Source organism: Nyctereutes procyonoides, unplaced genomic scaffold (assembly GCF_905146905.1).
Source record: "Nyctereutes procyonoides isolate TBG_1078 unplaced genomic scaffold, NYPRO_anot_genome, whole genome shotgun sequence".
In the NCBI taxonomy this organism is placed as follows: Eukaryota; Metazoa; Chordata; class Mammalia; order Carnivora; family Canidae; genus Nyctereutes; species Nyctereutes procyonoides.
The window spans coordinates 9,771,840-9,894,807 of NW_026575155.1; the positions used below are offsets into that span (position 1 = coordinate 9,771,840).

The 122,968-nt window shown below is 42.1% G+C and overlaps 3 protein-coding genes across 3 annotated transcripts; 2 read left to right on the forward strand and 1 right to left on the reverse strand.

Annotated features, from left to right (window-relative positions):
- The first annotated feature begins 211 nt into the window (after positions 1 to 211).
- Positions 212 to 40,903, forward strand: MORC3 (MORC family CW-type zinc finger 3). The gene is made up of 17 exons (XM_055313612.1): positions 212 to 342; positions 8,997 to 9,069; positions 11,276 to 11,408; positions 12,313 to 12,526; positions 13,075 to 13,223; positions 14,710 to 14,857; positions 17,807 to 17,935; positions 18,147 to 18,266; positions 21,422 to 21,519; positions 25,820 to 25,924; positions 27,535 to 27,657; positions 27,764 to 27,838; positions 28,751 to 28,796; positions 30,336 to 30,499; positions 33,584 to 34,472; positions 35,779 to 35,936; positions 39,419 to 40,903. The coding sequence occupies exons 1-17, from the start codon at positions 304 to 306 to the stop codon at positions 39,570 to 39,572; spliced, it is 2,817 nt and encodes a 938-aa protein (XP_055169587.1). The 5' UTR covers positions 212 to 303; the 3' UTR covers positions 39,573 to 40,903.
- Positions 40,904 to 52,272: 11,369 nt separating this feature from the next.
- On the reverse strand, positions 52,273 to 53,900 carry LOC129502018 (proline-rich proteoglycan 2-like). The gene is made up of 3 exons (XM_055313367.1): positions 53,782 to 53,900; positions 52,797 to 53,331; positions 52,273 to 52,299 (listed from the first exon to the last, which is right to left on the reverse strand). The coding sequence occupies exons 1-3, from the start codon at positions 53,898 to 53,900 to the stop codon at positions 52,273 to 52,275; spliced, it is 681 nt and encodes a 226-aa protein (XP_055169342.1).
- On the forward strand, positions 52,928 to 73,456 carry CHAF1B (chromatin assembly factor 1 subunit B). Its single transcript, XM_055313759.1, has 14 exons — positions 52,928 to 53,024; positions 53,889 to 54,024; positions 55,026 to 55,158; positions 57,271 to 57,388; positions 57,900 to 58,003; positions 60,030 to 60,126; positions 61,616 to 61,700; positions 63,278 to 63,371; positions 65,776 to 65,845; positions 65,945 to 66,036; positions 68,016 to 68,178; positions 69,298 to 69,681; positions 71,482 to 71,576; positions 72,707 to 73,456. Exons 2-14 carry the CDS (start codon positions 53,899 to 53,901, stop codon positions 72,796 to 72,798), a joined length of 1,653 nt encoding a protein of 550 aa, XP_055169734.1. The 5' UTR covers positions 52,928 to 53,024; positions 53,889 to 53,898; the 3' UTR covers positions 72,799 to 73,456.
- The last annotated feature ends 49,512 nt before the right edge of the window (positions 73,457 to 122,968 follow it).

The window sequence follows — 122,968 nt, forward strand, 5'->3', positions numbered from 1 at the left end:
GTCAAGTCCAGGTCACGCCGTGCCCCCCCTCGCGCCCGCCGGCCTCACGCATGCGCCCTTGCCCCGCAGGGCCCAACGCTTCTCCCCAGGTCCTCCCCGCTCTCCCCCCGCCCCCCCGCCCCGCCGCCGCCGCCGCCGCCGCCGCTCTGCTAATACAACTGTGCCTGAGGCGGAAGTGGGAGGGCGGGGCCGCCGCGCGCCCCGCCCCGGAAGTGGGCGGGCCCAGCGGGCCCCACAGTCGTCCCGGCCGCCTCCCAGTCGGGTTGCGGCCGAGGCCGGTCCTGGCTTTGTAGCTCGCTCAAGATGGCGGCGCAGCCACCCAGCGGGATCCGCCTCAGCGCGGTGAGCAGCCGCGAGGGGTGGAGCGGGCCGTGTCCCAGGAGGGCGGGCAGGCGGGCAAGCGAGGGGGGGCCGGCAGTGGGCGGCGGCGGCTCGTCGGCGCGGCGGCTGGGGCCGCGGCGGGGCCGGGGGAAGGGGCGTCCATCACGTTGCCGTCGGCGGAGCGGCTCGGCGGCGGGCAGGGCCGGGCTGCGCCCCGCGCCCTCCGCGCTCGGTTTCTGTTTTGCCCCCGCGGCTTCGGGGCGGGCCGGGGCCGCGGCCCCTCCTCCCGGCTCCTTCCTGGCTGCCGCGCAGCTGTCGTGGGAGGGCGAGGGCGAGGGCGAGGGCGAGGCCTCGGCGGCCGCGCCGCCCGCCGCCCGGCCCGCGGGGGCCCCCGACCCACCCGGCCTGCGGGCCCGCGGGGCTGCCCGGAGCGGGGAGCGCGAGCGGCGGGGCGCGGCCGGAGGCGCCGGGCGGCCTTGACCTCCGGGCGGCGCGGCGGCGGCTCTTCCCGGCGCGTCCCCAGCGCCCGGCGCTGCCCTCCGGCGAGGCCCCGGGCTCCCCCGTCGGGTCTGCCCCGGGGCGCCCTTGGACCGCCCCCCCGCCCCCCGCCCGCCTTCCTTGTTCGCTCGAGTCGTAACGTCGCAGGGGAGCGGTCACACTTCGAGGAGTTAAAATCCCACCTCCGAAAGCGTGGGCGTGGCCTTCGCACCTGATTATCCTTTAAGCAACTTGCTGGCGGTTGGTGCCGAAGTGCTGACCTCCTCGTCTTCCTCCGGGGGTCCGGGGTTCGGAGCCCCCGCCGGAGAATCGTTAAAAATGGAACCATCCGGTGGGGATACATCCCCGTCGCTTTAAAAAATGGTGCATTGCCCTGTGACTTCTTCCATTCACCCGATCTTAACCCACACCTGGTAGGGTTGTTGCACTTTTAGCCGTTTTCCTGTAGGGTGAATGTGAGATGTGTCAGGGCGTATTTTTTGCATTTCCTTGGAAATTATTCACATTTAACTCTTTTTTTTTTTTTTTTTAGATCTATTCGTGTCCTCTGCCCACTTTTTTCTATTTTCTCTTAGATCTTTATTGACCGATAAACCTTCTCTAATCTGTACTGAATAAAGGTCCTTTGTTACATAACTGGCTTACTGAGTGAGTATTTAGTAGTTTGAATATAGAGGACAACTTTATTCTTTTCTTAACCGCTGGCTTTAAATATAATGGTTCTCTTCCACGCTTGGGGGAGTCTGGGCCGATGTAATGCTTTCCAGGTAGCCTCAGGTATTGTAAAGTCTGACCTCATCCAAGGCAACAATCTTTTATTCAGTTTAATGCCCGGCCCCCCCCTTCCCCCCCCCTCCCCGTCCGAATGGGCCACACTCTGGACCGGAGTCCTGGAGTAGGGAAAAGGAGTGAACGAACTGGTTTGGTCCTGTTTCTGCACTTGGATTCTCTGCTCCTTCACCTGGCCCCTCCAGTGCTGCTGTCTCAGGTTCTTCAAGATATGGGTGATAAAGGGAGCAAAGATAAGGGTCCGAACTGTGTTAAAAGATGAGTATTGTTGTTAGCTCGCTGTCTGGGTGAAGCAGCTGTCTACGTGCTAAATATTTCTTTCCTGGGTAACATGGGCTGTTGGAACCTCATTGATGGATAATCTCCCATCTGCAGCTTCTGTACTGTATCTCTCACCCATCTCTTTGCTTTAAGACAGGACTTGGCAAACTACAGCTCGTGGGCCAAATCTAGCCTGCCACCTGTTTTTGTATGGCCCATAAACTTAAGAATGATTTTTAAAAGGTTGGGGGGGAAAAAAAATCAAAAGAACATTTTGTAACATATGAAAATTACACGACATAGACCTTCGGTTTCCATAATTTGCAGTTGAATATAGCCATGCTCACTGTTTGGGTGTAGCTCTCACATGTTTTCATTAGGAAAGTCTAGGAATTAATAAGTTTTCTGTATTTGTCAAAAGTCATAGAAGGCAGTAAGACACAAGGAATGAACCATTATAATGTATGCCATTTTTTTTTTTTAATTTAGGAGGGCAAGAGATCCAAGAACAATGCAGAGTGACAAAAACATTTCAATTTTTGCTTTCGTATTTCGAAGTAAAATGCTGGTACCGTTTTGTTGTTTTCCAGTAGTCCTGTTGTGGGTTTAACTGACACATGCCCACTCTTCACCTTCTCCCATCTTTCCAATGCATTTATCTCTTCTTCATTGAATTACTGTATGATTTATCATTCTTACCATTATCCACAAATGAGCCAACCAGAACTATGATTGCATTTTCTTTGCTGCATAGCTTTTTGTTTTTCTGAAGTTAATTGTTTGCTTAAATTTGCTCTTCTGGGGATCCCTGGGTGGCGCAGCGGTTTGGCGCCTGCCTTTGGCCCAGGGCGCGATCCTGGAGACCCGGGATCGAATCCCACGTCGGGCTCCCGGTGCATGGAGCCTGCTTCTCCCTCTGCCTGTGTCTCTGCCTCTCTCTCTCTCTCTCTGTATGACTATCGTAAATAAAAAAAAAAAAGAAAAAAAAAATTTGCTCTTCTGTCCAAACTTTCACAGAACTGGAAAATCTTTTCCAGATGTTCTCAAGCACACCCAATATTTTGTCAGTTTTGTTGGCTCACTTGTGTTTTGGGGACTTCCTTTATCATCATTCTGGAAATATCCTTCCCCTTTTTGTTTTGTCTCCATCCCACATATTCCTCTTACAGAGTTGACTCCCTTGGCCAGCACAGTAGATTAGTGCCGCAGAGCTTGGGCTCTGTCACCTGCCTGAGTTCAAATCCTCTGACAAGGGGATATGTGACCTTGGCAAATTCCTTACTCTCTCTGTGCCCTAGTTTCCAGTCTGAAGGATGGGTATGGAGCCTACTTAAAAAATAAAATAAAATGCTATATATATAAATAAATAGTAAGTATGTCTCACTCCCTCCTTCTCCCCCCGTTTCCAATATTTGTTATCACTGGGTATGTTGATCAAAGTATTTCTGAAATTTTCTTTTGCTCAGCGTATTGCCTCTACATTCTTTGTTCCTTTTTCTCTGTTTTTGACTCCTAATTTTACATGGGCTCTAATGTGTGGAGATGGTTAACTTGCTTACGTTTCCAAGTGAGACACACAGCTGACTGGAAGGTGTTCATACATAAGTAGAACTCCTTTGGTGGGCTTCAGTGTTGAGTGATCAGATAGGAAGGAATCAGTTATATTTTGTTGGGGGCACCCTATGTCTGTATTTGTAAGAGCTTAAAGAATGGAAGTGTTAGAAAATAAAATAGGTTTAAAAATGTAAAAATTTATGATGAACACCACGTGTTGTATGGAAGTGTTGCATCACTATATTGTACAACTGAAACTAATATTACACAGTGTGCTAATTGGAATTTAAATAAAACCTTTAAAAAATACCTTTAAAAATTTATGTAATTTTTAAAAAGTGGGAACAACAAAAATAAGATGCTGTCCTGAAAGACCTGGCACAAATGTAAAAGAATCAAATGGAACTTTTAGAAATCTTTCAGTTTTCCAGAGAGGAATTCTGCATCTAGTCTCTTGCCCATGGCATGTATAATTCAAACTCCTTGCTCTTCTGAAAGCTCAGTTGGAGACGGATGCCTGGGTGGCTCAGTGATTGAGCGTCTGGCTCAGGTCTTTGGCTCAGGTCATGATCCCGGGAGGGATCCTGGGAATCGAGTCCCGCATAGGGCTCCCCAACAGGGAGCCTGCTTCTCCCTCTGCCTATATCTTTGCTTCTCTGTTTCATGGATAAATAAAATCTTAAACAACAACAACAAAAAAAACTCAGATGGGAGTATTACATTCAATTTGCTGACTTGGTATTTATCTCTTTATTATTGTGGTAAAGTAAAATACACAACATAAAATCTACCATCTTGACCATTTTTAAGTATATAAGTCAGTAGTGTTAAATACATTCACATTGTTGTACAGTCTCCAAAACTCCATCTTGGCCAGAATAAAACTGTATACCTATTAAAAAAAAAAAAAAACAGTTCTCCATTCTCCCTTCTGACAGCCCTTAGCAACCACCATTATACTGTGAATTTAGCTACTGTAGATGTATCTTACGTAAGTGTAATGATGAATTGTCTTCCTGTGACGGGCTTATTTCACTTAGCATAATGTCCTCAGGATGGTTCATCTAGTTATAGAATACGTCAAGAGATCTTTTCTTTTTGAGGCCGAATACTATTCCCTTGTATGGATATACCACATTTTGTTTATTTGTTCATTGATGGATATTTATGTGGCTTCCACCTTTTGGCTGTTGTGAAACACGGTATATTAACACAACTGTACAGAAAATCTCTTTAAGATCCTCCTTTTGTTTCTTAGTAGAACTGCTGGATCGAATGGCAATTCTGTTTAATTTTAGAGTTACCATCCTAGTAAGTATGAGGTGGTATCTCATTGTGTTTTTGATTTGTTTTTCCCTAATGATTAGTGATGTTGAGGATCTTTTCTTTTATTAGTGGCCATTTATATATAATCCTTGGAGAAATATCCGTGTCCTTTGCCCACCAATTAATTAGGTTTTTAGTCTTTGTTGTGATTTGTGTAGGAGTTCTTTATATGTTCTGGATATTAACTTCTTATCAGATACTTGATTTGCAGATGTTTTTTCCCATTTCATAGATTGCTTTTTCATTCGGTTGGTTGTAGCCTTTGTCTTTTTTCTAAAGATTGATTGATTGATTTGAAAGTGAGCACAAGTGGGGGTGGGGATGGGGGAGTAGCAAAGAGAGGGAGAAGCAGAGGCCGACTCCCCGCCGAGCAGGGGGGCCTGACTCCTGGATCCATCCTCCGACCCTGGGATCATGACCTGAGCCAAAGGCAGACAACTGACTGAGCCAGTCAGGCACCCCCAGTTGTATCCTTTAATGTGCTGTAGAAGTTTTAAATTTTGATGGAGTACAATTTATTTTTGTTTGTTTCCTGTGATTTTGGTGTTCTATCCAAGAAATCATTGTGGAATCCAGTGTCCTGAAACTTTTCACCTGTACTCTCTTCTAGGAGTTTTATAGTTTTTTTTTTTTTAATTTTTTTTTAATTTTTATTTATTTATGATAGTCACAGAGAGAGAAAGAGAGAGAGGCAGAGACATAGGCAGAGGGAGAAGCAGGCTCCATGCACCAGGAGCCCGATGTGGGATTCGATCCCGGGTCTCCAGGATCGCGCCCTGGGCCAAAGGCAGGCGCCAAACCGCTGCGCCACCCAGGGATCCCGAGTTTTATAGTTTTAATTCTTTATGTTAGCTCTTTGATCCATTTTAAGGTGTTCTTTTTTTCTCTATATGGTGTGAGGTAAGGGTACAACTTGAGTCTTTTGCATAAGGTTATCTAGCTTTCCCAGCACTACTTATCGAAAAGACTATCTTTTTCCTATTAAACAGTCTTTACACCCTTGTGGAAAATGATTTGGCCATTTATGTGAGGGTTTCTTTCCTGGCTATTTGCTGACTCAGTTTCAAACCCACCTGTTTTCGTTGTCTCTGAGCCTGCTATCGTCACTTCCTCCGGAGAACAGATCTCCAGTTTTCTGTGGGGTTGCCTAGAGTAGTTGTAGGGTGAAAGAAGGAACTGGGGGGGAATCTTTACTCCTTTAAAGACTTGGAAGCTATCTTGTTTTCATACAATCTCTAGTACCTTGGACTTCAGAGGCACAGAAGTGTAATTCCTAAGGCTTTCTGGAGTTCTGCCAGGGTTCCTGGTCTGCTGCTTGTTTTGTTTCTCATCTTGTATAGGTTTCGGATTCAGTTCTTTACAGGCTATTAAATCAGTTGTCACTGTCTGTACTTTCCAATTTCCAAACTACTGAGTGTTTTATCTACTATTATCCTCATTTCTCTGATTGTTTTTGTTCTTCTTGTTTTATTCTACCCACCCCCTCCCCCTTTTTTGTTTTTTTCCCTTCGTTACAGAGCAGTTTCAGGCAGAAACACCGGTAAACACTCTCTGTATGTTTGGGCTTCCAAAAAGTTTTGTATTTAACTGTAAAATTTGTGACTGTTGATTCTAAAAGTTATATTAATTCTTTAAAAAAATCTGTGTAATCTTCAGAGCATTTCATTGTGTGTGTTTCCTAATGTTTGGGGATGGGGAGTGATATCTAATACTACTATTGTATCTTGTCTTCTAACATTTTTTTCCTGGTGGATTGATTGTTCCCTTAAATGTTACTTTAGATTTTGTACTAAAATATTTTCCCGAATAAGGACCTAGGGTAATCTTATGCCACCTGGCTGAGGCTGTGTCTTCATAGTGGTTCTGTAGGTGATACAAATTGAAACACTTAACCCAAGTAAAGGCATGTCCCTTTTTGTAGAACTTCCTATTAGACTTTTTTTTTTTTTAAAGCATCCAGACCAAAACGGACAAGCTTTTGTTAGACAGAGTCCTGCTGCCCCCAACTTTTTATTGAGGAGGAAGGGGAGTGAGGAGGGGCAGTTACTTCCAAATCTTCTATTCTTGAATCACCATTAAAACCAAAACCTTTGTTTTCCAGTTAAGCCCTCATTCATTACATCCTCATTTTCAAATCTTACTTTTGTTTTTAATTCCTCCTTTATTCAAAGCCCTTAAAGATTTTCCTTATTTTTATTTTTATATGAGCTCAATTGTGCCTTTAAGGAATATTTTAAAAAAATACAATGCTTATTATGTTCTGGTTCGTCTTCTAAGCATTTACAAATATTAACTCATTTAATATTCTTAATATCCTGATAAGCTAATAGGATTATCATCCTCATTTTAATAGATGACAGAGCTTGAGGCACAGAGGTTAAGCTTCTTGCTCAGGGTCATACACTAACTAGTTAAACATACTCTGCTTCGCATGCATGTGTTTGTGTGTATTACTTCTTCGTCTGTTCAAGGGTGTTTTTTTTTTTCCCTCTCCAGCTAATGACATGTTCTGGAGATGAGAATTCAGAAAAGTGAAAAAGCCATTGTTTACCATTCAGTTCTTTCTTACTGATGATTTCTTTGCTTTGCTCTTCTGGGGCTCTTGCTCAAGGATAATGTGTACCATGTCAATTTGGAATTGATTAAAAAGGATGAGGACATTAAGTGAAAATTGACATTCCCACTACCACATTCTGCCATACATCCAAAATTCAAAATAACCCCTTTTCTAGTTCCAGATTTCACACCTAACGTAAGTGCATAAAATAGAGCTAAGACCGGTAACTCTAAGGGTATCTTCTTTGATAGCCAGAGGTTTCACACTCCAAAGCCATGCCCCACTGTAAAATTTGTAACATGTGAGGAGTATGCTGTTCTATAAATGGTAGTGTGATAATTTTGCAAAGAGAGAGGCCTGGGACATACAGAGCCTCCTGTATGGCTGGCCCCTGGCACAGTCTCAGATTAATTTGAAAAAGGCCTCTTGTGCAAGATGAAGACCTGGAAATTGATTTTTATTAAAAACAAACAAACAAATGTAATGTATGCTGTAGAAAGGCTGAACTACCTATACTCCGTATTGCATGAATATGTGCCGTACTCCAGTTTTAAGACTGTTCTTCCACAGAATCCCATTTTTCACACATGTACTTCAGTCTGCTGGTGAATGAATGCTTGGGAATTGTCTAAAATCAATTGTGGACAGAGGAATAGTAGACCTCTTTCTGACACCTTGTGGCAGCAGCCTAGCACTACAGACACACTTGGCTTGATTAATAATCTCCTCACATTTCCAGAGCTCTTCACATTAAATACTTAAAGCGCCTCTTCTGTTTTTTTCCCTTAAGTGTAAGATAATCTGTTCAAGACAGACACAAAATCCCCATTAAACAGAAATCCTCTGCAATGGAAATTTTCAAGTGTCAGCCTTTGAAAGCCACTTCTACATTTTTATACATTTAATATCTGTATTACTTAGGAATTTAGAGAGTTTCCTATAGCATGAGGTTGGTTAGCATAGTCTTCCATAGTATATTACTGTGAATAAAATCAGCCTAAAATAATTGGATTTGAACTTTTATATGACATTATGTAAAGGTTTGATAGGTGTATATTACTCCACTGCCAAGGTTTAACTATAATGAGCTTGGAGTAATTTATATAAAAAGTATCAAATAATGATTTTCCAAGAGACAACTAGAAAAGCCGTTGATTAACAAGCCAAGCTAAGTTTATTAAGCCTGATGAACCAGGAGAAAACACCCCCTTGGCAAAATCTTCATTGTGTCTCACGGTAATTTTGAGGGTAGGCCTTGCAGGGTGGGTAACTTTCTGATTGGTGGTTTAGGATATATCCTGGCTTTAGATTGATGGATCCAGAGAGGCAAGGGTTTTGAAGCGATCTTGGTTAAGTAAACTATTTCGTTGATGAGTACAGCCTTCCAAGAATTTTATCTTCTAGGTTATATCTTCTAGGTATATCCTGAAGCAGCTATTATCTTGTGCTTGGTCTCAGTGTTGTTTGTTTTTATTATTTTTATTATCTTTTAAGATTTTATTTTTAAGTAATGTCCACACCCACCGTGGGGCTTGAGCTCACAACCCCGAGATCAAGAGTCACAGGCTCTACCAACCAACCCAGCCAGGTGTCCCAGTGTTGTTTAATACAGGGACAGAAAATAATATTGGTTTCTCTTCTCAAAAGTAGGACCTGAATCAATTTACATGAATCCTTGGTTTTTTTTCAGCTTTGCCCGAAGTTCTTACATACAAATTCTACTAGTCACACTTGGCCGTTCAGTGCAGTTGCTGAATTAATAGGTATGTAAAACTGACATTTCATGTATAATCTATTGCTTGCAATTGAAGTTTTAAAAAACTTTTCATTGAAAAATAATATGCAAATATACTGTTTAATAAAACAGATGTATCTTGAATGATACCACTGGTAAAGGTTATCTAGTGTATAACAGCTATTCAAATGGATGTCAAATTAAGTGCTCAGCCTTCTTTGTACTATTAAAGTATTTTGCAAAATTCATAAAACATTTATGTTGAAATAGTTTTATTTTGATTATAAAAGAATTTGATCTATTGCAAAAATGGAAATTATGTTTTTTAAAATTGGTAAGTACAGGTACGTAACAATGGGTTTGTTTTTCTGATGTTAGCAAGTAGGGGAATCAATGTTAAATTAAATTTGTGATAATACATTTTTGTTTCCTCCTATAGAATTATTAGGTATAGAATTATATTTTAATAGTGTTTTAGTGAACATGAGAAGAGGAAAGTTGTGATCACATTTGCATTATGGGTTATGATATTTTTCCCTCTGGAAAATTCAAGCATGTGAATTTTGTTTTTTTAATATTTATTTATTTGAAAGAGAGAAGGAGAGCAGGGAAAGGGACAGAGAGAGAGGAAGCAGACTCCCGCTGAACATAGAGCTAGAGGTGGGGCTCAGTTCCGGGATTCTGAGATCTTGACCTGAACCAACAGTCAGCCCTTTAACTGACTGAGGCTCCCTGGCACCTGAATTTTTTTTAAGCATGTGTTTGAGAAACAGGTAATAAAGGAAAGTATATTCTTCATAATTCTAGTATATGTGCTGCCGAAGCGAGCACTATTCTTCATAATTTTTAGAAATACTTTAGTTTCTTTGTCAAGAAACAGTTCTATCTTAGATGTACAGTAGAAGAAAAGGAACTCTTGAGCACGCTTTTCTTTGGCATAGTTAGATTTTCCAAAGTCTCCCAGCTAACATGTGCTGTTCAGCTAGTTTCTTAAAAACCTGTTAAATGGATAGAACAGTGCAGCCATTCAGAGCCATTGTTTGTTTATGACAGCCCAGAGGAGCCACTCGACCTGGGATCTGGGATTGTTCCTGCGTGTGTAGTGATTGTCCGGCTCTGGATTAGGGCAGCTGGAAGACCAGGGTGCTCTTGTTGCTATCAGATTTAAGTGAAACACCATTTTTCCTGAAGCATTTGATTAAAAAGATGCTTTTAGGGATCCCTGGGTGCCTTTGGCCCAGGGCGCGATCCTGGAGATCCAGGATCGAATCCCACGTCGGGCTTCTGGTGCATGGAGCCTGCTTCTCCCTCTGCCTGTGTCTCTGCCTCTCTCTCTCTCTCTCTCTCTCTCTCTCTCACTGTGTGCCTATCATAAATAAATTAAAAAAAATTAAAAAAAATAAAAATATGCTTTTAATTCTAGGCAACCTTATGAAAGGATAGTGTGAGAACCATTACTTATGTTTAGTCATAAAGACTTAAAAAAAAGTGCTTTTAGTCAGTTAAGGATACTCAGGTGGAACTTAGGTAGTTCACAAGCTGATGTTATTACTGCTTCTGTTGACATTGTTTTCACTTTTCCTTGGTTTTTTGTTTTTATTGTTTTAATGTATTCCTTCCTATTTAACCTATTCTGAGACAAACAAGGAAGCTAACAAGAGTTAGCTTAAATGGGGATCTGTACAGACCTCATAGAAGTGTAAAAGCCACCAGAAGCTTTGCTTAGATTGGAAAGGGCCACAATTTGAACTGTGTAGAAGGTAAACCTTCTCCTATGTATCCAGCCTTGCAGAAGACATTCTGCTTTCTCATTTATTCAGTATCCACATTGTGTTCCCTTTGTGTGCCAGTTATAGTGGCACTTGGAGTGCCAGTTGAAACTCAGCTTTCAGTTTGTCTCTTGATAGCCAGGCTGGGTCTTTGGGCAGAAGAAGACCTACCTCCCTGTCTTGGTCATCTGTTTGGTACAGTGATTCTTCTTGTTTGTACTTTTTCAGTATAGTGGGAACCGGTGTGACAAATGGAGGGCTTTGGAAAGAGCTAATTTTTAATGATCAGTGAATGATGTATATATATCAAGGTACAGTTTAGTTCATGTTTTCAAATCGTAGAGTTCCTAAACATTTCAATTTTTATTTCAATTTTTAAAAAATACGTTGCTTGTTAAGGATTATACTGAACTAATTGCTCTTTAAAATGCGAAATCAAAATTTCTCAAAACTTTTGTTTCGTAGATAATGCTTATGATCCCGATGTGAATGCTAAACAGATATGGATTGACAAAACGGTGATAAATGACCATATATGCTTGACATTCACTGATAATGGGAATGGTATGACTTCAGATAAATTACATAAAATGCTAAGGTATGTAAAAATAAAAACATTGGTTTTACCCCATTCAGGGGTTTCATGTATCATACTTATTGCCTGTACTTTTTATTTTGTAAACATGATTTGCTGTACCCACAGTGTGCTCTCTTCTCTTCCCATCATTTCCTACTACTGTTTGATTATTAGACAATCCCTGCCATTCTCACCCCACCATGTCTGACTTACCTAAATTTCTGCCATTCCTTTAAGAGTTGTAGCACACTGATAACAGTTATTAATACTCTAGTGTTACATAGTTTTAACCAGTATTTCCAATAAAACACTTTTGGTGGGGAGTCATTTTAAAGGGATTCAGAGGATAAGGAAAGTAGCAGGATAAAATAGGCATAAAGCCTTGGGCTCTATGGTCACAGAGTAGGATGTCAGCATGAAGCCAGATGTGCCTGGAAAGGAAAGTATGGTACCTGATACAGGTACAGGGTAGAGAAAATGTGGCAACATAGCCCTTTCTACTGTCCCTTAAATACTTGTTATGCCTCCCAAAACTCCAGTTGATGCCATTAGTAATCTAATCATACCACAGTAGGCTCCTGATTTGAAGGGAGTTGTTCACATTTAGAAGAAATTTCACGAGGTGAAATATCAGGGGTCCCAGGAGTCCAAATGAGATCTCAGTTGTTTAGGCAGGATGTACCAGGCAACGAGCTCCTGTTTTAGCAATTCTTAAACCTTACAATACAGATTTATTTTTCATTTCAGAGATGGGGAAACACATCAAAATAGATTAAAAGTAATTTGCCTTTGATTACAAAACTAGAGAGGATGAGGTTAATATTTATACCCAGTCTTTTTACTTAATATTGTAATTTGTGAATTTGAGAAATGAAGACTGTGTGTATTTATTTTTTAAATCTTTTTTTTTTTTTTTTCTTTTTAGCTTTGGCTTCAGTGACAAAGTCACCATGAATGGTCATGTCCCAGTTGGATTGTATGGGAATGGCTTCAAGTCAGGTTCTATGCGTTTGGGTAAAGATGCAATCGTGTTTACCAAAAATGGAGAAAGCATGAGTGTGGGCTTCTTGTCTCAGACCTACTTGGAAGTCATAAAAGCAGAACATGTTGTTGTCCCAATAGTGGCGTTCAACAAACACCATATCCTTTTGATTTAAAAATAAAAATAGAAACTGGAGAAACTCTGAAGATACTCTGAATCATTCCCTCCTTTTGCCTCCTCCAGATTCTGCTTTTTTAATCATAGTTTCTGTGATAGTGCTTGTTCCTACCCATTGCCTCTTATATCTGAGGCTTAGCCTTTCTCCCTTTCTCCCTTCCCTTGGCATTTTGCCATTAAGATGGTTGCTTTCTATGTTAGCTTCCTGTAGCTCTCCCCTTAATTTCAGTTGTATTATGTCTAATGAGATATGTGGTCTGCCTTGAAATTTTCCCTAATGACTGTGAGAAAGCAAAGTATCTTTAGAAAGATGTCTTCTGTGTTTCTTATAAAAATGAGATATTAGGAACCATTAAATTAGTTAGGAATCATAATGAACTTGCTCATAATTCATCTTTCTTGGTGTTCATCTGAAATCAAATTGCAGTTTTAAAACTTAGGAAATAGTTATCTGTTATTTAAGTTTGAGTTTTCATATTGTAATTGTGAAAAATATGTTTTTGGTCTGAGTCTTTAACTTAGGATATACGACAGATGATAAATTTAGCAGAATCAAAAGCAAGCCTTGCAGCGATTCTGGAACATTCTCTATTTTCTACGGAACAGAAATTACTGGCAGAACTTGATGCTATTATGGGTAAGAAGGGGACAAGGATCATCATTTGGAACCTTAGAAGGTAAATGTAGAGCTCAGCGAGTAGTTTCGCATTTGGGAAGGAAATTGCTTGTGCAGGAGTGGTTTTCTTACATTTATCCATTGTTACACAGAGTAGAAATATATTGGAAGGTACTCATTTTTTGGCATAGGTAATGATTTGTCTTTTCCAAGTGTGTTTTATTGAGCAGCTTTGGCTTCCATTAGAGATAATTTCATATTATTAAAACTAAATTTCCTAGCCCTGCCATTCAGTATTCATAGAGCTCAATTCTCTTTTTTATACTCAAAAAGAAAGGAGAAGAAAATATCTCAGCCAATAAACCCTAGCTTGTGTAAGTTAGGAAGAGAAATATTTGTCTATTACTTAAAGCTAAGCATAGTTTAATAGGTGGTGAGAAAAGTATTGTAAATGAGACCTCTGTATTGCTCAAGATTGTAGTCCTTTATCATTGTGAGGATAAAATCATTTGCAAATAAGATTTTTTTTAAAAAAACTTGGGATGGATGCGTAATGTTGAGGTATCTAGATATAAGAATGATAGGAATAAAGTATAAATTGAGTGGTGAGCCTAAAATACTTTCAATCTTTTCTGATCTGTATTCCCTTTTTTCTTGCTTTTGCTGTCATGCCCCTCCCATCCTCACTCCTCTTTTTTAATTTGCACTTTTTATTTTCAGATATCTATAGATTCATAACGCACAAATCTCATATACCCTTTACCCAGTTTCCCCCAAAGGCAGCATCTTGCAAAACTATAGTATGTAAGTGTTGATAGCAACATTGATAGAGTCAAGAGACAGGACATTTTCATGGAGAGAGGACATCATGATCCCTCATGTTGGCATTTTATATCCACACCCACTCCCTCCTTAATCCCTGACAAACCTCTGAAACGTTTTCCATTTCTGTAACTTTGTCATTTCAAGAATGTAATATGAATAGAATCCTACAGTGTGAAAGTTTTGGGGATTAGCTTTTTTCATTCATCATTTTTCCCTGGAGGTTGATCTAGGTTCTTGTGTGTGTCAGTAGTTTGCTTCCTTGTCCTTGCAGAGTAGTAGTATATCGCATAGATGGGCCATCATTTGTTTAACCATTTACCAGTTAAAGCACATTTTACCATTTTGAGTTATTACAAATAGAGCTGTAAACATTTGTGTATAGGTTTTGGTGGGAATAGAATCTTCTTTTTTCTAAGATAAATGCCCAAGAGTGTAATTGCTGGGTCATGTGGTAGTTGCCGGTTTCATTTTTTTAAGAAACTGCCAGAATGTTTTTCAGAGTGGCTTTACTAGCTGACATCCTGCCAGCAGTGTGTGAATGTATACAGTTTTCCCACATCTTCCTATATTTCTTTTCTTTTGTTTTTCCCTTGCTTTTGTCTCCCCTCTTCCCCCAGCCAGGACCCTATGGGTAGGTGTTTTGTTTTGTTAAATAAGTAAGTATATTTGCTTATATTTCTGTGAAGTTAAAATTTAGCTCCTTCAAAAAATTGTTTTTATAGCTACAAAAGTGCAACAGAGTTTGATTTTGATAAGGATAAATATGACATCAGAATTCCTGAAGATTTAGATGAGACAACAGGGAAGAAAGGGTACAAGAAGCAAGAGAGGATGGACCAAATTGCTCCTGAGAGTGACTATTCCCTGAGGGTATGTATTCAGCTCTCTTTCTGGACGTGAGAGAAATAATCAAATAATGGAAATTATTGCTATCCACTAGTGTTATACTGTCAGTAATTGCTAAGTAAAAGTATCTCCGGAACCAATTTAACTTTTCATGAGCAGACTGGTTGCTTTATTTGTTCAGAAAACAGTTATTTGGGATCCCTGGGTGGCGCAGCGGTTTGGCGCCTGCCTTTGGCCCAGGGAGTGATCCTGGAGACCCGGGATCGAATCCCACGTTGGGCTCCCGGTGCATGGAGCCTGCTTCTCCCTCTGCCTGTGTCTCTGCCTCTCTCTCTCTCCTGTGTGACAATCATAAATAAATAAAAATTAAAAAAAAATCTTAAAAAAAAAAAACCAGTTATTTATTTATTTATTTATTTATTTATTTATTTATTTATTTATTTTTAGAAAAACAGTTTTTTAATTGTAAAGTCACCAAATCTAACAGCACTTACAAGTCTTTCAGTGTGTGGTTAGATTATTTGAATTCAGAATACCAGAATCAGTACGTCCTCTGTGGTAGCCGTATTGATTAATTCAGGCAAAACCCCCAAATTCAGAGTATTTCTTTTTTTAGTTTAAAATATTCTAGGACACACATCTTAGTTAATATTCTAAAGCGATAAATTATGTACAGACTACAGATGATACACATTAATAGTTTTATGATAAATATCTGATATTTGACCTTAGGAATATTTTTGAGATGGAAGAAATTAATACTCCGTTTAAAATATTGATATGATACTAAGAATATCGTTTCTTTTTTTTTTTTTTTTTTTTATGATAGTCACACAGAGAGAGAGAGAGAGAGAGAGAGAGAGACAGGCAGAGACATAGGCAGAGGGAGAAGCAGGCTCCACGCACTGGGAGCCCGACGTGGGATTCGATCCCGGGTCTCCAGGATCGCGCCCTGGGCCAAAGGCAGGCGCCAAACCGCTGCGCCACCCAGGGATCCCAAGAATATCGTTTCTTAGTCACTATGATAATGCATATAACACTAACTTCCCTTTATTTTTGTGCTAAGATGATTTAATAACCACAGGCTGAGGATACATGTGATGTTTATACATTTACAACTTTTTGAGACCCTAGCAGTTGCATACCCCAGTGTGTTATTAAGTATGTCCTAGTTGTTTAGAAAGTCTTGCTCAATTATGAAACAGGTCCAGAGGCAGGCAGAGCAGGTAGTGTGGATTTAGTATACAAATGTTTTAAAATATCATTAATAAAATAAATAAAAGTATAAAATGTTTTAAAATATCAGTAATAAATTTTATAAATGACAAAATATCACTAATTTTGAAATCAGGAGTTGGGGAAAAAAGAGAAATGTTCAAATTTTAGTTCTGTGTTGAAACTTTGATCTGGCTTTGTGTTATTCAGTTCATTTCCTTAGAGACAAAGCTTGGAGGCAGGCAAAGAATGATATATTTTAACATGTTTTAGGATGCAGATTTCAGTCAAGATTGTAAAGTGTCTAAACCTTTTTTCCTTTTTTTTTTTTTTAAAGACTGACTTATTTAAGAGAGAGTGCATATACACATGGAGGGAGGGGCAGAGGGAAAGAGAGAATCCCAAGCAGACTCCCAAGCTTGCCTCACTCCTAGGACCCTGAGTTGATGACTTGAACCGAAATCAAGAGTTGGCTGCTTAAATGATTGAGCCACCCTGGCACTCCAGTATCTAAACTTTCGTACTTTCAGAATTGAAAACACATTTAAGAAGATTAGTACTGATTGTTACAGTTCAATTTTTAAGAAATACTGAACTCGTCTACTTGGCTACAGTTTTGGTATATTGTTAATATTTACCTTTTCAGGGATCCCCGGGTGGCGCAGCGGTTTGGCGCCTGCCTTTGGCCCGGGGCGCGATCCTGGAGACCCGGGATCGAGTCCCACATCGGGCTCCCGGTGCATGGAGCCTGCTTCTCCCTCTGCCTGTGTCTCTGCCTCTCTCTCTCTCTCTCTCTCTCTCTCTCTGTGTGTGTGACTATCATAAATAAATAAATAAATTAAAAAAATATTTACCTTTTCAGACATGTAATAGACCCTTTTGTCTGTATTGGATTTTGCTTGTTATTTTTGCCTAAATAAAATTTATCATTACTTTTATTTTTTTTATTTTTTTTAATTTTTATTTATTTATGATAGTCACAGAGAGAGAGAGAGGCAGAGACACAGGCAGAGGGAGAAGCAGGCTCCATGCACCAGGAGCCTGATGTGGGATTCGATCCCGGGTCTCCAGGATCGCGCCCTGGGCCAAAGGCAAGCGCCAAACCTCTGCGCCACCCAGGGATCCCTATCATTACTTTTAAACTGCAATAGCAATATATGTATTTGACAGAAGAGTCAGAAAATATAGTCCTTTTTTGTATATATGTATATTTTTAAAAAATTAAAATGAGATCATACCACATATGCTGTCTTGTAACTTTTAAAAAAATTTTATTTATAATTTAACATAACATCTATATAGGTCAATGGATTGTTTTCTGCAAACCATTTTACTGGCTATAGTATATCAAGTTTATTTTTAAGGAAAAGCAGTCAGGGAACCTGGGTGTTTCAGTTGGTTAAGCGTCTGCCTTTGGCTTGGGTCATGATCTCAGGCTGCTGGGATGGAGCCTCACGTTGGGCTCTCTGCTCAATGGGGAATCTGCTTCCCTTTCAGCCTCTCCCTCTACTCATGTGCACTCACTTGTTCCTAATATCTCTCTCTCTCGTTCAAATAAATAAAATTCCAAAAAATAAAAAGCAATCAAATATTAACTAGTAACAGTTTTATTATATATAGTCTATATTGTTGAAGAGTTCATGGGTTCTTTATCAAAGCAAAGTGGTTAAGTTTCTTTTTAAATACACATATCAGTAATGCTGAACAATTTGTAGGTAATTATTTGGGAAGGACAGATACTATTATGTGTCTTGGCAGGCTTACTGCAGTATTTTATACCTGAAGCCGAGAATGCAGATCATCTTACGTGGACAGAAAGTGAAGACACAGCTGGTTTCAAAGAGTCTTGCCTACATCGAACGTGATGTTTATCGACCCAAATTTTTAGTATCCTTTATTTTCCTTTCTATGAATCTGTATAAAGATACATTAATAAAGCGATTCCTCTTCCCCTTTCTCCTTTTATCCTGATACGGAGTCTAAATCCTCTCCAATTTGGCCCTTTTTTATACACTTTTGGGTTCATTAAGAAGCGACTTGGAAAGATTGGTTTGAGGGGAGTGAGATGGTGTGTTCAGAATTTTCCTTAACATTTAAGACTAAAACTGTGAGAATTACTTTTGGATTCAACTGCAGAAATAAAGACCATTATGGGATAATGATGTATCACCGAAATAGACTCATCAAAGCTTATGAAAAAGTTGGATGTCAGTTAAGGGTAAGTTTTATATCTGAAAATGTTTGTATCTTTCTTAAAAGTTAAAATACCATGTTATTGTGTCAAATGTGAAATAATATGCTTTGCTTAATAACTTTTAAATGTCAGTGTGGGGCACACCCTGGGTGGCTCGGCAGTTTAGTGCCGCCTTCAGCCCAGGGCCTGACCCGGGATCGAGTCCCACGTCAGGCTCCCTGCATGGAGCCTGCTTCTCCCTCTGCCTGTGTCTCTGCCTCTCTCTCTCTCTCTCTATCTCTATCTCTCATGGATAAATAAATAAAACCTTTAAAAATAAATAAATAAATGTCAGTGTGTTTAATAATGTTGGTAATGGCACTTGAACTTAGAGTGCTTTTATATTTCCCATTTGGTCCAAATAATCTTATGAGAGGGACAGAATATTTTGTTTTTGTTTTACAGAGGGTGAAATTGGGGCTAAGAAGTTAACTTGCCCTAGACCTACAACGAGTATGGATCTTAGATCCAGATCTTTTGACTGCATTTTTGTTTTGTTTTGTTTTAAATATTTTATTCATGAGAGACACACAGAGGCAGAGACATAGGCAGAGGGAGAAGCAGGCTCCCTGTGGAGGACCCTGTGCAGGACTCGATCTCAGGACCTTGGGATCACGACCTGAGCTGAAGGCAGACACTCAACCACTGAGCCACCCAGGCATTTCTTTTGATTGCATTTGGATATGGATCCCTGATTATTTCTGGGATGAAATTGGCTAGTTTTATTTAGTCCTGACTCAGTAGCCAGAAAAACAGGATCATATAGGTAATTTACTTTTCTGGAGTTAATTCCAAAATATATTATTAGAGCCTTCCTCCTAAACTACTTGCACTATTGTAGAATTCAAGTCAGGATGATGATCATTGTGCACTATACTAGTCTGTTCATCCTATACATGTTTTCGCAGAACGGCTTTTTAGGGGTGTATGTGTTAAGAATTCAGTGGTAAGTTCTGCAAATCAAGTTTGTTAAAAGTTTTGTTGAAGTCTAGGCATATTTTGTTTTCCAGGTTAATGGTTTTCTTTTTTCTTTTCTGTTTATCTTTTTTCATTCTAAATTCTTTATAGAATGATATAAGCTCTACACAGTATAATAGCGTGTGTTTTTCTTGAATATTACTCAATAGGAGTTGTAACTGTTACATATTTTACATGACACGAGCCCAGAATATAGCATTTTTGCAAGAATAAGCGAACTTTGTTGGGCTCCTCTTGGTAACCACTAATTTTAGTCAAAAGCTAAATATAGAATCTGGCAACTATGATATGAGGTGTCAATAACTTATTTAAAATGCTAATTTAATTTATAATTAGACTAGTAATGTGCATCAGAAATATTCTATAATTAAAGTTATTCAGTGTCGGGCAGCCTGGATGGCTCAGCAGTTTAGCGCCGCCTTCAGCCCGGGGCGTGATCCTGGAGACCCGGGATCGAGTCCCATATCAGGCTCCCTGCATGGAGCCTGCTTCTCCCTCTGCCTGTGTCTCTGCCTGCCCCCCCCCCCCCCTTTCTCTCTCTCTCTGTCTCTCATGAATAAATAAAGTCTTTAAGTAAAAATAAAAAAGTTACTCAATGTCACTGATAATTGGAATTGCATTTTTGGTGATAAGCTTTGTTTCTCAAGTGCTTAGGGATTCAAAATAACAGTATATCTGCAACAGAATGTAAATTATTTTTTCCTTTATCATTTATGAATCTGACTTAGGATACACAGCCCATTTTTCCAACCACTTAAATTTGTGGTGTATATAATTTCTGGTTAAGGTTAGCTTTGTGAAAGATAGGCTTTTGGAGCCAACTCTTACTGTATTTCTTCACCACGTGAAGGACTGGGCATAGTATTTGCATTCTGTGACTTCAGTAAACAGTTAAATAATTAGTGTCAGGTAACTGGTATGATTTGCCATGCTTAATGCTCAGAATAAAGATGATAAGATCCAGAGCTCTGTCTGGAGAGGAGTTATATACCACAAGTTGGAAGCATCAGAAAAAACTTCTTGGAGAAAGTGGCGATTGAGACAAGTCTAGGTTGATGTTATTGTGTTGAAAAGTCTGGCAGGGGTTTTCTAGGCAGAGAAAAATCTCTGCAAAGGAAGGGAAAGACTTTGGAGACTGACCTAATTGAGGGAGTAGCATGCTCTCCTGGAGTAAATGCTAAGTCAGGAGAGTGATGGGAGACAGCAATACGAGGCCAGAAAGAAGGAGAACAGGAACTACAAATTGAAGGATGTTGTGGTTTATTAATGATATGAGACAAGGAACTACTGGTAGTTTTTAATAGAGCACGGTAATGATTAGATTTGGATTATTTTGTCTATTTATGAAAATGTTCACTTTATTATTATTTTAACATTTTCCTTCTGTAGATTCAGCTACCATTGTGAACAAAATACACTTGTTAATCACATATAATCAGAATATATGAGTCATATACTTGGAGTTCAATATTTTAGCTAGCACCCTTTTAAAAATAACTTGAATCCAACTGACCTAGGTTTTTATCTCATCACCATTAGCAACTGCATGTGTAACTTGTGATAAATGATTTTAATTTTTATCTAGCAAACTTTTGGAATTTTATTGCTGGAATCTTTGCTGGTCACTGTGGATATAGAAAGAAATTAGTTGGGGTTTCCACTAAGAAATGCATCCCAATAGAGGGTAATCTTCGTTCTTTTGTAGAAAATTGGGGTGATAATATTTTTTTTTAAAGATTTTATTTATTTATTCATGAGAGAGAGAGAGAGAGAGGCAGAGACACAGGCAGAGGGAGAAGCAAGCTCCATGCAGGGAGCCTGACGTGGGACTCGATCCCAGGTCTCCAAGATCACACCCTGGGCCGAAGGCGGTGCTAAACCACTGAGCCGCCTGGGTTGCCCCTGGGGTGATAATATTTATCTAAATGGATATTTGGCAACAGTGGAAGTGGTTTTTAAGGAAGGCTCTAATATATTTAGGAATTAGCTTCTAGAAAAGTAAAATTACCTACCAAACACTGTTTTTCAATCTGAATTTCATTAAGAATCATGACATAAAATGTAGGAAAATGTTTCATATAAGTTATAAATCTTTATGGAAGAGCAATTATTTTGAGCATCATGTCTTATGCTTAAAACACCAATACCATTTTCTTTTTTAGGCAAACAACATGGGTGTTGGAGTAGTGGGAATTATAGAGTGTAATTTCCTAAAGCCAACTCATAATAAACAAGATTTTGATTATACTAACGAGTACAGGTATGAGACCTATTTAAGTCACTGACTTTTTACAGTTTATTTTGGAAATACTTTGATCTCTTTTCCTAAGCTGAAAATTTTTTTCTGTCTTGTGGATGCTTTTTTATTACAGAACTTTAAGAAAAGTGGTAGGTGAGAGGCTTGCATAGAAAACACACTTAGCCATCTTCTCTCAACCTAGGAATCATCAATAGAAATACATTCTTCCCTATCTTTATTGATGAAGTATCTCTGAAATTGATAGGAAAAATAGGGGATGTTCCTGCTTTCTTGATGTCAGCATTTATTGTATAATAAATATCGTCAAACTTTGTGCTTATTAATGGGAACTTTAAAGTTATTTAGTCCTCTGTACCTTAGAAGTACTCTGATCTTTTAAGAGTGATTAGAAGTCATAGAATGAATATGACCATCAGTTTTACTTGTAAATTTAGGAAGCACACTTTCCCTAATGAGCACATAGGATGGAGTAGAATGCAAAAGACAAAGATAATGCCATAGGCCTTTTTTTTTCTTTTCAAATAAAGAACTACTAAAAGTAGAAGGAAGAAGATAATAAAAAAAGCAAAATCGTTGTATTAGGAAACACATATAATACAGAAAATCGGTATGTACTCAGAGTTCACTCCTGAGGCAGAGGCTGCTCCTGTTAGTTGAACAGTGATAAATTAATGTAAAGAATTATTAACTGGGAGAGTAGAGAGTGATAACGAGAAGGAGTAAAAGAGGACAGTAGGTGTCCAGAACTAGTGATATAAAAGACCAACTTCCCTCAAGATGGAGAAAGAAGACTAGGAACTGGGAGAGGGCCCCCTGCCCCTAAAGTCAGAGATTCAGATCTTGTAGAGGTCATGACAAACATATAAACAGGCTACCTGCAAGTTTCTTGCCAGAAAAAGAAAGTCTGGCCAGTGCTGAACTGTAGATGTGATCTGCTGTTGCCAGAGGCTGAGTGGACTGGAGCTATTCTGCAGAGGAGACCTGTCTTTGCCCAAGGATGTGGGCACACTGGAACTGATCTCTGCTGCTGGAGGTTGTGGGCTGCTGGAGGGCAGAGCATGGCTAGAGAGCACAGCTGGAGCTTCTCTAGGGGCCATTTGGCTCCAGTCCTATAATAATTATATATACCAGTACCTGAAGGTCACATGTCTCACTATCACCTAGCAGGTTCATTGCCCTGTAAATCCAGTTCAGCATTCCTCAGGCTGCCAAAGGATAAATGTTTACATAATCAAGCTTCAGAATCATAAAATTGAGCAAAGAAGACTGGATTTGGAGCTGAGGGACAATAAGTTCATAACTGAAAAAAAATTAAAAAGCCCAAAGTTTGTTCTTTGACAAGATTAGTAAAGTCTATAGGTATCTAGCAATAAAAGGGGAAAAAGGAGAAAACAGAAATCATTAATATCAGAAATGAAAAGGAGACAGACACAAAAACATCAAAGAAATAGCATGAACAATTTTTTTACTGTCTTAGGTGATATGGACACGTTCCTTTAAAATTAAATCCATTTTTGGAAAACTTCCCACATACTAAGTTCAAACAGTTAAGGAGAACGTAGCACTGGTCCTACACAATCTTAAAGGTTTTATGAGGGCATGTAACTTTGGTAGTGAACTTTTGAATACATTACAAGAAAGGAAATTTATGTCCGTTTCATGATCAAGATATAAAAATTTTAATTAAAATAAGAGCAGGTACTGTCTAGTGATACATAATAAGGATAATTAGTACATTAAGCTGATTGGATTATATTCCAAGACAACATGGTGGTTTTAATATTTAAAAATCAATGTAAAAAAAATAAAAATCAATGTAGTTCATCACACCAATGTTAGAAAAGAAAAATCTCATGGTTATTTTCATAGGTACAGAAAAACCACTTGATAAATCACAGCACCCATTTGTAATTGTAATTCTTTTTTAAATTTGAGAGAAAGGGTATGCATGAGTGAAGGGGTGGTGTGCATAGGGTGGGGCAGATGGGAGAGGGAGAGAAAGAGACTCTCAAGCAGGTGTCTGTTGCAGAGCCTCACAGGCTTGATCCCACAACCTTGAGATCATGACCTGAGCCAAAGACTAAGCCACCCAGGTACTCTGCCCATTTGTAATTTAGGGAAGAAAAGGAACACCTAAAAAAACAAAACTCACCATTAACAGAAGGGCATATTAGCAATACAGAGAGAGCATTTACAGAAGCACTAAGCATCATTCCTCATGGTGAATTGTTAATAACTTTCTCCTTAAGGGTGAAAATGAGATAAGGATGTCTGCTCTCCACCATTGTTCTTGAGAAAATAGCCAGTATAATAAGGAAAGAAAAAGTAAAAGTTAAAAGAAATAAGACTTTTCTATATAAGATAGTATTAAGTATATAGAAAGTCCAAAATAATCTGCAAATTTAGAATTAATAAAGGAACAAGTAGTGTGTATTCTGGGGTTGCTGGATGAGAAGTATTCAGAAATCTGTTGTATTTCTGTTTACCAACAATAAAATCCAGAACATGAATTTAAAAAAATTTTTTTTTCAAAACATGAAATTTTTAACGAGTCATGGATAGTGTCCAAAAAATCAAGTGTCAGTATATAGTGTCAGTAATATATGCAGCATACACACTGAAAACTATGAAATACTGTGAAGTTTAAGCCCCAGATAAATAGACATGTCAGGTTCAAGAATTGGAGGGCTGAATATTATAAAATGTCAGTTTTTCTCTAAAATAATTGAATACAATTTCAGGTTTTTTAAAAAAAAATCCCTGCCAGTGTGTGTAGGTGTTGATATTAATAGGCTTATTCTAAACTTTATGTGGAAAGTCAGAAGACCTAAGATCGGTCTTAAAAGTCATTAAAAGAACGGCAAAGCAGGAAAACTTACCCTATTAAATACCAATGCTTGTAAAGCTACAGTAACTAAGTGTGGTATAAATGAAAAGATAAGCAGTCTAGTGAAATAGAAAAGCCCTAAATGATCACCCACTTTTTATACATTGGTGACCTGATTTATGACAAAGATTACATCATAGTATAGTAGGAAAATGATCATCTTTCCAAAAATGCTGGGTCAATTGGCTATTTGTATGGATAATATGACTCCTACCTCAAATGAGGCAAAAAATTGATACCTAATTTAGTCCTAAATGAGAACGACAAAAACAAAATAGGAACAAGATTTTATACCTAAAATGAGAAAGACAAAAACAGAAAAATGGAACAAGAGAATTTTCAAAACCGTTACTTTAGTTAAGCAGATTTTTAAAACAAGATGCAAAAAATATAATGTGCAAAATGGAAAAATTATTTAAAATGAGTAAGAGAATGTTGGCAGGATGTAGGGGATTTAGAGCTCCTGTACATTACTGGTGGGTATGAAAATTGATCATTTTTGAGAACTGAGTAGAACCAAACATCAGTGCTCACTTCTGTGACCCTGCCTTTGGACTCCTTGATATATTCTCAACAGAAACGGGTACATCTCTTGGACCGAGGAATAGCACTGATGAGAGAAAGGAATGAGGAATTGAAAACGTGAGGTACAGGGAAGATACGTCTGGGAGGGAAGATTCATTCTCATTTGGACTCTTAAATGTTCTGTGATTGTGGAGAAAAATTTAGTGGGAGATAATGGGTAGGGATAGGAATGTCTGGTTCGTCTGCCAGTGTAGAACTGAAAGTCTTGATATTTGAAAGCTATGTTAAATTCAGAATGTTACAGTGACTTTACCTTGGGTGTGCATAATTCTGGACAGTAGGTGCTTAACTCAAGTGCTTAAGTATGGCCTTGGATCCCACTGATTTCTTTTTTATTAATATCTTACTGGGGAAGAAGCAACAGTCTTAATTGTGGAACAGAGACTATTTTGAAGTATGCTTGCTGATAATGATTTCTGGACTTTATAAACTGAAAGTCTGAGTTCTAATTTGACAATTGAAGCATACAAGTTTATCCTTTGGGATTGAAATTCAGAGAGCCTGTGGTTCTCCCACTAATTGGTCTGCAACATACTTTCTCAACAGAGGTCATGAAATATTACTATTTGTATCTTCAAAGATGATTCTGACTCTGCTCTAAGAACTTATAGGTGTCCTTATAGAAAATTGCCATTAGAGCATTTTTTATTAACTATACCTTGAGGAGTCTGTGGTGTCCACATGATCACTACTAAGTCGTTTGTGCTCCTCAGTGTTTGACGTAGATTTGAGCTTTATCTTTATTTTTCTTAAGTTGATTGTATGATTTATTTTTTTCTTAATATTTTTTTCTTAAATCATAAATCTTATGATTTATTTTTTTTTTAGGCTGACAATAGCAGCACTAGGAGAAAAGCTGAATGATTACTGGAATGAAATGAAAGTGAAGAAAAATTCAGAGTATCCTCTAAATTTGCCAGTTGAAGATATTCAGTAAGTACATTAAAGAATAGCAACCCACTCTAATATCGAGAAGTGATATTGGAGGGTGTAGTGATGGTACGCAAACTTTGAACTAAGCCAGAGTAAGAAGTAAATTCTGCAAGTCCAGTCAGCACAACATGTGAAATAAGCCAGTGAATGTATACATTTATACATATACACAGAAGATTCACAAAGCAGTACTTAAGCTATATGCTGCATGCTGATATTTACTTCATTTAAAAAATGTACATCTTAACCCATTAAATTGATTTCATGATCCACTAATGAGTTGTATCTCATAGTTTGAAAAAACCTGGTCTTGTGTAATAGTATCATGAGTCTAAAGTCAGATTCTAGTTCTGGCTTAAAGAATGATGTGACGTTGAACATGTTACTTGGCCTCTTAATAAGCTTCCATTTTTTGACTCGGAAATTGGGAACATTAGTAGCACTCACTTACTGGAGTTTTAAGACAATAAAATATACCTGACAGGCATTCAGTACACGGTACCAATTCTGTGAATGAATGAATAATAATTGTGTGTACTGATGAAAAGACGAAGATACATAATGAAGAACAAAAAAAGATGGAATTCAGTGTATTAATTTCCCATTTTATTTTTTTAAAGTGTTCATATATATACACATGCATCATTCTGTAAGCATAGAAAACTATGCCAGGGTTTAAAAAAATGAATAGCTCCTGAAATCAGGGGTTTGTATTTTCTTTATAAATTTCTGGGGCATCTGTGTGGCTCAGTCAGTTGACCATCCAACTCGATTTTGGCTCAGGTCACGATCTCAGGGTGGTAAGGTTGAGCTCTGTGTCAGGCTCTGCCCTGAGTGTGGAGCCTGCTTAAGATTCTGTCTTTGCCTCTCCTTCTGCGCCCCCGCCCAAAATAAATAAATAAATACATTTCTGGATCGTTTGAGGTTTATGTAACTGTGTAAATGCATTTTTTAGAAATTAGATTTTAAAAAGTTACTGGTATTAAGATGTAGTCTTCATTTATTCAGTGAATTGTTGATAAATGTTAAATGTTAAATGAATACCTAAATTCTTCATAGCATCATTGTAATTATCAAATGATAAAACTATAAAGCATTTTATAAACTAAAAGAATATACAGATTCTAGGTATTCAGAGATATAGTGGTGGCTAATAATGTAAGAGTTATTAAAAATTGCTTAAGTTATAGCAATAACAGCTTGTCCATTTTCTGTTACTTGAGTGTTTTTTGTGCTAATAAATATAGGAGATTAGACATTGTAAATGCTGACTTGATGTGAATTTCAGAGCAAGGCTTTTGGAATCTTAAGTTGTTTGAGTTTTTATTTCCAGAGAACAATTTGAATAATATGCTATTAAGGAAGACATTTAAGTCTCTTTGTTTAAATTGGCCTGTTACTTTAACCTTTTGAAGGTAACCAAAATTTTTTTTTCCCAAAATTGTTTTTAAAAACGTAACTTGCTGTACAATAATTATGTCAGATGTTTCAGAAACAGAATTAAATAATAAAGGCCTTTTGTAGTAGAAATGATGTAGAAGATCTAATGAAGTGTGCTTAGCATCTGTATTTTCATACTAATATGATTTCATACTAATATTTTGTTGTAGGAAACGTCCTGATCAGACATGGGTTCAATGTGATTCTTGTCTAAAGTGGCGGAAATTACCAGATGGAATAGATCAGCTTCCAGAAAAATGGTATTGCTCCAATAACCCTGACCCACAGTTCAGGTACCATATAGTTGGTAGTACCCTTTTTGGAAAGGCAGAAAGTACTATTCAAGATGTATGAATAGGCGCTGGTGACGTGTTATTCCCATGTGATTTTTCTGACTAGAAATTGTGATGTTCCAGAAGAGCCTGAAGATGAGGATTTGGTGCATCCTACTTACGAAAAAACCTACAAAAAGAAGTGAGTGTTGTACTAATGTGTGATGGGGAAATAATGCCCAATTTATTAACAGCGGAGGCTGTGCAGCATTAGTTGATGCTTCTCCAAGATCAAGCTAGTACAACCCAGAAAAGATTATGACCCCAAAAAATTATGATGTGGATGTATAATATTGTGTACTTTTTTGGGTTTTGGAGTTTTTAAAGTTTTATACCGTGGATATCTGCTCTTTTTTTTTTACCTGCTATGTATTGCTGTCCTATCTGCAAGATAGCTTGCATACAGAATAGTTTGTCTTTTTTTGAGTCACACACAGATGAATCATAAGCGAGCATTGCCCACCATGAGCTTTTAGTCTTAACAGGGAAAGTGAGATATGTGCATTACTAATGAGAAGCTGACGACTACTAGAAGGCATAAACCAGTCCTGTTGGGAAGCCTATAAGGAGAGATGACTTCTGGTTGGGGATGGGAAGGGAAATACGGATCAGTAATAGGTCTTGAAGGATGGGTTAGATACGAATGTATGGGCATCGAATGATAGCCCTGGTGAACTGTAGGCTAGTATGCACACAGAGGCTGAGTTCATGCAGAACTTCCAGGCAGTTTCGATATAGAGTATGGTTTTTGAAGATCCAGCAGCAGGACTGTGAATAAAGAGGCTAATTAGAAACCTGGGACTGAGAATAATGCTGGTCGGGGTGGAAAGCTTAAGGCACACATTGGGCATTACAGAGATAAGAGGTGGAAAGCATTTCCCTGCTAAGGGCTTGCCACTGATGATAATGAAATGAAATTGAAGCAAAGTTTAGTATACATATCTGAGTGACTCAGTAGTAAAATGGCAAGTATGTCATTGAGAAACCAAATTGAAAAATAATTAAATTTAAATATATTAACTTTTCTCATCTTTTGTGTTTTTTCTTTCTTCAGAGACAAGGAAAAATTCAGGATCAGACAACCAGAAATGATCCCTCGGGTAATTAATGAAACCTTCCGTTTTATATCTGTGTCTTATATTGGGTAGTGGCTAGTTTAACAAATATTTTTAAAGCTTAGGAGTTATATAACAAATTGAAGTGATTTTGTTTATTCAGTTCACATACTCCTTTTCTTACATCCCTCCTTGTCCTCCTTCCTAGCCCAACAACTTCATTCAAAAACTGTTCAATCTTACCCTATTTAGTCGGACATCTTCTGAGGATAGGCAGGCATTAAGAATCTTACTATTGGGTACCTGGGTGGCTCATTCAATTAGGCATCCGACTCTTTGATTTTTGGCTCAGGTGATCTCAGGGTTGTGAGATGGAACCCCAAGTCGAGCTCTGTGCTGGGCATGGAGCCTGCTTGGGATTCTCACTCCCCTTCTTTTTCCCTCTGCCCCTCCCCTAGAAAAAAGAAAAAAAAAAAGAATCTTACTGTCACATAGGCAGTTAAGGAAAAGATCACAGGAAGCCTTGGGGAGGAAGCCTTGGGGAGCCATGTTCTAGTACTAACCTGGACCAAAGCTACAGTGTTTTTCTCTTTGTTGACCACTCTTCCATACTGGTGCTTTCTGGTGTTAAAGAGCTTTTTCTGAGTATATGGGTAGGCAGTTGTACTTACATAAGGAAGTTCTGGTTTACTGCAGATGTGTGTTTGCTTTTAGTTATATTGAAATGTTTTCTTACGTAAAGGGTGAAGGTTTTGAGGTGAGAACAGAGTTGATTGAAAAGGGGGCACCTGGGTGGCTCAATCAGTTAAGCATCTGCCTTCGGGTTGGGTCATGATCCTGGGGTCCTGGGATTGAGCCCTGGGTGGGGCTCCTTGCTTAGTGGAGAGCCTGCTTCTCCCTCCTCCCCACTTGTGCTCTTGTTATCTCTATCTCTCTCTCTCTCAAATAAATAAATAAAATCTTAAGAATGGGGTGAAAAAGAATAATGGGCTTACTTATTCTAAAGGCATTATCTTTGACTTTATTTTCAATTTCTTTCTCTTAGAAAAATGAATTTTTTTTGAAAAATGGATTTTTTAAAATATTTATTTAAATCTTTTTTTTTAACTAGGGGAGGGGCAAAGGTGGAGGGAGAAGTAGGTTCCCTGATATAGGGCTTGATCCCAGGACCCTGAGATGATGCTCAATTGACTGAGCCACCCAGGTGCCCCAGAAAAAAGAATTTTTAATTGTATTTTAGTAAGTCCTGTATGTATAGTACAGGCAGTAAATCTTGCCATAAAAGACCAGGTAGTAAGTACTTGCTTTGTGGGCCACATACAGTCTCTTGTTGCATATTCTTTGTTTTGTTGTTTTGTTTATACCTTTTAAAAATGCAGAATCATTCTTCCACTCACTTGCAGGTTGGATTTGATTATTGGCCTATTTGTGGCTTCTTGGTGTAGCATAAAGAATTTACATCTTTAGGATAGTTCTCAATGTTTTCTGGAATATGGGGAAAAGGGAAAATAATATCTCATGTTTAGGGGCATGGCATAGTAGAAAAAAAAAGACCTTTAGGATCAATTTTTTTTCTTCCAACAGATTAACGCTGAACTCTTATTTCGGACACCCCCCGTGTCAGGTCAAAGCTTTTCTCCTGTGAAGGAAAGTGTTCCAAGAGGACATCTTTCAGAAGTGGCAAATACTTATGCACCGAGACTTATAAATAATCATCGAGGTTCACCCCAGTCTGAACCTGAGAACAAGTCAGTGGCTAAAATATGTTTTTCCATTTAGGGAATAAATATTAAACAGAGCCTTTGGCAGTAATGCACTTCTGAGAAGTTGTAGTGTATATGCATGTAAAAAGTCTTAAGGATAAGTTAATTTGCTTTTATTATCTAAACCTGCTGCTGCCCCACTTACGTCACCTATTTAATCAATTTTTAAAATATCAGTTGTATTGTGGAATTTGATCAAATTTTCACCTCTGAAATTCTGTATAGTATGAAAATTTCTGCTTTTAAAATTGCCAATATCTTACGTAAAGAAAAACACGAAGCAATTAATGATACAATGCTATAGTGTTACCTGTGACCTAGAAGTTCTTAGCTTGTGGCAAGCTCTATATTTTGAATGAGTAGATGGAGAAGGAAGAAAGAAATGTATGAGTGATATGAAAATTGAACAATTAGCTCTCTGGACTGGAATGGTCAGGGAAGGTTTTGTGATGAGATAGTACTTGGTTTGGTTCCTTAGATTGAAAGCAATACTTTTTGCAGGAGGCCCATTCATAGGGAATAGAATGAATACAGGTGAAGAAGAAAACATGATGCCAGCAAACTGAGGAATCTGACTACACTAAGTCTTTTTGTTGAAAGATAAATTTTGAAACTAGGTTCCCTGAGATAGTGGAATGGGATTTTCTGAGAGGTTTTGTAACCCTTTCATTAAATTCTCAAAGGGTTGGGGGGGCGCCTGGGTGGCTCAGTTGGTCATGGGATCAACCTCTGAGTTAGGGCTCCCTGCTCAGTGGGGAGTCTGCTTCTCTCTCTGCTCCTCCCCCTGCTTGTGCACTCCCTCTCAAAATCTTTAAAAAAAAATTCTCAAAGGGATTTTTGGTGTCCAGAAGGATTAGAAATAACTGCTTTTATGCATATATACATCAGAAGGGTATGTTCTAAAATAGTTCACTGTTTGTAACCTTCATATTTGGGGGCTGGATTGCGACTTCACTAAAAATTTGTGTGAGTTTTTTTTTTTTTTTGTAACTAATCTCCATAATATTCTTGTTTTTCTTCTTGAAGATGGTTCTAAACAATGTAAGAAAAAGTAAAATCTGTAAAGTTTACAGATAAAAGATAATGGAACTTATTCTTTTTTTCTTTAAGGAGGGAGAGGCAGAGTGAGAAGGAGAGCAAGAGAATCTCAAACAGGTTCTACGTCCAGCCTGAGCCCAATGCGGGGCTCCATCTCACAATGCTAAGATCATGACCTGAGCCCAAATCCAGAGTCCTACACTTAACAGACTGAGCCACCCAGCTGCCCCTAGAATTTATTCTTTAAAGTGATTTAGTCCATCCAAGTAGAAGAGAAGAGAGAAATTTTTCATTAATTTTTAAAGCCTGAAGAATTTAAAATTTGAATTTAAAAAAAAAAAAGAAGCCTTTTTTTTTTTTTTAAATTAGATCTTTCAAAATAAAGCCAAAGACTGTGGAAAGGTGGTACCTAAACTAAGTCTTGGAAAAGATAAATAATAGTTACCAGTTACATAATTAACTCCATGGAACCCCAGGCATGCTCCAAACTTCGAAGCATTGGGTACTTCTTAAGGTAGAAGATGGGTGAGAATAAAAGGTTCGTTAAGGAAGAATAGTTCTCTAGACCTCTGTACAGCCTGCCAAGTCTGGCCACGTGGCTTTTCCTCCTCTGTCAGAAGGTAGAATGTTTTCCTTCTGGAGCACTTTGACTGCTGAAGATGTGGGTATTTTAAGAGGAGGGCTAAGGGAAAGTGAGTACTAAAGGGTGAGAACTCTGGCCCCAGTGGCCCTCATTGGGTCCTCAGGGGAAAAGCACTGGGTGGTGCTGAGTTTGAGCACCCTTTGCATTACGGGGCCAGCTCGCACCGCTTCTAGTTAGTCTCACTCTGAAACCTAAAGATAGGCTGAGATCACCAGATGTACAAACTGAAACAGGGAGCAGAGGAAACCCTGTGGAATTTACTGGGAGGTGGGGAGGGGTTGAACACACACATTTCTTGGAAAAGATAAGCAGGTGGAGGGTAGAAAAAGGAAAAGACAAGGTACAAGAGGGTCAACATCTAAATTAGGAAATTTCAGAATGGGAAATTGGAGGAAGCAAAAGGGAAGAAATCCTATGACTTCCACTAAATACACAGCAAAAATGTCTGGAAAAAGATCCATTCTAAGAAACATCATTATGAACTTTTAGAACACCAGGGAAAATAATTTTTTCAGGGAGGAAAACCCAGGTTACCTTTGAAAAGATCAGGAATCAGAATGGCAGAAACACCAAATGGTACATGACAATGGAATGATGCTTTTAGAGTTCTGAAAAAGTAATTTCCAACCTGGAAGTCTATATAAAAACCAAGCCAGCAATAAAATTGAGAAGTGAATAAAGATACTATCATCATGTAAACTATCACATTTTTTATGTCCTGTGTACCCTTTCTCAAGATTTTATTGGAGATTGTGCCCCTTTGATTTATGAGAGTAAACCCAAGAAAGAGAAGAACCTTTCTTGAGGTAGAGGAACTAGGAGGGCTAAACACATAGGGCCCAGACAATAAACCAGCACAGATAACCCTCTGAGGGGGAGCAAAAAGTATCCACTGGTGTTTAATTCATAGAAAACTAAGCTAAGCCGACGAGGAAAATTAGGCAGTTTTTAATGCCAGGAAAGTAGAAAGGATAGGGCATGCTGGTTTAGTTTGTGGCCCACCTCTGATCATTGAGCGTTGGTAAAAATTAATGAGCAAGCAGGAGTGGCATAGCCATTCACTGAGCACTGGAAGGCAAAAAGCACATCTACCTGGGTGGATAATGGCATTCCCGTTTGGCTGTGTATACACTGACATGCCCAGAGGACATGAAGGGAAGGGATGTTTGGCAGTTTGTAGAGCAGGTACTTTAAAGCAACCTAGTAGTCTTTTTCCTCAGCTGTACAGGAGAAAATCCTCTCTACTTCCTTAAATTCTTGAACAGTACTGTGTAACCATTGTTTTAAGTGAGCATGGACATTTCCCAGAATTTCAAGATAGATTACTGCAAGGTCATCTATTTTGTTTCTCTGTTTTCTTGTCTTATATATGTTAATTTTTTTTCCAGCCTAAAACGGAGACTTTCTACTCGTTCATCAATTTTGAATACAAAGTCTCGGAGATTGAATAATCAAGCATTTGAAAATGCAACTTATAAAGATGATGATGATGAAGACGTCATCATATTAGAAGAAAACAGTACTCCCAAACCTGCAGTAGATCATGACATTGAAGTGAAGTCAGAACAGAGTCACATCGAGCAAAGTGGTCATCAGGTTGAGCCTGTGGCTGATAAAGAACCTTATGCCCAGACTGGTTCATCAGGCATCTTATCCTCCAGGTGTGATCAGGGAACTACTGCGGCCACCCAGACTGAAGCTCCAAGTATAGTTGTTAAAAAGGAAGAAGCACTTGAAGACGAGATAGATGCACGAAATGATACAGCTGTGCCACCATCCTTTGTGGAAGCTGAAGGAAAGACCCAAGAAACCCAGGATACCTTTGAAAAATCTGTGGGTGACGCTAGTTGCCAATTGAATGAACTGAGAAATGAGCTGCTTTTAGTTACCCAAGAAAAAGAAAATTATAAAAGACAGTGTAATGTGTTTACTGATCAAATCAAAGTGTTACAGCAGAGGATACTGGAAATGAATGACAAATACGTGAAGAAAGAAACTTGCCATCAATCTACCGAAACTGATGCTGTGTTTTTACTTGAAAGTATTAATGGCAAATCTGAAAGTCCGGACCATATAGTATCTCAGTATCAACAAGCTTTGGAAGAAATAGAAAGGCTGAAGAAACAGTGTGGTGCTTTGCAACATGTAAAGGCCGAATGCAGTCAGTGTGCCAGCAATGAAAGCAAAAGTGAAGTGGACGAAATGGTTGTGCAGCTTGATGATGTGTTTAGACAGCTAGACAAGTGCACTGTTGAGAGGGACCAGTATAAAAGTGAGGTGAGTGTACTACTATTCAGCATAATGAGAGTCCTGGGAATTCCAGGGCGTCTGAATCACAAAGAACTGCTAGTTGCTAGATTGGAATAAATTAATTAAAAACATTTCCATGTATTGACTGTTGACCCACTGCTTCTTAGCTGGGGACTGGTCCTCCCAGGGTCACATGGAAATGTGTGTTGAGGAGATGGATGTTGGTAGAATTTAATGGGTAGTGATTGGGTATGATAATTTCCTGTAGTGTACTGGAAATTGCTGTGTAATGAAGGATTGTCCTCAAAATATGGTTCTCATTCTCATTGAGCCACTCAGTTGCTTAATATAGAAAACATCGCTCCATTATTAATAGGTCCTACAGTAACCATATAGATGATGATGTCCTCATTTTATAAATGTACCTTGTATTAGTTGTGATTAGGTTTGTTGGCCGGTGATAGCACCATAGAACGGTGATTTCCCACAGGCATCAGGGACAGCAGGCTCCTACATGTTGTTGCTTTGCTCCTCCATGTGCAGTTATGGTCAGAGGTGGCCTCCAGGTCCAGTCCTCATATATCGATGTTCCAAGCAGCAGGAAAGAGGAGGCGTGCACTTCCTAAAAGTTGCTGATACTCCACCTGTCAGAACTTAGTCATCTGGCTAATGGATGCCTTGGAGTGTAGTCTCTATTCACAGGGTTCTTCCACTAAAGGAGAAGGAGAAAAGATGGTAGATGTCAGAAGACAAGTAGTAACCTCTGCATATACCCTCCATTCACATTTGGATAGCTCCTTTTAAAACATGTATTTATATATTAATGCTGTATTTGAAAGAAAGATTTTCTGCTAAAGAATTTTGGAAATAGTAGGATGGTGATCTACTGCCCCTTCTTCCTGGAAATAATGCTAACATAACAGCTCATTCAAACATTCATCTTAATCTGTTGGCTCGGAGCTAGATGACAAAATATATAAAAATCAATATGAACTTTTGGTTATAACTTAGCGCTCTGAGTGTGCAAGAAATGAAAGCCACTTTGACATCAACATAATTTAGGCACTTTTAACTTGGTTTTCCTGTTTTTAGATACCATATGTTTTCAGTCAAGCGGTAATTAACATTTTGTATTCTTTGAATGTGACAGGATGTCAAGGAGAAACCAAACAAATGAAATTTTGTTTATAGAAAACCATCGTGGGTGTTCTTTTTGCCCTTTTTTGATGGTAATTTTCATCAAGCAGAAGGAAGGGTCTTTACATTTCTTAGCTTAAGTTAGTACTTTGGCATTAGCATTTTTAAGTTTTACAGTTATGAAATTTTTTTTCAGGTTGAATTATTGGAAATGGAAAAATCACAAATCCGTTCACAATGTGAAGAACTGAAAACTGAAATTGAACAATTAAAATCCACAAATCAACAGTTAGGAGCAGATGTTTCAACTTCAAGTAACATAGAAGAATCTGTAAATTATACTGACGGGGAAAGGTAATATCACATGAGGCATGACGCTGGGGCTGCCTTCTGGTTAGCATAATACTTGTTAGCACATCTCAAACAAATAGTGCTCAATCAAAAGAACACTACCCTTCAAAGAATGAGCAGTTTAGGTTTATCTTAAGTGAAATAGGAATTTGGAAAGAATAAAGCACTTGATTGGTTAGAGTGGCTTGGAATGCTGTGTGGGGAAAAGTGGAAAGTGAGATATCAAAGAAGGTGATAAATTTGGCCATGACTAGAAGATAGGAGACTATTCCATGAAACTTAATTTTCCACCTGGATTTCCTTTTGTACTTGCCATTTCTTTATGGTTTGCTGTCCTCATTTTACTATATGTCATCCCCAGTGTTAACTTTCACATAATCACAGAATTATAGAAATTGCCGCAGTACAGATGATTACTAGGAAGAAGTTCTGTGAAAACAGGAACATAGGAAGTGAATGATTACCCTAACTCAGTAAGATATAAAACAGGCTTGGGGTTTTGTTTTAGTTTTGAGTGTGGGGGAGGCAGATGTTCAGGTAGGAGAGGATGATGGTGCTGGTGGTATGTTGGTGACCTACCATCAGAAAGTAGCCATTAAGAACTAAAACGAGGCAGCTCTTCCTGCTCATACAGTATGACTTCAGACCTAAAAGGCACCATCATTGAGAAATAATCTCCTACCATCCTCACTGACATCAATTATATTACCTTGTTTTTTAAGTTTTTTTTTTTTTTTTTTTTTTTTTTTTTTTTTTTAAGATTTTATTTATTCATGAGAGGCAGAGACCCAGGCAGAGGGAAAAGCAGGCTTCCTGCGGGGATCCTGATGTGGGACTGTGTCCCCGGACACCAGGATCACGATCTGAGCCAAAGGCTCAACCACTGAGCCACCCAGGTGCCCGGTTAAGTTTTTAAAGGATTTCAGTAGGGCAGCCCCGGTGGCTCAGCGGTTTAGTGCTGCCTGCAGCCCAGGGTGTGATCCTGGAGACCCAGGATCAAGTCCCACGTTGGGCTCCCTGCATGGAGCCTGCTTCTCCCTCTGCCTGTGTCTCTGCCTCTCTTTCTCTGTGTCTCTCACGAATAAATAAATAAAATCTTTAAAAAAAGAAATAAAGGATTTCAGTAAATCTGCTCATGGAAATGGAGTAGAGCAGTACACGAAAGCCTAGAGGGGTAAGGTCGGAAGAAAATCCCAAGTGGTGTTTTTCAAAATGAGAACCACAAGCATCTCTGGTGCTTGTAGAGATGCAGATCCTTGGCCTGCAATGCAGTTTATTAAATTGGGAACTTTTTTTTTTTTTTAAGGTTTTATTTATTTATTCGTGGGAGATAGAGAGGCAGAGACATAGGCAGAGGGAGAAGCTCCTGCAGGGAGCCTGATGTGGGATCTAGGATCATGGGATCACGACTTGAGCCAAAGGCAGATGCTCAACCACTGAGCCACCCAGGTGCCCCAAATTGGGAACTTTTAAACAGTCTCAGGTACTTCTCTTGCACACTGACCTTTAAGTAACTGTTGATCATTCATTCATTTATTTTAACTGATCTTTTAAACCTGTGCTTTCCAAAATAGTATACGAATATGTGGCTACTGACACTTGAAATCTGGCTGGTCTGATTTGAGATGTGCTTTAAGTGTAAAATAAAAATATTGAAGCTTTAGTAAGAAAAAGAATGTAAAATACTTCATTAAATAATATATTTTGATTATGTGATGAAATAATATTTTAGTTACATTGGGTAAATGTAAAACTGCCATTAAATTTACAGTTGCATTTACTTTTTTTTTTTTTAACCATAACTATGTGAACATTTTAAATTGGTTAGGGAGCTTGCAGTATTTCTCTTGGACAGTGCTGTTTGGTTCACTAGAAATAAGAATCTGTGGTATGTCCAGTAGGTAGGAGAAATTAGCCAGGGACAATCGAAAGACTTACAAAAGATGTAAGAGGATCCTTGGGTCATATTAGTCTTTTGTGTACTTTTCTTTCTTTTTTTTTTTATATATATATATTTTTTAATTTTTATTTATTTATGATAGTCACACACACAGAGAGAGAGCGAGAGGCAGAGACACAGGGAGAGGGAGAAGCAGGCTCCATGCACCGGGAGCCTGACGTGGGATTCGATCCCGGATCTCCAGGATCGTGCCCTGGGCCAAAGGCAGGCGCCAAACCGCTGCGCCACCCAGGGATCCCCCTTGTGTACTTTTCATAAAGATAAAAGATTGTGGTTACAACAAAGGGGACATTCTTGGTAAGGCTGTAGGATGGTTAATAACTTCTGGAAAGCAAAGCAGAAAAGTGTTTGAACCCTGGACCTCTGATCAAAGATGAGTGGGGAAGCTTGGACAAAACATGGCTGGAGTGGGAATGATGTAAAATTTTATCCATGGGGCAAGGGAATCTTAGGATCCAAGCTCACAAAACATGTTTAAAATCATATATTACTGTGCATTGTCAGCTTAGGGATGAGCCTCTTGGCTCTTCAGACATTTCTGCCTTAGATCAGTATAGAAGCTAAATGTGGGCTGCTTATGTTTGGGTGAGGAACAGAATAAGAGCAACCAGCATTCAGTTCCTAAGTTTCACTCAATCTTTGAAGCAAAGGCTGCTGAATAGTCATAGGTCTTTAAAAAGTCTAGGGTGTTGGGGGCACCTGGGTGGCTCAGTTGGTTGTGCATTTTGATGTCAGCTCAAGTCTTGATCTCAAGGGTCGTGAGTTTGGGTGCCATGATGGGCTCCATGATGGGCTCCATGCTGGGCGTGAAGCCTGCTTAAAATAAAAAGTAAAGTCTAGGATGTTGATATTCAGATATATGTATATAAATTTGGAAGGAAGGGTAACGATCGTCTAATCCAGGGATTCCCAATGTTTTTAGCAAAACACTATTCCCTATGAATGCACAGTAAAATGGATTATCAGTGAACTATAGCATATTGAAAGGTTCAGAGAAATCTTGATTTACAAAACTTGTTTTACATTATTTAGCCAAGAGTTTTGTAAGCTTATCTGATCATAGAACCATTTCTCTTTCCTCTTACACAATGGTAGATATCTCAAAGAACACGTTTTAGAGAACAGTTCAGTTTTATTTTCCTCAGAAGCTGAAATTGAAGGAGAGGCATTCTTATTCTGAGACCAGTGTTCTCACTAGTTTATCACTGCTGTTTTTCAGGTGACAATATTTTATATTTTAAATCACACCTCATAATTAATTATATGTATTTTACCAGTCCATGTTTTCTCCAATAGCAAGTTAAAGTCGTATTAGTTAGAACCAAACAGAGCCAGCAGTTTATGAAACAGTCTACTTACCAAGAGATTTCTTGGTAAGTAATTTATCTCTTGGTAAGTAATTATTAAGTTAAATTATGGATTATTAAAGTAAGCAAATTCATGTTTCATTTAAATTTGCGGCCCCAGATGAATATTAAACTGTGTTACAACGCTCACCTAATCGATGTAATATTTGTATCTGCAGCCTCAAACTCCGATCTCTTCGAGTTAACGTAGGACAACTGTTGGCCATGATTGTACCTGATCTCGATCTTCAGCAAGTGAATTACGACGTTGATGTGGTTGATGAAATTTTAGGACAAGTTGTCGAACAAATGAGTGAAATCAGTAGTACTTAAGGTCTATTTTATGTGAGATAATAAAAAGATTTGCTCGGTCCTGTGGTTGTATAGCTTTCAGAGTTGAAACCATTTTGTTTTACAGATATGACAGGTGACAGGCTGAAGAACCATGATCTTACTGTATTCTATGCATTCAAGTGTGGTCACACGGTCACACCTTTTGAAATGCCTGCAAATCGTTCTTAACTGAGCAGCTGAACAGCTAACTCATGATTCTGTTTTGAAGTGTAAATACTTGTAATTAAGTCTGCACATATTTTTTTATTACCCTAGAGGACTTAAGTGTTTTTCACCAAGAGCTTTTCAGGTTGCCCCTAACCTTTGTGCGATTTTTTCTGGTTCCCAAAGTGTATTTTTCTCTGAAACGAGGGCTGTGCCATAATACAAATGGGAATGTTACCTTTGATTTTCTTACAGAGAAGTTTAAACAGGATTTTTAAAAAATGGAATTACGCTCCTGATAAGATAAGTTGTAAGTGAATTGAACATTAATGTTTCTTTTCTATAAATTCTTACCTGCTGAAATATTTTATTCATGGAAATAAGGTAAGCAGAAATTCTCAATCCATTTTGCCAGGATTTTCCTTGTGCTGAGATTGCCAATCATGGTTAAACACAGTGTTTTTATAGAACAAAGAAATGATCTTTAGTATAAAAATACACTGGCATCAAAAATACTAAATGTCCCACCACATTTACTTTGAAGCCCATTTTTGGCTGTGTAGTCAGCATGGAGTGGGCACAATAATCGTTTAATATTTCTTTTTGTGAAATTTCCTGTACAACCTTTTGTAGGATTACTACAGGTTAATGAGAGTTGAGGAAGACAATCTTTCTCAAACAGTACAGCATACCTTTCATTAAATTACAGACCTAAGTGTTTTATGTCCTGGAGGTAAACAGCAAACTGCCCTAGGATTATAGTGTTACATGCCATAAAAATTATGCTTTATTGGTCCCATGTTTGTGCAATTTTAAAGAGATGGCTTTCTATTAATTATAACTCTGTATATATAATTAAGAATCATATTTTCCACAACTGAAATGTGCATTATTTTTTTCAAAGTTTTATCATTGCTATTTATTTTTACTTTTGTTTCTGAACATTCAATACGTGTTTCTTTTATATGTATGCTTAATTACATGTTTTCATATACAATATTAAATTTTTACTGTACATTAACTTCTAGAAAAAGCAAATAAATGAAGGTTGTTTTTATTTGCTTGATAAAGTAATTGAAAGTGTATTTTTGGTATGAAGCTGGTTTTCTGTCCTAATTGTATCTGCCCAAATTTTAAAATATCTTGTAATAAAATAAAAAAATATATATGATGTCTAACTCTTCAGATACTACTTTTAAAGAATTCTATATTCAAATTATATTTTGGAAACTAAAGCTGTCCATTGATCCTCAAGTTGAGCTCATTTTAAAATCTATTAATTACCACTTCTATTTAGGAGACTAAGACTGCTCCATTAAGACTCTAAAAACTGAGCTCATCTTGAGAGTGTGTGTGTGCGTGAGTGTGTACGTGTATTTTACACTCAAGAAGAGACTCTGTCATTTAGCCGCAAGAAACCTTGCTTAAACGATAGCGGCAATATAGAGCATGTCTAAGTTTGTGAATATTTATGTAGCAGTTCTTTCTGGAATTTGCTATTTTTCCCTCCTTTGGGTCAGCTATATTCTTGCAAAAATATATATATATTTTACATGGCTGTTATCTGGCTTAATGGAAAGTTAGTCATAGGATTAGTAAGTTTGCTTGCTCAGTTGATTCTTCGGAAGTACTTACATTTTTTTTCACCCTTTAAGAAAATGATTGCCAAGATACGATTCTTTGAAAATGTACCTAACGAGATTTAATAGAACAACAACATGGGCTTTCATGTATATATCATATTTAGGTAGAGATATCTTTTATTAAGTTAAATTTGTAAAAGGCTAGTGTGGGAGGACAGCATTTAAACTAATCATTACTTAAAAAAAATAGTATGAGGAATTAAACCAGTGTAGTCCACAATACCTGCGAACAGGACCCACTGAAACTAGCTAAGCATTCGTGCAGCAGGGGTGGTGTGTGGCATATCCATGTGTCTTTTATTTGGGCCTCAAATTCCTAATGTGGGCAGGTACTGCTGGGGACTCAAAGACTTAATTCTTGTGATCAGCAGCTCATTCATTCATTATTTGTCATTGAAGAATGATTAAAGTGATACATCCAGTGGTTTTCACCTCTTGCTGCATATTAGAATTACCTGGGTCTCTTAGGAATCCTATGCAATGATGCACACCGTACTAATTAAGTCAGAGTCTAGGTTTGGCCCAGGTATCAGTAGATTTGTAAGGCCTCTCAGCGTGCCACTAGAGCTGAGAACCATTGATCTTTACCTTCCTGTGATGAGTGTTTACAAATGTTGAACTCAGTTGGTTCCTGAAACAAACTCAGGATTTACATGGCCTCTTTCTCACGGGGGCGAGCAAGGAGGGGGAAAGGGGAGCATAGTTGGTGCCCAAGTTAGAAATGTAAATGGAACAGAATGGTATAAAGTGAAAAAGACGTACCCACTGCTTGCTTAGCTATTGTTAACCACTGTTGCTTTTTCTGTGTCCTTCCAGAAAATATTAGCTGCATACATATACACATTCATATATATGCATTCAGTTTACATTAAGTTTTATATCTTCATATTTGGTTATATATTTGTATCTCAAGTTTTCACAAAGGTAGTACACTATATAATTGGTACTTCGACATTTCCATGTTACTTTTTCCAAACAGGTTTGGTAACCTTCTATGATCTGCATATGATCCTAACACTCATTTATTACTCATGTTTTGTCATTATAAAATATGCTACCGTGAAAATTAATACACACCACACACTTTTACAAGTATATCCAGAGTGTAAATTCGCAGTGAATATTGATAGGTCAGAGTGTGTGCTATGTAACTTTTAATAAATGTTACCATGCAAAAATGAATTTAAACTGTGAAAAAATAAATATGAGTTTTTTCCTCTGTCTCTCCATCAAATTTACTAATCTGATATGTGTAAAAATGACCGCTTGCATTCTTTGTCTCAGGTTGAACATCCTTTCATATGTCTTATTGACCGTTGTAATTTCTGTGTACTACATCATCTTGTTTGCCTATTCTTTTCTTTTGGGTTCTTTGTCTTAACTACTTTATGAAGCTAAAGGCCTGTGCTAATGTAGCCACAAACACCACCCAGACCACTAGCTTTCAGAAAATCCACAGTAGGTTAAATTTTATTTTGTACAGTGTCTCAAATACTCATTGGAACAGTCAGACCCACTGGATCCATGTTTTTCCATATATTTGTCTTTTTTACTTTGGCCACAACTCAGGAAAAAAATGCCATTAATATCCATCTGGTGTGGAAGGACATGTGTATAATGTTTAGAATTCAATTTCTTTTTAATTTTTTTTAATTTATTTATGATAGTCACAGAGAGAGAGAGAGAGGCAGAGACACAGGCAGAGGGAGAAGCAGGCTCCATGCACCGGAAGCCCGATGTGGGATTCAATCCCGGGTCTCCAGGATCACGCCCTGGGCCAAAGGCAGGCGCCAAACCGCTGCGCCACCCAGGGATCCCTAGAATTCAATTTCTTGATCACAGGGCAGCCCGGGTGGCTCAGGGGGTTAGCGCCTGCCTTCAGCTCAGGGCGTGATCCTCGAGACTCGGAATCGTGTCCTGCGTCAGGCTCCCTGATGGAGCCTGCTTCTCCCTCTGCCTGTGTCTCTGCCTCTCTCTCACTCGGTTTCTCATGAATAAATAAATAAAAATCTTTAAAATAAATAATAATATAAATCTTATAAATAATAAATTTCATGATCACAGAGTTAATTTCCCGTATCCTGGCCTATAGGGAAAGACTAGAGGAGACAGTCTTTAAATCAATTCATTCAGACACGGGTGAAGTTACTGAATACAGTCACAGAAGATAAATTAGCGCTTCTAAAACTGGAGTGTGAATCACAACTTCAGTAAGTTAGTTTCATATACGTTCTAATGAATTGTGAGTAAATGCAACTTGCTATTTCACACAAGTCCAAGTTGAACCCCAGGCTTCCTTGTTAATTTCTTGCAAAGCAGTCAGGACTCCATATCATGGTAACAATATATAGAACAAGTTTAAATTTGAAAATATTAACTTTTACCGCAACCTAATACTTAGGTTATGAGTGTCTTCACTCTGCAACTATCTATAATTTGGCTATAAGCTTCATAGCAAAATGTTAAGTGTTTTATATTCACAAAGTGAGTCAACAGACTGCCTAATCTCCCATGGGTTTCCTGATAAATGCTGTTGACAGTTGTGGCCAGTGGTTTTTTGTTTTTTTTTTTTTCAGGATCTTATTACTTACTTATTTGAGAGAGAGTGAGTGAGCAAAAGGGAGAGAGAGAGCACAAGTTGGAGAGGAAGAAGCAGACTCCCTGCTGAGCGGGAAGCCTGACATGGGACTTGATCCCAGGACCCTGGGATCTTGACCTGAGCCAAAGGCAGATACTTAACTGACTGAACCACTCAGGTGTCCGTACGGCTAGTGTTTTGAAAGTCAGTACTGTGATCTCAACCAAGGCTGACTTAAAGTAGTTTATAATGTGGTGTTAATGGAGGGAGCTGAGCTGCTACTGTAGAGCATTGTTGCCAATTTGCTGTGTGACCTTTAGTAGGTCTGTTCTTGCTGTGCGATCCTGAGTTTCAGTGGTATGAGTTGTCTAACCAGCCAACAGCAAGAGAAGTGACACAGTCTGACATTACTATCAGTAGATAGTTACCACTTTTCAGAAGTACAGGGGTCTAGCACCATAACTTATTATATATCATTAAGGAGTAATTATAATACTTATGTAATTGTGTTATATAAAATATGTAATACTAGTATTAGATATTACTCACTGTAATGACTTAACCAATAGTTTCTCACTTCCCACTAATTTACTGTGTTTTTAAATTGATTTTTTTTCAGTATCAGATACTTTTTAAAATATTCATTCATTCATTCATTCATTCATTCATTCATTCATTCAGAGAGAGAGGCAGAGACACCAGCAGAGGGGGAAGCAGGCTCCATGCAGGAAGCCTGACATGGGACTTGATCCTGGGTCTCCAGGATCACACCCCGGGCTGCAGGTGGCGCTAAACCGCTGCGCCACCAGGGCTGCCCAGTATCAGATACTTTAAACTGTTACAGGAATTTTCAAATGTATACAAAAAATAGAGAAACTATGCTAATGAGCCCCCCGTGTACCATCACCCTGTTCCAACATTCTCAACTCATGGTTAATCTTGTTTTATCTATATCCCTTCCATGATATTTTTAATGTGTGTGTTACAAATATTAACTCATTAAGCTTTTTTATTGCAGAAAAATACAAAATTGTGCTATTTAGCCATTTTTTAGGTATATGAGTTGCAATAAGTATATTCACATTGTTGTGCAACCATCACCACTATCCATTTCCAGAACTTTTCATCCCAAACTGTATCCATGAAACAGTAACTCCATTCTTCCCTGCCCTTGGTAACCTCTGTTTTCTGCCTATGAATTTGCTTATTCTACATATTTCATATCAGTGGAATCATAAAATACTTTTTGTGTCTTTTTGTATCTGGCTTATGTCACTTTCCATAACATTTTTAAGGTTCATCCATACTGTTGCATGTATCAATTTCATTCCTTTTTAAGGGTGCATACTCCATTGTATGTGTGTACTACATTTTTATATTCATTTATCTGTCCAGGGACATTTGGGGTGGTTTCACTTTTTTACTATTAAGAATAATGCTGCCATGAATGTTGTTGAATAAGTATCTATTTGAGTCTTTGATTTTAATTCTTTGGGATAACATACCTGGGAGTGGAATCACTGAATTATGTGGTAATTCTTTATGTAAGTATTTGAGGAATTGCCAAACTATTTTCCACAAAGATACATCATTTTACATACCCACCAGCAATGCAGAAGTGTTCCAATTTTTTCACATCCTCTCCAATATGAGTTTTCAGGGGTTTTTTGTTTCTGTTTTTAATTAGCCATGCAATGAGTGTGAAGGGTTACCTTTATGGTTTTGATTTGTATTTCTCTAGTGGCTAGTGATGTTAAGCTTCTTTTCCTGTGTTTACTGGCCATTTGTATATGTTTGGAGAAATGTCCATTTGAGTCCTTTGCCCATTTTTAGCTTTCTTATTTTCTGCTGTTGATTTGCAGGATATGATTTTGTAAAATATCTATATATCTATATCTATATATCTATATCTATATATATATATATATCTCCTGGGTATTAGTCCCTTATCAGATATATGATTTGCAAATATTTTCTTCCATTCTGTGGCTTGTCTTTTCGCTCTTGAGTTTTTAATTTTGGTGAATTTGAACTACTTATTTTGTTGCCTGTGCTTTTGCTATCTGGAGAAATCATTGACTAATCCAATATGAAGATTTTTTTTCTGTTTTCTTCTGAGAGTTTTATAGTTCTAGTTCTTATAATATCTAGGTCTCTAATCCATTTTGAATGAATTTTTGCATATGGCATAAGATTTCTTTTTTTTTTTTTTTTGGTGTAAGATTTCAACTATGTTTTCATGCATGTGGATATCCAGCTTTCCCAGCAACATCTTTTGAAAGAGACTGTCTTTTCTCCATTGAAAAATTATCTCTCATCCTTTTAAAAAATCGATTGACCATATAAATGAGGGTTTATTTCTGGGCTCTCTTCCAGTGGTCTGTATGTCTGTCCTTATGCCAGTACCACACCATTTTGGTCACTGTAACTTTCTTGTAAGTTTCAGAATCAGGAAGTGTGAGTTCTCCAACTTTGTCCTGAACATTGTTTTGGACATTCATGGTCCCTTGAGATTCCATGTGAATTTTAGGGCAGGTTTTTCTATTTCTATAAAACATGCCATGTTGATCTTTGGTAGAATTCACTAGTGAACCCATCTGTCCAGGGCTTTTCTTTGTTGGGGGTTTTGGATTATTGATTCAATTTTCTTACTAGTTTCAAGTATTCAGATTCTCTACTTCTTCATGATTAATTTTTGGTGAACTGTGTTTCTAGGAATTTGACCATTCATATAAGTTATCTAGTTTGCTGGAAGATATTTGTTCCTAGTATTCTCTTTTTATTCCACAAAATAATCCCTTTTATTTTCATAACATCAGTAATAATGTCCCTTTCTTTTCTGATTTTAGTCATTTGTGTATTCTTTATCTTCTTGTCAATCTACCTAAAGGTTTGTCACTTTTGTTGGATTTTTTAAAGATTCATTTGTTTGAGAGGGAAAGTGCACGTGTTTGTGAGCATGGGGAGGGACAGAGGGAGAGAGAGATTCTTTTTTTTTTTTTTTTTTTTTTTTTTAAAGAATTTATTTATTTTTTTAATTTATTTATTTATGATAGTCACACATAGAGAGAGAGAAAGAGAGAGGCAGAGACACAGGCAGAGGGAGAAGCAGGCTCCATGCACTGGGAGCCCGATGTGGGATTCGATCCCGGGTCTCCAGCATCGCGCCCTGGGCCAAAGGCAGGCGCCAAACCGCTGCGCCACCCAGGGATCCCGAGAGAGAGATTCTTAAGCAGACTCCCCACTGAGCATGGAGCCCAACACGGGTCTTCATCTCATGACCCTGAGATCATGAGCTGAGCCAAAATCAATAGTTGGATGCTTAATCCACTGAGCCACCCCTGGTGTCCCAGTTTTGTTGATCTTTTTTAAAGGGCCGGCTTTTAGTTTTGATTTTCTCTATTGTTTTTCTGTTCTTTATTGCCCCTCCAAAATTTAAAGCAAACTATAGACTAGACATATCATCTGTAAATAATTTAGTATTATCTCTAAAATATGAAATTAAAATTTTTCATCTTAGATTTTAAATATAAGAATTTTAAACCTACAAAGTAATGCTATTATTATGCCTTAGATTTTGATACTTTAATACCAAATCTAATAAGCATTCAGATGTCTTTGATCATTTCACAATTATTTTTCCAAGTAGCTTGTTCAAGTTGGAATCCAAACAAAATCTACAAGTTGCATTTGGTTGGTATGTCTCTGAGGTTTCTTTAAATCTATAGATTCTTCTTCCTCTCTTTTCTTACTTTTTAGTTGTTGAAGAAACCAGAACAGTTTTCGAGAGTTTCCCTCATTTTTGGTATCATTTTATTTTTAGGAAAATCTTTCTCTTGTATTCCTGTAAGGTGGTATATCTACAGAGTTAGTCAAATTCAAGTTCTCTGGCTTTATTTTGCTTTGTTTGGAAGAATCCTTCTTAAGTGGTACTATGTTCTTTGGGTTGCATCACAACAAGAGGTACTCAATACATATTCATCCCTTTTTGTTATATTAAGATTCATTATTTGCATTCAGGTGTTGTCGTCTTAAACCATCCCTTATAAAGTCCCCTATTAGGCTTCACCTTATGATTTTAGCACCAATTAATAATTGCACCTACATCCATTATTTTATTAGGAGTTGTGAAGTGGTGATACTTCTATTTTATCATTCCTACTGAATTGTGGGACATCTAAAAAAAAAAAAACCTGTTTAGTTACCTGAGGCATATAGTTCATATAGAACAGGCAGGATAAATGTTTGGCTCATGCCTTATTTCCTAAATGTAACCAATGAGGTTTCTTGTTGTTAATATCATTATGTAAGTAAATTTTCAATCATTTTACATTTTACATTTCATGTTTCAATATACTGTGGCAATTTTCCCATGTTAAATTGTCTCACTTTGACTAGAGGTCCTTACTAGGATTACATAATGCTAGTAGTCTTTGATGATTTTCTTGCCTTCTGGTGTAATAAAGCATTTCAGGCTTGTCTAATACATTTCCTCTTCTAGACCTGGAAACAGCCATTCCTCCAAGGAGCTGTGGTTCTTTTCAAGGGAAATGTTATTTAGAGACCATAATTGAGGCACAGACATACTCATTGCTTCTGGTTTGGGTATTAATTCTAAGCCTTTTTAGTGGACTGACCTAGGAAATGCTTTTTTTTTTTTTTAAGATAAAATATATACCGTATATAAACCAATGCTGCCCAATTTGGAGAATTTCTTTTAGATTTTATATATCTAGATTTCTCATCTTCTTTTGCTGGAAATCTTGGTTTCTAACCACATAATATAATTATTTGCTTTTCCCAATAAACATTTATATGTGTGTGTGTGTGTATATGTATATATATATATCAATACCACCATCACTTCTAGCCATGGATAACTGGAGGAAAAGTTTAAACTTTCTTTGGGATATTTTCACATTTTTGTGTATCACTGGTAATAGTTCCTTCTTATGCTCATCATAATGCTTCTTCATCCATGCTGTTGCAGTATTTCCTTTTGATCTCTTAATAGAATTCCACTGTATGAATATGGCACAGTTTGGTTACGTTTTTTCAATTGATAGACATTTGGTCTTTCCACTTTGGGCTATTATGAACAAAGCTACTATAAACATTCTTGTGCAAGTTTGCTTTTATTTTTTTCTTACATATACACCAAGAGAGAGTGGAAAATTCTTAACTATAGGGAACAGAGGTTGCTGGAGGGGAGGAGGGTGAAGGGATGGGGTAGATGGGTGATGGGCATTGAGGAGGACCCTTGTAATGAGCACTGGGTGTTATATGCAAGTGATAAATCATCCAACTCTACCCTTGAAACTAATACTATATTATATGTTAACTAACGAATTTAAATAAAATCTTGAAAGAAAAAAGTGGAATTTCTGGGCCAGAGGGTAGACATATCTTTGACTTAAACTACTGAACAGTTTCCTAAAGTATTTGTATTCAGGCTGATATAACAAAGATACCATAGACTGGGTGGCTTAAATAACACATTTATTTCTCACAATTCTGGAGGTGAGGAAGTCCAAAAATCAAGGCACCAGCAGATCTGGTGTTTCATGGGGGCTCTCTACTCAGTCTGAAGGTGGCTGTGTCCTCCCTCAGGTGGTAGAGACCTGGGAAAGGGTCGGGGATGGAGAGGAGAGGGAGAGAGAATTTTTTACTCTTCATCCCCTTGTAAGGGTACCAAATCCCATGATGGGCTCCATCCCCATGACCTCATCCATACCTAATTACTTCCTTAAACCCCACCCATAGACACCGTCTTGTCAGGGATTAAGGCTGCATGCAACGTATGAATTTGGGGTGAGGGGGAGACACAAACATTTAGTCCACAACAATCTATCATTTTTCATTTGTGCCAGCAGTGTGCTCCACTAAGTCCTGTGCTTTCAATTTCTAATTTTCCTTTTCTCCTATTTTTCCTCTTTTTATTCTGATAAAATTTGCTCAATATCTTTTCCTAACCCTGTATTGAACTTTCAATTCCTGTCGTTAAATCTTTAGGACACTCTTCCTTCCTATTCTTTAATAATGTTTTATTAGAACATATTCTGACTTCAGATTATTCCAGAGTATTCACACTCAGAAAAGGAAACTAATAGTAAAGTGCATTCAGAGAAATCTTTGTTTTCACAGTCAGATTAAGATTTAGCCCCTTTATATTAATTTTCACTATAAAAAAGTTCTCAGGAAACCAAATACCCGTGGTCCCTTTAGAGTGATGCAGTTGTGCTAAAATCAGTGCTTGAGGCCCAAAGTAAAGTTCATTGATTGTTGAAACATCCAGCTGGAATCACTTGCAGTAGAACTTGGTGCAAATCTCTGAGGTCTCCTCCAGCAAACACTTTCCTTCTGTACTTCTTCTTTTTCGAAAACTTTTGACTTTTTTTTTTTTTTTTAAACTTTTGATCCTCACTTTGGGCCACCATGTGGCTCCCCAGGCAGGCACTGACATCAAGCCCCCCAGATTTTCACCAAGAAAGCCAACTCCTTCATGTATATTTAGTATCTAAACCTGTGTCTTTTTTTTTTTTTTTTTTTTTAATCTATAGTTTAGAATCCTGGCACTCTAAGGAGATGGTCAGAGGAGTCCTCTGAGAATCAACAGCGTTTGTCAGAAATGTGGAGACACCTGGTGGTTATCAGAGACATTGAACCCTTGATTCCAGACCAGACTGATTATCACTCACCCGGGATCTTGAGAAAATTCAGCCTCCCTGCCAGGAGCGCCTCCTGCTGGATACTCTGAATCAGTGGGCCTAAGTAGGGCCAGGAATCTGTACTTTTAAAACAGCCAGATTACCTACATTAGTCATTCCCAGTCCAAAGTCTTAGCCATGATTTAAGAGAGAAGATCTAAAAGCTATGTATCTGGATCACATTATCTTAGCTTCCTTGTAGAAGTCAGGCTTAAGGAGCCTCCAGTCATTCCTTTCAATATGAGACATCCATTTACAGACAACTTCTATACCCTTCATAAAATTGGCTAAGAGCATCAACCAGCATTTATATAAGAATCCATGTCATTCTTTTTCCTAAAAAAAAAAAAAGAAGAGCTGGTTCCTCAGATGAGCCTAAATGTTCCTTTTATCAAGTAAAAGCTATGCATCCCAAGGTATTTGTTTCCTGGCCTTCTGAGAAGCTCACAGATAAATTGTCCCATTTGGAAAATTATCCCATTTCAAAAATCCTGTTGCATCTAGCTCTGCCTTCTGATTTACAACCTTACTTTAAAATGTTAAATTGTGTTTCTAACAAGTGTTTATGACCCCATCTGCTCATTGCAGTATAATGTAAGCAATCCAGGTATAGAATGACCCCATAGCATGAACTCTCCAAAACGTTCTAAAAGCCAGTATATGTAAGAAACAAAATTCTCAATTTTTGTTTGCAAAAGGAAGAATAAGCCTGGTTAAATTCAAGGGCAGTGATGCCCAAGGAGGCGGGCGGAAGGGGAGGGAGGGAGGGAGAAGAGGGGAGAGGTGGGGAGTGGGAGAGCCACCAGGGAGGCTGGCAGGCTCTCTTCTTCAAGGTTGCACAGAGCAGCACTCGTTTTATAAAGTCCCTTGGTCTTGAAGCCCCAGAAACCTGCTGTTAGCACAAGAAGAGAGTCCATCTGTCATTTTGTCTTAACCAAGCTCTCAGATTAACATATACTGGATTCCAGTTAATTTAGAATGAGAAAATTGCCTTTGAGACACACATATCCATTGGACCTGCTCATTCACATCTAAATGCTTCTGGGCTTTTGCCCCCATCCACCCTTTCCCATCGCGGGTCCCACTGCTCCCCCTTTGTGCCTCTGTTGTCAATTGTGAGTTTCTTTAGCTTAAATTCCCATTTCCCAGAGCTGCTCATCCAAAACTCTATTACCCGAAGCCCCTTAAAAAATATTTTATTTATTCATGAGAAACACAGAGAGGCAGAGACACAAGCAGAGGGAGAAGCAGGCTTCTTGTGGGAAGTCTGATGCAGGACTTGATTCCAGGACCCTGGGATCACGACCTGAGCCGAAGGCAGACACTCAACCACTGAGCCACCCAGATACCCCCCGAAGCCCATTTTAAATGCCCTCTTCTCTTCAAACTTGCCTTGAGCCTTCAAATCCAAAATAAGTGCACCCTCGGAACTGTAGAGAGCACTTTGTTCCTTCCACACTCCCTTTTTTCCCCCACACTTTTTTTTTTCACACTTTTTTTTTTAAGTTACATTTAAAAAATGTACCTGACTACAGGAAGCCCGTAAACACTCTCTGTGTTTTACTGATGCTTGGAACTCCAGAGAGGGCGACGGGGCCTGATGCAGGTCACAGACACTCGCTGTGAAAGAGCACCTGTGACAGAAGGGATGGTCATGGGCGGGTCTCAGAGTTCAGCCTCCCCACCTGGGTGATAGGACCACTCTTCCTTCTACTGGGCTGTGAACTCCCGGAGGGTAAGTCTCCACTGCATATCCAGCACCGGAGGGCAGCCCGGGTGGCTCAGCGGTTTAGCACCTGCCTTCGGCCCAGGGCGTGATCCTGGGAACCCGGGATCGAGTCCCACATCAGGCATCCCTGCATGGAGCCTGCTTCTCCCTCTCCCTCTGCCTGTGTCCTCTCTCTCTCTGTGTGTGTCTCATCATGAATGAATAAAAAAAAATCTTAAAAAAAAAATAAACATTAACCAGCACCGGAATAGGGTCCCCGCATCCTGCAGATGCCCAGTAAATGTCTGCTGAAAGAACTCATGGAGAAGGGAAGAAATGATAGAAAGGAAGAAATGATTGAATGAATGGGTCGATGAACTCATCCACTCCTCCCCGCGAGGCCTCGGTCGTGCACGTAATTACTGCATTGGCGGGAGTCGGCGGGGATTCCGAGCACCCGCAGCCCGGGGTAGGGGCGGAGCGCCGAGTGACCCCGCCCACAGGAGGGCGGGGCGAGCGGACAGCCCCTCCCACAAAGAGGCGGGTCCCGCGGAAGTCCCGCCCACGCGGAGGCGGGGCCTGCGGCGCGCGGGAAGAAGCGCTAGCGGCGGCGGGAGCTGGAGGCGCAGCCGACTGGCCGCGGCCCTGCAGGTACTGCTCCCCGGGCGCTGGCCCCCGCGTCCCCCCGGCCTCCCGGCGGGGCCGCGCGGGCGGCGAGAGGGACTCGCTGAGGGCGGGCCGCGGGGGCTGGGCAGAGCTGCGGGGCGGCGCGCGTTCGGGCGGCGCCGTGCGGCCTCCTCCCGGCCGGGCCCGGTCTCGGCGTCCCGTGCGCTCCGGCCCCGCGGCCGCAGCCCCAGGGGCGCGGGGGTCGCCGGCGGGCCCTGCCCCGGGCGGCGCCTGGCTCCCCGGGAGCGCCCCGGGCCCACGGAGCGGGGCGGCCGCGCAGCAGGGCCGGGCCCTGGATTTCCTCGGCCCGGCTCCCCGGCTCCCCGGCTCCGGCTCAGGGAGGCGTCCCAGGTGCCCTTGCGGAGGTGTCCGGGGAGAGCGCGACGCTGCCTCCCCTCCCCTCCCCTCCCCTCCCCTCCCCTCCCCTCCCCTCCCCTCCCCTCCCCTCCCCTCCCCTCCCCTCCCCTCCCCTCCCCTCCCCTCCCCTCCCCTCCCCTCCCCTCCCCTCCCCTCCCCTCCCCTCCCCTCCCCTCCCCTCCCCTCCCCTCCCCTCCCCTCCCCTCCCCTCCCCTCCCCTCCCCTCCCCTCCCCTCCCCTCCCCTCCCCTCCCCTCCCCTCCCCTCCCCTCCCCTCCCCTCCCCTCCCCTCCCCTCCCCTCCCCTCCCCTCCCCTCCCCTCCCCTCCCCTCCCCTCCCCTCCCCTCCCCTCCCCTCCCCTCCCCTCCCCGGCGCGGCGGCCTCACTGCCGAGCGGGCTCCCGCGCCTGCCCCGCTCGAACACTCCATTCATCCCCGACGGTTTTCAGCTTTTCCTCCGCCTTCGGGGGCGGATTTGTCTCGGCCCCTTGCAGACCCGGCGGCATGAAAGTCATCACTTGCGAAATAGCCTGGCACAACAAGGAGCCGGTGTACAGCCTGGACTTCCAGCACGGCGCGGCGGGCAGGATCCACAGGCTGGCGTCGGCGGGCGTGGACACCGCGGTCCGGGTGAGCGGGGCGCGGCGGGGCGGGGCGGGGGCGGGGCGGGGCCTCCTCCCTTCCTGTGCTCAAAACCTGTGTCTGCAGACTCAGGCCGCCCTGCCCCCAGCCCAGGCTGCAGACGGGTTCTCAGGGCCGCGAGTGAACCGTGAGAGCACAAGAAAGCTTGCTTTATTCCTTGGCCAGTGCTTCCTAGATGGATACACTGCATGCTCCTTATTTGATTATTATTATTGTTTTTTAAGATTTTATTTAATTATTCATGAGAGAGGGAGAGAGGGAGAGGGAAGCTCCATGCAAGGAGCCCGACGTGGGACTCGATCCTGGGACCCCAGGGTCAGGCCCTGGGCTCAAGGCAGCGCTAAACCGCCGAGCCACCCGGGATGCCCTATTTTTATATTTTTTTTTAAAAGATTTTATGTATTTATTCATGAGAGACGCAGAGAGAGAGGGAGAAGCAGGCTCCCTGCGGGGAGCCTGATGCGAGACTCGATCCCAGGACCCTGGGATCACAACCTGAGCCAAAGGCAGGTGCTCAACCAACTGAGCCACGCAGGTGCCTCCGATGCAGATCGTTTTAGAATCCTGAGCCAGGGATCCCCTGGTGGCGCAGCGGTTTAGCGCCTGCCTTTGGCCCAGGGCGCGATCCTGGAGACTCGGGATCGAATCCCACATCGGGCTCCCGGTGCATGGAGCCTGCTTCTCCCTCTGCCTGTGTCTCTGCCTCTCTCTCTCTCTCTGACTATCATAAATTAAAAAAAAAAAAAAAAAAAGAATCCTGAGCCACTTCCTAGTGGGAACACTTGGCCCCAGAAAGAGGTAGGAGGGAGGGTAGCAAGTCGTGGGACTGTCTAGGTTTCAGATGGAAATTCCATTTTACATGTATCCAAAGACAAGCTATTTCCTTCCCGAAAACTAGCCTGGTATTGTTTTGGTAAGTGTTTAGTGTTTAACAGTGTGGTAGGTGTTCACTCTGTGTGTCTCGGAATGAACGTTTTGGTTATCGACAGATCTGGAAGGTGGAAAAAGGACCCGATGGAAAGGCCATTGTTGAATTTTTGTCCAACCTTGCTCGCCATACCAAAGCTGTCAATGTCGTGCGTTTTTCTCCAAATGGGGAAATTTTAGCATCAGGAGGAGATGGTGAGTATTAGTATTATCCTTCAAAATTCCTTAGAAACCAGATACCTTTCTGTCTCCTGTTAAATAGTGAGATCTGAGCTAGGTACACTTTTTTATTTTTGAGGTCACTTGACCTCTCGATCCGTCATTTATTTTTTATTTTTTTATTTTTTTTGTTTGTTTGTTTTTTAAGATTTTTGAGAGAGAGAGGGAGTTGATGAGAAGGGGGGGGTAGAAGAAGAAGCAGGCTCCCGGATGATGTGGGACTGGATCCCAGGACTCCGGGGTCATGACCTGAGCTGAAAGCAGACACTTAACAGACTAAGCTATCCAGGCACCCTCAATCCGTCATTTAGATAGTTCAGTAAAATAGCGTTCTGAGGAGCTTGAGGGGATGGAGGACCAAAAGCTTAACCTGAGCAGAGCTGTTTATAAATGGCCGCTCCTCCACCCCACTCGTAGGGACCAGTAGGAAGGTGCTTACCATTTTGTCAAAGTCCCAATGCAGTCCTCCTGGCCTTGTTTGATTGCTAGTTTAGTATCCAAGTGATCATAGTCTTTCCCATGTCTTTGTGTGATTAATTTATTTAAAGATTTTACTTATTTATTCATGAGAGACACAGAGACAGAGAAAGAGAGAGAGAGAGAGAGGCAGAGACACAGGCAGAGGGAGAAGCAGGCTCCATGCACCGGGAGCCCGATGTGGGACTCGATCCCGGGACCCAGGATCACGGCCTGGCCTGAGGGCAGGGGCTAAACTGCTGAGCCACCCAGGGATCCCCTCTGTGTAATTAATTAATTCACCTGAGGGAGTATTGTCTGAATGGCCCTCTAAATTATGTTTGCTTGGTGGAAGTAGAATGATTCATATTTTCTGCTTGTGTTTAAATGGCATTAAACTACTACAAAAAAAAGTAAATCTTTTTTACTGTGTTTTGACACCGAAACAGTCTAGAAGTTAGTACAAAATAAAACACATCACAGGTTTTTGTTTGCAGAAGGAAGAAAGAGATCTGGTTAACTCCAGTGCCACAATGTCCAGAGTGTGTGGCACAGAGAGATAGAAGGTGGGGAGCGTCACTGGGGGAGGCTGGCAGGCTATCTTCTGTGAGGTTGCACAGGGGAGCTCTCGTTTTGCCAAGTCCTTTGGCCCTAGAGGGTCAGAAACCTGCTGTTAGCAGTAGAGAGTGTCCACTTGTCAATGTCGAGGCTGATCTCCTCTTCACCCAGCTCCCAGGATTACAGCTTAGCGTGAGCACACTTGTGCCCATACAGCCAGCTCAGTCACTGTCCTGCTGGCACTCAGAGCGAAGCTGCATGGGGCTCTGACTTGTGTGGTGAGTTGGGGTCCCAGCACAGGGAGTTAGAGCCCCCAGACAATTGATGACAACAGGCTGAGGTATCTGATGTGTCTGTGGGCTCACTGTGTGCTAGGCATCATGTTGTGCTACATACATATTAACTCATCGAATACTCTAGACAGAGTAGACAATACTCTAGACTCTAGATAGTCTGAGGTAGGTATGCATTTTACAGAGGGGGTAGCTGAGGAGTCCAGATGCTAAGGCCTGCGGACACAGCTGGGCACGATTTGCCAATCCTTGCTTAGTGGCTCTTTGTTTCCGCCTATTCAGCTGCTCCTGGGTTATGCCTTAGGATGTGTTAACGTAGTCAGCCGCTCTGCAGCGGTATTTTGCTGGCCTGGGGACCCTTCTGTTTAATAGGCCTTTATAGCCTGATCGGGTTTAATAGCTCTGATCGGGTATCAGTTTGATTTTGGAGTTTTAGGTTAGAAGGCAGATTGTCCAGATTCTTACAAGTCACTCATTGTGACCACAGTATCTATTGAACAATGTAACTAGGGTTTGGTTTTTTTTTTTTAAGATTTTATTTATTCATTCAGGAGAGAGAGAGAGGGGGGCAGAGACACAGGGAGAGGGAGAAGTAGGGTCCTGCAGGGAACCCGACATGGGACTCGATCCCGGGTCCCCAGGATCATGCCCTTGGCTGAAGGCGGTGCTAAACTGCTGAGCCACCCGGGCTGCCCGTAACTAGGGTTTTAACACCGTAGCAGCCCAGAAAGGAGGGAGCCTGCAAAAACCATGGCTCATCTGTAACCACATCGCTCCGCAGATGCTGTCATTCTGTTGTGGAAGGTGAATGACAACAAGGAGCCAGAACAGGTTGCTTTCCAGGATGAGGATGAGGCTCAGCTGAATAAGGAGAATTGGACTGTCGTGAAAACCCTGAGGTAACTTGGGGAGGGGCTAGACGAGTGCTTTATCTGACATCTCTAAATGGATTCGACTCACATGCATTGGGTCTTGAACTCACAAGAGTTCTTTTTTCTCTTTATTTCTCTTTCTTTTTTTAGAGAGAGAGTGGGTGGTAAAAGAGAAGGAGAATCTCAAGCAGGCTGCACACCCAGCTTGGAGCCCACCCAACGCAGGGCTCGATCTCACGGCCCTGAGATCCTGACCTGAGCCCAAACCCCAGAGTCTGACACTTAACCCACTGAGCCACCCAAGTGCCCCAAAATGGGTTTTATTTCTGCTGTAAAATTTTCCTTAGATTGAATTCATTATAAAGATATGACTACCCCCTGAAGGAGTAGCAGATCGTAACTGCGGGTAATATAGTTCCAGTGGAAATTTCTGAAATCCTAATCCATGGTCTCTGAGTTTGCCTGTAGACTTTTTATGCCTTTTTCTCTCATTAAGACAAGATTTGCTTTTCCCCTCCTTCTCCTCTTCGGATTCCAGGGGCCACTTAGAAGATGTGTACGACATTTGCTGGGCAGCTGACGGGAATTTAATGGCTTCTGCCTCTGTGGATAACACGGCCATCATATGGGACGTCAGTAAAGGTAGCTGACATGTTTCTCTTATTGTCAGGGGGAAGGAATATTCCACGTGGCTAAAAAGTCTAACCTGCTTTATCTTTAAAGACATAGGAAGAGTTTCTTAGTGAATTGGAATAAGGTGTCTGGCTCAGCACTTGAGGATGCCCATGTGTCGTGGATCCAACTCTATTTTAGGGTCCCAGTCAGAGTGGAAGCGGCTTAGCCCTGGTGCCCAAGCAAAGTCCATCCTGTGTGCGTGGGGGTGCAGACATGCTGGGGGCAGGGCTCATGCCTGCCTGGAACTCAGGATCTTGCACAGTTTAGCACGTTGTCGTAATCGATGGGCACTTGAATGCTCTGTGTTGGGATAGGTAGGATCAGGTGCCTGTCTGAGATCAAGGATGGCCAAGGTGCCTCCCTCATTCACAGAACTTATTCTCTGATTAGGGAGATAGTAGCATGTGGAAAGTTCTAAAAATGGCAGCAAAAGGCCAAAAGCCAGTTAGTGGCTAATGCCAGCCTGTTTTTGCCCCTCTACAGACCGTTACTCGACCTTGATGTTTCCTCCCAGGCAAGAGGCTTGCCCTGCTCCTGTCTGGTGTGCAGGCTGCTGATCCTCCCCAGCTCGAGAGCCCTGGGAGGGAGTCGGGGTGGAGTAGGCCTCCCCCTGTGCTGGCTGCACCTCTGGTTATCCACTCTTTGACCCAGACCAGTGTGGCGTCAGTAGGATAGTGCTGGGAGGCTTCTCCAAGCTCAAGGAGCACAAGGCAGGGAAGCAAGGCATGGGGGTTACTCTGGGGAAGAGCCTCAGGCCAGTGGGAGCAGCAGGTGCAAGGGCCCTGCACATAGCCGCTAGAGTCCCCGGGCAGGTCGATTACGAAGTCCTTCAGAGAACCCCACACAACTCACGCACCGGCTGGATGACAGCAATTGTGGGTTAAAAGTCTCTCTTGTAAATCTCAGAGGATGTTTGGGGAGATGTCATCACCCACCTTAATGTCCCAGACTCCCCAAAAAGACTTGCAGGAAGGCCGGGGGTGGGGGGAAGTTAGCCCAAAGCACACCTACTGCACATCATGGACATCGGGTGGGTCACAGGGTCAGGGGCAACTCTTGGAGGGGAGTGGAAGCCAGACTGCAGAGGGCTGAGAGGAGGAGGAGAAATAGGGGGAGGCGAGTGAGCGAGTGTAGATCCCTTTTCAGAGGAGAGGGTTTAGGGGGCTTTTTTTGTTTTTGTTTTTTTGAATGGCCAGGGCTTCATGCCTCCCTCCTCTTTTTATCCAGGTAATCTTTGTGCGTTACTGGTTTATTTTATTTTACTTAAAGATTTTAATTATTTATTCACAAGAGACACAGAGAGAGGCAAAGACACAGGCAGAGGGAGAAGCAGGCATCCTGCAGGGAGCCTGATGTGGGACTCCATCCCAGGGACCCTGGGATCACGCCCTGAACCGAAGGCAGACGCACAACCACTGAGCCACCCAGGTGCCCTGAACCTCAGTTTCATCTTCATCATGCCAGTTCCTTTCCATCTGGGTGTCTGTCTCGGCCACACCATGAATTCCTAGAACCTTTTTTCCTTGTACACAAGGCTCGCGGTCATATACCTCCTGCCCTCCATGTTTTGCCATTTTGGCCTTGGATGTAACCCTCTAGAAGTCTCCCTGACACATTGCTCCACGTGCCTAAGCCGCCGGCCCCCCGGATCTGCTTACAGTACCTGCTGCTTCATGATCCCCTGCATCCTGCCCGCCCAGATAGCTCAACTCGGCTGGTCCCCTTCTTGACCCTCACCACTGCCTCACCAGCCGCCCATCTGTATACTGTGCTGCCCGCTGATAGGTGTGTGTCTCCCCCGAAGCTGCGGGCTCCTTGAGGGTAGGGACTGTGTGGGGTCCTCTCTGTCTTCCCAGAGCCTGACACAGACTGCAGAGCAGAGGCTCCGTCACCGGCTGCAACACAATGCAGTGGTATAAAGGGCACAATGCTTCGTTTACTCCACTTGTGCTTGAGTAGGTTCTGGCAATGCTGTTGTGTGCTTTGTTCGCAGGACAAAAGCTCTCCATCTTTAATGAACATAAAAGTTATGTCCAAGGAGTAACCTGGGACCCCTTGGGTCAGTATGTTGCTACCCTGAGCTGTGACAGGTGCGTCTGTCATCTTCTCTGTTGGCTTGAAATTTTCTGCAAAGCTGTTTTCATCACCACTTAACTAAAAATAAGGCAAAGTCTAGGTTTGATTAATCTATCCATCCATCTATCTGTGTTCTTGGTTTCATATAAAGCATTGGGTTTTACTATTATTCTTAGGCCATAACAAGAAATTGGAAACTAATTAGGGAGGCGCCTTATATTCAGTGCTTAGTAAATCTTTATTGAATGGGTGAATGAATGCATAGAGAGCTTTGAATTACATTTGAATTTCGTGGGCAGTTTTTAAAGAAAAGGTGTTTTGTAAATATGACTTATGAAAGAAGGGGTACTTAGCAGTAGGGTTCGATATTTTTTTCTTCTTTCTTTTTTAAGATTTATTTTTAAGTAATGTCTACACCCTGTGCTAGGTTGAAACTCACAAACCCTGAGATCGAGTTGTATGCTCCACTGGATGAGCCAGCCAGACACTCCCGTTTCGTTTTTTTATTATAATTCACTACTGCAGTGATTTTAATGACTCTACTTATATTAATGTAGACATAGAATATTTTCTTTTTAAAAAAAATACATATATATATTTTAAAATTACTTGAGAGAGAGAGAGAGAGTGAGAGCAGGAGCATGAGCAGAGGGAAGGGCAGAGGCAGAGGGAGAAGCAGACTCCCCACTGAACAGGGAGCCCGATGTGGGGCTCAATCCCAACCTTGAGATCATGACCTGAGCTGAAGAGACACCTAATGGACTAAACCACCCAGGCGCCCCTGTTTTGCCTTTTTTGAAAAGAGATTTTACTGCTGTGTTTACTGGTGTCATGTATTTCATTGTGTTCTTGGAACAAAGAACTAAAAATCAGAGGTGCTAGATATTTTATTCATCAGTTGAAGTAGCCCTTTTGAGTATTTATCCGACTACTTTTAATCACCTCTGATTTCAGATGGCCCAGCAATGTGGAAGAGTTAGGAGATGCTATGGAAAATAAACACTGCTAAATTGTATGTGCACTTATTTTCTGATCTGTGTATATTATTCAGGCAATCAGGAGTTGAAACGATCTGATTAGCTAAGTGGGAATAATATGAATTAGCAACAACCAAATTTATCTGCTGGTGTTTACCTTACTCTTGCAAATCCCTGGAGGCGAGACCATTTGACACAAAATAAACGTCACTGCAGTTCTACAAATTGTCCCGGGGCCCAGTGTCCGAGGCCTGAAAAGGCCAGGCCTAAAGTACATCTTCCTTGACAAATTGGAATATTCACTAAAAAATGAAGTTATGACCTCTTTCCTCACTTTCACTAGTGACCTCCATTGGGTGGTTTGCTTCTGTCATAATTAGTTAGCGTGTGACAGTGTGACAGTCACTGTAAGTGGTCTTACAGGCTGACACTGTTTAGTGGGTCTTCGGTTTTGATGCTAGATTGCTTCTGTGTGGAACACTTCATTCACCAGAAGAGGTCACTCAGACTCTTCTTCTTCCTATAGGATCCTGAGGGTATACAGCACCCAGAAGAAACGTGTGGCTTTTAACGTCTCAAAAATGCTGTCTGGAGTAGGGGCTGAAGGAGAGGTATCAAATATTTGAGCTACTTTAAGCTGTGCTTCAGTTGAGACTTAGAAAGTCACAAGCACCTCTGCATCTTACGGCTGAACCACTGGTCTCAGGCCCATGACCCTTGAGCTACCAAGTACTTCCTCAGATCCAGTCGAGGCTCAGTTAGGCCGTTGGGCTGATCTGTGTGGAACTGGGGACATCTGGGGGCCAGGGGAGAGCGCTGATGGTGGATGGAGGTGTTTGTTCAACCCTGGCTCACTGTGGAGTCATCGGGAAGCATGAAGACACATAGGTCCCCGTCCGCGTCCCCCTAGATGTGATTCACTTGACTTGAAGTGGGCAGGGTGTCTGGGATTCTGAGGTGTAGTGAGGGTCGAGAACTTCTGACCTCGGGGGACCCCGGCACTGTGCCACAGGAAGGCAGGTGGGTCAAGCATTGGATTGCCTGGTGGGAGGCAGTATGCCATCTTGGCCGGTATGGAGAGAATGTTGCTAGCAGACAGCAGAGACCCGGCCAGTGGTCGTAGAGGAATCAAGATGACAGATGCAGGCACTTAGGCAGAAGGGAACAAAAAAGGGATACGGTGCAAACCCAGTCCTCAGGCAGCCGGCCAAGGCCAGGTGGGCCGTGAGCTGGCCACACAGGAGAGCTCACCCACAGTAAGGAGGGTGATGCTGGGTCTTTGGGTCCTGGAGACCTAAATGCTTAACGTTTATCACGTGTAAGCAAGTGGGAGCAAGAACTGTCCCACACAGGTGTTCAAGACATGTTTGAGAAGAGGATTATCAGTTCAATAGCGGACTGTTTTCTCTAGACGAAGTGTTCATTAGCTTGGAGGTTCTAAGTGGACACAGATAGCAAAGGGCGCCCAGTCATCGTCTGGCTTTCCCCCCCAGTCTCATTCTCTAGACAAACCGCTGTTGACAGTGTGCTGTGTTGTCACAGAGGCTTTTTACAAAGATAACTGTAGAGCCCTCCACACACACGTAGACTCGTAAGCACACACAGCTTTCCTTAACACAATGACAGTTGGTCTTTATGAGGGATTACTCTTGCAGGCCTTTTTTCTTTTTTAAAGATTTATTTATGGGATGCCTGGGTGGTTCAGTTGTTGAGCATCTGCCTTTGGCTCATGATCCCAGGGTATGGGGATTGAGTCCCACATCGGGCTCCCTGCAGGGAGCCTGCTTCTCCCTCTGCCTATGTCTCTGCCTGTCTGTCTCTCATGAATAATTTTTTTTTAAGGATTTTTTTATTTTACAGAGTTGGGGGCGGTGGGGAGGGGCAGAGAGAGAGAGAGAGAATCTCCAGCAGACTCCCCACTGCACACAGAGCCAGATATGGGGCTCGATCTCCCCACCCTGAGATCGTGACCGGAGCCAACATCAAGAGTCGAACCCTTATGAACCCTTATCTGACTGAGCCACCCAGGCAGCCCTGCTCTTGCAGTCTTAAGTGGTTGTTTGATTTGTGATCTATTTAATCTATTATTATGTGAGTAGTAAATGATACTATGTAGATAAAAAGGAATTGGTAAGCTTTTCTTGTGAGTGTAAAGATTTGGACTAATGTTTAAACTTGTGTGCTGCAGGCAAGAAGTTACCGGATGTTTCATGACGACAGCATGAAGTCATTCTTTCGTAGACTTAGTTTCACCCCTGATGGATCTTTGCTCCTCACACCAGGTGGGTTTAACAAGCTTTTTTTTTTTTTAAGATTTTTATTTTTAAAAATTATTTTAATTTTTTAATTATTTTTGTAAGAATTTGTTCATTTATTTGTGAGAGACACAGAGAGAGAGAGGCAGAGACACAGGCAGAGGAAGAGGCAGGCTCCATGCAGGGAGCCTGACACGGGACTCGATCCCAAGTCTCCAGGATCACGTCCTGGGCCAAAGGTGGCACTAAACTTCTGAGCCACCCCGCTGCCCTTTTTTTTAAGATTTTATTTATCCGTTTAGAGATTCAGAGTGCTAGAGACAGCGTGAGCTGGGGGAGAGGCAGAAGGAGAGAATCTTCAGGCATACTCCTCGCTGAGCACAGAGCCCCATGCGGGGCTCAATCTCACAACCCTGAGATCACGACCTGAGCCAACATCAAGAGTCGGACACTTAAGTGACTGAACCACCCAGGCACTCCAAGAATAGTTTTGAAAGTCTGAAAAATAATACTTGAGCAGCTGTCTGCCTGACCAAATGTCAGCAAATCCTGTGGCGCTACTATTACCAAATCAATATGGTTATTAGTACAGGAATAAACAAATGGGTGGGCCAGAACAGAAAATCCAGAATCAGTCCTGAGATCAAAGGGAATTTACTGTCTGACTTGGGTGGTATTTCAGTGGGAAGAATGAATTACTGAGTGAATGGTGCTGGAATGTCTGGCTACCTGGAAGAAAATGATATTGGATCCTTCACTTACATATAAAGATCAATTCCATGTTATTCAATACTTAAATATAAAAGGTGAAAACATAGGAGGACGTCCTAGGACAGGGAAGACCAGCTTAAGACTGGAAACCCGGAAGCTCTTAAATGATAGGCCTATTTGAGTGCGTTTGACTAGGGAATCTTCGTATAGCAAAGACCCAGGAAGCACAACCTGCCAACAAATAACTGGAAAATACTGTTTACTGTATAGGCAAGAGAGCGCTTATGTATATATACATACAGGGGCTCTTCCAAATTGATGAGAAAAAAAAAAAGAAAAATCCAGAAGAAAAAATATGTATATACAAAAAGGCAGTTTGTGGAAGAGCAGATCTGCGTGTTCACACACAGGAAAAGGTTCGGAGACTCAATGATAGAGAAATAGAAAGTAAAGTGACCTATGATTAGGTACCTCTCTGTTCTTTTCAGACTAGAAAAATGAAAATATCTACTGCAGATGGGCAAGCAGAGTGTGGTTACTGCTGGTGGGAATGTGAATTGTTCACAGCCTTTTCAGGAAACAGTCTGGTCACCATTAAAGGCACATTCCCGTCAGCCCATCTGCCCCTCATCCTAGACTCAGTCTTTATGAAAATGTAATAGAAAAAGTACATTGTCAACCATGCTTACTGCAAGTGTTGTTTGTGGTTGTGGAAAGACAGTACTGATGGACAAGACGGGTGAATGGATTATGGTATTTTCATACCAGTGACCGTCAGGCAGCCGGGAAGAGGATGCATCACCAGGTTAGCTTTCGTGAGTAGGCACCTGGGCCGAGCAACATTAGGAGAGGCGTAAACAAGACCCCTTCTCAGGGAGACAGACTGGAGACTCTACTGTATGAATAGATGTGCAGTTGAGTTGTAACTGGTTGCAATGGTTGTGTGAGTGTGGAAGAATGGGGGAGAGGATCCCTGGTTTGTTCAAATGGGTCACGTGGGGATGGCAGTGTGGGCTGGGTGGGGAGATAGTAGAAAGAGTACTGATGGGGTCTCTGCCCCCTGCCCCCATCTGGTGGAGATGAAGAGGTCACATGTGAGGCTACATGTGTGTGTGGATCAAGAAAGAGGTGTCCAAGGGAAGCTGTGGTTGACGGTCCTTCTCTGGCTGGGTCTGGCCTGGTTTTAAGGACGACCCCAGGGTGCGTGTAGAAGAGCTCAAATGTGGGTTCTCCCTAGAGGAAGGTGAGCCGCTGCAGGGGGTTAGGGCTGTGGCAGAGGCCTGGGTCCCCCCCTGCAGCCTGGCTCCACCAGGCAGGTAGGAAAGACGAGAAAGGCTCTGGCTGGCAGCCACACTCAAATCCAGGGGACAGAGCCTGGGGATCTAATGAGAGCGTTTATCCGGCAGGAAGTGGCCGGGCAGAGGGCAGAGGTCTCCCATAGCAAGGCCCTCCTGCTCCCATTCTTCCTCCCCAGGCCTGAAGCCATGCCGAGTGGTGGGGTTACCCCGGGGGTGGGGCGGGGAGGTGACAGGTGGGTAGAGCTGGAGTAAGAGCTGAGCCCAGACTGGGACCGTTTGTATTTGTCCTTGGTCACAAAAACATTGTCCAGGGCATACAGTGAGCGGGGAAAAGATTTTACAAGCCAGGGTTGCATGCTCATGAGTTTATCTTCTTCAGTCTAATAAAATCTTGCCTTTTCTCCCTATCCCTGCTTCCCTAGCTGGGTGTGTGGAATCTGGCGAAAACGTAACAAATACAACTTATGTGTTCTCCAGGAAAAATCTTAAAAGGTACGCAATTGAAGAAAGAGTTGAGATGTTTACCCTTTCTTTTTTGTTTTGTGGTGAGTAACAGTGCCCTTTCTAAGAAGGCCATGACCAATCTTGCAGGCCTATTGCTCACCTTCCATGCCCTGGCAAGGCGACGCTCGCTGTTCGCTGCTGTCCCGTCTACTTTGAGTTGAGGCCAGTGGTAGAAACAGGTACGTCAGAACCACAGTAGTCGTGTTCTGTTTTCTCTGAGGCAGGTCACTGGGGTGTGGGGTCTTGATTGGGGTTTTATCTTGTGGGGAAAGGTATGTGGGTTTGGTTCAGTTTAGTTAACTTGGAAAAGCTGGAGCAAAGACAGTGTTATCAAAAACGTGTCCATTTTTTTGTCTTGTCCAGAATACCCTTTTTTCACTTAACTCTAAAGGAATAAAGGACTTTTATTCTTCTACCGAAGCAGGTCGAATGCCATTCATTTTTCCTATGCTGTAAAATTATATATGAATTGGATTTTCGTTTTTTAGGGTTTTTTTTCCCCCCTCCATCTAAATAGATCTTGTCCATGGCTTTAAGCAGTCGGATTATGATGAGTCTTGGTGTGGTTTCCTCTGATTTCTTGTGCATGGAGTTTGTTGAACTCTTAGACCTATGGATTTACAGTTATCACATTTGGGGAATTTTGACCATTATAGCTTCAAATATTTTTTTTCTTCACCAAGGATGCCACCTACACTTGCATTAGGCCATTTGACGTTACTCCCTGGCTTGCTAATGATCTGTCTGCTTGTTTTTTCCCCTCTCGGTACCTCAGTTTTCTGCATTACATATTCCGTGTCTCTATTTAACATGCTCCATCTTTCCTCTTGTTTCTTGAGTAGATAGAATACAGTTTAAGATTTTATTTGAGAGAGAGGGCACACGAGCAGCGGGAGTGCAGAGGCAGAGAGAGAAGCAGAGTCCCCACTGAGCAGGGAGCCTGATGCAGGACTCGATCCCAGGGCCCCAGGATTATGACCTGAGCAGAAGGCAGTTGCTCAACCAACTGAGCCCCCCACGTGCCCTGGAATACAGTTTTTGTAATGACTCTTAATGTTTTTGTGTACAAAGGATTGGCTCTGATTTTTCTTCCCCTCTCGTATGGGTCACATTTTCTTCTTTGCTTGCCTGGTAATTTTCTGTTAGATGCCAGACATCGTGACGGTGCCTTTCGTGGATGCTGGATATATTTCTACAGATGTTCTTGAGCTTATTGTGAGACACAGTGAAGTGCCTTGGAGGCACCATGCTGCTGCCTTTCATTCGGCTGGACCAGCAGCATTTGGTCTACAGCTCATTTCCCCACTACTGAAGCAAAGCAGCCTGAAGTACTCTAGTCTGTGCCCCAGGAGAGCTAGGTTTCCCGCTCTCCACGGGCACAGCTTCAGGCTGAGAGCTTCACAGGCTGGAGCGAGCTTCAGGAATGGCTTTCCCTTTCCTGTAGTTCTTGCTCTGCCCTGGCGGTTTCCGCACATGCTCGCGCCCATCAGTGCTCCGCTGGAGACCTGCCTGTGAACCCCAGCCACCTGGGCCCTCCAGCTCCCAGCTCCATCCTGTCGGCTCAGGCTTCCTCTACCTTTTCCAGGCCTAGAAGCTCAGGCAGTAAGCTGAGGCAGATGGAGGACTTCCTCTTTACTTTCCCTCCCTTGGGGATCACTGTCCTCAGAGTCTGATGGCCGAGGCCTTGAAAACCATCATTTGGCATATTCTATTTGGTGTTTCCTTTGCTTCAGGTGGGAGGGCAAATCCGGTCCCTGTGACTCCATGGCTGGAAGCAGCAGTTTTTAACCTCTTCATCCTTTATGTGAATGCATATAATTAAGTGAAGGACCATTAAAACGTCACTTGACATTTTTCTCGGTGACCCTTGTTTTTCCTTATCAGAAAGCAGCTCCTCAGCCTGACCTGTGTCACTCACACGTCCTGTCTTGTGGGACCTTCTGGTGCCCACAATTCTCGGATCAGGACCTGATACCCTTGTTGATTCATGTGTGGTTCTCCTTAGAACTGGACTCTAGTGAAGCACGCACCAAAGTGGCCTTCAGTAACGTGATGTCATTTATGTCTCCCAAGAGAGGACTTTTGGGGGGAATTTGTTTCCATTGGGACCTTTGCATTTGCTTCTTGTTTTCTGACCTTTGTTTCCGCCTCCGGGCAGACAGACCGTCACAGGAGCCGGGTGCGGAGCTGGTGCGCCTGCCCTACCGCTTAGTGTTTGCTGTGGCTTCCGAAGACTCGGTGCTCTTGTACGACACCCAGCAGCCGTTCCCTTTTGGCTACGTGTCTAACATACATTACCACACGCTGAGTGACGTTTCCTGGTGAGTGGCCGGTGTTGAGGGTGCAGGCGGCACGGTGTGTGGTGTCCTGGAGTAGACCCTTGAGTCAGGGAGCATTTCAGCACTATGGATGGCTTTTGTGGCCCATGTTTACCAATTTCTTTCTTTCTTTTCTTTTCTTTTTTTTTTTTTTTTTTAAGATTTATTTGAGGGGCACCTGGTTAGCTCAGTTGGTTCAGCATCTGCCTTCAGCTCAGGTCATGATCTCAGGGTCCTGGGATCAAGCCCTGTGTTGGGCTCCCTGCTCAGTGGGGAGAAGCAGGCTCCCCCTGCCCCTCCCCCTGGGCTTGTGTGCTCTATGTCAAATTAAAAAAAAATTTTTTTTAAATATTTATTTGAGAGAATGTGTGCGAGCACAGGTGGGGGGAGTGGCAGAGAGAGAGAGGGAGAATCTCAAGCAGATTCCCTGCTGAGCACGGAGCCTGGTGCAGGCCTTGATCCCAGGACCCTGAGATCGTGACCTGCGCAGAAAGCAAGGGTCACTTAATCTACCCACCCCCCGGGGCCCCCACCAATTTCTTCTGAAAGGAATTAATGTGAGAGGGAAAGGCATTTCTAGTTTGCTAGGATACCACTTCCTATTCTAACAGTAATAGCTAAAGGGTGCCATTCAGAGGCCTCGGGTTTCCTCTGGTTCTCAAGCTGGGAGGTGCCCGCTGGGTTCCCTGGTTGCTGGGGGCTTGCCAGGCGCTCTGGCAGGAAGCCCCCATCCGCGAGCTCCTGCCGTCCAGACCCGTGCCCTTCTGCCGGTGGTCCTCTGTGCCCCTGGATATTCCCTGGTCACCACCTGCTCATGCCCAGCTCCGGCCTGGGCCTGCCCACCCATCCCCTCTTTCTTGTTCTTTGTAACTTTTTCTCTTCCTTTAATTTTCTTCTTATGTTAGTGGAAAAAGGGGCCTCGCACCTTCAATTTGGTGACTTTGAGGACAGTCCCGAGACGTGCCAGTGCCTGAGAAAGTCGAGCTGGGGGCTGGGAAGGAAAGGGTGGGAGTGAGCAGCTCACAAAGCGTGAACTTCCACATTCCAACTAATAAAGAGCCAGAAGATGGGCCCCTGGACTTAGCACTGTTTCTAACCTTTCCTCCTGTTCGGGGAACAAAGGTCCAGCGACGGCGCCTTCCTGGCCATTTCTTCCACCGATGGCTACTGTTCCTTTGTGACATTTGAGAAGGATGAACTTGGAATACCTCTGAAAGAGAAGCCGGTTTTAAGCGTGAGAACTCCCGACACGGCAAAGAAAACCAAGAGTCAGCCGCACCAGGGGTCCTCCCCAGGACCCAGGCTGGCAGAGGGGACCCCCACCAGCAAAGTCCAAGACCCCAGCAGTCCCTGCACGCCCCCGCCTCAGGCAAGACTGCCTCCAGCCCCAGCGGCACCTTCCGAGGAGAAGGCAGCCCTGCAGCCCAGCACTCAGAACCCCAAAGCACCCCCATCCCGGAGGGTCACCCTGAACACACTGCAGGCCTGGAGCAAGACCACACCCCGGTAAGAACTTTGGGTGGAAGAAGAAATCATCGTTGCAATTAAAAAACAAAATAGAAATGGGAAGCCCCCAACCTGTAACGGGACAGACAGGTGCCCCGTCTTGCTGCCAGAGAGATTCGGAAACATGGGACCTGAACGCCAGCTCCCTGCTTATAAGCCCTCTGGTGGGTCCCATTTCCACCTATTGGGCAGGGTCCAGAGCCCTGTGCACCACACACTTCACTCTACCCCCCCTCACCCCCCACCCAGGGCCATTCCCACAGGCCCTGCCTCGCCCTGGGAGCCCTGATCCCTAGCCCAGCCCTGGAGGTCAGGGCCCTTGGCACCCCTGTGCTGTTCCCTTCCGCTGTAAAGCCTCAGCCATCTGTGTTCTTGGTGACACTGGGGTCCTCCTTGAACGTCCCTTTAGCCCTTCTTCTGTCCTAAGATGTCACATTCAGTTGCAGGAGTTTGGTTTGGTTTGGTCTGTTAGATTTAGAGACCCCTTAAGGCAGGAAGCACATCCCCCACCCCCCACCCACATTCTCCTGCCCAGAACCATCTCAAGCACTGAGCAAGAAGTAAGAAACCAGAGTAGCCTCTTGGTTTTTATGACATCCATTGACTGGCTCATGGGAAGTCTGGCCTGATACTGGGCTCCAGGTGACATGGAGACTTCACATCACGGTGGCCTCCGCTGCCAGCACAGCCCTTGTTGGCTGCTGCCACCAACGTTCTTCCCTGAGCTGGAGGGGGTTGGGGGACCTCACCCCACAGACTCTGTTCAGCCCTGTCCCCAGGCCCCCTCCCTGCTAACCCCTGCCCAGCCCTGTCCCCAGGCCCCCTCCCTCCTAAGCCCTGGTCAGCCCTGTCCCCAGTCCTCCTTCCTCCTAACCCTTCTGCTGGACCACCCGAGGAGGTGGCCTGGGGAGGGAGCAGAAGCTGACAGTGCTAGGCTCTTCTGGAATCTGAGTGCTGCAGGTTAGCAACCTTTTTCTTTTGTTGTTGTTGTTTTGGTGGGTGAAGGGAGTGGGAAGGTGTTCTTTGAAATACGGTATGAAGGTTTTTCCTCTTAATTTCTTTTCTTTTTTTCTTAAAGATTTTATTTATTTATTCATGAAAGACAGAGAGAGAGAGAGGCAGAGACACAGGCAGAGGGAGACGCAGGCTCCATGCACAGAGCCCGACATGGGACTCGATCCCAGGTCTCCAGAATCATGCCCTGGGCCGAAGGCAGGTGCTAAACCACTGGGCCACCCAGGCTGCCCCTCCCTCTTAATTTCTTGCAGTCGTCTTGCATCTGTAACTTTAAAATCGAATCTTAATTTTTTGTGTGTGTGTGCCCCACGCATCCTAATTTTCAACAACTATTTGTTTTGGAGCTTTCCATAGTAGGAACCACATCTGCTCGCTGTATAGATGCAGCGTCCATGGCTTTTCAGCATACCACTGGAGATTAAGACAGGTCTTGAAACTTTCATTCATTCATTCATTCATTCATTCATTTATTTATTTATTTTTAAAGATTTTATTTATTTATTCATGAGAATAAACCGCTGCACCACCGGGGCTGCCCCGGTCTTGAAACATTTAGATGGCTAGTTAAGGTTTGACTATTGTAAATGTGATGATTGAACCTAGTACATGAAACATCGTCTTGGGCTGCCAGGTAAGTGGGCACATCAGTACCCTGCATGGTCTGATCAGCTGGAAATTTGAAATGTTTCCTTTGGGTAGTTGTGAAACTTAGTATCCTCATAAATGATTCCTGTGACACTAATGAGCCCTGTACCCCTTTACTTTTTTTTTTTTTTAATCAAGGAGGATAAACTTAATACCCTTAAAGACCGATACTCCACCGAATTCTGTACCAACCAGTGTAGTTTCCACCCCTTCGGCAGAACAAACTCAGTCAGGTGAGTGATACTGTTACTAGTTTAATATACTTAAAGATACAGTATCTTTTTTGTGTTTTTGGAAATGAACTATCTACTCTTAAGTCTGTTCTGAGAAAGCAGGGATGCATCTTACTAGACCCTCATTCAGCCCCTCTGGCTGCCTATGTGCAATCAGCAGGAGGCCACCTTCCCATGCACCTATGGTAAAGGGGTATGGGGGTTCAGGAGGTGCTGTAGGTCAGAGCTCAGCCCCCTGGGCACTGCTGACAACCTGGGCTGCAGAGTTCTTTGTTGTGGGGCTGTCCTGGGATTGTAGGATGGCGGCACCCACTGTCCCCCACCCACCAACTTGGGACATTCTCAAAGGTCACCAGATAGTGCCCACTGTTCCCTGTGAGAGGTGAGATCACCAGGCTGTTCACTTTTTGTCCAAGCACAAAGTTCATTCTGTAAACATCAGTTCTTTTTTTTTAAAAAAAAAAAAAAGGGAATATAAGGGAAGGGAGAAGAAATGTGTGAGAAATATCAGAAAGGGAGACAAAACATAAAGACTTCTAACACTGGGAAATGAACTAGGGGTGGTGGAGGGGGAGGAGGGCGGGGGGTGGGGGTGAATGGGTGACGGGCACTGAGGGGGACACTTGACGGGATGAGCACTGGGTGTTATTCTGTATGTTGGTAAATTGAACACCAATAAAAATTAATTTATATAAAAAATAAATAAATAAATAAATAAATAAAATTATTTTTTGAGGGATGCCTGGGTATCTCAGTGGTTGAGCATCTGCCTCTGGCTCAGGGTGTGATCCTGGGGTTCTGGGATCGAGTCTCGCATCAGGGTCCCCGCAGGGAGCCTGCTTTTCCCTCTTCCTGTGTCTCTGCCTCTCTCATGAATAAATATATAAAATCTTTAAAAAAATATTTATTTGAGAGAGTGTGTGTGCAGTTGGAGGGGCAGAGTGAGACTTAAGCAGACTCCCTCGCTGAACGCAGGGTTTGATCTCACAACCCTGAACTCACAGCCTGAGCCGAAACCAAGAGTCAGACGCTTACCCAGGTGCACCGTCCAGGCGCCCTGTAAACATCAGCTCTTAATTTTAAAGAAGTGTTCGCTTACTTGCCAGCCTGTGTGTGTGTTCACGTTCCAGAGATGCCCGGAGACCCTCGCGGCAACCCTCCGGAGCTCAAGCGGCCTCGACTCCACGAACGCGAAGGCAGTGCCCAAGGGCTGGACCCCTGAGGAGACCCATCTGGGGGCCCCGTGTGCACAGAGAGGGGGGCTGGGCCGGACGCACTGGAGACCAGGGGCGTTAGGTGGAGCCCAACAGACACTCGTGAATTGATCTCTGTAACTAAAGATACGCATGGACCAGGTTTTCTCCAGAACTGTGTTTGCTCTTGCATTCAACATACATTTTTACCTCGGAGATGTGAACATTTTCATGGACTAAATCCTCTTTTTGATGAGTTTCTGAAACGAGCAGTTCAACCTTATTTTGCATGAAGCAGTGACTTCTCCCTTGAAAATACACGGAAGTACAGACAGGTTGCAAGTGGACGCTTCTAAAGCAGGAATAGAAAGAGGAGAACAGTGTCGGAGAAGGTCTATTCTGCTGAATTGACCTTCCCCATAGTCGATTTTTAGGAGTTCTTTTGCTTTCTGATTTTAAAGGTAATAATGCTTGTTCTGGAAAGTTTAGTGAGAATAAGGCAGGAAAACCGGGTCAGGGTGGGCCTCCGCCCTCCTGTTACCATCAGGAGGAGCCTGGTTGCTGTTGGGCATATTTATTTCCTTGACCTTTTTTTTTTTTCCTCTTAGGGAGAGAGAGTTGAGATACAGTTTGGTAACCAAATAGGTTTACTTTTCAGATTGATTTTTCAGAGTAAAAGAACTTTCCGTAGCAATTTCTGTCTGTGCCTTTTCTGTCTCCCTTCCTGTGGGGAGTAAAGCAGCGTCATGGGCCGGGGCGCACACAGGGCAGCTGGCTGCAGGAGGCTCCCACGGGGTCGCGTGCAGCGCCACGGCCGCGGCTGCTGCTCACGGAGAGGGGGTGCCACCGAGGAATGTCGTGATGCTCGATGCCAGTCACTTTGGGATAATGAACACCGTGAGTCCTGCAAGTGAGACCCCCCCCCCCCCCCCGAAGCCTAGATTTCTCTCCAGTCTCGGAGAGATCACAGCTTTCAGGAGCCCTGGTCAGATCCGACGGGAAGTGGCTGAGGAGTGAATGAATGTGCCCCTTTGAACTCTGGGCAGCAACAATGGAAGGAATTGGAAAAAGGATCAATGTGTTGCTCGGTCCATAACCTGGTTAACCAGGAAGAGAGTTTGCCTCCCTTTTAGATGCGAAGGTGTCACACGGGGGTTAATTTACAGTGTAGAGAACTAGAAGGTGAACGGATGCGCAGCCGTGAGGATCCGGGGGTGGGTCACGTTCAGTGTGAAGATACTTTAAAATGTCAGACGGTATCTGTTTTGACCAATGATTCTCAGCCTTCGCTGTCTGCTGAGTCTTGGTGCCTGGGTACCCTCCACCCCCGCCCCCGGAGGGACGGCCTAAGGGGACTGGGGCATGGTCTCCACGTAATTCAGATGCCCAGCCAAGCCTGGGAAATCGTGAGAAGAGCTTTCCCTGCATATGTTGTTTTCTGGTTAAATCACTTCCATGGAAAGCTTTTGCTTGCTTGTTCTCATCATCATCGTGGATTGGCAGCCTGGTAAGGAAGCTCTGGTCTCGGGATCCCTGGGTGGCTCAACGGTTGAGTGTCTGCCTTTGGCCCAGGGTGTGATCCTGGGGTCCTGGGGTCGAGTCCCGCAGCCTGCTTCTCCCTCTGCCTGTGTCTCTGCCTCTCTCTCATGAATAAATTTTTTTAAAAAATCTTAAAAAAAAAAAAAAAAAAAGGAAGCTCTGCTCTCAGCCTGAAAAGATAATGTGTGGGAGATGCCATTGGCTCTTCCAAAAAAAAGATCAATTTAGACGTCCTGCAGCTGGAGCGAGGAGCGTTCTGCGGCCATCGATCGCTGTGCAGAGAGGTGTGATCCTGGGTCCCGCGTTCTCGGTGGGTGAGCCTGCTGTCCTGGCCACGCACCGCACTTGTCTACGCATCGTCTCTTGTGCGCCAATGATGGGGGCAATGGGGAGCCCCTTCAGCCTGGAGTATGCGGTATAGGCATCACTAGTTGTCGGTCAGCTGTCACTGAATATAAATCACGGAATCATCCATAAAAGCCCATGTGATGGGGATGCCCAGGTGGCTCAGCGGTTGAGAGTCTGTCTTCAGCCTGGGGTGTGATCCTGGAGACCCGGGATCGAGTCCCGCATCAGGCTCCCTGCCTGTTTCCCCCTCTGCCTATGTCTCTGCCTTTCTGTGTCTCTCATGAATAAATAAATAAAATCTTAAAAAAAAATAAAGTTAGGGCAGCCCAGGTGGCTCAGCGGTTTAGCGCCGCCTTCAGCCCAGGGCATGACCCTGGAGACCCAGGATCGAGTCCCACGTCGGGCTCCCTGCATGGAGCCTGCTTCTCCCTCTGCCTGTGTCTCTGCCTCTGTCTCTGTCTCTCATGAATAAATAAATCGTTGGGGTAAAAAAAAAAAAAAGCCCAGGCGATGTTACCTCCGGGTCCTGACCTTTTTGAAAAGGTCTGTTTCCATCCGGGTATTTAGTAGGGAAGCCTGTGCAAAAGGAGCCTGGCCTGAGGGCCGGGCGGTATCCCCTCGTGAAATGTCACCGTCAGACTGGCCTCCTCGCCGGGGCCCTGCAGCTGCCTGTTCCTCAGTGCCACCGACTGTCTGGTGGCCCCCTGAGCCCACGCCGTTGTGGAGGAGCCGCCTCCCTCAGGGCGCCCACCAGGGCAAGGGCGCTGCAGCAGGGAGACCAAGCGTGTGCCCCAGGGGGCAGGTCCAGCTGTCACATCCCGTCCCCTCCCTCATTTTTGTCCTGCGGCCACATCTGTGGTCCGAAGCACTCACCCGCACATTCACGGTGCCGTGGATGCTTCTTAGCAACACAGTTGTGTCTATTTTAACAAGTGGGTCCTGAGTCCTTGGTTCTGGAACCTTCCAAGTGGGGAGAGGGGAGGGCAGAGGACGACCGGCCCGGCCCTCCCCCACCCGGAGTCTCAAGAGCCTGCAAGTTCCCTTTGTGACCTCACTGGAGTTCAGAGCACTGCCTCCCCCCTGCTGCGTGGACACCTCTAACGGGGGGATGGACCTGGGACAAATGGCCCCACCTAAGGCAGGGTCCTTACAGCTCCACAAACTTTCACTCTGCCCCCCTGGGCAGGAGAGAGGGTGAGGAGGGAGGCAGGAGGGTACCTGGGGTCAGCCCCCTCTCCCCCCCCCCCCAGGTTGAAGTTAACAGGTACCTGGGCTCCCATTTGGGGCCCCTGGAGGCGCTGTCCCCGCCGATGTGCCCCAGCTCCCGGGCTCCACCTGCCTCGGGTGGGCCAGGTCCCGGCCGGGCTCGGTGCCGACTTGGCCGGAGCGCCCTGGATGCAGGCCTCAGCCCCTGACAGCTGGTCCTGGGGGGGCACAGCTCAACAGATCGGGGCGGGAGACGGTGAAGAAGGTGACACGTGGGAGTCCATCTGTCCAGCCATCCCTCATCTGTCTCCCCAACACCCAGGTAGGTAGCAGAGCAAACGTTAGGGACAAAACACACAAAGCCCCTCCTGGAGCTCGCCATCCGGTCGGGGGAGACCCACAGTCAACCAGAAAGTCCATGTGAGAGGAGAGGACTATGGGAAAGAGCAGAGCTGGGTGGAGCGGCTGCGCATGAAACAGGCCTGGGGTGGGGGGCACAACAGGGTGGGGACGCTCGGCGGGGGAAGGAGCAGGCGAGTCAGGCCTTCCAGCTCCTCCAGCAGCAGGGTCACCTCGGCGCCGGGACCCATGTGCTGCACGGACAGGCTGGGGGTCTCGGGCTCCTCCTGGAGCCCTGGGGATGGGGTTCGGGTGGCCCGGCCCAGAGGGGGACAGGACCCCTGGCCCGCTTGTCACAGGGGAGGTGCCAGCTGTGTTCCAGGGGGTCTCTGACTCCAGCTCCAGGCCAGAGCCACATGTCACGCAGCCTCGTCTTCCACTTCCTGCTTTTCAGCCCATCCTGGGCCCTTGGGACAAAAAGTTGTCAGAGCTGGTGGCCGGGGAAGGTGCTTCCTTCGGCTCGGCCGCTGCCCCCAAGTCCTGCCTTCCTCAGCGCAAACAAGGGCAGCTCGGGGAGCGGAATACTCCACCCCTACCTGAGTCCTGGTTTATTCCCTTAGAGCTTATTTTTTTTTAAGATTTTATCTATTTATTCATGAGAGACACAGAGAGAGAGGCAGAGACACAGGCAGAGGGAGGAGCAGGCTCCATGCAGGGAGCCCGACCTGGACTCGATCCTGGGTCCCCAGGATCCCACCCCGGGCCGAAGGCAGTGCTAAACCGCTGGGCCCCCGGGCTGCCCTCCCTTAGAGTTTAGCTCAGAGACCCTGGGAAGCCGGAGTTCTTGCCCCTTTGAAAGCCGTGGTAGCAGGTGCTTAGTAGCAGTTGTGTGGGGGACGAGCCCCTGGCCTCATGTCTTAATACCCCACAGGACCTGATGTCCCCTCCTGTCATTGCACGGGGGCTGGGAAGGGCATTTCTAGTGTCAGATCATGACTTTGAAGCACATCGGGTCGCCCTGCCCTGGGTCAGGTCCCTGGAGGAAGGCATGCTCGGCAGCATGTCGGTGCCCGCAGCAGCCCCCTCAGACCTTCTTTCCCCTACAAGGTCCCTCTTCTGGCCCCATCCCCGCCAAGGTCAAGGACCTGCCACCACCAGCGCTTCCCGGCCCTGCACCGGGGCACCTGTGGGGCTTTACAAAACCAAACCAAACTGACTCAAACCGAGGCTTTGTCCAGATCCCAGAATCGGCTTCTGCAGGTTGGGGAGACACCCAGGCAGCCACTTGCATTTTTAAAAACTGGGGAGATGCAACGGGTGGTGAGAGCTACGGTGGGGAGGCCTGTGACATCTGAGACGCCCAGGGAAGGGCAGTGGAGACTCTTTGAACTCAAGAATTTTTATAAAGAAACTATGGGTTCAGCTATTCAACTGGAGGCCAAAGCTTAAAGAAGACTTTGCCACCTGACTCCAGCGTCACCTGCTTCTACCAAAGGTCACAGGAACGCGCTGATGCCATTGAAGCCACCTCCAAGCTAGCGGGCCACAGGGCTGCCCGGCTCATTTTGAACAGGGGTCCATGAATTTGGGTTCCTAATGACAGTACTTGAACATGCCACGGGGGGGCGATATTGCTAGTGCTTCTCTCCACTGTCAAATGTAGACACTAATGCGTTTTTATTTTTAGATGTTTAAAAATTTATCTATTCATCAGAGACACAGAGAAAGGCAGAGACACAGGCAGAGGGAGAAGCAGGCTCCCTGCAGGGATCCCTGATGTGGGGACTCGGTCCCAGGACCCTGGGATCATGACCTGAGCCAAAGGCAGATGCTCAACCCCTGAGCCACCCAGGTGCCCTGGAACTAATGTATTTTTAATGAAAAGATTTTAAATCCCATTGTTATAGAATATTATCTATTGCAATTCATTTTTCATGCTTATTACTTTCTATTTAATTACATGCTATTTTGTTATTGCAAAGAGTTCTATAAACCCACATCATATACTGCATCGGAGCGCCCCCACCCCACTGTGAGAACTTCATATACAAATAGCTAGATTTAAAAGGTGTTTATGTTAAATGCAGCCACAAGTATAATGAGCTTGAAGAAGCTAAGCTTAAAAGGTTCCTTTTTAAAATTTTTTAAGCCAAAAAAAAATACTGTCTTGGTGACATTTTTCTACATTAGCAACAAACCTAATATCCACTGTGCCTTACAACTATACAAAGATGCATGCACATGGAGTTTTTGCAGTATTTTGAGATGGAAAACAAGACTGGAAATCATCTAAGCGTCTACCAACAGGGGACCCATTAAACTGCAGCGCAACCGTACGGTGGCATGTTTGCTGGAGCTGTGTGTTCTAGTGTGGAAAAGGCTCAAGTACAAAATCCAGGAGAAGCGCAGCAGGGGAAGCCTGGTGTATATACCCTCCTCTTCCCTGTGAGCCTGCCTCAGGGATGTGCAGGGGCGTGCGGTGATAGGAGGGCGGTCTGGCTCCAGGATGTAACCTCAGGAGCAGAGTTGGGGGTACTTATAGTTAGGCCATTCAAGGCACTTCCAGGTTTTGTGGGTTTTTTAAAGATTTATTTATTTATTTATTTATTTATGAGAGACGCACAGAGAGAGGCAGAGACACAGGCAGAGGGAGAAGCAGGCTCCCTGCAGGGAGCCCAATGCAGGACTCGAACCCAGGACCCTGGGATCACGCCCTGAGCCACCCAGCTGCCTCCAAGGCCCTTCCAGTTTTAGGTCACAGACCAGCACATAATATTAATGCTAGGCCTTATGTCACATGCTGGTGCTTGGAAAACCAGGGAAGGATGTTGTCCTTGATGGTGGCAAGGGAACTTAGGCCAGGAAGCCAATGATCATGTAGGGTTCTCTTTACAGATGTGTGGGATTGTGTGAAGCGGGGGTGTAGCAGCAGGAGAGTCACCAGGGAGGTAGGAAGGACATGGACTTTGGAGCCAGAAAAAGTGGGGCTTTGATTTTGCTAAGCTGCTAAATTGCTGTATGACTCTGCACATTCTGCACCTCTTCCTTACCTCAGTCTCCTCGTCTGCCCCATTTAGTGGTTGAAAGGACTAAGTGGGGACACCTGGTTGGCTCAGTGCTTGAGCATCTGCCTTCGGCCCAGGGCGTGATCCTGGAGTCCTGGGATCGAGTTACATTAGGCTCCCTGCATGGAGCCTGTTTCTCCCTCTGCCTGTGTCTCTGCCTCTCTCATGAATAAATAAATAAAATCTAAAAAAAAAAAAAAAAAGACAGGACTGAGTGAGCAAGATATAGAACTTCCTCTTTAGCTGAGAGCTCCACCTTCTCACAGGAAATTTTGGGGAGCCAGGAGTTTGGAGAGCCAGGAAAGCTGTTGCTACAGCTCCATTCCAAAGACACTCAGGTGGAGACCCAGGGGAGCTGATGGTACTTTGCTGCAGAATTCCCGTGTGCTTGGGGAGACTGGTCTTTTTGTGCTGTTCAGGCCGTCAACTGATTGAACGAGGCCCACCCACCTTATGGAGGGCAGTCTGTTCACTGAAAGTTTATTGATTTGTTAATCTCAACCAAAACCACCCTAAAAATTGACACATAAAATTAACCATCACAACCACCACTCAAGCCAAATTTGGGAACTGGAACACATGCGGCCTGGCCAACTGACCAACTACAGCAGTCTGAATGGCGGTGAGTCTGGATCCCTTATCAATGGCTAATTTGATCTCCTAGACATTTAGAGGGATGCTCCCCTCCATCAGAACATCATAATCCACAAATGAGAATACACGGTACTCTGAGGACCTCTAAAAGAGCAATTCAGGAATTGCTGAAGCAGCATTGAAGTGCTTTCCTGTGAGCAGAAACAACCACAGTCACTTGTGAGTTAACTTGTTGCAACTAAACCCAGCAGAATGCAGGTTCTCAGTAATCGCAAAGTTGTTTTTTTTTTTAATTCATGATAGACACAGAGAGAGAGGCAGAGATACAGGCAGAGGCAGAAGCAGGCTCCATGCTGGGAGCCCGACCCGGGACCTGATCCCAGGACTCCAGGATCGCGCCCTGGGTCAAAGGCAGGTGCTAAACTGCTGAGCCACTCGGGGATCCCCAGTAATCGTAGAGTTTGAAGGTCCCAGGCCCTGGGGTCAGGCAGCCTGAGCTTGAATCCTGGCTCTGCCACTTGCTCTGTGGCCAAGGGTTGGTTGCTTGATCTCTCTGAGCCTTGTTTTTCTCACCTGTAAAATGAGATGCCAGCCCCTTGCCTGATGGACCTGCAGCACGAGTTAAATGAGAAGCCATGGGTGGCATGCATGCAGGGTAACCCTCCCCATGGTGAGCCTCAAAACACATCAGCCACTATTGCTTCTTTCCAAATCTCCATCCCTCTTGCCAGTAAATAAGACCTCTTGTCTGTGGGTGAGTATGCTATGGGGGTTTGGGTCCAAAACCAAAGCTCTGAGGCCCCAATTTGCATTGCTCATCCTAGTTGACCTTTGATGCTGGAAGCTATAAAATTAACATCTCGAATAGCTTTCTTGACAATTGGTACTTTGCCATAAGAAGCAGGTGTCATAGAACTCACATTAAACTGGGGAGGGAGTTCCCTTTCTGGGATGGAGGAATTCAAACTGAATTCCAAGAAAGGAGCACCTGCCATGAAGGATGGGCTGGAAATGAGCTGATTCTTGAGCTATAGTCCTTGCTCCCCAGGAGATGGGCTTAGGGATACCTCCTAGGGAAGGCCAGGCCAAAGTGACATGGCTGATGTCCAGAGGAGCCACCCCGGATAGGGCATACGAGCTGTGAGTGAACCTGTGACAGCTGCAGAAACTTCAAATGAGAAAGTCATTTACTTCTTCCAGACTGACAAGACTCCTACATGCGACACTGCATCTAGAGCTATGACGAGATGCTGAGTGAGGTGTGCATGCATGCCCTGGTGCTTTCTCTCTCACACACACACACGATTACCAACAAGCATTTAAGACAGCCAGTACTTTCTTGCTAGACACATCTCCAAAAGCAAGAGAAACAAAAGCAAAAATAAACTATTGGGGCTTCATCAAGATAAAAAGGAAGGAAACAGTTAATAAAACTAAAAGGCAACCTATGGAGTGGGAGAAGGCATTTGCAAATGACATATCAAATAAAGGGCCCGTATCCAAAATCTAGAAATAACTTATCAAACTCAACACCCCGAACCCAAAAAAATCCAGTCAAAAAAATGGGTAGAAGACGTGAACAGACATTTCTCCAAAGAAGATGTACCACAGACACATGAAAAAATGCTCATCACTTGGTATAAATACAAATCAAAACCGCAATGAGGTACCACCTCACACCAGTCAGAACAGCTAAAACGAACAACTCAGGAAACCACAGATGTTGGTGAGGATTTGGAGAAAGGGGAAGCCTCTTACATTGTTGGTGGGAATGCAAACTGGGGCAATCCCTCTGGAAAACAGTATGGAGGAGGTTCCTCAAAAGTTAAAAATAGTGCTACCCTCCAACTCAGCAATTGCACTATTAGGTATTTATCCAGAGGATACAAACATAGTGATTCAAAAGGACACCTGCACCCAAATGTTTATAGCAGCATTGTCCACAATAGCCAAACCGTGGAAAGAGCCCGGATGTTCATCGACTGATGAATGGATGAAGAAAGTGTGGTGTATATATATATAATACAATGGAATATTACTCAGCCATCAAAAAAATGAAATCTTGCCATTTGCAATGACATGGCTGGAACTAGAGGGTATTATGCTAAACAAAATAGGTCAATCAGGGAAAGAAAAATTACCGTTTGATCTCACTTACATGTAGAATTTAAGAATCAAAACAGATGAACATAGGGGAAGGGAAGGAAGACGAAAATAAGATGAAAATAGAGAGGAGATCAAACCATAAGCGATGCTAAACTCTAGGAAACAAACTGAGGGTTGCTGGAGGGGAGGTGGAGGGGGATGGGGTAATTGGGTGATATAAAGAGCCCTGAGTGTTATATACAACTGACGAACCACTAAATTCTACCCCTGGAACTAATAATACAGTATATGTTAACTAAATTACATTTAAATCAAGAATTTTTAAAAGGTACAACACCTGTGTGGTGCAGTCAGTTGAGTGTCTGACTCTTGATTGTAGTTCAGGTCATGATCTCAGGGTCATGAGATTGAGCCCCGTATTGGGCCCCAGGCTCAGCAGGGAGTCTGCTTAAGATTCTCTCCCTTTGCCCCACCTGCTTGTGCTCTCTCTCTCTCTCTCAAATAAATAAATGAACCTAAAAAAAAAAAAAAGACAGCCAGTACTTAGAAGTTAATATTGACAGCAATAAAAAAGAGTAATATTCTTTTTTTAAACAAGATTTTATTTATCTATTCACAAGAGACACAGAGATATAGACAGAGGGAGAAGCAGGCTCGCCGCAGGAAGCCTGATCCCAGGACTCCGGGATCACAACCTGAACCAAAGGCAGACACTCAACTGCTGAGCCATCCAGGGGTCCCAGAAGAGTAATATTCTATCCACAAAGCTGAGGCATGAAACAAAATACTGGAAGCTCGGTTGTATTGGTCCACTAGGGCTGACATCACAAATTTTAAAGGTGGCTTAAGACAACAGAAATGTATACTATCACAGTTGTGAAGGCCAGAAATCCAGAATCAAGAAGTTGGTTCCCTCAAAGGCTCTGGAACAGGATCCTTCCTGTGTCATCCAGCTTCTCATGGCTTCAGGCGTTCCTTGGCTTGGGACCACACCAGTCCAGCCCCTGCCTCCATCTTCACGTGGTCCCTGTGAAGGCCACGCCCTCATCCAGAATGGTCCCATCCGGAGATTTCCAAATAAAGTCACATTGTGAGGTCCCAGCTGGGCACGGAACGGAATGTGGAGGGACATAGTTCAACTCACTGCACTACTCCATGAGATGGCGCTGGGAGGAAGCTTGGCTGGGAAATGGAAACCAGTTTCAGAGTGGACGGTGATTAAACCCAAACCAGGAAGAAGCTACCTTAAACTGTTGGAATGTGTCAAGTCCTGTGAGCTGTCCACAGCTGCCTGGGGGGGCCCCCTCACAGATTTCCTCATGTTTTGGGACGTGTGAACTCGTGGAGTGCTGGCCGTGTGGCGATGGCCTGTGGGCACCCAAAGGGACTGGGTGGTAGGTCACTGGACCCTCACACTAGGTCTAGGAGGTATGAGGAAACAGGCACAGAGAGCAGGAAACATTTGCTCAGGGCTTGAAGGTACAGCTAGGAGCTGGCGAGGAGCCATCTGGCTCTGAAGTCTGTGCTCAGACTCCCTGACTACAGTGTCAGGATTCTTTACCTAGAGAATGTGACCACACAACTATCACCACAACCTGGGTTATCTGGGCAAAGAAGAAACTCCAGGAGGTCAAGTGGAGTTCATCTATCATCAACACTGGCTTCCCTTTCACTAGTAAAGAAAAGGAAGACTCTCCACCTGGCAACCCAGTCAGCATGGCAGGCTTGGATCATAGCTTTGTTTTTCTGAGCCTCACCTGTGTAAGGAGAGTTGGTCAGGGTCATTTCTAACCCACAGGGATGATGGAGACAGCCCATGAGAGGGGTCTAAAGTAGACAGGAGGGTAAGGGGATGTGTGGCCAAGGTCTAAAGTGAGAGAAAGATTTCTTGGCTTGATCTTGGTTCCTGCCCCATGGAGGTGGTCTAAGGAGCAGCAGTGGAGAAAAAATAGGGTCAGAGTAAAGAGAAGGAAGACATATTTTTCAAAGCATGTTCACACTGACTGACATGAGGGATGATATTGAAGCCAAGAGTTGAAATATGAGGAGCAGTGGGATGCACATTTCAGGTGAAGGAAACTGCTGGAGAAGCCCTGAGGTGGGAAGGCCCAGGCAGATTGAGGAGTGGACGGACAGATAGACACTCCTGTGGCTAGAGCTTTGTGGACCCACAGTGAGGAGATGGTATGTGATGGGGAGCGTGGAAAGGAGTCTGAATGTATTCATAATGCAAAGGGGGTGCTTTACAGTGATCTGATTCCCTGCATTCTAGGAAGAGCCCTCTATGTGTCATGTGGAGGATGGATTGTGGAGGGAACTGCCATCAGGACACTACTGCAATAGTCTAGGCAGGGGTGGGGGCCCTGGACCAGAACACTGACATGGGGAAGCAAAGGGACAGGCCCACTTGAACGTGTTGGAGATAAAGCAAGTAGGTTGAAAGGAAAATACTCCTACTTGTTAAATAAGCCCTGGGGATGCACTAGTGTACAGCATGGTGACTACAGTTAACAACACTGTATTGTTTATTTCTTTTTTTTTTTTAATTTTTTTATTTATTTATGATAGTCACAGAGAGAGAGAGAGAGAGAGAGGCAGAGACACAGGCAGAGGGAGAAGCAGGCCCCATGCACCGGGAGCCCGACGTGGGATTCGATCCCGGGTCTCCAGGATCGCGCCCTGGGCCAAAGGCAGGCGCCAAACCGCTGTGCCACCCAGGGATCCCTGTATTGTTTATTTCAAAGTTGGTAAGAGAACAGATCTTAAAAGTTATCATAAGAAAAAAATTCCAACTATGTTTGATGATGGATGCTAATAAAACTCACTGTGGTAATAATTCCATGATACATTCATCTACCAGATCCTTATGTTGTGCACCTAAAAGTAATACAATGTCATAGGTCAGTTATATCTCAATAAAATGGAGGGGGGACTGCAGTGACTCTGTCTCTAGTAACTATAGTTACTGATGATGGAAATTCTAGAACTCCATTGTTGGTGGAGCCTCAGGGATTTGAGTTTCAGAGCTGGAGGCACACAGACTGGTAGGATTGGTCCTCTCTCTCCGATTTCCCTTTACCTTTCCTACAGAAGGAGGAGGGTCTGAGGCCTGAGAAGGGTAGATATCTATACAGATGGTAGATGCCAAATCTACTTCCAGGGAAACAGAGCCCCAGGTGCAAGCTCTTTTACCACCACCCCCAGTTCTGCTTATCTAAGCCACTCTCTTCCTAATGCAGAGATACCATGCATTGCTGCTTCACCTCACCCAGTCTCAGCTTGAACTCTTCCAGCAATGGAGAGCTCATCTATGTGGGGGAGCCTGATCGCTCATCTATGGCCTCAACCCCAGCTCTGGTTATGTTCTATGAGCCACAGAGTAGCCCATTCCCTCTTCCCAGAATTTCAGAATTTCCACCTCCCCATTTGGGGTCTTCTTTTCTAGGCTAAACATACTTCATGAACAGTGGGACCTCCCAAGCTATAAGTTGCCAAACCACCCTGCTGTCCTGGTGGTAGAAGTTGCTTCAACAGAGAAGGTAAAGACAGCTTCAGCTTCATAGAAAAGCCTGGCTCGAGTGACAAAACCGGGTCTGTCTGGTATCAGCTCCAACTGTGAGTCACTGGCCTTATTTCAAGGCCGGCACCCTCACTTACTCAGGAGCTCCTATTTCCTAGATGATGAAGCAGATGGAAGAAACATGAGCTGCCATCCAGAGGCCTGTGCAAAATGCAAGACCAAGCTGAGTGTCAGAGAGGAAGCTGGCTGAGAGCTTCACAGGGTGGGCCTGGAAGTCACTTCTGTGTGCTCATGTGCCCTGGTCAACACATGGCATTTGCCTTTGTCCTTCTGGTTGCTTTGTTGTGCTTATCTGATCAGTAGGGTGGGGAACTGTGCAACCAGTTTTATTTTCTGATGTGGCGTGGGGTTGTCATATTGTACTTAACTAAATGGGATCATTGAAAACAGAGCCTTGGTTGAGACACTCCTAAACACTTTTGGTGTCTCTGGGCATTCCCTGGGCATTCGTCTTCAGGGTTCAGCTCTGTGATGCTAGAGGAATTAGGATTGGCCTTCAGAACTTAGAGCTGGTGGACTGTTCAGTGAAGGGCCTGGGGTGAGCTCCGTGGAACTGAGAATGTCCCATGGAGGGCCTTGAACATTGTGGATGTCAAGGGGGAGATTGAGCTCACCATTGTGCTGCCTGGTTTGGCCAAAGACCTCCACCCTCAGCTGCTGTGATGGATCTTCTGGGTTTCCATTGTTGAAAAGAGGGCACCCATGGGCCATAGAGCTGGACTGGAGTCCTGGCCCTGCCACTGAACAACTGTGGACTTGGACAAATGATGTGGCCTCTCTGTGCCTTAGTTTCTCTCTTTGGAAAGGTAAGAGGACTGATAACTCTTATCTCCTCAGCCCTGTGAGGATGAAATGAGAATTGCAGAGCTTTCTATATAGTAGCCACTCAGTGGATCTCAGTGTTTTGTTTTTAAATTTGGAAACCACTGATAGGAAATCTAAGATTAGGAAATCTAAGATTTGGGGAGTGTCCAAGATGGTGACATAGGAAGCCCCTGAACTCAGCTCATCACATGGACACACTGAATCTACAACTACATTTAGAGCAATTCCTCCTGAAGGAAACCTGAGAGCTGATTCTACAGCTTCTCTGCACAACAGAGGATAGAAGGACCTCACAGAAAGGCAGGAGAGGCAGGAAACACTAACAATGACACCAGCCCTGTCGCTGAAAACTACAGGGGGGAGGGAGAGACCTGAGGGACCTGCATGCAGATTTTCCTGCCCTGGGACAGGGGTAAAAAGTAGCTTAAAGGGAAATGAGACTAGCAATGAAGGAAAAGAATTCACTAACTCTAGGGTATCCACCAAGTGGGAGCCCTGTTGGAACTCTCTCTGGGTCAGAGGTACTTGCAAGTCCAAATGTTTATATTCTACCTCTACGTCCACAGGATCTGGGCACTCTAGCCAGTCTGTTGCTTCAGTGAAGCCCAGGCCCCTAGCCCACACCAGCTGCAGTTGGCCCCCAAGGGTCCTCTCCATCTGTGTCTGTGCAATCTCCAGCGATCCCACCAATGTGGCCCCAGCATGGAATACTCTAGGACACCTTCCACTAGTGCCTGCTTCAGCTCCAGCCATCGTGCCAGGATGCCTGCTATCAGAGCATCTGGGGACTTGGCCTGCACCTGCTTCAGCTTCAGCCATATCACCACAGTGGCCCCAGTGCGGAGTGCCTCAGGACCCCCAGCCCATGTCTGCTACAGCTCCAGCCAGCCAGGCAGAGTCAGCTGACACATGCAATCTACACAGGTGATGTTCCTACATAAGGCCAACTCCTTCAAGAGAAAGAGGTAGTTCTTTTACCTCATTCATAGAAACACAGAAAGTCAAACAAAATGAGGACACAGAGTAATATGCTCCAAAATAAGACCAAACTCCAGAAAATGAACTCAATGAAATAGAGGTAAGTAGGGATGCCTGAGTGACTCAGTCAGTTAAGCATCTGCCTTCAGCTCAGGTCATGATCTTGGTGTCCTGGGATCGAGCCCCCCATTGGGCTCCCTGCTCAGTGGGAGTCTGCTTCTCCCTATCATTCTGCCCCTGTTTATGCACTCTCTCTCCTTCAAATAAATAAGTAAAATCTTTTCTAAAAAATAGAGGTAAGCAATGTACCTTTTTTTAAAAAATTTATTCATGATAGACATAGAGAGAGAGACAGAGAGAGGCAGAAGCAGGCTCCATGCCGGGAGCCCGACTCCGGACTCGATCCCGGGACTCCAGGATCACGCCCTGGGCCAAAGGCAGGTGCGAAACTGCTGAGCCACCCAGGGATCCCCCAGCAATGTACCTTATAAAGAGTTCAAAATCATGGTTATAAAGATGCTCACCAGACTGGAGAGAAGAGTGGAAGAACTCAATGAGAACTTCAAAAAAGAGATGGAATTATGAAAGAGAACCACCAGAGTTGAAGAACGCAATAACTGAAATGAAAAAAAAAATGCATAAGGAATCAGCAGTAGATTAGAGGATGCAGAAGTTAGTTAAGGAATCCACAAAATAAGTAAAATAGGATGTTGTATACATAAAACGTGGAAGGGGAAGAAAAATATAGTGCTTTTAGAATGTATTTGAACTTCAGTGACCGCTGACTTAATAACTGCTATACACCTAGGACTTTATATAAGAACCTCATGGTAACAACAAACTAAAATCTATAACACATACACACAGAAAAAGAAGAATCTAAGTATTATGGTAAAGTCTTCAATCACAAGGAAAGAGAGCAAGAGAAGAAAGAGAAAAAGCATACAATGACAACCAGAAAATAACAAAATGACAATAAGTACATACTTCCAATAATTACTTTAAATGTAAGTGATCTAAATGCTCCATTCGAAGACATAGGTGACAGAATGGACTAAAAAAACAAGACCCACCTGTGGAGTTCTGGTCCAAGATGGTGATGTAGGAAGATCCTGAACTCACTCTTCCATGGGCATACCAAAACTATACTGATTTATATGGCAATTCCTCTGAAAAAGAACTGAGGGCTGACTGAATAGTTTCTGTACAACAAAAGATAGAAAGACCATAAGAACAGCAAAAAAGACAGAGACACAGCAATGAAGGGCAAGCCCACCCCAACCTGTGAATTGCAGGGGGTAGGGATAGCAGAGTGACCTTGAGCAGATTCATCTGAAAAAAAAGTCATGGCTTAAAAGGTCAACTAGAATAAAGAGGAACCAGCTCTAGAACTCTGCCAAACAGCAAGAGAGCTGCTGGAACTTTCTCTGGATCAGAGGGACTAGCGAGCATCATGGTTTGTTTCCCCTTCAACTTAATAGCATGGATGGGAGCAGAGTCTGGGTGCACTAGCCTGCCTACCACTTCAGTGAGCCCTGAGGCCCCAGCCCACATCAGCCCTAGCCATCCCACCAATGTGGTCCCAGTGTGGGACACCCAAGGTCAGCACTCGCTACAGCTCTAGCCATTGTGCCAAAATGACATAGGTGCCAAGTGCCCCAGAACACTCTAGACACACACAGCTTTGACTCCAGACAGTTTACTAGGGCACTCCTGGCACAGAGTGCCAATACCTCCTAGCTCATGCCTTCTTTGGATCCAGCCACCACAGCAGGATATGCCCTGCATTGAGAGTCCTGGGACCCACTGACTTGTGCCCCACCATAGTTTTGGCTACCGCACCAGTGTACCTTCTATGAAGAGAGCGCTGCAACCCCTTGGCTTGCACGTTAGCTGCTCTGCCAGGGTGCTCTCTGCACAGAGAACCCCAGGGCCACTGTGGCCCAAGCCCACTTCAGCTGGGCCATCTCACCAGGGAACCCCCAGCATGGAATGCCCCAGGCCCCAGCCCATACAAGCCACAGCTCTAACCAGGCAGCCAAAGTCACCAAGCACATGTAGTCTACATAGGGAAGGACCACACAGAAGACCATCTTTAAGGTTAGGAAAAGTGGCTGTTCTACCCAATTCACAGGCATGAACACAGTCAAACAAAATGAGAGGAATATACTAAAAATAAAAGAACAAGACCAAAACTTAAAAAAAAAGAACTAAATTAAATGGAGAAAAACAATATTCTTGATACCAAGTTCAAAGTAATGATAATAAAGATGCTCACCAATGATAATAATACAAAGACTGGAGAGAAGAGTGGAAGAACTCAGAATTTCAACAAAGAGATAATAAATATGAAAAAATAACCATCAGAGGGGATCCCTGGGTGGCACAGCGGTTAGGCGCCTGCCTTTGGCCCAGGGCACGATCCTGGAGACCCGGGATCGAGTCCCACGTCAGGCTCCTGGTGCATGGAGCCTGCTTCTCCCTCTGCCTGTGTCTCTGCCCCTCTCTCTCTCTGTATGACTATCATAAATAAAAAAAAAATAACCATCAGAGTTGAAGAATATGATAATTAAAACAAAAAATTCATTGTAGCATATTAACAGTAAATTAGGGGATATGGAAGAATGAATCAACATCTGGAAGAAATCACCCAAGCTGAACAGAAAAAATAAAACCATATTAAAAATTGAGCATAGTAATTAAGATGTCACAATGTGTAACAAAGTTTAAAGATAGAGAATTTTAAAAGCAGCAAGAGAGAAGCAAAAAGTTGTGTATAAGGGAAAACCTAGAAGGCTATCAACTGATTTTTCAGCAGAAACTTTGGCTAGATTGTTGCACTTCCTTCTGGCCTGAAAGTACTAAAAGGCAAAAAACCCAACAGCTAAGAATACACTACTTAGCAAGGTTACAATTCAGGATTAGAGGAGAGATAAGATTTCTCAATCAGCCAAGAAACCAAAGAAATGAAAAGGTACATGAAAAAAATGAAAATGAAAACACACGGTCCAAAATCTTTGGGATGCAGCAAAAGTGGTTCTAAGAGGGAAGTTTATAACAACACAGGCCTACCTCAAAAAGCAAGAAAAAAATCTCAAACCACCTAACCTTACACCTAAAGGAGGTAGGAAAAGAACAAACAAAACCCAAACTTCACAAAAGGAAGGATATAATAAAGATTAGAGCACAAATAAATGATACAGAAACAGAAACACAATAGAACCGATTAATGAAACCAGGAGATAGTTCTTTGAAAAGATTAACAATATTGAACCAGACTCATCAAAGGAGGGGGAAGGGAAGGGAGAAGAGAAGGAGGAGGAAGAGGAGGAAGAGAAGAAGGAAGAAGATCCCAATAAAATCACTAATGAAAGTGGAGAAATAACCACCAACACCACAGAAATACAAACAATTGTAAAAGAATATTATGAAAACCTATATGCCAATAAATTCAACAATTTAGAAGAAATGAAAAGAGGAGGAAATGGAAAATTTGAATAGGCCAATTACTAGCAATAAAATTGAGTCAGTCATCAAAAAATTACCAACAAACAGGAGCACCTGATTGGCTTAGTTGGTAGAGCATGCAACCCTTGATCTCAGGGCCATGAGTTTGAGCCCCACATTGGGTGTAGAGATTGCTTTAAAAAAAACTCCCAACAAACAAAAGTTCAGGAGCAGATAGCTTCTCAGGGGATGTCTACCAAACATTTAAAGAGGGGTTAATACTCATTCTTCTTGAACTATTCCAAAACAATGGAAGAGGAAGGAAATTTTCCAAATTCATTCTATGAGGCCAGTATCATCCTGATACCAAAAACAAAGTCACCACAAAAAGAAAAAGAGAGAGAGAGAGAGAGAAACTACAAGCCAATATCCCTGATGAACATAGATGCAAAATCCTCAGCAAAACATTAGCAAACAAAATCCAATGATACATTTAAAAAATTATGCACCATAAACAAGTGGGATTTTTTTCCCAGGATGTAAGCATGGTTCAATATTCACAAAACAATCAACATGATATGCCACATCAATAAGAGAAAGGATAAAATCTGTATGATTATTTCAAAAGGTACAGGAAAAGCATTTGACAAAATACAACATCCATTCATGATAAAACCCTCTACAAAGTAGGTTTAGAGGGAGCATACCTCAACATGATAAAGGCCTTATGTGAAAAACCCACAGGCAACATCATACTCCATGATGAAAAATTGAGAGCTTTTCCCCTAAGGCCTGAAACAGAGAGATGTTCACTTTCACCGCTGTTATTCCACATGATACTGGATGCTCTAGCCATAGCAATTAGACAACAAAAAGAAATTAAAGGCATCCATATTGGAAAGGAAGAAGAAAAATTCTCACTATCTGTGGATGACATACTATATATAGAAAACCCAAAGACTCTACCAAAAAACTACTAGAACTGATAAATGAACTCAGTAAGGTTGCTGGATACAAAATCAATGTACAGAAATCTTGCATTTCTATACACTAATAATGAAGCAGGAGAAAGTGAATTTTTTTATATTTTAAAGATTTTATTTAATCATGAGAGACACGCAGAGAGAGGCAGAGACACAGGCAGAAGGAGAAGAAGGCTCCCTGTGGGGAGCCCAATGTAGGACTCGATCCCAGGACCCCAGGATCACAACCTGAGCCAAAGGTAGACGCTCAACCACTGAGCCACCCAGGCATCCCAGCAGAAAGTGAAATGAAGAAAAAATCCCATTTACAATTGCACGAAAACAATAGCATATCTAGAAATAAACTTAATCAAAGAAGTGAAAGACCTTTACTCCGAAAACTATAAGACACTGATGAAAGCAATTCAAGATAACTTGAATAAATGGAAAGTCAGTCCATGCTTATAGGTTAGCAGAACAAATATTGTTAAAATATCTATACTACCCTAAGCAATCTACAAATTTAATGTAATCCCTATCAAATACCAATAGCATTTTTCACAAAATTAGAACAAATAGTACTTAAATTTGTATGGAACCACAGAAGACCCTGATCAGCCAAAGCGATCCTGAGAAAGAACAAACCTAAGATGTCATAATCTCAGATTTCACTACAAAGCTGTAGTAATCAAAACAGTATGGTACTGGCACAAGAATAGAGACCAATAAAACAGAATGGAGAGCCAAGAAATAAACCCACACCTATATGATCAATTAATCTATAACAAAGGAGACCTGAATATTCAATGGGGAGAGACAATCTCTTCAATAAATGGTTCTGGGGAAACTGGACAATTACAAGTAAAAGAATGAAACTGCACCACTTCTATACAAAAACTAGAATGGATTAAAGACCTAAATGTGACATGTGAAACCATAAAAATCCTTGAAGAAAGAAACAGGTAGTTTCCCTGATATCAGCCATAACAACATCTTTCTAGGTATGTCTCCTAAGGCAAGGGAAACAAAGGCAAAAATAAACTGTTGAGACTACATCAGAATAAAAAGCTTCTGCACAGCAAAGGAAACAACCAAACTAAAAGACAGTCTACTGAATGGGAGAAGATGTTTGCAAATGACATACGCAAAAAAGGGTTAGTATCAAAAGTATATAAAGAACTTATACAACTCTACACCCAAACAACAAATAATCAATTAAAAAATAGGCAGAAGACATGAACAGATATTTTTCTCCAGAGAAGACATTCATGATCAACAGACACATGAAAAGATGCTCAGTACCATTCATCATCAGGGAAATGCAAATCAAAACTACAATGAGATTACCTCACATAAGAACGGCTAAAATAAAAATTTTAATATAGTATATAGTATAGTATTTAGTATAGTAGTATAGGTATTTTAATAAACAACAATTGTTGGTGAGGATGTGGAGAAAAAGGAACCCTCAATGCACTGTTGGTGGGAATGCAAACTGGTACAGCTCCTGTGGAAGACAGTATGGAGATTCCTCAAAAAATTAAAAATAGATCTACCATATGATCCAGTAACTGCAATACTGGGGGTTCCCCCCGCCAGATATAAAAACATTAATTTAAATGGATATATGCACTCCTATGTTTATTGCAGCATTGTTTACAATAGTCAAACTATAGAAGCAGCCCAAGTGTCCATTGATAGATGAATGGATAAAGAAGAGATAGTATATATGATACTACTCAGCCATAAAAAAGAATAGGATCTTGCTATTTGCAACAACATGGACAGACCTAGAAGGTATTATGTTAAGTGAAATAAGTCAGAGAAAGAAATACCATATCATTTCACTCATAATGTGGAATTTATGAAACAAATGAACAAACGAAAAGAGAGGTGCCAAGAAACAGACTCTTAACTATAGAGACAAACTGATGGTTACCAGAGGGGAGGTGGGTGGGAGAAGGTTTAAATAGGTGAAAAAAATCATTGATTCAATGACTCCTGAAGCTATTGCATCTTTGGAGTTTAATAAAAACAAACAAAACAAAAAGAACTGCATTTGAGTTCAGCAACCTTAATGACCCTTAAAGAACTACCCAAGAGAATCATCTAAAACAAAAACAACTTCCCAAACAAAAATTTAAAAAGTAGATCACCACTAAACCAGCATTACAAGAAATGTTAAAGGGACTTCCTTAAGTGGTAAAAAGGGCCATAATTAGAAGAAAATTATGGATAAAATATATAAAATATGACAACATACATACATATATATGGAAGGGGGAGTAAAAAAATAGTTTTAGAATATGTTTGAACTTACGTGACTGTCAACTTAACGTAACCTGCTATGTAATAAGGATGTTACATGTGTACCTCATGGTCACCAGAAACCAAAACCTATAGCAGATAACAAAGAGAAGAAAGCCAAGCATAACACTATAGAAAGTCTTCAATCACAAGAAAAGAGAACAAGAGAAGAAAGGAACAAGAAGAACTACAAAACTACCAGACAAAAATGAACAAAATGGCAATAAGTACATAAATATCAATAATTATATGTAACTGGTCTAAGTGCTCCAAAAAATATATATAGATTGGAAAAATTGGTTTAAAAAAAAACAAACTTTCTATATGTTGCCTACAAGATGCCCTTAGGATCTACAGACACATACAGACTGAAAGTGAATGGATAGAAAAAGACATTGCATGCAAGTGGAAGTGGAAAAAAAAAACACCTGGGGTAGCAATATTTAATATTAGACAAATTAGACTTTAAAGCAAAAATTGTAATAAGAGACAAAGTAGAGCATTATGTAATGATAAAGCAATTAATCCAACAAGAGGATACATCAATTGTAAATATCTATGCACCCAATACTGGAGCACCTAAATACATAAAGCAAACATCAACAGATATAGAAGGAGAAATTGATGGTGATACATTAATAGTAGGGGACTTTAACACTCCACTTACACCGATAGGTAGATCATCTTCTTCGGATGAAGAAGTAGTGTCCTTGAATGAAACATCAGACCAGAATGACTTAACAGATAGACATAGAACACTCCATCCCAAAACAACAGAATACACATTCTTTTCAAGTGGATATGGAATAGTCTCCAGGAAACATCACATTAGGTCACAAGACAAATCTCAATAAACTGAAGAAGATTGAGGGGCACCTGAGTAGCTCAGTTATGCGTCTGCCTTGGGCTCAGGTCATGGTTCCAGGGTCCTGGGACTGGACACCTGCATTGGGCTCTCTGCTCAGCAGGGAGCCTGCTTCTCCATCTCCCTCTGCCTGCTACTCCCCTGCTTATGCACTCTCTCTATCAAATATATAAACAAAATCTTTAAGAAATACATTTAAAAAATAAAGGAAGGAAGAAAAGCTTCCACATAAATTCTACAAGGACAGAATTACCCAGTATCAAAACCAGACAAAGACACTACCAACAAAACAAAACGAAACAAAACAAAACCCCCCTTTCCATGCTGCAAAACCACAGACAATATCCCTGATGAACACAGATGCAAAAATCTTCAAGAAAATATTAGCAAAATGCATTCAACAATACATTAAAAGGATCATTCACATCACGATCAAGTGGGATCTATTTCCAGCACACAAGCATGGTTCAGTATTCACCAATCATGAGTGTCCTACACTACATTAATAAAACAAAGGATTAAATCATATGATCATCTCCATAGATGCAGAAAAAGCATTTGATAAAATTGAGTATCTGTTCATGATAAAAAAAAAACTTTAAACATAGTGGGATTAGAGGGAACATACCTTAACATAATAAAGACCATATACAACAAACTCACAGCTAACATTATACTCAATGGTTAAAAAATACCTGAGAGCTTTTCCTTTAAGATCAGGAATGAGACAAAGATGTTGATTTTCATCATATTTATTCAACATAGTATTGGAAGTCCAGCCACAGCAATTAAATAAGAAAAAAAAAAAGAAAAAAGCAAGAAAAAAAGGCCAATCAAATTGTTAAGGAAAAAATCACTCACTTTTTAAAAAGATTTTATTTATTTATGCATGAGAAACACACAGAGAGAGAGGTGGAGTCATAGGCAGAGGGAGAAACAAGCTCCCTACAGGAAGCCTGATGTGGAACTCGATCCCAGGACCCCAGGATCACAACCTGAGCCAAAGGCAGACTCTCAACCCCTGAGCCATCCAGGCATCCCCCTTTTTTTCTTTAAAGACTTTATTTATTTATTCATGAGAGACACACAGAGGCAGAGACACAGGCAGAGGAAGAAGCAGACCCTCTGTGGGGAACACAATGCAGGACTCAATCCCAGGACCCCAGGATCATGCCCTGAGCCAAAGGCAGAAGCTCAACCACTGAACCACCCAGGTATCCCTGGAGATGCTTTTTTTGCACATGACCTGATATTATATATGTAAAAAACTCTAAGAACTCCAAAACGATTAGAATAAAAGAATTCAGGGATCCCTGGGTGGCGCAACGGTTTAGCGCCTGCCTTTGGCCCAGGGCGCGATCCTGGAGACCCGGAATCGAATCCCATGTCGGGCTCCCGGTGTATGGAGCCTGCTTCTCCCTCTGCCTGTGTCTCTGCCTCTCTCTCTCTCTCTCTCTGTGACTATCATAAATAAATAAAAATTTAAAAAAAAGAATTTAGTTAAGTTGGATACAAAATTATTACCCAGAAATTAGTAGCATTTCTATACACTAACAACAAACTGAAAGAGAAACTAAGGAAATAATTTCACTTACAAATGCACCAAAAAGAATAAAGTATCTAGGAATAAACTTAACCAAGGAGGTGAAAGGCTTGTACTTTGACCACCAGAAACATTGCTAAAAGAAATTGAAGGTGACATAAACAAATTGAAAGTTATTCCATGCTCATGGAGTAGAAGAAATCTTATTGTTACAATGCCTTACCCAAAGCAATCTAGAGGTATAATGCAATCCCTATCAAAACATCAACAGCATTTTTTCACAGAACTAGGATGATTACTGCTAATTTGTATGGAATCACCAAAGATGCCAAATTGTCAAAGCAATCTTGAGAAAACTGAACGAAGCTGGAGGTAACACAATCCCAGATCTCAAGATGCACCATAAAGCTGTAGTAATCAAAGCAGTATAGTACTGGCACAAAAATAGACACATAGATCAATAGAACAGAACAGAGAGAAGAAACCCAGTCTTAAATGGACAATCTATGACAAAGGAGACAAGAATATAATGGAGGAAAGACAATCTCTTTGATAAACAGTACTGGGTATACTGGACAGTTACAAGAATGAAATTAGATCATTTTCTAACATATACACAAACATGGGATGGATTAAATACCTAAATGTGAGTCCAGAAACCATAAAAATCCTAAAAGAAGACACAGGTAGTAATTTCTTTAACGTCAACATTTTTTTAGGTAGGTCCCCCAAGGCAAGGGAAACAAAGGCAAAAATAAGAGACTATGCAAAAATGAGAACTTTTGCACAGCAAAGGCAATAGCTACACAAAGATGCAAACTATTGAATGGGAGAAGATATATTTTTTTAAAGATTTATTTATTTATTTATTTATTTATTTATTTATTTATTTGAGACAGAGAGAGAAATGGGGGCAGAGACACAAGCAGAGGGAAAAACAGGCTCCATGCAGGGAGCCCAACATGGGACTCGATCCCAGGTCTCCAGGATCAGGCCCTGGGCTGAAGGCGGCGCCAAGCCGCTGAGCCACCCGGGCTGCCCCAGGAGAAGATATTTGTAAATAATATCTCTGATAATAGGTTAACATCCAAAATATATAAGGAATTTATACAACTCAATACCAAAGAACAAATTATTCAATTAAAAAATGGGCAGAGAACCTGTAGAGACATTTTCCCAAGAAGACATACCGATAACCAACAGACACAATAAAAGATGCTCAGCATCATTAATCATCAAGGAAATGCAAATTAAAACCAAATGAGATATCACCTTACACCAGTTAGAATGGCTAAAATCAAAATAAGAAATAAAAAGTATTGGAGAAGATGTGGAAAAAAGGAACAGTGCATGGTTGGTGGAAATGTAAAATGGCGCAGCCAACTATGGAAAACAGTATGGAGGTTCCTTTAAAAATTAAAAAGTGAAAAAAAATTAAAAATTGAAATATACTCTCATCCAATAATTCCACTGCTGGGTTGTTACCCAAAGAAAACAAAACCACTAACTTTTAAAAAAATTTTTTAAAATTTATTTATTTATGATAGTCACAGAGAGAGAGAGAGAGAGAGAGAGGCAGAGACACAGGCAGAGGGAGAAGCAGGCTCCATGCACCGGGAGCCCGACGTGGGATTCGATCCCGGGTCTCCAGGATCGCGCCCTGGGCCAAAGGCAGGCGCCAAACCGCTGTGCCACCCAGGGATCCCCAAAACCACTAACTTGAAAAGATTTATTGTATTGTTATTTGTAACAGCCAGGATATGGAAACAACCTGTGTCCATCAATAGACAAATGGATAAGGAAGATGTGGTATAATATATATGATGGAATATTACACAGCCATAAAAGGATGAGATCATGCCATTTGAGACAACATGGGTGGATCTCGTGGGTATTATGCTAAGTGAAATAAGTCAGACAGAGAAAGACAAATACCATATGATTCCATTCATAAGTCAAAATTTTAAAAAAAGAATAAAACAAAAAGCAGAATCAGACCTATGACAGAGAACAAGCTAACTGATGGTTGCCAGAGGGGAAGGGAATGGGGTGTTAGGCAAAATGTATGAAGGAGAGAGGTAGATAGAACCTTCCAGTTATGGAATGAATCAGTCTCAAGAATAAAAGGCACAGCATAGGGATTACAGTCAATCTTATTGTAATAGTGATGTGACAGGATAGATGGTAGCTACGCTTGTGAACATAGCACACTGTATAGAGTTATCTAATCACTAAGTTGTATACCTGAAGCTAATGCAATGCTGTGTATCAGCTGAACTAAAAAAAAGAAAAAGAGAGGAAAATGAGAAAAATAAGTTGCAGGGGTGAGAGGTTCAGTAGAAAGAATACAGTCAATAATATTGTAATAACTATGGTGACAGGTGGTATCCTCACTTGCTGTGGTAAGCGTTGTGTAATGTATAGAGTTGTCAAGTCACTAGGTTATACACCTGAAACTAGTATAATATTATACGCCAACTATACTTTGATTAAAGAAAAAAAAAAGAATCATCTTGCTTTCTCTTAGAGCTGGGTCTTTCCGCCCCTGCCAGGCCTGGGACTCCCACCCATCACCACCAGCAGTCTCCAGGCTTAACTGGGAGCCTGCCTCTTCCATCCCTCTTCTGGGGTGGAGGCTGACACAAGGCTCACTACCAAGGGGCATTTCCACCAAGCTCCCCTCCCCTGCTCCTTTTGTCCATCACCCCCAACCACTACCACCAGTCTGAGTCCATGGACAGAAGGGACTGGATTCTCCCCCCCCCCTTTTTTTAAATTGTGGTTTACCATCGTAACCATTTCTAATTGTGCAATTCAGTGGCATTAGTTATATTTGTTGTATTGTACAATCATTGCCACCACCTATCTCCAGATTTCTATCACTCCAAACAGAAACGCTGTACCCATTAAGATTTAACTTCTTATTTTTCTTCTCTCTGTTCCTGGTGGCTTCTATTCTCTGTTGCTCTAAATTTGCCTATTCCGGGTATTTCATATAACTGGAACCCTACAATAACTATCTTTTTGTGGCTGGCTTATTTCACTGACCACAATGGTTTTGAAGTTTTTCCACATTGGAGTGGATTATTGCTCCATTCTAATAAATGACCCATGTCTGGATATACTACATTTATCTATTCATTTATTATTTTTATTTCTTTAATTTGTAGAGATGATCATTTATGTTTGGTCCCATTGCTGTAAGATCCAGAAGAGAATCCATGATCTCTCTAGCCTCATTCCAAAAGTATCTATTCATTTATTGATAACATTAGGGTTACTTCCACTTTTTGTATTTTGTGATTAATGCTACGATGAATGTTGGTGTACAGCATCTCTTTGAGTCCTTGTTTTCAATTCTTTGAGGATAGATCCCTGGAAGTGCAATTGCTGGGTCTTGTGGTAAAATGGTTGAATTGTGTCCCCTGGAAAAGATAATGTTCAAGACTTAACCCCTGGTATCTCAAAATGGAATCTTACTTGGAAATAGGGTTTTTCAGAGAAATAAGTTTAAATGAGATCATTAGGATGGGTCCTAATCTAACATGACTATGTCCTTATTAAAAAAAAATTAAAACAGGGTAATTTGGTCATACACAGAAAGAAGATATGAGGATGCAAGGACAATGCCATCCATAAGCCAAGGAATGCTGGAGGTCTCCAGAAGCCAGAAGGCGTGGAACAGATTCTTCCCCACAGCTCTCAGGAAAAGCAACCCTGCCAACACCTCGATCTTGGACTTTCAGCCTGTAGAACCAAGAGACAATAAGTATTTGTTGTCTAAGCCCCACCATTCTGTGGTCCTTTGTATGGCAGACCTAAGAGATGAATACAGATAGTGATTCTGTGCTTAGCTTTTGAGAAGCTTACCAAGCTCTTTTTCTTCAGAGCCTGTACTATCTTACCTTCTTACCCACTACATGTGGAGGGTTCCAATTTCTCCATGTCTTTACCAACACTCGTTTCCCTTTTTAAATATATTTTAGCCATCCCACTAGGTGTGGGGTGTTATCTCACTGTGATCTTGATTTGCATTTCCCAGTGATTAATGGTGCTGAGCATCTTTTCATGCGCTTATGGGCCATCTGTATATCTTGCATTTTTAAATCCTCTGACTGGCTCTCTGAAGCTACAGCCTGAAGGCAGCAGTCTTTCCTCCTCAGGTGGTCTCCGCCAACCTCTTTCTCTGTCATTCTCCCTCACTACTCCACATTTATTTTCTTCATAGCATTGATAAGTTTATGATTATAAATTCATTTGTATGCTTTTGTCTGCTTTCCCTAGACTGTAAGCATTTCCCTTTTCTTTGGAGGAAGAAGAAAAAAAGGACCAACATGTTGCACGATGCCTGGCAAAAGCTAGATACCAAGCACACAACTGTTGAATGAGTGAATTATCCATTAAGGTAAGACAGGCGCTGTTGTGTGACTGTACAAATGGCAGCCGGGAAAGGGTAAAACTTGGCTGAAGATCCACATTCTGCGAAGAGTGAGCTCTGCAAGCTGGAAAACATCAAACCCACAAGGAGCACTTGCCTCTCACTCTATTTTAGAGCCAGAGAGTTTGTTGGAATCATTGTAAATCATTGTTAAACACTGGTCATTTCTCCCTAAAAGCAATTGTTGAAAATAGCTTCTTTATAGTAGCCTCTCACTCATCCACCCACCACCATCAACCTACCCACATCCCATCCCACATCCATCCATCTGTGCACCATCTACCTGCCCTATAACCACCGTGCATTCACCTATTCATCTACCTCTCCTCTTCCACTCACCACCAACCCATCTGCCCACCCTTCAGCCACCATGCACCCCTCCATCCCCCTTACACACCCATCCCTGGTGCTTGGGCATGGTCTTATGGCCCCTACTGGTTCCCACTATCACCCGTGCAGTGTGTTCCCTTAGTGTGGTTCCCTTAGTGTGGTTCCCTTAGTGTGGTTCCCATTTGAAGAATTCTTTTTTTTTTCCACTGGAAGAATTCTAAGGTGAAGATTATGTGTATCTCAAACAGGTTTCTGAAGCTTCTTTCCAGATCTCACTGATTCAGGGATGCTGGAAAGCCCAGGTCCCGGTGCAGATTTGGTTATTCCAAAGATCTGCCTGAGGCTCTGTCTGGATCCAGTGATTCTGTGCTTGAAAATCTTTCATCCATGGAGAGAGATGCAGGGTATCTTAAAGGGCCCCTGGAGCTGCTTCCTGCACCACATCCCCTTCTGCTTTTTTTCTCCTTGCAGCCCCCCTGTCCCCCACCCCTTGCACCGGGATGGAAGGTTGAGACCTGGCTGGGACTTCAGAGGTGCTGTCATCGGACTCTCATTTATGGAGGAGGAAACTGAAGCCCTAGCATCTTAATGTTCATCTGATCCAGGGGCTACTGTTCCCAGAGTCCAGCCTGAGACTCGGAACCCTGCCAGGCAGACAGGACATGACTCTGCTGCCTGTGGGCTTTCCGCTTCCCTTCCACCACACTCAAACTAGAGAGAGTACCATGCATCCATGCCCTGCAGTTGGGAGCAAACGCGGCTATTGTCTTTGCGTCTTAAACAAGGACGGAGACATCTGTTGAACAAATCACACCAATGCCATCTACGGTTTTAACTTGCGCTGGCTTATGCTATCCATGGGTAGCCTCTTTTGGAAGTGTCCACATCAAGTGGAAACCAAAGCCCTGGTTCAGGGGAGAGAGATTTCTAAGAATTAGCCAGGTGGTTTAAGGGCCTGACAAGTCCCAGTAAGAGAGAGTGAAATATAACCGTGGGCTCTCCCCGCCTGCAGCTCTCAGCGTATCACTAACACCTTCTAGGCTGTCCTGCTGAGACTGTGTCTGCATCAAAGCATCCTGCACAATGTTATTCCTCTTGCCAGACAAACTTGAGCTGTTTTCCAAACTCAAAATCACACCTCAGAAGAGATTGCTTTATCAATTCCCTGGCAAGTACATTTCCCGCTCTGCCGCCAACATGTCCCCTATATCCTGCTATGGATTTAGCCTTTTGCAGACTTTTTTAGTCTATTTAGAAAAAAAAAATGTACCTTGGAGATAAAAAGTAGGTTAAAGAGGAAATGACCATGGAAATGCAAAAAACCAAAAGACGGTGACCGGCATGTTAAAAGTCAATAAAATGCCATTTGAAAGGTTCTTTTTCATACTCACTTGTAACAAGTCCAAGGGATTAACTGAGACCCCCACCTCCCCCGGCAGTGTTAATACTCAGTGGAAAGAGTGTTTTTACAAGTGGGCTCCATTTGTAATGACATTCTGAAACATGAAACCCTGCAGCTAATTTCACTGTTACCTGGACGTGCATATTTATGAGCTCCAGAACCAGGTTTCTCCCGCATGTGTCTGTTATTGCCTCCCCATTTTCCAGCTTGGGGATCAGAGGTGGTGTCAACTGTTGGACAGTCGGGACAGCTCTTAGATTTATGAATTTTCTTTTTTCCTTAAAAAAAAAAATCACTGCAGCAGACCAGCATTCAGGAAGGTGAAGGAAACAGGAGAGGATCCCATGGTTTGCGGAGCTTTGGGGACATCGATAAGTCTGTTTGCAGCTAATTTCCAACTTAGGAGGAGCCAGAAGCCAGACTTGGAATGCAGTAATATGATGACAGCTAATATCAGTCTTTTGGACAAACAATAATTGGTCAAGTGAACTTCAAAGTGTGGGTTTAAAAAAGACACCCCACTATATATAACAAAGTGAATAGCAGACAGTTGGAAGATTGAAACATTAAAATCAGCTACGTTATATATGCTGCCTCATGGTGACAAGGTGGCTGCACACTTTCAGCATCATGTCTGTATTTCAGGCACTGATAAAAAGCTGCTAAAATGACTTCCTAGAAGCCTTTGAAACTTCTGCTTATATTTGATTGGTCCAAATCTAGGTGTGAGGGATGCTAGGAAATAGAAATGTCTTTATCTGAGTACTACTCCCAAACAAAACTGGAGTTCTCTGTTAGTAAGAACAAATGGTAGAAAGGATAACAGGTCCACAACTAGTAGCATCTTCCCAGTGTCTTACTAATTGTTTAAGAAGATAGAAACAAGAATGACATGTAAGTTCTAGGACTGAGAGACTAAGAGGATAAAGACATCATTCACCCCCACCCCACCCCAGCACTTCTGGGGGGTAAATCCCTTCTCTTTCTACCATGTTGTTTGAGACACCTAGGAGACTTCTGCATAGAGAAATTGAGGAGGCAGTGGATTGTGTATACCTGGAACTCCAGGGAGATTCAGATTTGAGAGAGGGCGGCATATGAACGAAATTTTGAAATCATGGACTGGATGAAATCACCTGGCAAGGAAGAGAAGAAAGTCAAGGAAAGATTTGGGTCTGGGAGGGAAGAAGAGCAAGGAGGCTGCACTAGGGTAAGCCGTGTGTGGGGAGGGACAAGGTGACCTGGTGTCTGCAGGCCTAGGGAAGAGGGCTCCGGGAGGGAGTGATCCACAATGGGACACGACTGCTGGGACAGTAAGAGGAAGACAGAAAACTGACCAATGGTTTTGGCAAAGTGGAAGCCGTATGGGACCCTTAGAAAAACTTTTAATGGCTGCCTGGTGGATTTAGCGTGCTTTACTTACCCATTCCCCTAACCATGTATGCTTGGGTCATCCTTTTTCTTCCTTTTTCTGTTTTGCTGATGACAATGCTACAATGAGCATCTTGTGCTATGTTCTGCTCACATGTGATAGTATTTTTTTTTTTTGGATAAGGCCTAGAAATTATGGAGCCAAAAGGCACGCATGTGTTAAATTATAGTCCATATTGTCAAAGGTCTGCTAAATGGTCCTCTTGAGTCAAACTCCTGCCAACCATGTATGTGCCAGTTTAACACAAAGGTAAATCTTTGGTAAGCTGATGAAAAATACCTTGCTTTCCATTTGAATTTCATTGATTACTTCTTTTATTGATCATGTGTATTCATATTTTCCCCCTCATTTTTCTTTTCACCTGTTTGTTCTTGTTGACTTATCAGAGCTCCTTTATATATGTAATTTTTTCCAGTTTATGGTTTTCCTTGATTTTTGAAGTGTTTTTTTTCCTTATCTAATAAATGCAGAATTCAAAGTTGACTACATTTTTTGCCTTTCTGCTTAGAAAGGCCTTGGTTGCCTCAAGATTATAAAAAGACTTACTCCTTTCCCTCTAGGTTTTATAGTTGCCTTTTTTTTAAAGGAGGGAATATTTCATCTATATAAGACTTATTTTGGTAATCAGAAGTGAGGGTGAAAGCCAAGCTTATTTTCCAAATGGTTGCCCAGCTGCTTTAGTATCATTGCTTAAGTAATTTATCTTTTCCCAATTAATGTGAAACCAGTTGTATTAACACATTTCCATATATTGTTCTTTTTCTATATTCTCTCTTGTTCCATGAACCATCTGTGAATTTGTCTACTGCTGGGCCAGTACCATACTGTTTTAATTGCTATGGCGTTCTACAGTATGATGTGTTTCTGTGGCCAGTGATGGAAAAATCCATCTTAAACTGGTTTGCATGACTGGGAAATATGTCGATTCAAGGAACTGAAAAAAGAAAAAGGAGTGCTAACAGTCTCCAAGATGCTTTTTTCCCCTCATCAGTGGACTTTGTTCTCAGTTTGGCCAGTCACACCAGGCTCATGTCTTCTCACGTCCAAGTTTACCACGCCCCTCTCTGGCTGCTGCATAAGCCCCCTTGCCTCCTGTTGACATTGATTGGGTCATGTGCCTATCCCTGAGAATGAATGAGTCCATGCAAGGGTGGAATCAACTTCACTCAAAAGACTTGGGCTGAGATAAGGGAACCTGGTTGCATAAAAATAAAGTGGTCAGTGTCACCAGAAGAGAAGGATAAAAGTGAGTGGATGCTGGGTGGCAAGAACAAGAGGTGTCTCCTATAGGTTAAGATACTTTCAATTCCTTGTACATCATGAACTTCCTTGTTTCTCTTCAGAAATTCCCTGGCTGTTCTCATGTATTAATTCTTACAGGTGAATTTAAAAACATGTTTTTTCAAGTTCTAAAAAAAATATAAAGCTTTTATTAGATTGAATTAAATTTATAGATGATCTCAGGAAAAAAGACATCCTTACCATATTGAGTCATTCCACCCCAAAACTTGAGGTAATTTTCTATTTACTCAGATTTTCATTAATTTTTCTCAAGAGAGTTAAAAAATTTTTTCGTATGGATTCTGTAGATTTCTCAAGTTTACTCCCTGAGATTTTGTGTTTTTTTAATTAATAATCTTTATTTTGTCCCGAACAATTTTAATTAGCAGAAAAATCGTGCAGAAAGTACAGAGAGTTCTGGTATACCACCCTCAGCCCCCCGCTCCCCTCTGCCCTCTGTCTAGATTCCCCTCCTATTAACATCTTCCCTTGTGAGCTCCATTTGTTACAACTGACGAACAATATTGATCCATCATTAACTAAAGTCTATAGTTTACATTAGGATTCACTCTGGGTGGTACATCCTCTGTATCCACCACTACAGAGTGGTGTCACTGCTCTCAAAAGTCCCCTGTGCTCCATCAATTCATCCCTCCTCCCCTCCACACCAGTCCCTGGCAACCACTGATGGCTTTCCAGTTTCTATGGTTTTGCCTTTTCCAGAATGCCATATACTAGGAATCATACAGTGTGTAGACTTTTCAGACTGGCTTCTTTGACTTAGCGGTATGCATTTAAGATTTCTCCATGTCGGGATCCCTGGGTGGCGCAGCGGTTTGGCGCCTGCCTTTGGCCCAGGGCGCGATCCTGGAGACCCGGGATCGAATCCCACGTCAGGCTCCCTCTGCCTGTGTCTCTGCCTCTCTCTCTCTCTCTCTCTCTCTGTGACTATCATAAATAAATAAATTAAAAAAAAAGATTTCTCCATGTCTTTTTATGGCTTGATAGCTCATTTCTTTTTATGATTGAATAATATCCCATTGTATGCATGTACCACAGTTTATCCATTCCTTGGACTTTAAAAAAATGTATTTTTACGATGGTTTCAGAAGTGTAAATTTTCAGTAATCAATTCTAAGTTTCTGTGCCAGTTACTCAGCATTGTCTCTTTGCTCCAAAAGTTGCATCTAGAGCTTTGTGATGATGGGGCTGGGATTCTGGAAACATTTTTTGGATATGTTTATATATTATGGTTGCCATTGGAGTGATAATTAGCACCACTATCACATTACATAAATATTGTTTCTTTTTAGTTAATAAGAGTAATTACATTCTAGTCCCTTAGGAACTTGGATGATTGCTCTACAATACTGTTGTCTATATTCACTGTACTGTGCATTATATCTCTAGGGCTTATTTACTACTTGTAACGTTGTACCTTTAAATGATATCTGTCCCGTCCCTCCCTATGCCCACCACTGGTAACCACCATTCTATCCTGTTTTTATAAGTGTGGTTTTTAGAAATTCCACATATAAGTGATATCACACAGTATTTATCTTTTTATGTCTGCTTTAGTTCACTTAGCATAATGTGCTCAAGGTCCATCCATGTCGTTGCAAATGGTAGGATGTCCTCTTCTCTCATGGTTGAATAATATTCCATTGTGTACATGTACCACATTTTAAAAAACCATTTGTCCATTGATAATCACGTAGATTGTTTCCATATCTTGGCTCTTGTAAATGATGCTGCAATGAACATGCTGGTGCATAGGTTCATTTTCTTTGAACACCCAGAAGTAGAACTACTAGATCATGTTATAGCTCTATGTTTAATTTTTTGAGGACTTTCCATATTGTTTTCCACAGTGGTTGCACTAATTTACATTTCTAGCAATAGAGCACAAGTGTTCTCTTTTCTTTACATCCTTACTTGCACTTGCTATTTCTTGTCTTTTTGATGGGAGGTAATATCTCACGGTGGTTTTGATTTGTGTTTCCATAATTAATGATGCAGAGCATCTTCTCATGTACCTGTTGCCTATTTGGGTATCTTTTTGGAAAGAAAATGGCTATTTAATTCTTTTGCCTACTTTTTTTTAAAAAAGATTTATTTATTTATTAATGACAAAGAGAGAGAGAGAGAGAGAGAGAGAGAGAGAGGCAGAGACACATGCAGAGGGAGAAGCAGGCTCCATGCAGGGAGCCTGATGTGGGACTCGATCCCGGGTTTCCAGGATCATAACCCAGGTCAAATGCGGCACCAAACCGCTGGAGCTGCCTTTGCCCACTTTTAAAGTGGATTGTTATTGAGTTGTATGCGTTCTTCCTAGATTTTGGATATCAACCAAATCTGTGGTTTGTAAAATTCTCCCATTCTGTAGGTTGCCTTTTCATTTTGTTGTTTATTCTGCTGTGCAGGAGTGTTTAAGTTTGATGTGTCCCATTTGTTGATTTTTGCTTTTCTTTATGCTAAATATCTGGCAAAAAAAAATTGTTGCCAAGACCAATGTCAAGGAGCTCCTCCCCTCCATTTTCTTTTAGGAGTTTTATAGTACCAAGGCCTATGTTTAAGTCTTTGATGCGCTTCAAGTTAATTTTTGTGAGTGGTGCAAGATAATAGGTTCAATTTTATCACTCTGTGTGTTCATCCACTTTTCCCAACACCAGTTGTTGAAGAGACTATCCTCTCACCACTGGGTGCTCTTGGCTTCTTTGTCAAATATTAATTGGCTGTATAAGTAGGGGTTTAATGGGATTTCTGGAGTCTATTCTGTTCTATTGATTTATGTGTCTATTTTTGTGCCAGCACCACAATTTCTTTACTGTAGCTTTGTAGTATAGTTTGAAATCAGAAAGTAGGAAACCTCTGGCTTTGTTGTTTTTCCTGAAGATGGCTTTGGCCATTCAGAGCATTTTGTGATTCCATACAAATTTTAGGATTATTTTTCCTATTTGTGAAGTATTGGTATTTTGGTATTTTGATGGGAATTCTATTGAATCTATACAGGGCTATGGATAATATAAACATTTTAACAATATGAATTCTTAAGATCTGTGAGGAGAGGTCCTTCCATTTGCTTGTTTATTTCTTTTGGCAAAATAGTTTTTGTTGTATGGATTTTTCACTTCTTGTTTAAATTTATTATTTTGTTTTTGATACTATTGTGATTTGGATAGTTTTTATTTTTTAGGCTATTCACCCTAAGTGTATAGTAATGTAATTGATTTCTGTATGTTCATTTTGTATCCTGCAAATTTACTGAAATCACTGATCAGTTCCAACAATTTTTTGGTTGAGTCTTTGAGATTTTCTATATACAGAATCATATAATCTGCAAATATAGTAAGTTTTACTCTTTCCTTCTCAATGTGGATGCCTTTTATTTCTTTGCCTTACCAAATCATTCTAGTTAGGACTTCTAGTGCTATATTGAATAGCTGTGGTAAGAGACCAAATCAGTAATCAAAACTCTCTCAACGCAGAAAACTTCAGGAACCCCAGGACTCAGTGGCTTCACTGGCAAATTTTACCAAACATTCAAAGAAGAATTAAGGCCAATCCTTCTCAAACTCCTCCAAAAAAATTAAGGAAGAAATACTTCCAAACTCATTCTATGAAGTTAGCATTATCAAAGCCAGATAAGAAAACTCTAGACCAATATTCCTAATGAATGCAGGTATAAAAATGCTCAACAAAACACTAGCAAACTGAATTCAAGAACACATAAGAAGGATTATACACATTGACCAAATAGGATTCATCTCTAGGCCATAAGGATGGTTCAACAAATGGAAATCAATAAATGTAACACATCACATTAATAAAATGCAAGATAAAAATCACATGATCATCTGAATAGATGTAGGAAAAGCATTTGACTAAATACAACATCATTTCATGATAAAAACCCTCAGTAGATTGGCTAAAAGGAGCATAACTTAACATCATAAAGACTGTATATGACAAACCCACAATTAATATATTCAGTGGAAAAAGGTGGAAAGCTTTTCCCCAAGATCAGAAGACAAGGATGCTCACTATTACATTAATGCTTTGAAAACTTAGTTTCTGCTAGCAGTGGCACAGAGGAAGACTGTGAGCCTGAAAGAGGGCAGACTTGTACCTTCCTTGGCTTGCTCTCCTGGTGGCATTGGCTTACAGGCCCTCACCCTTGCAGGCTGTATTGCCTGAACCAGCCCCCGCAGGCTTCTGGAGGTGCTAGAGTACTGGCTCCCACTGCAAAGGTCTGAGCCCAGCTCGATAGATCTGTTCTCTAAGCTTCCAGACCTAACAGGGAACAGGGGTTTCATGCAATTACTTTCTCCCTGTTAACCTAGTGTCCCTGTATCAACTTCCTGTGGCCACTGTAACAAATTATCACAATAATGGCTTAAAACAACACAAGGATGTTATCTCACAGTTCTGGAGGTTAGGAGTTCAATACCGGTTTCCCTGGGCTAAAATTAAGGTGTTGGTAGAGTGGGTTCCTTCTGGAGGCTCTGGGGAAGAATCCATGTTCTTACCCGTTCCAGCTTCAAGGGACCACCTGCATTCCTCAGCTCATGGCCCCTTGCTCCTCTTCAAAGCAGCAGCAACACTGAGCCAAGCCCCTCTCAAGCTGTTCTCTGATTCTCCCCTCCTGCCTCCTCCTCCACTTATAAAGGCGCTTGTGATTACATTGAGCCCACCTGGGTACTCCAAGATCCTCTCCCTATCTTATGGTCCCCTGGATCCTAAATCCATCCACAACCTCCATTCCCCCATGCCAGGGACCCCGATGTGTGTACAAGTTCTGGGTAATTATGGGCGCTTTCCTTTACCTACCACCGTCTGCTTTTCTAGTGTCCTGTTGTCCAATGCCCGTTTAGCCCCTTATATTAACACTCTCTCCTATAATAATGGTGTAGTTTCTGTGTTGCTAACTGGATCCTGACTGATCTTAATACTTAATGGTTATTACTTGTTGCATGAAAGCTTTTTATCCATCCATCCATCCATCCATCCTTTTATCATCTACCTCTCTCTCTACCTACCTAGGTATCTATTACTTACCTAATCTTTAAATTGTCATCTTTTAAAAAAAGATTTTATTTATTTGAGAGAGAGAGAAAAAGAGAGAGGGAGAAGCAGACTCCCTGCTCAACAGGGAGCCCAACACAGGGCTCAATCCCAGGACCCTGAGATCATGACCTGAGCTGAAGGTAGATGCTTAACTCACTGAGCCACCCGGGGACCCCAGCCATTTTTTTTTAATTGAAGGACAGTTGACTCACAATGTTAGCTTAGCTTCAGGTGTATGTACACTGTGGGGATTCAACACCTGACCATGCTGTGCTCACAAGTGTAGCCACCATCTGTTTCCATACACTATTATAATACCATTGACCACCTTCCCTATGCCGTGGAGCAGCAATAAAAAATATCTAAAAATTTTTAATGCTATTTTTCAAAAATTTAAAACATTTTAAAAACATTTAAAATACTATTTTTCAGATTTTTAAAACTTAAAAAGTACTATTACTCAAATTTTTAAAATACTTGTTTTTTTAACGAATTTATTACACTTTGAAATATTCAATGCATTTCCACCGTTCAAAATTCAAAGGGCACAAAAGGCTATAGTAAGAAGGTATAATAAGTCATCTTCCCACCCTTGTCTCCTTCCACAGAAGCAGTTAAAGTTCTCAATTCCTTGAGTGTCTTTCCAGAGATATTTCACGCAAATATAAACAAAAGAACTTTTTTTCTGACTTTGTTTCCTTCTGCTTCCAATTAGAAAAGGCAGTAGAAGCTTATCAAATGTTAAGGGCTCTTTTTGTGATGGCCATATTTTCTTTCTTGACATACTGAGACCTCTGAGATCTATTTTGAATGAACTCAATGTATTTTTTTCTTCTTTGATCTATTTTGAATGAACTCAATGTATTTTTTTCTTCTTTGGTCTATTCTGAATGAACTCATGTCATTCATAATGGATATTAATGTGATCTATTTGCTAGTATTTTATTATTCATTTATATCAATATTCATAACAGATACTGAGATAGGTCTACTGTTTGGTATGTGTGTGTGTGATATTTTTAAATGGCTTTGTTATCAGGGTTTGTATTAGTCAGGTCCAGCCAGCAAAACAGAAGCCATGCTGTGTGTGTTGGAGGGATTTAGTGCAGGGCACGACTTGGTTGCCACCAACCCCGCTGAACAGGTGCAGTGAGGCTACCACAGGGTGTACCAAGAGAACCCAGATGTCAGAACCAGCTACAGCTACTGAGACTCATCTGTCTCAGCACCTCTGGTAGGAATCTGAATGGCCAACAAGTCCTAGTCCTGGTACCCAGAGGACCCCAGAAGGGTAGTTTAGACCAGAAAGACTGTAGGTAAATAATAGGCACCTGAACGAATCAGGAGGCTTTCCTTCTTCCTTCTCCATGCCCTTGAATAGTTTAAATAGACTTGGAAGCATGTATGCTTTCAAAGTTTGAAAAAAATTGCCATCAAATCATCTGAGTATGAGTCCTTTGTGGGGGAATAATTCACTGACAATTTTTTATAATTTTTACCCGAGTTGCTGAGTTAACTTTTCCACCTTTTCCTCAGTTCAGTATTATTGAGATATATTTCCCCAGAAGACAATTAACTGGCATAGAGTTAGCTAACATATTGCTTGTAATTACTTACCTATTTAATTTTGATTTTATGTACATCTGCTCTCCCATCCTTTTTTTTTAAAGTAATCAAACTACTTTGTGATCTATTTTTTTTTTCAAAAAAGCCCCTAAATCTTGAATTCATGATCAATTCTTTTGGCTTTTCCCCCCTTATGTTTTCTTTAAATTTTGTATTAACTTTTCTAGTTTTTTTTCTCCCAGAATGCTTGATTAATTTTCGTGTGATGTGTTTAAGGATATGATTATTACTTTGCCTTCAGCTTTGACCTTTTCCTTTGGGGTTTGATACATAATATCCTCATTATTGTAATTTCCTAGATATGCTGCAGTTCTAGTTTGATTTCCTCTTTGAAACGAGGAAAAACAGACTTAAAAAAACATTTCTGATAGGCTGGATATTAATATTTTTTTATTCAACGTTATTATTTTTAGCTTTATTGGCTTGAGAATGTGGTTTCCGTTTCACTTCTTGGAATTTGTTGAGGTTTCTTTGTAATTTAATATATTGTACAATTGTGTAAGTCTCTTGTTTTTTTGTTAAAGATTTTATTTATTTGAGAGAGAGAGAGAGTGTGTGTGCAAGTGGGCGGAGGGAGAGGGACAAGCATATTCCATACTCAGTGAGTAGTCTGTCTGACCCAGGACTTGATCTCATGACCCTGAGATCATGACCTAAGCCAAAATGAAGAATCAGGCACTCAACCAACTGAGCCGCCCCGGTGCCCCTGTCTTCTGTTTTTTTTTTTTTTTAAAGACTGCTTTGTATTTTCGTTTTTTTTTTTTTTTCCAGGACAAAGAAGTAGGTATGTATGGACAAGATCAACCTTGTTCATCCTATTATTCAGGAAATCTATTTCTGTTTGTTTGTTTTACTTGATAGGGACTGAAGGAAGTGAATTAAAATATCTTGCTACTCATGTATTTCTGCCATTTTTTTCCCCACTTCATGAGCAATATCTTTTCATTGTGGATTATAAAATCCATCATGATGAAGTGACCTTTATGGATTACTTAAGCAGTTTTCCTTGAATTCAAATTTCTCTGATATTAATATATATATACATACATATAATGGAATATTTATGTATACACACATATATATGTACACATACATATAGATCCCCCACACCTTCTTTATCCATTCATCTGTTGATGGACATCTGTGCTCTTTCCATATTTTGGCCATTGTGGACATTGCTGCTATAAATACTGGGGTGCATGTGCTCCTTCAAATCATTATCTTTTTATCCTAGTAGTGTGATTGCTGTGTACTCACCCTTCCTCATCTGATGATACAAAATGATAAAATGCCTCCTTGTTGAGACAAAATGAAATGAGTGACATAGGCATGTGACCTAGTCTGTTAATCTGATGATATATCAGAAGGAGGATCATCTGCTTCTAGACCCTCGTTGACTGCAGGTAACTGAAATCAGGGGGAGTGAAATCCTAGATAAAGAGGACCTAGTATATTCTTGGATTCTCTCACCCAATTTTATTTGCTTGTTTTGGAATTTTTGTACTTTATATCATTATCAATTAAAAATAATTAGTCTCTGCATTTCCAGGAATTACAACAATTATATTCTTGTTATTAGAATTTCTGCATCATTTGGATATACTTTATACTTATTAGATTCAATGATTAATGCTTTTTTTATCCTATGACTTCCCTACTTCTGAGTTATTTATTTTTCTTTCTAAAATAGATTATAACTTTAAGTATTTTTAAAATTTTGCTGAGATATTATTGGAGGACACTAAATTGACAAATATAAAGTATAAAATTTTATCAGTTTATGCACACACATATCTGTGAAACCATCACTGCAACCAAAATAACAAACATTTGTAAAAAAAGAAAAACCCCACATATGGAAAAGAAGATAACACATATTTCTATTTGAGGAAAAGCAATGCCAATGTGGAGGACAGACAACCCAAATATCCAATATATAGTTAATTTTGTAGACCTAAAAAATAGAACTAATTGAACAGAAAAACAATTAGAAGATATAATAAAAACCAGAATTTTCTAAAATGAAGAAAGAAATAAATTTGTACATGAAGAGTCCTTTATTTTTTGGGACAAAAATAATAAAGAACTATAAACTGAATAAAATTATTGAAATACAAGTTTGAAGTGATTGCGACAAAAATAAAGTTGTTTACTAAAGAAAAATTAGTCTAACTTCAAATTTCTCCTCAGTGGTTTAAAATGAAAGGATAAAATAGAACAATTGAAGATTGACAATAGATGACTATTGAAAATAGTCCATTGAAGATTTTGTTTGAGAAATTGTTTGACCCAATTTTCCATACCCAGCCATTATCATTTGTCTGACAAAGCAACCGAAAGATGTTATCAAATGGTCAGGATTATAGGAAATATATCATTTTCATGGACTTCTCTAAAATACACTTGGCTAAAACTAACATCAGACCAAATGGTGAAAGACTGAGTTGTTTCCCCCAAGACTGGGAATGAGGCAAGGATTTGCATTTTGAACACTTCTATTCAATATTGTTTTGAAGGTTACAGACATCGCAATAAGGCAAGATAAATAAATAAAAGGCATGAAGATAAGACATGACACTGTGTAATTATCCCTGTTTGCATTTTTAAGAATTTTATATAAATGGAACCACATAGTAGTTACCTGGGTATGGGGATGCTAAGGGCATGGCTAAACTTTTGGAGATGATGGAAATGCTTGTTGTCTTGATTGCTCAAAAACGATATGGGTACGACTTTCCTATGTTTCTTAGAACTATTTCAATCCTTCCCTTAGCGTTTATTCTGAAAGGTGGGAGGTTAATAATTTATGTTCTCTGTTTAGATCTTCACTTGCTTGAGAGTTTGGGAGGAGGACCAAGGTTGTGAGCAGATGCATTCTGGAAGCTCTTGCCCTGAATTTGTTGAATCCATGGGAAACTGGGTTGATGTTTTACCTTGTTCTGTGCATGTGGGATTGCCCTTGGATTTCAGTTTGTTCCTCTGCACTGGTGTGAGAAGTTGAGTAGGAGTGATGCCTCCTTGCAGCCTGGCTTGTGCGCTTTATGTAGTAGCACTTATTTTTATCCAACAGTTGCCACTTGTCTGCAGTTTCTAGATATTCCCATTAGGAAAGGAAGACCTCTCTGAGGAGCTGACATTTGAAAGGAAGCAGAATTAAAGGGAGAAATAAGCCATTTGAAGATTTAGGAGGTGGGCATTCCAGGAAAAAGGAACAGTACATGAAGCTCAGAACTGGGAGAAAACATGATGGCTCCTTAGTTGAGAGCCTTTTTGTTAAGTTTTACGTGCCTGCTGATCTCCAGCGGGAGCTGTTCCAATGGAGGGTTTTTCTCTTTCCTTCACTAGTCTACGCATGCTTTTAGCTCTTTCATGCTAAAATGTGAATTGGGATGTTTTGGGGAGGGGGAGATTCTTTCAGAAATGCCTTCGTTTCCTCTGAAAGCACTCACTGTGCTTGTAAGCTGGGTATTCTTTGTTCCTATGTATCCTCTGGGTATGTCGTTTCTCATACACATCTGGCCAATGGTCTTTGATGATGAGAAGTGGTTGGGGTCCTTCATAATTTCAGCCTAAATGGAGTTTTCTTTCTCATGGAGCCCAGAGATCAATGGTCCTGTGTTCTTTTACTCCTGAATCCATATGTATCATGTGTGCTGCCTTGCCATGTACCAGCCAAGGCAAAAAATTTCTTAAATTTCCCTCCAAATATTCCCAGTTGCCCAAAAGCATTCATGATTTTGCAGATTTTACTGACGGCTTACTAGGGGAGACAGGGGAGGGAGTTATATCTTGTATTTCATTGCAAACACTGAGAAATCATTGTTAGATGTTTTGTTCTTTAGGTCTCTCTTGAGTGAGTGCCAACACGTGGAGGTTTGTATCTGTGGGTGGTCAGAGTAGAGCAGCAGGGCTGTGGCTGTCCCTTCCACCTTACTGGGCTGCAGCCTCAGGCTGTGAGATCCCCCTTTCCTTCCTGGTAACAGCCATGGAGAACCATGTACTATAACATTTTTGTAAAAATTGAGGTGAAATTTACATAACATAAAGTTAGCCATTTAAAAAAAATCACAGTAGGGGATCCTTGGGTGGCTCAGCAGTTTGGCGACTGCTTTCGACCCAGGGCATGATCCTGGCATCCCAGGATGGAGTCCCACGTCGGGCTCCCTGCATGGACCCTGCTTCTCTCTCTGCCTGTGTCTCTGCCTCTTTCTTTCTTTCTTTCTCTCTCTCTCTCTCTCTCTCTCTCTCTCTGTGCCTCTCATGAATAAATAAATAAAATCTTTAAAAATAAATAAAATAAAAAATCACAGTAAAATAAAATTAACCATTTTAAAAAATATTTTATTTATTTATTCATGAAAGACACAGAGAGAGAGACAGAGACATAGGCAGGGGGAGAAGCAGGCTCCCCATGGGAAGCCTAATGCGTAACTCAGTCCCAGGACTTCAGGATCATACTCTGAGCTGAAGGCAGGTGTTCAACCACTGAGTCACCCAGGTGTCCCCAAATTAACCATTTTAAAATATATAATTCACCGTCATTTAATACATTCACAGTGCTGTGCAACTACTGCATCTATGTCATCCCAAAACATTTTAATCACCCCCAAAGAAAATCTCATACCCAATAAGCAATCACTCCCTGCTCTTCTCTCTCACTCTAGTCCCTGGGAACCACCAATCTGACTGGACTGGTCCAGCAGGGAACACACACAGCACTTGCTGTCTATCCATACAAGGGAATACAATTCAGCCACAGAGGAATGAAGTTCTGCAGATGCCACAACAAGGATAGATCCTGAAGATGTTATATAATTTTATATAAATGCAGTCCTACAATATGTGATCTTTTGTGTCTGTTTTCTTCACTTAGCATGCTTCCTTTGATGTTCATTCATGTTAAAGCATGTATTCAGTACCTTATTCCTCTTCATGGCTGAGTGATAGTCCATTGTATGGATAGACCACATTTGATTTATCCATTCATCTGTTGATGGACTTTTGGACTGTTTCCACCTTTTGACTATTGTGAATTATGCTGCTAAACATTCATGTACAAGCATTCATCTACGTATCTGTTTTCAGTAACTTTGGATATGTACTTAGAAGCAGAGTTCCTGGGCCACCACCACATTTTAATTGGGATTCTCTACTCTTCAAGACGTGCTGGTGAAGTCATTTCCTGGGACTTTCTCTAGGACCCCCATCTATCCTTTCACACTCTCAGTTCTTCAGCCTCACCTATTGGAAATGCTCCCACAGAACTAGTCATGGATTCTGAGGTGCATGTTATTAGGGTTTCTTAATTCTGTAAGACCAGGGCCCTCACACACAGCTCTCGATTTGTAGTTTGGTATTTCAGGAATGGAAAGAGGAGGTGCTGAAATGGAATACGTGCATAAACGAGGAGGGTTGCTCTGCCAGCGTGGCCTGGCCAACGTGGAAGGGCAAGAGCAACCGAAGGAAGCTGTATATATTTTTCCATCTCTTTGTGTTTTCCCCTGGAGTCTCAGCTGCCACAGAGTGAGAGTTACTTCTGGGAGATCAGTGACCCAGAACAGCACCTGAGGAAGGGAGGATCAGTAGTAACACCTCTGGCCCCGGAGTTCAAGCAGAGAGGTCTCCACAGAGTGTCCACTCCTCACAGAGGGTCTCCCTGCCTGAGCAGCAGGATGAAGTCTAGATGCACAGGACAGGATAGGACACTGCTGCTCCCAGGGCTCCCAGAGTTTCCTCCTCATGTTGCTGCCCTCACTTCTGGGGTCCAACCTCCCCTACTCCAGACTCTATGCTCCAGCAATCCAGGCTAACTATGGAGTGAATTTAACCCAAACTGCAAAGACAGCTTCTGAGCTGAGGCTTCTCCAAACAATGTTCTGTAGTAGTGTAGGCTGCCAGGTGGCACGGGACCCAAGTCAATCTTGGTGCTCCGGTCTTCCTTTTTTTGTGTATTTTCCCCTCCATCCTTGGGCACTTGGACTTGCTGAGGTGTCCGTCACAGTGTTGTGTAAATCAAAGCTGCTTTGCTAGCATTCCAAGGAGGAACTCGTGCTTCTTGCCTTCCCTGCTTCAAAGGGAACTCCAATTAAATCACATACATATTTTTAACCCAGGGCTATGCCAGGTCTTTCACATATGACAGTGAATGATATGGACAAAATCTCTGCACTGAAGGACCTGGAGTCTAATGGAGGAGTCAGAAAAGAAATATAGGTACCACACGATACTCACTCATTCTGAGAAGGGTTGGAAGGAGTGGACAGTGTGCGGGGATAGGGTCTAACAGGGATGTGGGAGCTGCTGTGGATGAGAAGGAACCAGCTATCTTTCTATATGATCTGGGGTTTTTTTATGCTTTCTGGGAGTTTTTTTAAACATTTTTTTTGGATGTTCTGAAATTTCATGAGGCTGTATCTTATTTATTTGTGTGAATCTCTAGTCATTCCATTTAATATTTTTAAGTCCCTTCAATTTGGAAATTCATGTCTTCCTTCAGGTCTGGGATTTTTTTTCTCATTTTTAAACATAATTTCTACTTGTCTATATTATTATTATTATTATTATTATTATTATTTAGGAACTCCTATTTGTCAGATGTTTGACCTCCTGCAGGGATGCTCTATGTCTTTCATCTTCTGGTCTGTGGTTCCCTATTATTTGTATGGTTTTTTTAAGTAATCTCTATATCCAATGTGAGGCTCAAACCCACAACCTCAAGATCAAGAGTCACACGCTCCACCAACTGAGCCAGCCATGTGCCCTTATTATTTGTATTTTAATCTTTGTTATGCTTTGGGATATTTTTTCTACTTTATGTTTCAACTCACGTATTTAATTTTTAAAATGTATTTATTTTATATAAAACTTTTAAATATTCTATTAAAAATTTTAACTTAAAACCCTTTTCCATTTTCTGATTTTTTCATAGCATTCTCTTCTTATGGAAGAAATAAGACCTTGAATTTCTGTAAGAGTACAGAATAGAGATTTCAAAACATTCTCTTCTCTTCCCTGAACTACTCTGGTCTCTCTCTCTCTCTCTCTCTCTCTCTCTCTCTTTCATGCTGCAGGCTTTTCTCAAGTGTCTTACTTCTTGGAAGCAGGAGGCAATGCAGAAGCTGGCCGAGAGTGTGATTTATGCAATAAAGACTTGTCAAAAGGAAGGCTTCCCTTGGGCCAGAGGGAGCAGGAAGCTGGACTTCTCGAGGACTTCTGAAATGCCAGAAGTAGAGGGGTTCACAGTAACATGCAGACACCTGTGCTACTTGCCCCATAACTCCCTAGAACCTAGAATGGTTATCCTAGATCCTCTGTGTGTGCCTGTGGGGATGGGGAGAAGCAGTAAATGGAGTAACTCTGCCATTTGCATTTTCCATCCTTTCCCTCTCAGCTCTGAGTCAGCTTTCTTGTTGGACTCCTCCAGGGTTTCCCCTCACTCAGCTCCACTTGCCCTCCTTGTTGTGCCTCCCACCACTCTGATTTGAAAATTATATTTTCATATCAGCTTTTTGTTTCCAAGGATTTAAATAAAAACCCCAAACCCCAAACCCTAACAGTCCTTTTTCCGTTCTCTTTGTTGTGCATTTCATTCTTTTATTATTTACTATTATTTTGTATTATTTTGATGGGATCTAAAGAAGGGATAGGCATTTAAACATAAACTTAACCTACTGTCTTGAATTGGAAGTTCCCAATTTAAAAGGATGGCTTTGGCTGTCTGTCACTTTATGAAAAGGAAGGATATGCATGAATAGGATTCCAGAACTGTCCAGAATTGTTGTAACCCCTTCATCATTACACAATGAACTTCTATAACCCTCTTAATATTCTTTGCTCTGGAATCTACTTTGTCTGATAATATTACAGCCACTCCATCATTTTTCTTTAAATTAGTATTCACATTGTATATTTTTCCATCCTTTTAACTTATTTTGTCCTTATTTTTAAAGGGCATTTCTCTGCAGGCATCAGAGAGTTGGGTCTTACTTTTTTTATCCAGTTTGACAATCTCTATCTTTAAAATTGAGGCAGTTAGTTCATGTACATTTCATGTGACTCTTGATATAGTTAGGTTTACGTCAAAAGGACGTAATTCTAATTTATGCACCTAATAATGGAGCTTCAAAGTACATGAAGTAAAAACTTACAGAACTGCAAGGAGAAATAGGCAGCCCCCCAATGTACAATCAGAGATTGCAACACTCTTCTCTCAACAATTGGTAGACAAGCGGAAAAACCAGGAAAGATGTCAAAGAATTAGACAAACATAACAGAGAGAAATAGTCAAGGAGACGGTCTAGACGACCCCAATTTGTGTGAAGAAGGCTCTTGAGAGGAAGGAGGGCAGAGAGCAAGCAGAACAGGCCTGAAAAGTAAGTTGGATGAATTGTATATAAGATGGGAGAAACTTAAAGCCTTTTATTTAAATATTAATGGAAAGACTTTGGTTTCATTAAAAGAATTCCATTCGCAGAAGACAAGATGTGCAGATGTTTTAGAGCACCAGACTGGCACTTCAGAGCTTCTCCCCAAAGACCCTGATTTAACCATGGCCCTGACCACATTTGGGCCGAGTAGGGGATTGCCTCTCTCTATGCCATGTGTTGTTGACTCTCCTGGTGAAACAAAGTTCAACCTCCACTTGGAAAAAGGCCTGCTCAGGAGCTCTGTACAAAATACATCCCTATATTTTTATCCTCCTTTTCAGCTTTGGTCAAGCGGAGTTTCTAAGAGTGGAGTGGCCCATGATGTGAGGAAGGCCTTGTTTTCCACACAATGCAGTCCTGAGACGTTTTGTGCAAAGAGATTTCTAAAATATACTGAATCATATGTAAAATATGTAGAAGAGTTGCATATCTAAAGGGATTCGATATCTTTTTGTGAAGTACAAAGCCATGTATTCAACAGCAAGTCACTTGTTGAAGAGCTACCATGTACGAGGCCATGGGAACATAACTTCCTAGATCAGGAAGGCTCAGAATCTCATGGGAGAAGGAGGCAAACACAGGGTGAGTTGTAAAGAAAACAAAATAAAATAAACATATCCCAGTTATGAGTGTTCACCTAGATAAATGACCATAGGACGAATATAGCTGTATAACTACCACCCAGATCTAGAGAGGGAACATTACCAGCACCCAGAAGCCTCCCGACTACCCCCTGCCCATAACCATCTGTAATGGTACGGATGTGCCCCTTCCCTCCTGGAAACAGAAGTTGCCGTTGCTTCTTCTCCTAGTCAACACTTGATATTGTCAATCCTTTACAATTTAGCCAGCCTAGCGTGCATGTAGTGGTACTTCTCTTATTGTGGTTTTAATCAGAACTAGATTTTATTTTGGAAAAACAAAGTCATGTGATGATCTGATGTCTGGGTATCACAGTGCAATTCATAGTCATTACGAAGAGGGGTGGTAAATTTCATAACAGAAATATTTATAGAGCTGTGAATGGAAAAACAGGCTACCTCTCCAGCTGAGATGGTTGTCTGGGGAGAGGCTGGGGATCAGGTTCTGTCTAGGCTCAGGGACTCCTGAGTGTAGCACTGGGTCTCCTTATTCACACAAGTGCTTCACTGTCCTGGACCCCCATTGCCTCCAACTCCTGTTGAGCAAAGTCATTGTGAGCTCCTACTGAAGGCAGGCACCAGCTTCCCCAGACACCTGTTGAAGCCACTAGACCAAAACTCTCCTATGTTTTTCTGACTGTTAAATCCTGCCTTCTTGCTATTTATTATGCTGGATGGGAAATCTATGCAAATGCTTTATTTTGGAAAAATGTCTGGGATAACTGAAAAAAATCCCAGACCTCCCCAGAGCTCTAGGCAGCTGATGCTCTCAGCAGGAGCTGGTACGCTGCCCTGGTGGGATGGAAAGCTTGGGCCAGTCAATCATTTACCCAACAGGGATGGCAGGGTGGCGAGCTTTTAAATAGAGAGCCCCATAGGAGAAAGGAATTGCAGTATATTCCGTGCTGAGCTTTTCGAAGGTGAAGCTCTAGAGCAGGAGGTGTGAGGAGGATGCAGGTGAAGCACCCCCAGGGCCTGGGGACCTCCAAGATTTATGGGGTTGACCTCCGCTGGCCTTTCCCAGGCAGGAAATGGACTATTGGCTCATGCCTTTCCCCTGCCACACACACCTGCAAGAGCCAGTTGGTAGTATTTTAAAATAATTTACTAGAATGAAATTTCTGTGTTTTCATTTGGATAGTTGCCCAGTAATTGGCTTTGTGCTTTTTGATTCAAGAAATGGCTTCAAATATCCAGGACCTCAGATTTCAATCTCTCCTTTTCTCTCTGTCTCTCTGTCTCTGTCTCTGTCTCTGTCTCTCTCTCTCTCTCTCACACACACACACACACACACACACACACCACACCTGTGTCTCTTCCTGGGTGAGAAAGGTGTGAGGATACTATAGGAGATGTGTGGAGGCTCTACTCCTCCAAGTTGTAGTTAAACCTGGTTTACTCACCTGTTGTTCCCCTGGGGCGTGTCTTCTGCTTCCTCCTCCCTCTCTGGAGCTTGGTGACTGTTAAGCTACTGAGTATAGTTAATTCTAATATCATTTGTCTAAAACTGACTTTTCTGGCAGAAGAAATGTGCACTGGATTTGCCTTTGCTCTTGGCCTGACTTGGTTTATTTTTTATTTGTTTTATTTTTTATTTTTTTTGGCCTGACTTGGTTTAGCAAGGCTGTTCTCAGGGGCTCTTCTCTCTCTCTCTCTCTCTCTCTCTCTCTCTCTCTCTCTCTCTCTCTTTCTCTCTCTCTCTCTCTCATCTGTGGACCTTGCAAATGGCAGCCAGTGGTACCAAGAAACCCCATGACTGGGTACCTATGCCTGGTGCTTCTCTGGCCACCGAGAGGAGCTCCTGCTCTGTCTGTAACAGACGGGAATACTGCCTGGGGTCATTGTGATTTAC

What these genes read in the sequence shown, in the direction of transcription:
- MORC3 (XM_055313612.1), top strand. Translation starts at nt 304, where the DNA reads ATGGCGGCGCAGCCACCCAGCGGGATCCGCCTCAGCGCG. An exon ending in GATTATACTAACGAGTACAG is followed by an intron (nt 21,520 to 25,819) that starts GTATGAGACCTA and finishes TTTTTTTTTTAG; the next exon opens with GCTGACAATAGCAGCACTAG. An exon ending in AACCCTGACCCACAGTTCAG is followed by an intron (nt 27,658 to 27,763) that starts GTACCATATAGT and finishes TTTTCTGACTAG; the next exon opens with AAATTGTGATGTTCCAGAAG.
- CHAF1B (XM_055313759.1), top strand. Translation starts at nt 53,899, where the DNA reads ATGAAAGTCATCACTTGCGAAATAGCCTGGCACAACAAGGAGCCGGTG. An exon ending in ACTGTCGTGAAAACCCTGAG is followed by an intron (nt 57,389 to 57,899) that starts GTAACTTGGGGA and finishes TTCGGATTCCAG; the next exon opens with GGGCCACTTAGAAGATGTGT. An exon ending in ACGCTGAGTGACGTTTCCTG is followed by an intron (nt 68,179 to 69,297) that starts GTGAGTGGCCGG and finishes CGGGGAACAAAG; the next exon opens with GTCCAGCGACGGCGCCTTCC.
- LOC129502018 (XM_055313367.1), bottom strand. Translation starts at nt 53,900, where the DNA reads ATGCCGCCGGGTCTGCAAGGGGCCGAGACAAATCCGCCCCCGAAGGCG. An exon ending in GCGCGGGAGCCCGCTCGGCA is followed by an intron (nt 53,332 to 53,781) that starts GTGAGGCCGCCG and finishes GAGGAAATCCAG; the next exon opens with GGCCCGGCCCTGCTGCGCGG. An exon ending in CGCCGACTCCCGCCAATGCA is followed by an intron (nt 52,300 to 52,796) that starts GTAATTACGTGC and finishes CTTCTGTCACAG; the next exon opens with GTGCTCTTTCACAGCGAGTG.